We start from the raw sequence: 141,238 nt of genomic DNA on the forward strand, positions 1-141,238 counted from the left end.
GCTCAGATATGACTTTATATTGTTTGATTATCCACAAACAGGGTATTGTCTGTTTAAAATCTAAACACTTTATATAGCCCTATATCACAAATTTGTCTCAAGATACTTTACAATCTGAACAGCATATGACACCCTCTATCCAAAACTCCACAAAAAACAACTTTTACAGGGAACAAAACTATATGAAGAGCAACAGAGTAATGATAATATATAGATGTTGCAGTAGATGTTATATTATCTTCATTTTTTGCTCTAATTTAAAATGTTAGTGTCTTGGATGAGTAGCAAAGCCACAGTGGAATTCCTCTTTCTTGCTAAATGACTGCAACATTTCAGACGGAGACTCAAATAGAGAAAGATTGAACTTGTAAATGAGCAAAACTTTGAAACTTTGAAAACCAAGCCTTCGCCTGACACAGCCTCATCTCAGAAAACTTTAACTAAATCCATGCATTCATGCTTTTCATCCATTTATGTCAACACAGATGAGCTGACTCATAAAGTTTTGATTGAGGTCACAAGATTCATCTAACAGTGAGCAGAGATGCAGAATAAGGACTGATAGGGCTTCATATCCGAGTCCTACAGATCCCAGTGTGTGTGCTGCTTTTGGTCCAACTACCTCAGAGGAATCAACTGTGCTTAATGGAGTTCCTAATTGTCTGCCCTGAATTTGAGAGCCGCTCCAGCTGAAACTACTGGAGATCCTGCATACTGTAAATCATGGCATGAGGCAGGAGAAGGTGTTGCGTTTCCCTCCCAGTAAAAAAGCTTTTTGTCTTGCTCTGGAAACACTGGGGTTTTTTTAATGCCTTTGGAGATGAAGTTATGGTATGAGTGAACAAAAGCAGCAATGCAGTAAAAGGCTGAGACATGACTAGAGGACATGGCAGCCTTCTTAGGCTTATTGCCAAACACTGTTGAGTGGTAGCTGTGTATGATGCATGTGATGGTGGAGACTGTGCATGTGTATCACTGGGACTTCAAGTCATTTTGTTATTTGTGATGGATGTATTGCAAAGTCTTTCAAAAGCAATGTTTGATTTCGCAGGTAAAGGGAGATGCAGCAGTTCTGACAGGTTTACAACATGCATAGTTAATTCCACAGTGCGTGAGTTTAGGGACTTCCGGATCTTTGAGTCTTGAGAGCTAACGAGGATGTTCCCAAAATAATGCCACTTACAGAACATAAGGGAGATGTTTCCAGTGATATCAAATTACAATTAGAGAGAATTACAGGTAGAGAAAGACATAATGTACACATGTGGTTTTAAATGACTAAATTTAGGCAAACCATGACATGAAAAGTTTGGGAGCCTCTACCCTGGAGCGCTTCTGCTATGGCGCTATCCCTGGTGCTGAACCGCGCTACTTGTTTTGGGGCCCTATAAAGCTGCCTCTTCAAGGCCCCTGAAGTTTAATGACTTGATCCCTGCATTGTCCTTTTTTTTTGGCCCGCTTCAGATGCAGTACTGGAACACACTCGTCTGCAAATGTAGCTCGGTCTGGTAAAGTATATGGAGTAGTTCGCCCTTTCCTCTCCTTTCTCCTTTCCTGGAGTAGTGCGGCTCGACGCTGACTGCCAGGAGCTATCCGCGGCGCCGGAGACTGCACACAAAACTCGGGACAGATGAGCGGAGCACAAGGAGAGGCTCTCTCCACTGCAGACTCGGAAGATGTTACTCACACACTCGAGTGGCCAGTGAAGCCACTCACCCCCCTCCCCTCTTTCTATCTCTCCCCTGTCCCCCCCTTTTCTTTTCTTTTCATCACTCAAGAGAGAAAGCATGCAAAGCAAAGGTTGCTATGAGCTATGGTGCTGTTTGTCTCTCACCGTCGGTGATAGTGGTCGACTTCGATCGTTGTCCACAGAAACACTGCAGCATATGCGCTCCTTTCTGAAGGAATGGCCTCAGAATCCTCATTGATTTGGGTTGATGGGAGCCTTCCTCAATCCAAACAATCGGACAGCGCTATCACAACACAGCAGGGTCAGGCAGCATAGCGTAGCCAGCCAGCCTCTCTCTATAGGCTCACAGCAGCCCTCAAAACGCCGGAAGGGCACAGTCTGCAGGACAAATTACGCTAAAACGAGGCATCTTGAGTGATTCTCTCTCTCTCTCTCTCTCTCTCTCTCTCTCTCTCTCTCTCTCTCTCTCTCTCTCTCTCTCTCTCTCTCTCTCTCTCTCTCACTCTCTCTCTCCCTAGCCCTATCTCTCTCTGTCTATCCTCTTCTCGTCCACCGACGGTCATTCGCGTTCACTGCACACTCCTCTTCCGCCACGGCAGGCAACGCAAGGACGTTACAATGTGCTCTTAATTTCCCCCCCCCGTCTCCGCGTCTTTACCAGCAGCGGACGTAATAGCAGGGAAGGAGAGAGGGAGAGGAAGAGAGACTGTGAGAGAGGGAGAGAGAGAGAGCGAGAGCGAGCGAGAGAGAGAGAGAGAGAGAGAGAGAGAGAGAGAGAGAGAGAGAGAGAGAGAGAGAGAGAGAGAGAGAGAGAGAGAGAGAAAGGCAGAGCATGCACGCCGAAGTTAAACTGCAGGGGTAAGTGGCAGGCCGGCCACGAATGAGGTAATGCGGAGCTGACAGTTAAGGCGACAATGGCTGCATGATCCGACACTGGCTGCACAGATGTTAGAACCAGAGAGCCAATAGTTTTTTTTCCCCCCAGAGCATTGGGTACAAGCGGACAACGCAGAGTCTACGCCAGCTGTAGCCCATCGCTTTAAAGACAACGGTGTTATCGCCATACGACCAGAAAGTTTTTGGCTCAGTCACACTGCGTTATGAAAGCCAGGCAGTCCCAACAGTAGCCTCCTCGGGAGCTTTGCACTGACCAAAAATAAAGTCTGATGCCAATGCTCCAGAAAGGAGAAGAAAAGGAGGAAAAACCTAGAAGAAAATCTACCTTGACTTTGTCTTAAAATACACCCACGACACCGGTGAAAGTGTGGGGAATTACATAAGGTGGTCACGTGATTGAGTATGATTCAAGTAAATGAATTTGATGGTTGTCACTTGTTGACAGTGACATAGCCTACTAAAGCCATGGGTTGTAATACAGCTGTACTTGCTATAACTGTATACTGTAGATATTTCTGAGTAAGTATGAGCAAGTAAGTAAGGTGCTTTACCTGCCAATATAACTGAACATGTTGGTTATCATGTGAGAGTCGTAACTTAGCTCAACCTAACAACATTAGCTGTACTTCTGAAACTGTTTTATATAGGCCTACAGTATGGCTCACTTTTAGCACACTTCTAGGATTCTGAAGCACCACAGAAAACACTTGTGGTGTTAAGTGTTGGACTAAATGACTAAATAAATAGCAAATCAGAAATGTCTACGCTATAAATATTCTATGTTTACAGTTAAAAATAACATCTGATTCCTATTAAGTCTATTATAAAGATCTTATTGGCTGCAAATCCATCCATCCATCCATCCATCCATCCAAACTATGAACTACTTTCTACTCTAGGGGGTGCCATAACCTAAAGCAGATTCAAATGCGAAGGAGAGAGACTGAAATGTGAACATGTAGCAGAGCAAGGAAGAGAGTGAAAAAATCAAAGTATCACCACTTAACATTTATGTGTTCAGGTACACTGAACACAACACAGAAATGTTTGCTGTTTGCAAAGAAAATATTGTTCCTGAAGTCAGGTAATGATCCAAGACATTCTGCACAAAATCTACTGCAGCGTTACTTTTAACATTGCTGCATTGAAGGTGTTTGATATTTATTATTCTTTTCAAATATTCCTCTTTTGTTGCACTTGTATAACTTTGCAACACAAGAACGACAAATCATATGGCACTGATGACCTTGGAAGCATGCCCTCACAATGTATAATATATACAATGTACATAAAAGGGCGTTTTAGGTCAGCAAAATGCCTCAACAAGAGCAGCCATGCAAATAAGAAAAAGGAGTAAAAGGGAGATTGCGTAGAGGGAGGGAGCTGGCATCAGACCCAGAGTCACAGATATGATGATAATGCTGTATATTCAGTCCCCACTACAGTACACTGTCCCACTGCAGAGCCAATCAGCACTCTATGCAAATGGAGGCACAGAGAGAAATAGTATGAGGAGGGAAAAAAACAAAACAAAACCGACTATGACATTTAAAGCACAAGCTTGCTAATCTAAATTTTACTTGACATATAACCTGAACATACTGTATTCTCCTGTATATCAACAGTGGACTGACCCTCCAATATCACAACAAATAGCTTATTGGTTTACACCTGTTTGTGCCAGAGAGAACAGACTGTTTCACTTTACAGTATTTCTGTATAATGCATGTTTTAGGAAACTTAGCTGTACTTATTTGCCTAAAAAGAATATTGTTCCACAGCCACATTAAAGAGACAGAAAAGTACAATTACACATGCAAAGAAAAGGTTATGCAACACAAGTAAACACAAAGTCAGGTGAGCTTAAAACTATAACAGGAAGCTTTGCTTATTTCTTGAATCTCCTCTGAGTCAAATTAGACGATTAGCAAAGAAAACCAGCACTGATGTGTGTCACATTATGAATGTGATACCACATTTTAAAACATTGAACTCTCAAGTCCTACATATCCCGTCATTCATTGCCAGACCATATAAAAGACTTAAGTTGTTTAAACTCTTAAATAAAGAATGAAAATGAGCTGTATGGGGACATCATGATCCTTTTTGGTAATGTCACCCTTTTGAAAAGTAAGTATTTTTAAATGATATATGGATGAATTAAAATAAAAAACACTTTCAGGTTTATGGTGAATAAAGGAAAATACATACATCAACATAAGAATAAGTCCTCACATGAATCACTTATATCTAGATTAAACTCTGTAAATACTGATTTTAGACGTAACCCCCTCCTTCTTCCAGTCATTTCTCCTGCTGTAAGACCATGTGACACCCCTCGTCCCATCTCCTTTCACTCGGCATGTGTCGTAACTGTACCTCATCCAAAAAAAGATATGTCCTGTCTGTATTTGAGCAAACTCAGATCCATCTGTGATGACACTGTGGAAAGATCCTAGACGAGCCAGCTCTCATTTCGCCTCCCTACAGTATATACAGTATGACAACAGAAGTCAGGTTAAAATGTTCACCTTGTAAGGTGATCCCAGCATTGAATGCAACTGCAGTCGTTATGCATCATGTATTAATGTACTGTAATTATGCTGGTCAAACATTAAAAGAACAAATAGATAACTGCAAATTGAGATTTAAATGTCCTTTTCTTCCGGATCGTTTCATGTGAAAAAAAGGTGGTGTAATTTTAGTGTAATAGATGTTTGCTATTTAATTTAACAAGCTGCTTTAATTTAGCAACTTGTCTTTTGGTTCTGCAGAGGGAAGGAAGACTGCTGTTTTTCAAGATTATTAAACATTAAACTATTCAACCCATGAAATGCTTTGATGGCTCGATCATTAAAATTTCATGTTGTGCAGCCAGGTGTTGAACAAATATCATTACACAGGAGTAGGTCTATGTATAAAACAACGCACAGCATAACTAAATTTAAACATAAGACTTTCAACAAGGCACAGCCTTAAAAACTGCATTAAAACAAGCAGACAAACTACACACAGAATACACTGTGAGCACTGTGAAAAAATAGTTTTACCTAATCATACATATAAAGATGAAATTCAAGTTAAATATTTTGGTTAACATGTTGTTTGAACTAATACAAGAGTAATATTACTGGGGTGTCAGAGGATGACTCAGTGTTTACAGCAGCGCAGCCCACAGTGGGGCATACTGGATGAGAAAAACACATCATTACAAATATGAAAAAGCCACTTACTTGTTTAAAACCTCATGTATAAAAGTAATGATATCTGGATTTTTTGACTGCGGCATTGATTTACAGTCATATCAAACATTCTTAGTGTAATTCTTAACATAAGAATAATGTAATTTTTACTATTCACCATTACATTCTAGTGTTATTGCATTGATTTTATTTCATCCCACAATACTAGAATTCATAGATAACATTAATGTCTTGGTTGTTTCCTTTTCCCTCTACACAAAGCAGAAATTAATTTGTAGTCTCAAAATATACCTGAAATAGATAATCCGTCACAGTGAATATTAGGTCTTTTTTTGTTTTTGTCAAAGGGAAGTTATTGTTGTGTGGAAAACCTGCAAGGTGTTGGATTATCAATCAATTTTAAGTCTCAACAAATTAAATTAAATGTTGTATTGAGGTCATTGTAAACCAGTAGGGACTGTCTTAAAATTAGACAAAATACATTAAAAACTCTAAATCACTGGAACATACAAAATGGTCAGGACTAATAACTGCTTGACAACATCAAAATGCCTTCTCTTAATTACTACTGTACTGTAACCTTTATTTAACACCAAGCTTAAGCATTCATTTTACACATCGGTAAGATTTATTGGTGTCTGCAGCAGTGTTGGTTTTAATGTACAGCCAAAACAGCATATGCAAAGAAGAACAATGTAAAGGACTCAAATCAGTAGAAGAGAGTAAAATAAACACAACACAGTGTTTTAAAATAGTACCGACTCACCGTCGTTGGTGAAATGTCAGAACGCATTCTCAAATTCTGCAAAGCAAAAGCAAGGTCCGTGTTGCTAAAACCAGCAGCACTGCAAACGTGTTAATAGTTGCATGAAGTAAAGCTGCCAAATACCTTGTGCAAAATGGCAAGTGTGCAGACTTGGGGTAAGGGGTTTAATCGAACGCCACAGCAAGAAGATACTTCTCACAGATAATGCATCAGCATCCAAAATATAGTAGTAGTAATAAGACACAACTAGCCTTTTCATTTCCACTGTAGGAACAGGAGATGTTGCTGTGTTTCTTTTTTCAGTGGCCCTGCTGTCTAGTCCAACAGGATAAAATATGTGTATATTTTTATGTATATTTTCACTACTACCACTAACAGTCTCCCTTGGTTCCTTCTTCATGATCCCAGGTTTAAATAACAGCAACCAGCCCAGCAAATTACACCTACCAATGCAAAGCTTCAGATGAATTCCATAGTGTCAAAACTGCAGCTCTCAGCATTTACTGTGATGGGGATTTGTCATGTATATACTGTATTAGTGAAGGGGAAAAAAGAGTGAGTATAGGACTGAAAGACAGGAAAATAAGTAGAATTCATATGAAATCATGAGACAGTCAAGCTAGCAAGTATGAGGGAAATCAGGTTGAGATTTCCGCTGTGTGCACGCTAGAGAAAAAGGGATTTAACAGGCGATGGCAATGAGAGGGTGCAGAGGATTCTGAAAACAAATCAACAGCAGCACTTAAACGGGTGTGTGTACTTGTTTCTAAAGAGCTTTTCCTCTTTTCTTAAAAAAACAAGAGATGCCAGGGCCAGTATAAGGTACCACATCCACTAGAACACTGACTGAAATGTGCTTTACGGTTTATGTGCAACATGAAGTTTTTTTTGTTGTGGCAGCTAAAGTATCAGTGCTGACCCAAACCACAATGTAATGGCTCTCATAGATAAATGTGTTTGAGGCAACGGGGTAAAATTATCCTGTTGTGGCCTAATATTTACCTCTATACCCATCCTCTATCTGTACATTGTTAACACTATTCCTATGAATTTGTAATATGAAATATAAAGCAATCCCAGATTTACTGTGTGGTAATTTGAATTAACAGAAAATAGCACATCAGATAAACGAATCTTTGACAAGGCCTCAAGATCTGGTACTAAATCAGGTCCTTATCATGTCAGCTGATCATTTAGTATATTCCAAACTAAAATTACAGTGAATAAGATCATCACAACGTGATTTCCAGACTGTGAGCCGTACCCTTCTGTATCAATACAAAAGCCAGAGAAATACAAACACTGAGTCACATAAAGACAGCAGAAACAGTGCAATCTGCTGGTTTAAAGGATTATAAATCATAAGATTCAAATTAATATGATGTGTCAATCTGGGATCGGCCTTTCATTGAGAATATCAGTCGCCTCCTATATGTCCAACATAACTGATGTAACTTTGATGTCACATTTTAATCAGATTCCTCACAAACATGAATTAATTATTACTTTTGTGTAGTTATTACTGTCTTCGAGTTAGTTATTGAAAGTTTCCATACTTTATGTACACATTTGGCATACAAAAGTTCTACTGAATGGAGATAAAAGAAAAGACCTATAATGTCTAATAAGATTACATGAATTAGACCACTAATACCAGTCAAAAATAATTCAAGGAGACAAACCCTGCTGCGGTGGGAAATATTAACAATAATAACAGATAGTTATTATACATAAGATAAAATGCAAAGCCTTTCAGATTTGTGGTGGTGAACACTTACTTCACATTCCTTGTTTGGGATCAATGAATGAGGCCATAAACTCTGCAGATTCCACAGTAGGATTAAGAAAGGTGAAAGTCAAGTGTATAGCTTTGACACTGCCACAGTTGCGCAGTTCACGTTTATAGGTTTTGCTTTACTGTAAACTCAATGTAAAACAGGACAAGTTGGCCATGAAAAAGAAGGTTACCCTACTTAACCAAGGGCAGTCTGCCCCTTATCCAAATATATTTGGAGTAGGAAATGTGCCTGCCCAAACCCCATGCATCTTTAAACCGCCCTGCAGAACATCCACAGTAGAGTGAATAACATAATTTAAGCTAAGGCAGCAGTATAGTCATCTGTTTTTTCATGCATCAGACTGTATGCTATAGCTCTAAATAGGCTGGCTCTAAATCATCCTTTACAGCCCATTACTGGCAGAGTTGAAAAGCTTTGTCAACAGCACGCATGCTGATGTTTCAGGCCACACCGCCGTGGTTGCACAGGGAACAGCAGTTTCATCTCCCCGAAAAAAAGTGGAGAGCCAGCAGTTTTTGTCTAAATCAGCTGACAGCACCGATAGAGTGGAGGAAAGCTCCAGCAGGTAGAGTAAAGCCGTTTACTATGCGCAACATTACGGATGAAAACAGTATTATGAAGGCCTAAAACACAAATTGTATTTTATATGATAAGGGCCATATAAACGTTCACACCGGGGTAAGCAAATAAGTCGAGGCGGTAGACTGAGCTATGAAGCAACAGCAGCATCGCGCTGCAGCACTGAAGCATATGGTGATCTCTGGTTGGTTAACGCATATAAACTGTATCATCCGCATCCTACTACTCAAACTCAACCCAATGCTCTTGCAGGACATCGCTCTGTTATTGCATGCGGTGCGCTGCTGAATATTTATACAGTGCCAAAAAAAAAGAAGAAAAAAAGTTGTGTTTCGCATATATTGTGTGATCTTAGAATCCACACAAATAACAATACTGCGTCCAAAAAATAGCTGCACCGCTTAATAATATGAGCTCATAACTTGCAAGCACGTGGAAGTTTCTTACCGGCGTTTTTATCACCCATGTCCCCTTGCGGTGCAGAAGTTAAAGATACTGCCGACGTAGGCTGGAGGAATGCGCTTTGGACGTTCTTCACTTGGAACAGCCGAGCAGCGACAGCAGGCAGGCAAGTTGTTTGTTTCAAGTAATAAATTGCAAAAGGATCTCCGTTTGGGACCCCTTCGACACGTGTGGGGGCGACAAGGAATGCAGCTTACGCCTCGGTGTTTGCAAGAGTTTCTGAGTAAGGTGGACTGAGGGCTCAGGTAAAGAATGAGGGAGGGTGGGACTTTAGTGTGCGTGTGTGTGTGTGTTTTGCAGTGGTGAGCGGATGCAGGGTGTGCATTGATGCAGGAGTACAGTGTTTTTGTCAGGAGCTGTTCTTTCACTGTTGTGCTGAAACACAATATCAAACCAGGCTACATTTTAACTGTCATTGCAAGACAGCAGAAAAACCTTATGCTTACAGTTTGTACTGATGATTATGTTGACAAACTTGTTCTATTTTTCTGCCAAGATTTTGCTTGACTTTGAATTTGCTCTCTGAACTTCTAGTTTAGAAACTGTAACAATGTCATGGCTCTCTTCTCCTTTTTATGTTTAACAAAGCCTATATACGCATGTCATCAAATAATTAATTAGAAAATCTTTGCACATACACACTGTGCATATTAATTTAATTATGTTTTTTATTATTGTGTTATGCTACATAATTGGACATGCATTGTTTACAAGGCACCATAAATGATTACAAGCCAGATCTAGAATGCTAGATTCATAAATCATAAATCATAAATCATAAATCATAAATCACTCATAAAACCTGAAATGTGAATAAGTACTACTTATTTTTGGTGTAATGGGATTGAGCAAAAAGCTCTTGAGGAAGTGGCTGGTGTTGTGTAATCAAATTGTGTTAGTGTGAATACAAAGGTACAGTGCGTGCATAAGAGTGTGCTGCTCTCACATTTATTCAAGTGCCCCTCTCAATCTGTAATGATTTTTTTGTTTTGTTTTGTTTACCTCAGAAACAAAGAAAAAACTAACCTTTACATAAACACCTTTTTTTTAATTAATTGGTGTACTGAGAGGTTGTTGCTGTCACACTGACTTTGCAGTGGTGGGTTTATCTGAAATCTCACTCTGTGTCCAAATCACACAGCTTGATAAAGTAAACCAGTTGCCCTAAAAATACCACAAACTATACACTGACCATGGAATCTCAAAAACAAAAAAGGACCAAACAGAAATCAAGCCACAGTGTGGTATTATCTAACTGGCCCATTGATCAGTGTCTGAGAAAGCTCCCAGTCAGCACTCTGATGGGACGCTATGATAACAGCTAGAGTTTCCTCTGATGGTATAAAAAGACTGCGCTGTTGGTATAAGATGTTTCTAGCCTTTGGGCTGAAATAGAAGCCTCAAGGCCAAATTATATTTCGTATCATGTGCCTACCCGCTTGTCGATCTCAACACAAATATAAGGCAGTGCGGGTCAGAATTTTTGAGCTGATTTACCCATCTTTCAAGCTGGACATAATTGCAGTAACATGAATTGGTGTCCTACATAAATGACAAGTTGTTCTGATTTTTAGAATAATACATTTCCTGTCACATGACCGAGGCCATGCTGCCCTGTTGCCGACACAGGCGAATCCTTGCTGGCGTCAGTTCACAGCAAATCGATGAGAGGAGCTGAAAGAGGACACCTCTGCTGGGAAAAAATGCACTGCATTGATCAGAAAAGGAACCTAAAGTCCTCTACAGATTTCAGCACCACAGAGAAAGTCATAGAGAAATGAATGAGTGTGTTGTTGCATAGCAGGGATGCTGCACTGAGCTCACAGTTATGGCTCTTAAATCTAAATCCAAATAACAAGCAGCCTTTACCGAAGTTAAGTCCAGTTGACAATCAAATATTAATGATTCTCACCCTCATTTCACCTACTCTCCTCCCTCTTTCTGTTCTTCTCTCAGGCCTTCCCACCACGATCTGTCCTGTCACTGTCACCCCCTCCCTTCCCTCCTCTTCTTCCTCCTATCCCACACCTGTCCTCTCCTGCCCCAGACCTGCACCCATAGCATATCATCTAACCTGGCAGTGTGTCCTTGGGTCTATACAGTGGCAAAGGCACATTGCTCTCTCTTTATTTGTACATTGTGTCTTTGCCCTGAAACCACAATACCCTCCTTTTCTCAAAGACTATATAATTTTCTTGCAGCTGTGAGATTATATTATAATGCCCCTACAGGATGCACTGACTGCTGCGGTTAAGATTAATTACCTATGAACATCTTTTTTTTTTTCAGCTCTCTTACAGGATTTCTTTGTGCAAAAAGCTTAAGTAGCTCAGCAAGTTAAATGCAGATATTACATTGGAGGAGAGCCCTAGTTACTCTGCAGACACTGCAGTGCAGCCTTTTCACTGTAAATTCTAACTTGTTCACCTATTTCTGGAGTCACTGGCAAGCTTGTGAGGAGTTGTGGAACTTGTCCAGATGCCAATAGCAACACCCAGTGCCATTAGTACGGCTCAGCCCTGCAAGGCCTTCACTACTTTCTCTCTTGTTTATATATAAATAAACTAGTGTGTTTATCACCTGTTTTGGTAATAGTTATAGTAATAGTATGATGAGTCGTCAGTTCTATTTTCACTAATATTTTGCACAAATCAACACATTTGTGTGCTGTACAGTTTTTTCTTTCTTTTTGTTCCCCCTTCTATTGTGCATCTTGTTCTATGCCCAAACTTGTTATGCTTATTATACCTGAAGTATAATAAGCATAAGTATATGAGACAATGATGTGTTTTTTTGTCTTCTTTATTGAGATGTGGGTCTGTGTTGTTCTGGATTTGTTTGGTCTAAATCAGCTACAGTAAATGCACAATATCTAATTTTCTGCCACTATGGGTCTCTTAATTAAAGCAAAAACAAAAGATGGAGTTTGATGATGTTATGAAATAGCGTGGAATCATGGGAGTTATTGTTGAACAAACATTTTCTCTCGGTTAGGATTCCTTCAGTGTTCATCATTCAGGAGTAATTTAATGGGAGACTAATTATTAGTTATTGGACACCGAATAACTAATAATCAGTCTCCCATTAAAATACTCCTCTCCGAAACAAACAGACCTGGTGATTAAAACAGGTAAAAACAGTGAATAAAGCAGGTCCAGGTTAAAAATCAGTTTCTCTGACACTGTCTTGGGACAGCCAAGCTGCTGCTAACGTTTGCTCAGCTTGTTTCTCTGACAAGATCCAGATTTTCAAGAGGTTTTTACCCAGAGCCAAATTATGCTCAGAAGTCTCCTCCTCCCTAAAACAAACACTCACAGGTGAGAACGCCAGCATTGTCCAAGTCCTTATCCAGTGAGACAGTTGATCTTTCGACAGTTTCTGAATGGCAGAACGCTGGCTAAGATCCTGCTGAGTGTTTTCGCAAGTAAGGGCAATATGGCTTTTCTTTACTTTTCATCTTACTCTTGAAACTTGGGAACATTATCAGTAACTGGAGCTTATAGCTCTCCTTAGAGCTGTGCAAAATGACGGTGATTCTCTTCTTCTGATGGCCCTACTTTTCTTTGGTTCTAACACTGGGAACATAGCCATTACAATTATGACACCAAGCTTCATAATGTAGCCACTCAGAGAAGTCCAACAGCGTATAAACAGCATTGGGATTACAAAACATTGCAAGCCTAAAGACTGCCCTCTGCTCTGATGGTAGCTTACTCAACAGACAGGCTATATGATTTCCACATTTCAGTTCTACCTCACCTTCTGGACCAAGAGTCTTAAGAGAACCTACGGTACTCGAAGAGCAAACTTCTCAAAGGCTGCAGTGTCCCATCAATGGATTTTCTGAAGAATACATAACACTGGCAATCCTGTTCAGAGCAGTCTGGTGTGGCGGTCCAAACATCTTGTTTAGGGCCCCCATGGTGTCAGATTAAGGAGTAGCAGAATTGAGATAAGAATCAACAACAATAACAATAACTGGGTACAGTCACTGTTAATTGGCCGTTACTTCAACATTATCCCTGATGACTCTTGACGCAGTATTTTGTATTTACTTTCTGCCTCTGTGTGGTTTTGTGTATTCACTTGCTTTTTTTTCTTTATTTCTATTCATTTATTGGTCTGTCTTTTGGTGCCCTGATGTTTGTGTAGGGAAAGTTTGTGTTCTTGTTCTGTACCTGTTTGTAAACTTCAAAAATCTATTTAAACAAATATTGGTAAAATATGATATTAGAATAATTCAGTGCCATTTGGGGGTAATAAATTAGTCAGAGCCATCTTTAACTGATATAAGGAATGCTTGGCAGTAGTCCTCCATACGACAGCTCAGCAATAGCTAAAGGACTACAGAACTAACCTCCAGTGGCTTAAGAGCATTTGCATGGGTGGTCTCTCATGGGGGAGAAGATGGAGTATATTGGACATGGGGGGCAAATGGAGCTAGTGCATTAAAGGGGGAAGCTGGATTAAACCCTCCACTTCCCTATGATGAGTCTGAGATATGTGAAAGAGGTGCCCTAGCTGCTGGTGACAAAATCCTCTGATGAAGGTGACTATCGCTTGGACTTGAAGGTCAGTCATCAACTTCTCCGGCATACTGAATACTGGTTATGTGAATGAGAGAGCCTCTGCTTCTCCAGGTCCTGGTCATGGAGGGGGGTCAGGCTGATCTTTATCAAAGTCTTCCTCTAGCTCCTCTACTGGAGGTGGAAGTGGTAGATGCTGTGGTGGACTTGCCCTTGGCTGTGCTTGAAGTGGTGGCTCAGTTCCAGTTATCTTAAGGTCAGGTGGGCTTGGGGGTATTGGGATGATGAAGTGATTTAACGTGGTGGACTGATCACAGCAGCCTTTTCATCTCTTCTTTAAATTCTCTGAGTTCAATCAGTTCAGCACGCGATGCTTGCCGAGACTGCTGCAACTTAATTTTCTTCCTACAGATGTAGTCTAGCTCTGAAACGTACTGCAGAGGGACCCTAGCAGGCTCTCTGTAGTAAATAAAGGGTGATCGCTATGGAACTTTGTATGCCATTGATGGGTTTGAGCATGGCTGTTGATAGTTTCCTCCTGAGAGCAAATCCCCTCATCTAAGGTGAAATTCTGTGGAGCGTTGCAACCGCTTGGCAGTCAAATGGTGAGGCAAGGGATGTCATCTTGGCAGCTCCCTCCAAATTGGCATGCCACTCTATTTCATATCCAAGTATTTGCTGTGTTACACTGGGGTGTAGTGGAGCATGACTCCTCCAGCTTACATAGCTTGTATCATAGTCCTCTAAACGAACAGATGGGCAGATCTGCTGCTTTAGCCTAACTGTATGTTCTTCTCTTGACCACATGGTGAGTCAGGGGTAAGCGTCCTCAATCAACTTGAAGGACCAAAATGCAGGCTAGGTAAGCTTGAATGTTTGATACTTGCCACTAAGTGTCAGCTCAGACACAGGACTGGAGACTCTACTGAGTTTTTTTTGTTTTGTTGTATTGTTGTTTTTTTTGGGGGGGGGTTGCCTTTTTTTTTATTGAGGTGTGTGCGTGTGCTGTGTGTGGATTTGTTTGGTCTAATGCTGCAATGCTCCACTCTGTTGCCAATGACGTATATTAATTAGTCTGCCAGCAGGTGGCACATTGGCACAAATTACCATAGATCAGTGAATTCTGAACTGATCGTTCCTATAAGCTTTCTAACAGTAACTAACGAAACCTAAAAAGAAAAACTCGATGTAATACTATATGTAATATGTAAAACTGCATTGAAAATTGCACATAGAACAAAATATATTGTTAAGTCTAAAATATGTTTACATTATGTCATTATGGAGAATGGCCCTTTTAAGGGTGGTGTGTTTGTGTTTTTTGTACTACATATGCATTCATGTGTAAACATCTAATTTAACTACTTAATATAGTATTTGATAGTTTAATGTGTTAACTACGGAAGCTTATTGCATTCAGTCAATAAAAAAAAATACAGATCCTGTTTTTCTGAGTAATTTTTTCTAAAATCAGTTTTTCTGAGTAATTTTTTCTGTTTTTCTGAGTAATTTTTTTTAAAATCAGTTTTTCTGAGTAATTATTTCTGTTTTTCTGAGTAATTTTTTTGGATCAGTTTTTCTGAGTAATTTTTTTCCTGTTTTTCTGAGTAATTTTTTTTGGATCAGTTTTTCTGAGTAATTATTTCTGTTTTCTGAGTAATTTTTTTGGATCAGTTTTTCTGAGTAATTTTTTTCCTGTTTTTCTGAGTAATTTTTTTTTTCCTGTTTTTCTGAGTAATTTTTTTCCCCCTGTTTTTCTGAGTAATTTTTTCCCCTTGTTTTTCTGAGTAATTTTTTCCCCTTGTTTTTCTGAGTAATTTTTTTCCCTGTTTTTTTGAGTAATTTTTTCTCTACTTCGAAATCTCGCGATAACACCTCACTTGTAAGTGACTCCTGCAGCTCCTGCTCCTGCTATGACCCGTCTTCAGCTCTCTACTCCACCGGGGTCAATTAAGGTGAGGCAAGTTACACACAGGGTATGATACACATGATTTCAGTTTAGTTAGCCGCTAACAGTTTTGTTTCCATCATGCCGGACAGTTTCTTTTGTCAAAAGTGAATCGCCTTTCTTCCATTTTATTGGCTTGGCACAAATAAAACGAGCCCACATGCCGTCATAATATTAAGCTATATGCTAATCGTAGCCTATGACTCATAGGCTATGAGCAGTGTTGGGTAGTAACGCGTTATTAGCCTAGTAACGCCGTTACTTTTTTCAGTAACTAATAACGTTTCCGTTACCGAACGCTGCGTTACTCCGTTCTTTTCCGTTCGTTCTGGTGAGGTTTTACAACGGCACACAGTTCCCACCACCATAGATATATGTGGTTCCCACAACATTTGAGCGATCAATAAAGTTTCATTGAATTGAAAGACAGAGCACAACAAAGCACTCGGTGCCCTCTATCGTCCTACATGTAATCAAACACGCTCCATGAAGAGGAGACAGGTCAGAGCACGGCATGACGGCGAGCTAAGCTAACATTAGCTAACGCAGCATCCTAGTCCAAAGCTGTGTGTCAGTTCAGGCTGCAGCTGGGACACAGCTCCAGAGTCACAGCGAGCACACAGCACCCACTCCACCCGAACAGCAGCGGTTAGAGTGCGACAGACGGACTCCAACTATGACACCTGAAACTGTAAACACAGCTGATCGCTCTGTGTAAACACAGCTGATCGATCGATAAAAATGACCGCTTAAGTGAATTTTTCCGTCATTGGTTCTTGAATGTAACTCGGTCAAGACGTATCCTCAAGATTTTTTTTTGCAGTTCTGCTAGGTCAAGCAGCTGGAGCCAACATGCAATGATGATGGTGACATTTTACAGATAAAAGCAGATGTTTTTTTTCATCAGCATCAGTACAGAACTGAAAGGGTTAGAGGGGAATTCAATCAACCTTTATTTAATGGCTAACTAAACTGAAATCATGTGTATCATACCCTGTGTGTAACTTGCCTCACCTTAATTGACCCCGGTGGAGTAGAGAGCTGAAGACAGGTCATAGCAGGAGCAGGAGCTGCAGGAGTCACTTGTAAGTGAGGTGTTATCGCGAGATTTCGAAGTAGAGAAAAAATTACTAAAAAAAACAGGGGAAAAAATTACTCAGAAAAACAAGGGGAAAAAATTACTCAGAAAAACAGGGGGAAAAAAATTACTCAGAAAAACAGGAAAAAAAAAATTACTCAGAAAAACAGAAATAATTACTCAGAAAAACTGATCCAAAAAAAATTACTCAGAAAAACAGGAAAAAAATTACTCAGAAAAACTGATCCAAAAAAATTACTCAGAAAAACAGAAATAATTACTCAGAAAAACTGATCCAAAAAAAATTACTCAGAAAAACAGGAAAAAAATTACTCAGAAAAACTGATCCAAAAAAATTACTCAGAAAAACAGAAATAATTACTCAGAAAAACTGATTTTAAAAAAAATTACTCAGAAAAACAGAAAAAATTACTCAGAAAAACTGATTTTAGAAAAGATTACTCAGAAAAACAGGATCTGTATTTTTTTTTATTGAATGAATGCAATAAGCTTCCGTAGTTAACAATACTTTTACAAATAAATATTATGGATAGAATCTTACATGTCAAATAAGTTTAATGGTAACAAATGAAAACATTTTTCCTCTGAAATATTGTGATGCAGAAATATAATTAATTTAAAGCTAGAGTATGTAGTGTTGTAAAGCTAGCAAGATTTGAAAATATCAACTCCTCCTGCCTCCTCTAAGTTCCACCCCGCTACTCCCCCTCCCGTCAGTGAGTCTGTCCAAGCCACGCTGCAGAGAAGTGTGCTGTTTTTTCCGGCAACAGCGACAGGTGAAGACTGCACGCGTGAAGTAGGCAGGGAGAGAGGGGGGCGTGAAGGCACCTGATTGGTTGGCGAAGAGCATGGATTGGTCAGAGTTTTATCAGTCCTGTGGCTGTCACAGAGGTCTGATTTTTTCCGTTCTTTTTTCTAAAGTATAATAGAAGGACCATTTCACCAAGTATAACAAAAAGTGCTTCTGAACAACATAACATACCCTACCTTTAATGAATGATTTTTTTAAAAATGGTTTTAAATGTACTACTTTCCATCATGATGTATTTGTGATCTAACAACATGCAGATGCAGGTGTGTTGGTTTTTAAGACACCACTAGAGGGAAATGAAGTACAGAAAACACAAATATGTTTCTCCATAGCACAGAGGGAGGAGGTGTTTACCATATAGTACCAATATTACCAATATAATAATAGGCCTATACCTTCTGCTGCATTCAAATACACTCAGCTTTTTCCACAATTTGAGTTTGTTAAATTTTTTAACCTGAATATTTACTAGCTAAATGTGTTTCAGTATACAAGGAAGTAAATCACTGTTTCCCACAGCCTAAGGTGACATCCTCAAATGTGTTGTCCTGATCAACAGTCCATAATCCAAAGATATTCTGTTTACTGTCAATGAAGACCAAATAAACCAGGAAATCACACATTTCATATTTAAGAAGCTGAAACCAATTTTAGTAGTTCTAATAGTCTACATTTACACAAGACAGCAATGTGCTGCCCTTTAACTGTATAGGGACCCTTACCCACACATACACTCACCAGCCAATTCATTAGGTAGGCTAACACCTATGCAACCTAATGCAATCCAATATAACAGCCCTGCCATATATTCTGCTTTTATAAAGCTTATACATATTGATTGTCTGTCACTGTGCCACACTCTCCTCTCTCCCTCTTCTCCCTTTCTCCCTCTCCTATTTATTTCCCCCTCCTCTCCTTCTTTCCCTTTCCTTTTCTCTCTCTCTCCCTCTCCCTCAACCCCAACTGGTCAAGGCAGCCCACTGTAGATATATGCTATGAATTGCAAAGCTAACATATTTCAGATAATGGGAATTATTAGTTTATTGTTTGTTTCATTTCATAATGTGGTACAATGTATTATAGTTTGAAAACATTATGTGTGTATCATGTCAGAGGAATGCACAGCAGGAGATGGGTGGAAAAATACAAAGGCAGTGTTACACGGAGGTGTGATTGAAGGGGGTGACTGTATTAGCATAGCCCTAAGTATTCGTCCAGGATCAGCTGACTTTGAACCTTTTGTTAAGACAATGCAGAACGAATCCTTAAAGACATTGCACAGGGAGAGGAGACATCCTGGAAGCCAAGATGAAGGATGGAGCCAGACAGACAAGAGACGACGCCTAGCACATTCAATTTGCATTCTGTTTTTGTATTTAAGAGGGTCAGGGAGAGACAGAGAAGTCAGAAATTTACGAACGCTGACAGAAACACTGTTAAATGTTAGGGAGAGTAAATTGACCCGGAGCTCTGTATATGCTTTATACATTTACTGTTAAATAAATAGCGTGTTGAGACCGAATATTCTTCTCCTATTTTTTCATCAAAACGAACACGTGGACTGAGCTCACACATAGAGAAAGATTTAGCAAGTAGTATAGCTCAGATCGCAACACCACCTAGAGCCTAGTCCTGCCTGGGGAGTTTTTCTTTGACACTGTCGCTAAGTGTTTGCTCTTGGGGCAATGTTAGGTCTCTTTGAATTAAATTAAAGGGTACGGTCTGTACCTGCAAAGTGCCTTGAGATTACTTTTGTTGTGTTTTGGCATTATATAAATTAAGATTGATTGATTGATTGATTGATTGATACATTTTAAGTTTTTGTTGACATTGTCAAGATTTTTCAACTTTATGTCTATTATTGAGGTAGTAGTGGGTGGTGGTGGTGTGTTGGGGTGCATTATATTAATCAGTGTTCCCAATATTTTGTCCACTCTATTAACGTATTAATGAATTCCTCCAAAAGTGGGTGATCAGAGCTGGACAAGATTGACCGTGCTTTTTTTTATAACACGCATGTCAAAGATCTCTGAGAGAGAGAGAGAGCTGCTTCATGCCAATTATCTTACGTTATCTTACCAGTACTCCACCACCACAAGTAGAATTTAGAGCAGAGATGTTGTATTGGATTGAATTAGATTTTACAAGTGTACCTTCCTAAAGAAGACTGTCACACCCCAAGTTCTTCAGTGAATGTTCAGAAGTCGGAGCTGGTAGAGGGGTGCTTGAACGCAGCATTGGCTCCTGTCTAGCAGTGGGCGGGGCTTGAGAGAGGAGGTCATCAGAAACATGGCGTGGAGAGGATGCGGAACACTAATGAAATGGGCCAAAACAGAGTTCACCACATCCAAAAACATAACTTCACGAAGCTCAAGGTGAGTCAACGAGACGCTGTTTAGATCACAGCAACTGTCTAAACAATAATAACACTGACAGGATGTGTTTGTTTGCTTCTCAGCCCAGCGTGAGATTACCTAACTGTCATTGTAAAGAGATCCGTGCGGCTGACAGCGGCTTCTTATTTGACTCATTAAACATAAAACACATATCATACGATTTTCAAAATGAATTGGCTTATCAAGCAGCAAAATAAATGCAATGCTTTCCTGTTGTTGTTGTTGTTGTTGTTGTTGCCATCGGATTTGTAGGCTACATATCGTAAATAGCTACAGTTTAATCAATGGATAGCTAGTATGTTATGAGGCTTAATATCTTGAGCCTTATAGCACGCACAGTAAAACACTAAAAATCATACACAGGTGGTGCTTGAATTAAATTACAAAGAAAAACAAATAGGTTTGGTCATAATATAATACATACATTGGCTCCCGCCTCTCAGTTGTGAGGATTTGGTGTTTTTCTTTGGTTTATGTGGTTTTGAATTGAATATGTTATATTGAAAATGTTTTTGGTTTGGACTCTTGTCAGACAAAACAAGCTGAACATGTCACTTTGGGCTTTAGGACATTGTGACAGCAATTTTCCACTATTTTTGATTAATAGACCAAACAATTAAACAGAAAAATTAAAAAGAAATAGTTGTAATTCAGATAAAATAATTCATTCATTTACACCTTTATTTATGCAGGGTAGGCCATTGAGAGCAAGCTCTCTTTCAACAATACCCTGATGACAATACAAATGCAATCATCTGTAAATATAAACAGATTAATTATTTTAAAAAACAGTAATATGAAGGGATAAGATTGTCTAATTTTACTATCCTCTGCAAGTTGTTCCAGATATGTGGAGCATTGTATTCAGAAGCCATTTACCCATTCCCATCCAACTAAGACATTGATTTTCAAGGACCAAATAGTCTTGGTAGTGCAGTGTGAGATTGAACATAAATAAATAACACGTCAGGTACCAGGATCAGTCGATATTGAAAATATTTTTTGAAATCCTACAAACATCAACAAACACTTTAACTGATAGGTGAATCGATCTCAAGAAATTATGAAGGTTAAGCTTCACAGTATTTACTGCAGGGCTGTATTGGTTCACTTGACATTGTACAGGTGTTCTGTACAGGTGTGTATTTATTCTTCCATCTCTCAATTCAATTCTTATCTGTCTGCATGTTTTTCCACAGACTCAACCCCTACAATCAACAGAGATGCGGCTTCCGTCGTGAAGCCAAAAGGCCGGACACAAAAAAAGGCAATGTCACCCAAGAAACAAAGGCATCACCCTCTGAAGCTGGCACACCAGGGCCTCCTCCTCGTCCCAAAGTCCCTAGGCCAACACTTTTCAAACCCCTGATGTTCACAGTAGGGGTAGGTCCTCTCTTTTTTTTTACTAGAATAATTCTGATTCATGATTCATGTTTCAGCTAAGGTAAGGAATTAAATGAATGCTGTAATAAGGTTTGGGACAGTATGCTGGGGTTGGTTGTTGTCTGACTCCATGTCAGTTTACAGGTTGTTCCTTTGGTGCAGCTGCCATTCTGCAATATGAGACGCTGAAGTCCAGAGTTCAGACTGCAAAAGATGAAGAAGAGTCTGAAAAATTCCTACAGGTGAGGTTTTAATGATATGAACTGCTGTCCTTTACCTGATAATGTTTGAGCGTGTCATTGTCATCATCAGTGTAATTACATATATTACAAGGGCTCTCAGGACATGACACACTGGCACGACTGGTGGAACCAGCTGACAGGCTTCCAACGACAGCTCATCCTCCTCATGTCCATGGCGGACGACTTCTGGAGCAGCCTCACGGAGGGACAGAGGACCGTCACTGGTAGCTTTACTAGTTTCTTTAAATTTATGCTTGTTTATAATATAATTAGATGTTTGTTCATAGTCAACAACTTTCCTTGGTATATTTTCCAGGTATCATTGCAATAAATGCTGTAGTCCTGTGTTGCTGGCGGATCCCTTCAATGCAAAGAAGCATGATTAAGTACTTCACATCCAACCCAGCCTCCAGTGAGTTTTTGGGGGTAAAAAAATGCTTACACAAGGACAATAGGGGAGTTAAATGTCTCAACAAAATGCTCTTGGAACACAAGCAAAATTGCAGCTTGATCCACAGGCCATGGTCACTTTCTATCCACTGTGTTCCAAGCACATGTTTAAGGTTTCTGTCCATTTTTCTCTCTCCAACCAGAAACGCGGTGCCTTCCCATGGTCCTGTCCTCCTTCAGTCACTACTCCATCATCCACATGGTGGCCAACATGTATGTCCTGTGGACATTCTCCTCTGGAATTGTCTCTCTCTTAGGGAGGGAGCAGTTTCTTGCGGTTTATCTATCTGCTGGTGAGGAAAGGATAAGTTTGGGGTTTGATAACATTTAAATCCAAATCCTGTGTTGAATCAGCACATAAAAAACCTACTATTTAAGACCTAAAAGGGCAACTGAAAAAACAGAAACTTGGAATTACGAAAAGGATGCAATACATTTTGGACAAAGAAAATGATACCTCATCCTCACTGTGTGTATTTACAGGTGTGATTTCCACCATGGCTAGCTACATGTGTAAAACAGTCAGTGGGAGGCTTTATCCCACATTAGGAGCGGTAAGATAACTAAAATCTTGTTAAGTCTTAAATCAAATCAACTACCTATAATCCGAATCTTTTAACCTGTCTTTTTTTATATAATTTATAGTCAGGTGCAGTTATGGCGGTCTTAGCCGCAGTCTGCACAAAGGTGCCAGAGGCCAAACTAGGCATAATCTTCCTTCCCATGCTCACCTTCACAGCAGGAAATGTAAGTGACACACAGCATGTCAAAGTTGTACACAATGTTTGTGTATGTGTGCATTCATGCTCTTGGGTGTGCACCATGCATGGTTTTAAAAATAATTTTCTTGTAATGTAGATACAAACCTCTGAAGTGTGATCTCAAAAGTGTAAGAGGGAGTTGATTCTCATTTGTTGTCTGTTTTCGCTGCAGGCAAGAGATGTTAATCTGTGTGCATGAACGAAACGGATACAGTCCAGTGTATGAATGAGTGAAGTATGTGTAAGTATGAATGCATGGTAGAGAGATGGCTGGAGTTGGTGCAGTTTGTTTTGTGTAACATCAGGTTCCTGTCATTGGTCTCCTTTAGGCTCTGAAAGCTCTCGTTGCTATAGATTCTGCAGGGCTTCTATTGGGATGGCGGCTGTTTGACCATGCAGCTCACCTTGGTGGAGCCCTCTTTGGAGTGTAAGTAATTTATAAATGATGGACCCTAGCCAATAATATAAAATCAAGTGTTTTCTAAGAAGAGTGTGCCAAAGTCTTACTATTATCTTCTGGATTTAAAAGACGAGGCTGGCATTTTTATATACTTTTTTTGTTCCGTCAAGTTATGCACATAAGCGTAAATACAAAATGCGACAGAAACAATTAAAGACAACTGTGAAAATGTCCAAAATAAAATGTTTAAATTCAATTGTTTTATTATTAGATGTTTTTACACTTATTGTTGTAGTTAGAGTACCTCTTTTATACTACTTAGAAGGGTCCAAATCTTTGAATGAATTATATGAATGTTATTCGGCTTGAAAGTAGCTAGCAGTAGCTATCCTGTTCTGCTGTCACTACATCTTAACATTTCTGTATATATTGTCCTACAGATGGTACGTGGCATATGGTTACAAACTGATTTGGAGGAAGAGGGAGCCTCTGGTGAAGCTGTGGCATGACATGCGTTCTCCAGGTGCTGGTGGATCCAGACCAGGAGGTGGGCCTGGGATCAGTGGTGGCGGACCCAGACCACAATAAGACTCTTTAAGATCTCTTTTTCACAAGAACTGTTCTCCACAGTTACCTCAGAACACGCAAGGACACTTTTATCCACTGAAATGGAGTTGGATGTTATTGTTTATCAATAAATATAGTTTTTTCATCCATGGTCAGGAATGAGTATAAGCTGATTTTTTTGGTATAAAGAGATCTGAGTGATGACACCTGGTGATACAATCCAGATGTTAATAAGTGCACTGATAACATCTGCTGCTCTTTTGTGTTTCTATTGTTGTAAAGAGGAATTCTTCTTTATTAAAACAAGAACTTATCCAATTATTGTGTAACAAATAGGCACTTCTACCTCTAACTACTAGTGAACAGAATCTACTCCACTTAAAACTTCATCCAGGTAGTGTTTTGCTATGTCCATCTGTATGGAATCATTTACTTCATTGATACTTGGGTGTTTGATGTTTATCTCACCATTATTTATCTGACTACTCATATCAAGGAGTTGTTTATGCTCTCCTGACGTTAGCAAAGTCTCTTTTGTTAGCTAAATCACTCTAGACATTGCAATGTAGAAAACCCTATGTGAATTGCCGCTTCTGAGATGCCAAACCTGCTTCATCTGACCCTGACAACCACAAAAATATTTTAACAATAACTCAACTTAATGCTTGCTTTAGTCATATACTGTGCGCCCTGACTGGAGGAGTGATCTTTTGTCACTGATCTGTTTACTTTTGTACAGGCAAACCTTAATCCAAAGGACAAACTTAATAAATAATGAAACCAGACTATACATGTGAAATGACTAAGGAGGGATTTTTTTCGACAAGCTGTTGAACGTTTTTCAATTCCTGTCCGATTCAGCATCATCAATCTCATCAATTTTAATTCTTGTATAATTATGAATCCATAGATGAATTTGGTTTAGAGAAAAAATTACTTTATTGAAATGCATCACATAATACAGCCCTTCAAGAGTTGCTATATCTACAGACTTAAAAATAAAAAGATTGTCCATGCATGCATAGTACAAATTGATTATGTACATAATACTTGCAATAATTCTATTCTATTATTAGACTTCAATCTTTTGGTCAAAAATTACTCAAAAATACCTTCTTCAAAAATGTATTCAAAATTTCTAGGGAAAAAGACTAAATGAGAAGTGACACTCTACAGACTAAATAATTAACTGAAGTGAAACTCAATAAGACTGCAGCAGTACTTTAAATCATAGTTATGTAAAAAGGCAAATTGTAAAGGCAGATCCAAGACCTGGCACCTGCTGGTTTAATAATAATTGTACTACAATGTACTGAGAGTTGTACAAACTGAAGAAGAATCAGCTTTGGCAACAATAGAGATTATCTCCAAATATGAATTTCTAATCAAACTGGGTCTCGTGTAGAATATTTTAAACAATCCTTGCGATTGTCCCAAGGAAGAAAGTCCATCATAGTCCCGCTGATGCCACAGTGAAACTGCTGTAGTATCAGTGATATACAAAAAAGCAAAACATGAGTTATGAAAATACTAAGCAGATAGGCAAAATATTTAATACTCAACCATTAATGCTGTAATTCATCCTCTGTTATTTCACTACTGTTTTGCATGACTGTAGTCACAACATGAAAATATTCTGTCACTGTGACACTGTCTTTAAAAGTAAAAACTATTTGTTTAAATGGTTGTTTGCATTTATTTTAAGAACATATCCAGTAGGTAGTAATGCTTTCTTGCCACACAACATGCAAATATGAGAATATCAACTGTAAAGCACTACACCAGGTCAGCTCAGCCCAGATGAGTGATGTGTTATACTGTCAATCCAACACAGACTTACCAGACTGCTACTTTAGTCTGTCCTCATTCAATCCAAGACAGTCAGCAATGTGACAGTTCTTCAGCCTCTGCTCTTGTGGTTAGCATAGCTCGGGAAGCCAAATTGGGAGACCATCAGGTTTGAGAAGGTGAGTGGCATGAAGCCATAGATCTGTGTCAGCCTGTTCAGACAGTGGGATCTCTGAAGAAGGTGTTCAGGACGATGCCACATACCCTGGTACCCACTGCTGGCATCCTTTTCCAGGTTGCGAAGGTCTACAGGTTTGACAAAGACCCCAGAGGGTCTGGCAGGGCTACCGCTTGACATGGAGTGTTTCCTCAAATACAGTGCTACAGCAAAGTTCATGGCTATGTCATCACAATTTTGTGTTGCATCCACCAGCGCATGCACCTCTTGAGGTTGGTCTTGGAAGAGCTGGAGGTAGCGGCGGTGGAAGAAGGCAGCACCAATTAACACCATGGAGAATCTGCAGTAAGTAGACCAAGATAAAAGTAGAAAAGACCATCTTTCATGTGTAAAGAACAAACAAAGCAAGACACAAAACATGGTAGTATATTATATGATGCAGTACATGTGAAGCTTTACAAGATTATGAAAAATAACAGGGAAATTTACCTGTCACCTGCTCCTCTTTCTGGATCCTGCAGCTCAAAGCTGCCATAACTATACACTCCCCCTGGTGTAGTGACGTGTTTTCGGGGCACAAACCCAACAATCTGGTCTTGAAATTGCTGTGAAACCAAAAAAACAACAACATATAGTCACATTGTGCATGGTCCAAGTACCACATAATTTTGATGCACCAATCATCAAGTAAAGCCAAAATATAATTTAGATGTATAGGGTGTTAATCTGTCTCAAAGCCATTGTCAATAAAACGTATTACCTTCCAGACAGAGAAAGCAAAACTGATGTCAGGAACGCTGACCAGAGTGTCGTCATCCAGCATCAACACAACTAAGGACAAGAACATTAAAGTAACTCCAGTGAGAAAAATGTCAAAATCCAACATTTTGGCCATAAAGGCCTGTGTAAATATGTCTTAATAGCTATAATTCAAAGCATATAAAATGTGCAGGCTGACAGGTATACTGACCATCAGTATCGATCTCAGGGAAGGGTTGTAATCTGTTGCGCATTTGATTGCTAGTCTGCTCCTTGAACACCACAGGGACCGGATGAGGCCCCAAGGAGTTCCATAACTTCAGGGGCGTCTGCTCCCCAATGTTGTTCCAGACTATGATAATCCGCTGAAGATGAGGCACTGCCTGGTAATGGTTAAGAAGTTTGAGAAGAATGTCTGTGCGGTTGTATGTTTGGATGATGATAGTAAACCTCTGCTCCTCCTCTGTGTTGTCCCCATGGTGACCCTGTGCAGGTATCTCATTTTGAGATGTTGCCCGGCGTAACACCCCCAGGACACCGACACCTCCTTGGTCCTCAGCAGAGGGCAGCAGAGCTGTCAAGGCTGCACCAACCAGGAGCAGCAGCAGAATTGGCCAAAGCAAATAAGCTCGCCTGGGCCCTATCCAGCAATGCCGGACCCTGCATCAAAGGAGGCACAGACACAGATAGGAAGGACATTACATTACACACTCCGGGCCTACTTTTTCCTCACAGTTAAGATCTCCCAGAACACTTAAGCCATTTTAAACACATGTTGTGAGACTGAAAAGCCTGATTTTGCACAAATTTTTGTGAAAAACAGTTTTATTGATCAGTACTCCTATGGATGACTTGAACACTGATTCATTCAGAATAGTTAAGTGACAACAGAAATGTCAAAAAAAAAACTGTCAAATTATATGGAGTCAAAAGTAAGAGCAGGAACATTTAATTAACAAATAAAGTGCCAATAAAGTTTAAAAAAAAAAAAACCCTGGCAGCACCATGAGTTACACCCGTGCACGCATTGCACTGTTCTGCACTTAAATCACATGATATTAGTTACATAAACGTCAAGAGTTATCTTTTGACAGTATTCTTTAATCAAATTAACATAACCAAGTGTCTGACGCCGGAGTTATTTTTACATTGAACAAAGTAGAAGGGATGTTAGAATGCTTCCCAGAAATGAAAACGTACCTCATTTTGTTGATTCTGCAAACAAACCTTTCACCTCACATATTCGCCATGTTGGGTGACGCTACACCAAAGAGCATACAAGGACAGAGCTCTGACAAGCTAACATTAGCCGTAACGTGAAGTGAGCGGAGTCACGGCTCAGAAATGAACTTCTGTATCGTTCGTTTGAAACAAGCAACTGGACAATTATTGAAGAAAAAAAAGCGAACTGTTTGAGTTTGTATATTTATATTTTCTACGTTAGGCGTCGTACATCGGTTTTCATTTATCCGTACCCTCTTAGTAAACCGACGCCATATTTGTTACAGGCGTCGTTTGATTAGATTTTCCGTTAGTGTCTCATCTCTACCAACACCAGAGATGCTATCACTACTGGACCACACGGGGGCAGATAACATTTCCATAATAACTTCCTTCACTACTAAAACTCGAAGTTGATTCGATTAGGTGAGTTTTTGTTGAGGTGCTCAGTGATTTAGCTGCCTTTAAGGAACAGGTAACATTACTATGAAGTTGCAGATAATCAGCGCAAGTCAATAAGTAACACTTCTGATTTGTAATTCAGGTTTCTCAGTACTATCCAACAAGAGGAACAGGCTATGCCCTTATCACCAGCACTAAACTATCCCACAGTCCCACTTTCCAATGGTCTGCAGATCCCAGTACTTGGATTAGGTGAGTTCTCATTGTGCCAAAATACAAAAAACACACATTACATGTTTCACACATTAAACTTTTGTACATGAGAACATTTTAAATTAAGCCATTTGAGGGAGGAGACACCATGGGAAAATTGTATTGTATATTAATAGAAGTAAGTATCACACAACCTGAATCTACAGATATGCTCAAAATAAATGTGACTATTCAGTACATCAACTGAACAGTATGAACCAGAGTTGATTCAAGTTTTACATGATGAAAAAAGTAACGAATGAGTAAAACTGACCAGCTAGATGTCCATCAGATTTCATGTATGTGTGTGTATGCTGTTAAGTATTAAAAGCATATTTCTCACTTTTATTCAGTTGTTAATTGATAAATCTTGTCACTAAAATCTGCTTGACCACACTTTTAGGTTATCCATATAGTGTTCAGTATTGTATCTGCATATGGTCATGCCAAAAGCCCATTTGAATTTAACTGAGTTGACTGTGTTGCTGACTGTCTATATTTTGTGTCATATTTTCTGTGTATGCCAGGCACATCACATGATGGCGGATACTCTCATGATTCCATTATGTATGCACTCACTGAGTGTGGCATGCGCCACATTGACACAGCAAAGCGCTACGGCTGTGAGGAGAAACTGGGCAGAGCTATCAGAGAAAGTGGGTTACCACGAAGTGATCTGTGGCTCACCAATAAACTGTGGCCAGGCGACTATGGATACAAATCTGCAAAAAATGCCTGCCTTGGCTCCTGCTCACAAATGGGGGTGGATTATTTTGGTAAGGGTTATGAATGATCTTTGTGTTTTTATTATCATTACAGTCTTCATTACCCAACAATGTAGGCAGTCTGTCTTCCTGTGTCTTTTAGTATCTCATTAAATCATCATCTGCCCCCATTTTTCAGACCTTTATCTCATGCACTGGCCAGAGTCATCACGACATGGCTGCTCCAACAGGGAGATGAGAGCTGAGACCTGGAGAGCTTTGGAGGAACTTTACAAAGAAGGTAATTTCTCACTTAATCTACAGTATGATACAATATACTTTATTGTCCCTTTAGGGAAATTTGTCTTGGACTCAAAGGCTGTGCACATAAATGCCTTCACAATAACAGTAAAAACAAAACTCCTTAATCTGCTAGTAAAGTAAATGTAGCATATTATAAAATGTGGCGCAAGAGACTAGCCTCAAGGATGAAAACCAGTTACCAGGCCAGGCTTTGAATATCTGGAATAATAAAACTGATGTATCACATGACTGTTTACTTTACTGCCTTACTTTTATCTCATGAACTTATTCTCAGTACTGTATTAAAAGACCAGATCCAGACAGAAGAGAACATTTGGACAGTATCTTTTAGAGACTGCAACAAATATATCAGTCTGACAGTGGGTTATATTTTTTACAACACAACTCTGTGTGTCACTGTAGGGGTGTGCCGTGCTATTGGAGTGAGCAACTTTCTGGTCCATCACCTGGAACAGTTAAAGGAAGACTGTAGTGTGGTGCCACATGTTAACCAGGTATTTTTTTTTCTCTCTAGAAAGCCTTCAATTAGTTTTAAAAAGCTTATTTGTAGAAGCTCTATAGAGACATTCAGGCTATTTTTTTGGAAGAGATAGGGCTTAGTTAGGAAATGTGTAAATGAGAAAGAAACAGTCTTGATAATTTCTTCTCATAATATTCTAATATTGTTAGAGACTGCATGAAAGTTATCAGGGAAGATGGGAAGGGACAGAAGTCTGCATTATTTGGGAGCGCAAGGAAGGGTCTTTTAGATTTTTTCTGGTGTATATTTTACATTCTGCATTCTTTCCCAGTGAAAAATTCAGCCCCTCTCCACACTCCAATAATTTATTACAGTCTTTTAGAGAACAATTTGTTCAATATGAGAAACATATTGCACAGTAGTAAAATGAGAAATGTGCTCACTAAAATGTCGATGAATCTGTAGTGTGTTGTTTATCACACTGCTGAAAAATACATATGTGTCAAGCTGCAGTGCCAACATAACTTGCCTATAATGCATTTTGATCCATCAGGTGGAGTACCATCCATTCCAGCAGCCCAGTCACTTGATTGAGTATTGTCGTCAGGAGGGGATCGTATTCGAAGGGTACAGTCCTCTGGCCAAGGGTCAAGTCCTCAGCAATCACACTGTTCTCCAGATAGCAGAAAAGTACAGACGCACACCTGCTCAGATCTGCATCCGCTGGAGTAGTCAGGTTGTCATATGGCTCCAATAAGGCTCCTCCCAAGTTGACTTATGTTAGACAGATGTTTCTTTGTATACTTTTGTTTTTTAACCATAATGTAATGGTTTCCTTGCTTTTCTTTAGAATGGAGTTGTCACAATACCAAAATCCACCAAAAAGGAGAGGATAAAAGAAAACTGTCAAGTGAGTTAAAAATATATTTCAGGCATTTGCATGATTGCACATTAACTACCTCAAACAATACAAAAATAGCCATTCATTTTGTAATCTCACCTGTTGCCCCTTGTTCCTCCTCTGTCTCTGCCCTCTCTCACACACACACACACACATATATAGGTGTTCGAGTTCCAGCTGGAGGAGGCTGACATGAATACTTTGGGAATGTTGCATGATGGAAGACACGTGTCTTGGGATCCAACCAACGTAGAGTAATATATCAGAAAAGAAAAGGGATGTTTGTCCTGGAATCAGTTGTCTGAAAAACTAATTTTGAAATTGTTGTCAGATTTTAATTTAATAAGCTTTGTATGTCACACTACCTGGAAGAAGATTCTGCTATGGTATAAAACTCATTCATCTCAGCTAGAGCAGCTTGCACGACTTCTTCAGGTGCTGTAACCTCATAGAAATTAACTAAATATCTACTTTTTTTATAAAGCAATACAGATAGGATGTTACAGTCATAGGTAATATAGGAATGTCTTTATGATGATTATAGCAAATATAATTTGGTCTAATAAGTGAACATTTGCCTTGGCAGATATACAGCTGAGGATCTGGATTTGTGTTGACATGGGTCATGAATAATCTTTCTGGATTTCCCTCCCCTACAATAGTTGCCCAACAAAATCACAGTTAAAGCTGCAACAATTTACCAGGGGAGGACTTTGAATGAGACTGAATGCTTTTAAGTGCAGGGCATTTAAAGTATTGGATTTAAAAGGTTTGTGTGCAGTCACATATCCATAATGTCTTGCATGTGTTTCTTTGGGTGGGACTAGATGATCAAGTAGGATGGTTTGGTGATGTTTTAATTGTATTTTTTCAGAAAATCAAGTTTTTGTACCATAAAAAAATTACCCAAATATGACCCATATTCATGAGAACCTTTTACCCGTGGCAGTTATTTCTGTCAGGTATATACAGTATTTACTGTGAACCATGTATCACCTGTCCTTATCATTACCAGTCAGCTACATTCATTTACATCTGATGTGTATGTATTATCTATATATTTTTAAATAAAACACCACAAACACTCAGAGTTAGCAATATCGTTTAATCTTTCCCCCTCAGCTTAGAATCACTGTTGTATATAAGTTACATTTTGTTTTCTCAATTTCACAGGTTCATTTTTTTTTCTCTTCAAACTTCCAGTTTGACCTCCCTCTCGTATCAAACAAAAAAAAAGCAGATTGTATTATACAAAAATGCAAACCAATTTTCACACAGTGAATTCTCTTACAAAGTCATAAAATGGCGTAATAATGGCTACATCCACATTGGAGGAAGATAATTCTAGACATTCCTTAATGGAGTATAATATACATATAAAAACTTTTTTTTTAACTTGCTGAAATCAAACCTGTACCTTAATTTAAGAGATATTTTACAAGGGAGTAATTATATAAAAAAGCCATTTGCGAATTGTTCCCCAGAAAGTCAGGGAGTAAAATGTGAGCCTCAAACAGCAGTAACAGAGTTCAGTGGTCAAGGGTGGGAGTGGAGGGGTTAACTGGTTATGTAAATGAGGGGCAGGCAGCAGTTCCACTCAGAAACAAAAACACACAAGAGATTGAAATAAACATTTTTGCTATTTACTATATAGTAAACCACCCCACATATCGTCGTATGTCAGTTCTCCAAAGCTAAAGGCGTTTTAGGCTTCTTCAGACCTGCAGGGACCCATCAAGTAGAATCAGCATTGTGATAGTTTTGGTTGACTTGCGCTTGAGTGAGAAACAACATACTGAATTAACATCATTAAATGCTGCCAACTCATGACTAAACCAAATTCCCTCTTTTTGTAAGTCATATACTGATTTTGTTAAACACAACAGCAAAATTAAGCTGGTAGGCCAATAGGCTAATTTGTATTGTGTGAATGTTACTCTTATAGCTGTTGACTACACGTCAGGTCAGATGATGCATTAAAGACTGTAAGACTTGCAGGTCAGTAAATTCACTCAATTATTGCAGAAACAAAAAGAAGAGAAAGAGAAAAAAACTACAAATCCAGCTAGGTCAACAACATTTCTTAAAAAAAAGAAGAAACAATAAAAATACACATCTTGCTTCAAATCTTAAGATTTGCATTATTGCATTGTTGCTGTTTTACATGACAGTTTCAAAAGAGGGGAAATCACCTAGAGTCTAATTGTAGGACTCTAAAATCATGCCAATTCAGTGTTAATTAGTATTTTTATGATCACCTCATGCTCCTAAAGCAGACAAGGGGAAAGGAGCACTGCATTGAGGATTTAAGGCCAACCTTTCATCTTCCTGAATATCCTCTTGGGGGCGGGGGTGGGAAAAAACCCCAATACTTTTCTAACACCTCAACACTATCACCCAAGTACAGCACACTTTGAGGGGAAAAAACTTAGTCAGGGTACATTTTCTACAATACAATCTAGCACACACAAAACATCTCCTTAAATTTTCCAAAGTTACAGAATTCTTGTCTTCTTCGGAAGCATAGTCTATAAAGAACATCTTTGTTTGAACACAAAAGATTAAGTGAACACACATCAATGCGCACAGAAGTCCTTCGTCTGGGAAAGGATAAAGTCTGTGTTGGCAACCAGTGGACAGAAAACAAATCAAACAACAAAAAAAAAAACATTTTGCTGATTCTAAGTAGAGATCATTTAATATAAATGCTGAGCGAGTAGAATAAGAGGTGGCACGTTAATAGTGCTTTAGTATATTAATGTATGTATACATACTCATATGTATAAGTGAGTTTGTGTACCTAAACAATAAATGTAGCGAGGAGCAGCCAGAGGCTTGAAGTGTGGTTGGGGGTGAAAAAAAAAACAAACAGGAAAATCCCAAACATCCACTATCATGGCACTGACATCATATGAAGCAATGCCCATCAAACAATCCAGATGAGGATGTTGGACACAAAACATTTGTGTCTATATTTAATTGACTGATCAGTGATCAGGGATTTGTCAAACTCAGTTTTTCAGTACCCCTCGTCTGACCAAAACGAAGGCTTGTGTTAAGCTAAAACCACTAGACCCAGAGCGTCTCCTCTATCCTTCAACCGTTCAAGCACAAGGACTCACTCACTCCCAGCAGAGCTGTAAAACTAGCCAATCGTGGTAATTGTTTACAAAAGGCAAAGAGCTCCGTGTTGAGCGTCAGCAGTAAACAATTAACATGATGAAGAAAGAACAATAATAGTGGCAATAGTGGTGATGATGACAGCGAATTGTGAATAGAAAAGTGTCTGATGGTGAAAAGAAAAATGTACTACTCACCAATATAAAATACTTAATGCGTTATAAATTAACTTATCAAATCTCACCTAAGAACAAGTATTTTGGAAGATAATTTCTTGGTCTACCTCTCAGTCAGTGACACCAATATCCTCAAGCTGTATACTCAAGTTCAAATATCGTGTGCAGCTAAAAATGCTACAACAGATACCTTTCTAAAACTAAATGAAAAGTCAGGGATTTGCTTTTAAGTCAACCATTTCATGACAGCTCCACTGAGCTTTATATAAAGCCTTCCATTGGTAAGCTTCACTTGCCTCCCCTCCCCCCAAAATCGTAACAACGTAAAGCATGAAAAAATTAAAACAAAATTTAACAAAAAGACACAAGGGAAGGCAACTTCATAGAAGTTAGGTGAACAAATGACAAGATAATCCCAATGGGGAGGCTTTTTGTGTGGCCAGATGAGAAACTCTGAGGAGGGAAAGGCTTATTTATTTAGCCTGATATTATAAAGTCAAGTGTACACCCTTTCACCTGGCTCCTGATACTGAGAGGTGTACTCTCTCTCAGCCTGATCATGAGCATTCACCCCCCCCACTCAAAAAAAGACCCAAAAAACAAAACAAAAAAACCCAACAGTTGGGTTTTTTGTTTGTTTTTTTGTTTTTTTTGAGCATGCTGTGAAAAATGTTACAACATGACCAGCAAGGGCTGAACGCAGCCCTTTGGGAAGCTGCGGGCGAAAGGCCTCACAACCAAACCACATCCGGTCACACCACAACCAAGAGAAGCACATAGTAGATTCCCTTATATAGAAAACATGTGGAAAGCTCATTATCAAAAAGACTTTGTTGCAATCTTTAAAACAGAATGCCTCAATTAAATATATAATATACTGCTTTCAAGTATGAAACAGACACATGATGTGTTCATAAAATGCACTAATAAAATCATACTTCTCGTGGTAGGTAAGGAAGTGCGTGTGGTGTGCAAAATGTGACTTCTAAAAACACTGCTCCTATTTGCATCTCTGAATACTGGTGGAATATTTGTTTTACTGCTTTTCCCTCCTCAGACAATCTTGATCTGGGCAGCCACTTTTTTACGATTCTGGGGGTGAGTACCAAGCGATGAACTTCTGCTGTTTCCTACAATACCATAGATAATCAGATTGCAACAAGAAATTAATATTAAATTCCTCAGAGAGTTTGTATTTAACCGTTCATTGACAAGTATCCAGCTACAACCAAACCAAAAATCTTGCATGGGGAAGATTAATCATACACTTGACTATGTTTTCTGTGTTTATTAAGGATGGAGTAGGCTGCATTTTTTTAATGATGTTCCAATACCGCTGTCAACGTCACCACCATTTTCTCTTCCTAATATATCTATTGTGAGCCTTGTTAATGTGGAATCCCAGTAGAAAAAAAAAAACACACACACAAGAAATGTTATCATATGCCCTGGTTTCCAGGCAAGGAAAGTCATTAAAAAAAGCTCATTCACAGAACAAAAAGAAAGAAAATTCATATCACGGCAGATACTGCTCATCTTCTAAATAGAATGGGTGTATTGTCTGTGCATGCTTTTCAGTTGAGCATCTTGAATGTGTGTGCATGTTTGTGTATGTGTGTGTGTGTGTGTGTGTGTGTGTGTGTGTGTGTGTGTGTGTGTGTGTGTGTGTGTGTGTGTGTGTGTGTGTGTGTGTGTGGGTGTACTGCCTAAGAGCAGGAATGGACAACGCCATTCTTCTGCATCTCTGAACCAGTGGCACCTGGATCAGAACACAGGCTCAACGCAGACGTCTTATTGGTCAGTGACAGCATGGACCCGCCCACTGCACTTTCTTGCAGACTGCTGGAGCCGTTTGACACCTCGCTGAATTAAGGAAAGAGGGAACAACAAGTGAGAACAGGGAATACTGGGAAGAGATCATGTGGGTATTTAGGGACAGCACAGGTTTTGATGTTCAAATATATTTAAACTCACCCAAGAGCCAGAGAGATTTCTTCCAGCTGAGTCTTGTGCTCTGGTTGTCCATTCTCTGCAGGTTTCATCTTGTACTGCTGAACTTCATGAGCTACTTGTTTTTCCTGGTTTAGAAAAAGTACAACACATCTTTAGCTGCTGGAAAAACCCACCTCCATAATTTGTTTCATTGATTTAATATGACAAAAGCTTGTATATATTGGATCAGATCACTACCATTATTGTGTGCATTTCTCCCTATGTTAAAAATCTCCTCAATATATTCTTAGATAAATAAGTTTATATGTAAAGTTATGACTGAATATTCATCTTGTTGGGATCCAGTGGGATGTTCTTAAAGGTGTGCTCATATGATTTAGTAGACAGCTTCCATAAATGTGTGGGGGTCATGGGAGACAAATTAAAAAATAAAAAATTGGATACTACATTTCACATAATGCATGCATGTTCTGTTATATCACCCATGCTTTCTGTTAAATATGCCGTCTCTGAGAACAAACTGAGAAGTATATTTTTCTGATTTCACAGAGCTCAATCCACAGCCACAGAAGACATTATACAACTGTTTTACAGGCTTAACATTATAAAAATTACATTGACTTTGTTGTCTGAAATTAGTGGAGTGCTTCCACCCCCCCCCCCCATCCAATACCAATAACCCAATCCAATTAGACACGTTCTTGTTTATCATAACTTCTCACCAGCACCAGTAATAATTATGCATAGTTCCATTTTTACATCTCTTATTGTTGGTCAACAACCCACACCCCTCCTCACCATGGCCATCTCACGGGTCCTTTTTCCAATCTCTCTCTCCACCTGGTGGAGCTCCAGGCTCAGCTGTTCACTAGACACAGCTGTTGCACCTGCTCCCCCTGCTGGCCACTTGGCCTGTTGCTGCTGCTGGGCTGCTGCTGCCTGACCATGGCTGGACTGCACGGACTGACCTGCCAATGCACTGGCCTCCCTCTGCAGCACTAAAGTGTTACTGGCAGCCTGCAATGGAGAAACAGGAAGTGAAGATGAGAGGATGTAGGTTTTTCTGATAATATTCAGAACAAGTGCAGCATAAACTTTTTTAGAATAATATTTAGTTATTTTCCAGACTTTTTTATGTTAATATTTTTAGAAACAGGAAGCATTCAAACCTCCATGCTGTGCATCTGGGTCTGTTGGTTGATCTGCTGGTTGACCTGCTGCAGTTCAATCTTCAGCTGTTCTCTGTCTGTGGCTGCCATAGGCAGGCTGCAAGAGTGACAGTGAAAGGGAAGTTAACATCGCTGCTTAACAGACTTATCATAACTGACTGCTTTGTCATGTCACTATCAAAAAGATAACAGGAAAAATAAAGGACTCACCGCTCACTAAAGTGTCCCTGAGAGGAGGAGGCAGTCTGGTGGGAGGGGTATGAAGCTCCACCCCATCCTCCATGGCTTCCATATGTGTATTCTGCTGTGCACAAAGTGCCAGAATGGTGTCAGAAATGTTTTAATGACAAACAGAAATGATTAAACAATACATTTATGTGGTAGGGTTGGGCAGTGTAGACAAAATTGTTACATCATAATACAACAATATCAATAGGTTAAGATATTTACCAAGAATTTAAAAAAATCACATACACTATATACAAATGTATAATTATGTTCATCCAATTAAATTGAACATTTTTTTAAATTAGATTTTAATTGTATTTTAGACATGAGTAGTAAAGATTGATCTCTTGATATAAGAACTTTAGAAATCTCATAATAATACAATTACTACTGCCCAACCTAATAAGTACAAGTCTATTCTGCCTGAGTTGTGCTGATTATACAAACTTTCATTGATATTATTGAATATTTCAAATAAGCTTTATTGACTTGAATGTTAAAGTTACTTTATTGCCAAATCTGAATAAGATATTATTGAGTCATTGTTGTGCACATTGTTTTTTTACCTGGCATGGCCATGTGTTTAGAGTTTGGGTTCTGGGGAGTGGAGGCCATGGCCTGTACAGGGCCGGAAGTCTGATAGCCTGTCTTTGAGGTGCGGGAGATGGCCCCAAAGCGTGATACAGTGGGCTGGGGGCCAAACGGGATAATAGGGTCATCGTCCTTGACTTCTGTACCCCTACGAGGGGCCTCAAGTGATGGTTCCCTCAGACCCTTAGCCTCAACATTCTGCCAGACACAAGGAGAGAGAGGAATTGTCATGCTATGGAGAAATCTGAGGAACAGATCTGCCACCCCTGATGTGTATAGGGGAAATACTGACATGGTTACAAACAGAGATATCCATCTGAACTCACCATCATTTCCATGGTTCCAGGAACCATAACATCTTTGGGTTTGGCGTCCTTTGTGCCAATGTAGGATCCAATGGTTTCGCAAGACCAGGGTGAGTATTGCCCAGCATAGTCAGGCTCTCTGCATTTCCCAATGGTTTTGGAGCTCTCTTCTCCGTACTGCAGACACAGAACATGTAGAGACAAACTGTCACAAATACTGACATGCATGCAGTATGTTTCAAATCTCTCAATTTACATGAAATTCACATAATACTAACCTCAGGAGGGTAGTCGCTTGGGAAGGTATGAGAAAGAGTGGGGGAGGCAGCAAATGGTGGAGGGGAGATGACTTTCCTTTCTTCCAGCTGGGATAACAGCTCCTGCCGACGTCTGTGAAGGTAGTCCAGGCTGGGCTGGGAACCACTATATGATGGCCCCTAAAACACATACATACATATCATTGAAAGACATATTGATGCTGAACTCTCAGTGTATCTCAGTGTTTTGTAACTTGGATTACCACACAGAGAGATTAAGGAACAGAGCTAATATGAAGAATAATCCAAAGAGACTCACTCTGGGATAAGCCCTCATTGGTGGAGGTTGGGCACCTGCTTGATAGTAGCCATCTGGTGGGTATCTATCCCGGGCACTGGCCTCCGGGTGGTAGAGTGAGTTAGCCTGTCCAGCTGATGGAGGGGGAACATCCAGAGGCGCAGGGCTCATTCTGACCAGGCTTTCCCTCTGAGATGTGTAAGGCTGTGGGGGAGGTGGGGGGCCAGAATAGGTGCCATGGCGACCTCGGTCATAGTGTGGAGGGTGAGGGTAGGAGAAGGGTGGGCCAGAGTGAGGGGCCTGGTAAGGGCGCTCTGGTGGGCCATAGCCAGGGTAGGGGTCATGGTAAGGGGGCCCTGACTCACTGGGGGGTGGGTTACGCATGTAATCCCGAGGAACATACTGTGGTGGCTGTTGGTAGGGGTAACCTGAGAAACAAATGACTAATTGTTAACATCAAAAGGGCTGTATTTAAAAAACATCAAAATCAAGTTTATATATTATTTCTATGCACACTATGCACACACACCAGCACAATGCAGTATGCTGTTTCCTTGACTCTTACCTGGGGGGTATTGTGAAGGTTCATACTGAGGACCAGAAGGTGGTGGGCGAGTATCAGAGTAGAACATCTCAGAGAGCTGTGGCTGGGGGTACACTGGTGAACCTCTAGGTACCACAGGCATCTGCTTCACCCCAGAGAGGTGATCTGCAGGCATTCTGGGGTGGGCCAGTGCATGAGGTGGCAGAGGCATACCAGGTTTGGGCACAGAGTCCATGCTACAAGAATTAAAGTAAGATGCACTTACTGACTTTATTCCACATGGCTGCCCATTTTTTTAGATGCCAGCTTAATACAAATACAGAGAACACTATACTCACGGATCAGGTGGTGATCCTGGGGCACTGGGACTCCCTCCATCCATCTTCATGGGTTTACGCAACAGTTCATATGGGACTGTGTCTGTGCCACGGGCAATGAGCTGGGGCAAAGAGGGTGCACCACTCCCATTGGTGAGAGGTGAAGGCTTCCGGGTCACTGCTACATCAAGGGGAAGGCCTTCATCTGGCATGAGCCCTGAGCCAGGGAGGCGAGCTGCCAGGCGCTTATTCATCTTACGATACCTGACGGAAAATGCAGTACAAAATGTATAAGTCAAGCTGTGGTGCTTTTTGGTGAAGGGAAGGAGAAAAATGTGTTAGTTTCAACAGAAATATTTTTTAAAATAAATCTTAAACAATATTTCAGACTCACTTCTCCAGTTCTTCCTGAGAGTGAGCAAAGGTGCAGCTGGCTCCACGAGGACAGCCACCCTTTTGCTTCATGTCACGACACATGTATGTCTTGTACTTGCTGTGCTGGGGAGGCTAAACAGAAACACAGGGAATTATTGAAATTGAAAACACTGATTTTCTATAAATAAAGTAACTTACAAGTTACTAGTTCTTTTGATGGTCCAATGGACCGACTGACCTGCTGAGGGTCAGCTCCTTTCTTGCTATGGTTCTGGATAAAGTCTACCAGGCCATGCACCACCGTCTTCACTGCTACCAACCCCTTCTCTAGCTGCTCCCATGTGGGAGGGGGAGCATCTGAACAGATAGAGAAGAGGAATGAGAGAAAAAAAAACAGACATTCAGTTTTTTTTTTTAAAACAACACTTTTTGATACATGAAAACTGATTACCTAAGAATTTATTATTTATGTTAGAAGTGATATATGTGTGTGTTCCAGCACAAAGTACAAACAATGTCCTCAGCTGACCACCTGTCTAGTGAGCAAGATCAGGCTTTTCTCTCCATCCTGACCAGGAGTTAACAGGACACGGCAGCCAGTTACAAAACAGTGTCAAGAGGGTTTAAACCAAAGCCTTTCAATACAATCCATTTTGTCATTATGCCAATACCAGCTCTTGACCTCACTAAAATATGCAGTTGGAATTCCAGAATTTAGTCTTTCAAGTTATTTGTGGTGGTAAAACAAAATTTGAGAGTCAGCTGGAACATAACATTTCATCCACAGGCTTACTTCTGATTAGGAAAGACATATTTGCAGTATTTTGGAAGACAAACACAAAAACTCTTAAAAATATTTTTGGGTTGGCCACTAAAATACATTGTATGCCAGAGAAACTTTTGTTTTTAAGGGTCAATAAAACTGGAATGCAACAGGTAAGCCTTGGCCAAGACATATCTTTGCATATTCTGGCAGCTCCCTTGCTTGTCTTATTTCAGCTTTTTAGACAAGATATACTGGAATGATAGGAAGGATGAGGGAGAGAAGGGCTGAAAAAATACCAGGGTCATAATTTGGATTATAACTGGTGACACTGCACATCAAGTTTTCCCAATTTAGCTAATTTCTTACCAGGACTGGGGTCAATGTTGGCCAGAAGTTCCAGGTGGGGCCGCAGCCTGTTGAGGTTGGCCGGGTCTCCAGTCCTCTGTAGCGCAATCGTCAGCTCTTGGACACTCTGAGCAAAGGACGCTGGGGTCTGCAGCTGTGCCAGAAGTAGAGAAACATGGAGTTCATGCTTTGGTAGAGTTACATTGAAAAGCATAAACCATCCTTTATGAAATATGTAAATATATGCCACATGTGGAAAACATATGGAATACATGCAAAAAAAAAACATACGTCTCTCACAAACCTTATCTATGATAGACTGCATGTGTGACTTGTGAGACTGATCTCCATATAACAGAGAAGACCACTGATCGGGTGCGATGCGCAGCCCACCTTCCATGGCAATCTGAACAATCTGAGAGTCATGCTCGCGCCGCAGAGCCTCGTAAGTACGAAACTCTTCTTTCAGTTGCATTAGGGATGAATCTTCATCACGTTTGGTCACCTAGGTAGCCACATAGGATGAAAGGGATTCAGTTAAATATTTGTGTTAGTTTTTTGACTGTTAGGTTTCTTCCATAGAAAACTTCAACTTCAACTTTCTAACAGCTCCCTGAAGGGTAACAGACATTATAAGATGTTCACCAGAACAGCTATCCATTTCTCTATATCAATTTTGTTGTGCTTTGTACAATGACAATGAAGACATTCTATTCTATTCTTTATACTTATCAAAGCACTTGATAAAAAATTATTAAAAAATAGAGACACCTTTTTTTATTCTGTTAAGTCAGAGTCACTCTTATAATGAGACAATAAGCCCTGTTGTGGGCTGCCCCTGATGACAAACACTATTTTTCACTATTTAAAAAAAAAAATTAATGACATGTCTTTTGGTTCTTAGCCAGTGACCTACCTTGAAGCATGAGGCCCTGTACAGGAGCTGCACCACATGACCTATACTCGTCTTAGATGCCTGTGGGAAGCGAGGCTCAAGCCTCTGGACTACAAAGAGAACCAACACCTTCCTGGACAGAGCAGAACCATCCTCTAGTGCAAGAAGGACCAACTTCAGAGCCTCCTCCTGCATGGCTAAGAGAGAAAAGACATCAAATCTATGACTAACTGATTGTTAAAAAGCCCTCAAGCAAGAATGCAGATCATTTATACAGTAGAGAATATATACAGTAGACTGCTTCTCATCAAAAGTGGAAAGGGCTTGTCTTTTTCTGGGTAATGTAAAAGTGAGTACCTGGGCCAAGAAACTGACATCCTCGTGCACGGACAGCAGCCCACAGATTGGAGGAGAGCTGCTGTGGATTCTGATGCTGCAAGATTAGTTCGGTGACAGTTCGCTCACCCAGAGAGCGGGCAGCTCTCATGGCCCTCACGCGGCCCTCTTCCTCTACCAGCTGGCAGTGGACCAGAGTTACCAGTTTCCTCTGCATGGGTCGACTCAGCATGCTCTGGGCCGTGCTGCTCAAACCCACACCTGGTGAGAGATTAGACAAGACAAGCAGTGAGCTAGTCAATATGTAGAAGAGCCTTATAACCTGTATTATTACATACTCATTTATATCAGAGTGGGAAGAGAAATAAAAGTGTAACATTATAAAATTCAACAGCACCACAAAATACAGCCTCCGCAATGACAATTAAGTTAAATACAAACCTTTCTAAAAGAGAGTTTGGACCACAATATAGTATAAATATGACCACATAACTATTTACTATCAAGTAATAGAGTAATAGGGTCTGTTCGAAACTGCATACTTGCCTACTACTCGTACTAACTCTGACGTCATTTGAAGTATGTAGCGTGTTTCAACTGCGTAGTATGCGATTTAGAGTATGCGAGAAGTTCCCGGATGGTATACTAGATTCGCCAGAAATGCAGAGTATGCATCAAGAGCTGACTACTCACATTCAAATTACCCAAGATGCAATGTAACTTCTGAAAAAAAAAATAAAAAAAAATACAAACGTCACAGATCAAGTTAGCTACAGCGAGGGTATGTTCACTTCCTGTTTTCAAAATAAAAGCACCAATTCTATCATTATGGTTTTCTTAATAATAAAAGGCAACTGGTGTTTTATTTTGTGAAAATGACTGGAAGTGCATTACTCGGTATGGCTAACTTGAGTGGCTCCGGTTGCAGGAACAAAAACTTTAAACAGGTGTTATTTGGACAAATTAGCATCACATTGTGGATCTAAAGGGCTATTTTCTCGCCTAAAAATGTTAGAAATGTCGATAAAGTGGTACATTTACAGAGTTAGAGCTAACATGAAATCAGCTTCATCCTGCTGATTTCAGCTCAGGTGGGTTATCGTGTAGTTTACTACAGTAAACGATCTGCTTACTATCTGGTCGTTTAGTGTGTAGTGTGTAGGATGGAAGTATGTAGTATAGAAGTATGTAGTATGCGGTTTCGAACACAGCCATAGAGTCATTAATTCATGCTGTATCATACACACTTGCACTTCTCTGCAGTAGAACTGCTCTGACAAGACCAGTGTAAGACAGTGTCAATGAGGATGCATCAAAAATATTAAATTAAGGCAAATATGTTTACTGGTAACTGGTATTTGTGCATCTCAGCAACACTGGTTACACCCTGCCTAATTATATTTTTCCCAGGCTAGATTTGTGCATATTCATATTTCAAGCAATCTTGAACAGAGCCTGTGATGTCGGCATTGCACACAAAACAGGAACAACATGGTAAAAAAGTGCTGATGTAAATAACATGACACAGGACACCTGTACCTTTTCATCTTTAGATTTAAATGAGGCTACTCTCTTGCAAAGATGATTTGCTATTTTTTTCTGCATAGGGACTAAGATTAAAATGATAAAAATGTAAATTAAGCCTGTAAACTGTGCAGAATTATTTTAAAGGTTGAATTATGTCAGAACATCAGCTATTCAGAGTGGCCTCATTATTTTGTTTTCTTTATGGTACAAATAGTTTCCTTATCTTTAATTAAAGTAGGATTCAAAATGAATTACACAGTGCAAAGAGCACTAATTTATTTGTGGCACACTGCCACAATATCAACATTGCCTGCCACGTATAGATTTTCTATTTTTGGAGCTCTTGTTCGCTCTAACACACGACAACAGACCGAACAGGGTGTTTCTATGTGTTGATGGTAAGTTAGTTATTATTTAATGATTAAATTACATTTCATGACAGTAATTCCTAAATTAAACAAACTGATTTAGGCATCAACCACAGATTCTTCAAAGCCTGGTCAAACATTGTAATATCTTTTTTTTTTTTTTTTAATTCTCACATTTAGGTGTAAAATATGCCATGACTTACTGTGTGATTGATGACAAAGTCAATAATTATCAGGTGGCATATCTGCTAAATGTATTTTATCATGCCTTCAAGTGGCATTATGTTTAAAGAGTACACTTTATGGCCAAATGACACGGTATTCACAACTTCACAAGTGGAGTTGTGAATACTGTGTCACAAGTTTTAAACAGCTCAGAGTTCATGAATTTTAACTTGTGCCAATATTTTAAAATAGGCTATTGCTTATGAAAATAACTGATTTCTTTTGTGTTATTTTTGTTGTTGTTTTTTGTTCCTAACTTGACTTTTGCATAAAGAAAACAAACTCATGAACCATGAACCATTTAAAAAAAGGAACGAAGCCACATCCATTTACAGTCACCTAGCAACAGGATCCTCACATCTTAAACCACAGCCAACAATATTATGGATTGGACTTCCCATATTGAAAACAAACTCTAGAGTTTAATCTGAAGGTAGCAAAAGTGTCAACTGATTATAAAAAAGGAAGAATGGATTATAATGGTTACAAGTGTTATGCCAAAAAAACCCCAAAGAAACAATAATTCAGTAAATAACAATATGTATCACAATATAAATCAAGTTAATATTTTGGAACTTCGAAGTTCCCTTAATCAGAATTAGAATGTGAAAAATGACCAAGAATACTAGGAGCTGAAAACTGAAAATTATATTGATAAATAAATTACACAAAGATAAACTTAAATCTTCTCAATGTAAACTATTTGTTGTGCAACAGCCATCAAACATTACAGGACACTAAACAGTAAACTTTGGTTTCAAAAAGTGCTAAGTCAGAACACACTCTTTGCTTTTCTTTCAACTTTCCGGCCCATTACTTTCATTAAATCAAGCTTCTGTTATGTTATGTTATGCATGTGTGTCTTTTTCCTTTTTTGTCATTATGTGTAGCGCGAGTAAAGGCAGACAGGACAATTTGATACTGGAGCTTTTCTCCGAGCGGCACCTTGCTTATTCCAGGAGACAGTTTTGCCTGTGCTTGTGACTGTAAACATTTGCAGTCTGTGTGCTCTATTGGGTGAAAGTGTTTCAGGTAATGAAATAAGTTTGTGGTATTTCCTGTTTTAGCTACCACACATTTTCAGCAGAGTTTACAACATATGCACCACTTTGTCAGACTTTAAGAAGCCAAAGTACAGCCACACCACTGATCACTGATGTCTTTTCTTGTTTATCCAGAATATATCTGTTGTTTAAGGTTGTTGTGGCTGCTGGTCTGTCACTTTTTTCATCAGCACCTTAAGTTACCTTTGAAGGAGCGCTCATATCTTTCATGACTCTCTTGAATAATCAAAACAGTAGCATGTGGTTTGTTCAGCTTGTCAACCAACCAAACTGTAGGCACAGGTTGTCTAAAATACTGCCAACCTTACAAATAGCGTTATTCATGTGATTTGATAGGCTGTTGTGCATTGTCAAGCAATGTTTCCCATCAACAGTCATATCAAAGTTTTAATTTTATATCACAGTGAGTGTATATATAGTTTATATTGTCGAGTACTAGTGTGTAAGTACCTCGGGTGTTGCTGAGGGGTTTGAGGTAGAGGGCCAACTCCTCCACACACTGCCTGGCCTCCTCATAATGCTGCGAGTCCTCTGGACTGGAAATCAAGGCAACTGGCTGAGCCTTAGGAACCTGCAGCAGATGCAGAGGGGGAAAGAATTAAAACAACCCATAGCAATAGCAGAAAGCTTTCATTGCAATGGTGGCAGGTCTTAAAAGGAAACTTTGGTATTTTTCATCTTTAATTTCCCATCTTTTTGTGTCTAAGTGACTTATGGGGACAACAGTTTTTGGAATTGGTCCGGTATTGAGTGAGATCGCTTTAGTCGGCAGCTGCTCAACGGGCTGAAATGTAATCAATCACTTAGGCACTAAAATATGGAAAAATAAGGTCAAAGTGGAAAAATATCCAAGTTTCCTTTTAACAACACTACATGTAAAGACACACTTAAACAATGCACCAACATACTTTTCTTAAATTACCAATGTAGTATCTTGAACAGATGGTCATTTGCCAAAGTGACAATAACAGAATGTAACAATACATTTCAAAGTTTAATTTCAAATGGTCTAATAAAATGAATTCAACTGACAACAGGTTATTATTTCTCTACTGTGTATGTAAATTACTACTTGCCTAAAAGATACCCAAACCAGAAGCAATGGTAAACCACTAGTTCCCTGTTGGCCATGCAAACATCTGCACACTCTATCAACACCACATATTAGATGATTACAGTTTGAAGGCTTATGCTTCAATCTCTGCTAGTATGACTTGTGGAAATGCAGCTTCACATTTCTATTTGCATGCACTACATTCTAGCATAGGCCACACTATATTGCACTTTTTTAGCAGGCAGTCAGGACACTAGGCAAGATTTTTTGATGGCTGATTTAAAATAACTGGCACCCACAGAACCTTTCATTTCAATGTTCCTATCTTTTAGACCTCTGGATGCTGTAGAGGGTGACATTTGGAACATTTTCAAAATTATGAACTTGGACATAGCCATGGACCAAATAACACTGCATCTCTGGGGAATTTTCTATGATAAACCCGACGACAGCAGGCGCAGTACATATCTATCAGGGCATATTATTCGATTGGACATTGTACCCTACCAATCTGTGGGAGCAGACATGCTGGCTTTAAGCTAAGAGACAAGACTCATAACTATATCAAACACACAACAGGTTAATTGTGGATACAGTGACGTTATCCATTATTGTACAATACACCTGGAAACTTGGCCAACAAAGCCAAAACACCATTAGCTGTGCCTCACCCTGTTGGTCAAACACTGTCTCAGAGAAATACAGCTTTACTGATTGTGCCAGCACTCATTAAACCAACAGAATTAAACTAAGTAATTGCTCAATCACTGAAGTGTGACTCATGGAGGAATCTCCTAGCTACATGCATCTTATAATAGCCCTGTGCCTAACACTCTAGTACAATCCATAAACAGTACTTACAGAAATTATCATACCGTCAAGATAGGACTGGTAGCTTAATGGTATAATGGTAGCTTAGTGTTCCACTACTCAATAACAAAACACATCCATTAACCGTTATCCTTTGCTACTAGATATCAACAACAGAACCTCTGTATTAATGTTGTCAACTGGGATTTATGTTAAAAAACAACAACAAAACAAAACATCCAAACAAACACATGTGTCTCACCTGGCCTCCCACCAGCTGCAACAGGGCTGTGTTAACAGGTAGCTGCTCGATGTCTGTGCTGATGGCTGTCTGGTCAAAGGGACAGGCCTTACGGTGCAACTTGTTCAGGCACATCTTGCAGACAGTATGTCCACAGCCCAAACTGATGGGTCGGCGAACAGTCTCCTCAAATGTCTGTGTGCAGATCGGGCACAGCAGGAACTCTGTCCATTGTGGTGCTTGCACTGGCATGGTTATATGTTGATGGGACGAGTGTGTGTAAATGTATGTTAAGTTTAACACAGAAAAAAATATAATAATAATATATAATATATGGAAGATTCCACTGGAATCAAGATTTTTTTCCTTCCGAACTCAATCGTTCTTAAATGTCCTCACACATTGTGGATTTTGGATCACATCGCGTGATGAATACTGTAAAAGAGAAAGAGTTTCAATTAAGAAAACATTCACCAATTTGGAACAATTTTACACACAATTCAAAATGTATCATATAACACTCAATATATGGTACTCTAACAATATCTAGGCAAATTAAAATAAGCAAAACGTAATTCTGCTTTGCATAAGTACATCTGCTGTTGAAAAATGCTTCAAAGGCAGTGAGATGTCCCAGGATGATTCTTGGGTGGACCATCAATACTTAACTAATCATTAATTCAAATTCAAAACGTGATTATAGAAAGCCTATTTCCATTAACGACGCGTAAGTATGTGATGCTATATCATAAAACATAACAAATTAAGGAATAATGAAATCAAAGGTGACACAGCACATATTTAAGATACAGGGGAAACAAGAGACCAAGAAGGATCAAAACAACTACTGTGTGGCCTACTTAGAGGAGCTGGTTACCGCTATGACTATGGACAAAGGGTCCTGAGGAGGCTAACAGCCAAATCCCTCTGCGCTATCTAACTGGATATGAAGCTAACGGAGTTGATGTAATATTACGCTACAAGCACTAGTTTTATTTTTGGGTCAATTTGTTAACGGTGGCTGTAATAATCTAGAATGGTTTTGTTCGACATATATATTCACATTTTAGCTATCCAATATGAGGCGTTGCGTTAGCTAGCTAATTGTAGCTAGGCTATGGGTGGCTAGTTTGCTATACTGGCTAACAAGCAAACGTAGTTTGGTTAAAAAACACTCACTCAGTGATCGAAACTATTACTGTTTGGTCATAACACGTTCGTTATCCTGCACGTAGCTGTACTTGTGAATTAATTACACTAAAAAGACCATACCTACGTCGTGTATTAGTTAAGGAAATGATAGCTAGCTAGAGACGAAACCACAGTGACACTGAAAAGTGAAGCCATTTGACTTGCTACAGCGAGATTATGTAACACTAGCAGCCGAAACTACCAAGAAACACAAACGGCGTGAATTATATTTATATATTTTTTTTTAAAGAAACACTAATCTACTACACTACTATGCCAATGGGTGTTCAGAATGATAGCGGGGCTGTGTTCTGGTCATATTTTGAGACGCAGTTAAGACAAATACTGAGCACAGAAAGCTAACAGGCTAGCGAACAAACCCCACTCCTCCCTGTAGTAGCAGTTAGCTTGTTAGCCAGCTACCTTTCGTGTTAGCAACACCTAACCATAGCTATGCGTCATTAATGTAACTAAAACAAAATGTGCAACTTATACTGTTAGTTTCAATCATCAGGACATAATAGATAATTATTATCATTACTACTCACTCATTCCAAAAGACTTGGAAGATTTTCATCTTTCTTTAGGAAAATGTTGCGATATTTCCTTGCCATGTCGGACTGTGCAGCTTAGCTGCTGCCGAGGTTTGGGGAGGGTGTCAACTCGACGACAACAACCTCGCTTGCCGGTTACAGCTAGCTGGACAAGTTGTGTGTGTATGTTAAGGGCGCCCTCTACTGACATGGGACCGCACGTGCAGCTACAGAGCAAAATTGAACAGCATCTGGCAGAGTATGAGCACATCTGGAGATTGTGACAACTGGCAGAGCATTGTCCCAATTAATCTGATCGTGCGCACGCGTGTGTGTGTGTGTGTGTGTGTGTGTGTGAGAGAGAGAGAGAGAGAGAGAGAGAGAGAGAGAGAGAGAGAGAGAGAGAGAGAGAGAGAGAGAGAGAGAGAGAGAGGGCTCGGACAGAGGGATCAGGTTTATTGGGAAATAAGAATCAGTGGTAAATTAGGCCTATATTCTCTGAAACACAAAGTTTTTTTTTTTCTCATCATGAACCACCAACCAAAAACAGGAATTAGAGTAAATTTGGGGTATCTCATTTAGGCTTTAAACATCATCCCTTTCAGTCAAAAATCCTTTTCATTGGCTTATTATTTTGTGGTGGGAGTCGTTATGTGTGCTTTGTACTTACGCAACAGACAGCCTCTCTCGGCGGCTGGTTCGCGAGGCAAGGGCGAAATTAAAGCAGGCATTTTTGTATTCCATTTTTGTCTAATCCCACTGATTTCTGAAGGGATTACCGGACCAGTCATCATTGAGAGACCGCTCTGGCTCGCCTGAAACTGCCTAAACCGGGAGCTGTGTAGACAGTGAGTGGAAGGAGGAGCACAACATTAGGGTCTGGAAAATCATTGAGGAATCTCGTGTTTCCTTTTTTATCCGGAAGGGAAAGTTGTTCCGTCTGTGTGCTTCACGGCCGACCTGAGAATGCGCAATGCAAAATATTGACGGCCAACGCAGGTTGCATGGACTGTAACTTAAACTGGTGCGGCTGCGTCAATATTTATGACAACTTTCTCACGATGGTCAGCGCTGGGATTGTATTTTAAAGGGCACCATCTTCACAAAAAATCCAGGTACACCTTTTATTTTGCGTGTTAGTCTATTCATTTAATTACATTTGGCTGAAGTGGATGTGTTGGATGTGTGAAGTTACTTTGTTCATATTTATATTTGTTAATTGGCCTTGGTGCAAGGTATTGTGCATAATGATCTACTGTATATGACACATCATTTTGAGATATTTCAATTTCCTATGGCTGAATAATTAATCATGTTTACTCAATTTTTGATTGAATATGTGACTGATTTAGAGTGTAGGTTTTGTTTCTATTGTGTCTATTGTTGTTGTTGTTGTTTAATGTTGTTGTTTGTTGTTTTAATGTTTGGGAAACAACATGAAATAGTGTTTGTCGGTGTAGAGGCTCAGTTGCAGGCAGCAGTTGCTTATTCTCATTCTAAAGGATTATCCTGTGCACTGCAAAGTAATCAGTGGATAAGGCAACGTGACTGAATCCACATTACATATCTCTTCACCAGGCAGATCAGATGGAAAGTAGCCGGTAACGGAGTTGTACAACAAATAGATCAATGTAAGAGAGATGAATTTGCTTGTGGATAAAAAACAGTTCAACTTTGCTCTTTTTATTAATAGGACCTGTCTGGACTTTACTGTGCATTACTAGCCAATGGAGGAAGAGAAGGTGGTGGATGATATCAAAGCAAAATCCAGTGCCCCTTTACCCACTGGGCTACCCATTAACTGGGGGCTCATTACTGGCCCTGTTCCTGAACCTGTTTTCCCAGCATCCTCTTTGGGCACCTCACTTCCCCCTCCTCAGAGTTCAGCTGTGCACGCACTACAGACCAAGGTGAGATCGATCACACAGAGAAGAACAAGAGGGAGAGACAGAGAGAAGGAAAGAGAGAGGTTGGACACAGAGGTGCTGTCAAGCAGTCCAGCGGGGCGGATTTCACCTGAAGTCCTTCTCAGAGAGAGGCCCATAGGAAAGGGTCCTGTACCTCTGCCTGCAACCTCCTGGCGATCAGGTGCTGTGAAGAACTTGAGCAGTAGCGATGATGAGGAGGAGGTAGAGGTGCAAGTCAGGTTGGAGATTCACAACCCTCCAGCTAAAGCACAAGGGCAGCAGGTGTTTCAGGAAGCGTTGGAAAGTGAAGAAGAGAAATCTGAAATAAATGATGCTCCAGTCAGTTTTCTGACAGGTCAGCCTTGTGTGCTTGGGGAGGGCTCCAGTCTGGAGAGCCTTCTCTTTGATAACTCAAGCAGTAGAAAGGACGGCCCATCCCCTCTTCCTCCATTACCTGTGCTCTCCTCCTTGGCTTCTACAACATCTTCCTCCACATCTACCACAACAACCAGACACTGGGCACCTCCAAAGGGCTTCTGGAGAGTAGCTCGCCCAGAAACATTGGTTCTAAATGGTGTTGGCCCAAACACATCCTCCACTTTACCTTCAAAGGATTATACTCAGACAGAAGCACCAGCAGAGCCTCAGAGGAAGTCAAAGCCTGCTGCAGAGGCAGGGACCAGAAGCACTGTGGAAAGTGCTTTGGATGATAGTGATGCATCCTCAGAATTCAAGCACTCGGATAGCGTGGAGTGCTACCTGGACAGGTATGAGCAGAGGGAGACGGACATGACTGACACAGGCAAAGGGCTGTGCAGTTCAGACAGCTGGGAGAGCACGTCTTCACAAAGCGGGGGACTCTTGGCGGATGAGAAACTGAGGGTGAAGCAGAGGGCTTATGCAAAGTTGAGGGAAAGACAACAAAACTGCAGGGAGGAGAGAGAGCAAAGTGGTGAAGAAAGCCGCAGTCAGCATGGAGATGCAACAAACAGAGTGGATTATACAGGTAAGCATCCTGAAGGATACTGCATCTATTCAATGGCCCCCTTAAAAACAACAATCTGGTTGAAAACTGAGTAGAAGCATATGGAAAAAGTTTTAAGTGTGGTTTTGAGATTTCAACTTATGACTACGACTCACAGATGAGATCCCTCCTCCCATTTTGAGGTGGTTTTATTTTTAGTTTGTTGATGAACGGAATGTATTACATGTCTGACAAACTGTTGTAAAACCTCTGACTCCCAACTTCCACAGGGCTTTTGTACAATGACTGACTCTGCTCAACAAACAAGCAAAAACAGATGGCATATACTGACATAACTCAGACAACAGGCCATCATAAAATATGAATGAAGGCTTTTCTATTTAAAGAAGTGGCTCAGTCATGGCTCTTTGGTTATCATTTGCAGCTTCCTTGTGCAGTGTTGGATTACTTTTGCAACCACTGTATATTTCTTTAGCAGTTTAACAGCTCAGGGGATCTACTTTAGCTTAGCAGCGGAGACAGAATATTCAGATGAAAGTTACATTTGCATATTATCCCGACAACATTCTAAACACAACATTTTATTCAAATTCTGTGACTTGAACAATCCTTTGTCTGTCTGATGCTGTATAGAAATGCAGTATTCAACCTGGCTGACTCCCAGTGTTGAGCAGATGTCAGATGTGCAGATGTGCATGAGGATGTTGCTATTATTAGCAGTCCGTGCAGCGGTGGGGGTAGTGTCCATGCTTTTGTATCTCTGTCTGTATGCTAATGGCTGTCTTTGTATGCATGTCAGGTGACAGTTTATGTATTTTCCCATGCTAGGTATGTGTAATACTGTGTATGTTTTCTGTGTGTGTTTGAGTGTGCCAATAAACGATAGAGGGTAAATGCAAAATGTGCGGATAAATCCGTGATGATCAGGTGATTTTTTTCCCTCCTCGTCCCTCTGGGATGTCTGCCCCTCACTGATTGCATAACTTCTGTGTTTTGCGTGACATCAAGGGTCAGTCAGGGATGACCTTTGAGACTGTCACTGAATCTAATGGTATGAAGGTTTATGAAAATCCTTACAAGTACCCAATTACCAACATGTCCCTGCAGGTCACTTTATGGCTGATAGCTCCCTTGGCTGCCATGTTTGCATACAACAAACACTAAGACACTAAATAAGAAATGAACACTGTATAGGAATTAAATACTTTACACCTGCAGATTAAACTTTGTAGCACTAATCATAGTGTCAATATGGCTAAACCACAAAATGTAATGTCAGTGCCACAATCACACCATCTAACATTTCCAGATCTGCTGATATTTTTATTTTTCTCCTCTGTTTCATGTCAGGTGTCCCTGGGGTTTTGGACAACTCCGACTCAACCATTCTTGCCCAGGAACTTGAACCCTATTTGAGGTGAGCAATGCAACACTTCTTTATGCACTCTTGGCAGAGGTGGTGACATACAACTCCTAATAACATAACATAAAATTTAAGTCATAAAACCACAGTGTAATTGAGACATCAGACAAAACATTTTTGAAGCAGTAATGCTTGAAATAAACACAAAAGGAACCAAACATTTGAATATTTTTTGTAACTGAACAAAAAAAACACTAATTCATATAAACAAAAAAAACAACATTGGCTTTTGACTTCAACTTCAACAATGATGCCAATTGTCAACTTTATTGTCAGGCTCAGAGTCCATTAGAAAAAAAAACATACAACACAAACCTGGTACAGTACATATATTAAAATATAAAGAAAACTTCCACAAGGGTGACTGCTATCATACAACACTTAAACTAGGATTTGCCAGCAGCACGATAATGGTATCTTGAGAATAATTCAGTCGACAAACATATTTTTATATCAGATTTCCCAATACAGCCTGGAAAGTTGACATCTGCATTACTAAGCAGGTTGCTTGCATGACAACACATAGTTTCTTTTAAGTAATACCTACGTACAGTCATTATAGGCAACCTGAAGCCTATACATTCTTGCCCTTTTTAAACTTGGTCCACAAGGGGGAAGTATAGTGTGGAGTGCAATAGGCTCTAAAGTTCTTAAGTTAATATAGTCTGAACATGTAGAATTTTCATGCCAACATGTTAGCTTAAGCATATAATATATAGCACTGCCAAAATGTTATTGTTATTATCATTATTATTATTCAAAGACTATTATTATCATTATTATAAACTGCAGATTGGAGCACAGGTGTATGAGATATTAAAACAGACTGCTAATTACACCATGCTTGTAAGTGTAGGGATAAAACATTGACATGACAAACTGTAATCTATTGAATCACTACAAGTTTTCCTCTTGACACACAGCGGAAAATGAATCACACTCACTCCATTACAAGGATAATCCACATGGCTAGTGTATCATGCTATCTTTATCGCAGGGCCAGGGGATAAAGACAAGTACAGACGATGAAGCACAATGCAGAGCAGCTTAGCTGGTGGGCATAAGGAGAGATGGATGGATGACGTGTCTCTCTGCTGCTCACCGCCAGTGCCACGCCCCATTCTATCTATCTGATATTACATAAGACAGCTTAGGAAAACACAGCTTGATTCATTCTACGTTAAGTCAAACTGTGGAGAATATGCTTTTGCTGGATATGTCATAACGTTAACCATTTACATACTTCATTAACTCAACACTCAAACTGCATATTTGCAGAAGTCTCGTCTTACATTCACTTCTATGTTAGTTTCATAACTAAGATGATGTCTTTTGGTCCTAATTTGCATCTCTCTGTCTCTGTTGACATTCAGGTCTCTTCTTGTAATCAATGATGACCTTCCTCTGAGCCCAAGACATGAGCAAGCCAAGCGTCTCCTGGAGAGGGCACGGCTCAAGGCTCGCTCCAGTCATGTTAAAGGCGATCGCCCCAGCAGACGCTCCCATTCTGATCAGAGAATCACAATGTAAGTTGATCACACCTACTTACAGTACTGTGCAAGGAAGCTTTCAAAAACAATACCACAAAAACTTTTTATTTACCAGTTAACTTCGTACAAAGTTCAGTAAACAGAAAAAACACAAATGAAATCAATATTTGGTGTGAGCACGCTTTAGCACAAGTTCTCCTTGGTAGACTTGAGTAGTCTTTCAAGGTACTTGGCAGATAAGTGTTCCAAGTATCCTGGAGAACTTGCCACAGTGCGTCTGTGGATATAGGTATCTCAGTTGCTTCTGTCTCTTGATGTAATCCCAGACTGAATTAGTGGTGCTGAGATCAGGGTTCTGTGGGGGCCACACCATCTGTTGCAGGAAACCTTGTCCTTCTTGTTGCTGAATATATTTTTTTATGATTCTAACTGTGTGTGGGGGGGTTATTGTCATGAAACTAAATTTGGGACTGAGTTTATTGCCCCTAGTGTCTTCATTATCTTTCTCTCTGGTTTATATCCCTCTCTTGCATTTGGTTTTGGCAAAGCTAATGTTGCATAACTGAAAATAAGTTACAGCTTTGTAACCTGACTATGACTTGTACTAACAAACACAGAGCTGACAGTGTCATTAAAATGTTTGGTGTTATTCTGTTTATGTAATCGCATATACGTCACACAGTTTTGTTACTGAAATCCCGTTATATCAGCATGAAGCATTCACTTAGAATGTAGAATTGGGAGCATTTACAATCTTGACTGCACAACAAACCTGTTAGACTATCTGTAGAGACTGTATACTGTATACTCTATTTGTGATTATAATTTACCTTGTCTTTGGCTTATTCTATCATTATTCCTTACAAAGAATATTGCAAGCTCCCAAAAATGTATAAGGCAAAGTTTTGATCTTGAAAGTCTTTGTGTCTTGTCTTTTGAGATTCAATTTTCATGTTCACTTTTGCTTTAGTTTTTGCTTATCCTCATAGGATGCTACCATATAAACTGACTTCAACATAAGAGTAATTCTCAAGACAAATAATATAGTCTACTGAATGTCTGTAATATTCATTCACTCTCTTTCCTACAGTAAAAAGCAACAAGTTGAGTCTCCCAGTCCAGCATCAGTACCGAAAGTTGTTCAAACCAAAGAAGATCTTGCAGCTCAAACTGTATCTGGTCCCCTCCTTGTCCCCAACCAAAGAGACACTTCCCCCAGTGATCAAGGTAGTCGATCCAGACGGTATGGTTGTTCGCCCACACGGGTACGCTTCGAGGATGAATCAGAGAAAGAAGCAGAGTCTCGATACTTAGACAGGGTGAGACAGCGTGGCAGACCTGGAATGAAGTCCAAGAGTAAGGAAAGTAACACAGATTCAAGCAGTAGTGGTTCAGAGAGGAGTAAAAGTAAAAGTGTCTCCACACCTCCTACACAGAAGCAAGAAGATGTGGCTGTCAGTGGTGAGACCACAACAGTGATTAAAGAGATAATAGTGCTGGTGAAGAAATGTGAGTCATGTGGCTCTGTAGTCAGGGAACCTCAACTAGCCTCATCAGTGTCAGATCCACAGAACATTGAGCCACAGCAGGCAGGCAATGCAGAGGACACACGGGGAAAATCAGTTCCTCGCTGGGTGCCTCCAAACAAACCAGAAGTGAGTACTCGTCCTAAAGCTCCTCTGACTGTCACTTTTGCTGGAGCTTATGTGCTGGGAGAAAATAAAGAGAGTAGTACAGGATGGACATCTTCAGGATTTGGGAAACTTAGGAGAAGGAGCAGGAAAGGAGAAAGCAGGCTGGAATCCGGCAATGGTCCTTACGGTCCGTCATGGGCTCAGCGGCGTAACTCCAATCCAAGGAACAGAGTCAATTTAAGCAGAGCCGTTTCCTTTGCCCCTGGCAGCCCCATCACTCTGGAGCCACATTTGCTGGAGGCATCTGGTGGAATAAGGGAATCGCCTCCCCCTTCTCTTCCTATAAAGTCAGCTCTGAAATCAAGCTCAAGGAATCGCTCTACTGCCGGTCAGTCCACAGTGCAGTTCCAGATTACCTCAAACCAGGGAGGTGAAGGCTCATCTCAGCATTCAGCCCTCTTGGACTCACCAGAGACAAGAAGGGAATCCCCAGTGTCTTTAACCCAAGGGACACTTGCAGTGAGCAGCTCAGTGCCCTGTATCAGGCCCTCCACTCTGAGGTACTCACCAGCTCGACTTCCCACAGATCTTCCAGCTGCTGAACTCTGGGATGCCACTCCAGATGGAGCAGGTGAGTGGTCAGTTGGGATGACAGAGCTATACATTGACTTCAGTGGAAGATAATATAGAGTTGAGGACCTTTATTTTCTGCTGTTTGTATGCTATGGAGTGACACTCTACTGTTTTATGAAAGGATTTATTAATCTGGAAATATAGCAGTTAGACACGTGGAATGTAGTGGAATAAAAATTACAATATTACCCTCTGAAATGCAGAGGACTGGAAGTATGAAGCATCATTTTGTGTTACTTTATGACATTTAATTAGTTCCTTGTGGAAAAGTGGAGATTTGCTAGAGAATTGTACTTTCATAAAAGATTAGGATATTGTGGCTGAAATATTTTAATGGTATTCACATGGTCACATTTAAAATCTTGCAGATTGTATAGAATGATTCTTAGGCACCCAGACAGAAAACTGTTTACTTTCAGCAGGTCTGAGTGGAGATGTTGGTCCTGGTTCGGAGTGTCGTCCCGCTCTGCGCAGCCTAGCCATGTCTCGGGCTGAGGATCTTAGAGCCGAGCTGTTGAGAGCAGAGCATCTGAAAGCTGAGGCCATATGGGAGGAAAACTCTGATGGGTCCAGGTAAGCCAAGATAACAATGCTCTTGTCATAGCTTAGACAATAAATCTCTTGCCCCCACCAGCGTTGTTCCCAAAACTACTTGAGTGTGCCAGTGCTAGCAGTTAGGAGATTAAAACCCTGACCTACAATCCACAGGATGCTATTGCTCAAAAAGATTTTGTGAATATCAAGACAATCCTGCCCTCTTCTGGAAATTGAAAGAATTAGCAGAATGATAAAACTATAAGCAAAATTATTTTCTCTTTGCATCAGTTCAGCAACAATTGTATTGATCAGTAGTTTAGTTTAGTTGGTGTTGCAATCAGGCCTACATTACTGTTTGAGTTGATATTACTGTATTGTAAAATACCTTTAACCTCTCCTTTACAGAAAGGTTGATGGACGGCCAAAGCTCTTCCTGCGTCGCTTCTTTTCCTCTATTGGTCTGAACAGTGTTGGTAGACTAGTGAAAGGAAGCCGCTCCAGTAGTATGGAACAGCTCAGTATCCCCACTGCACCCCGAGCCAGCTCTGCTTCCCCAAGCCCCACGCGCAGACCACAGCCCACCATACAGAGGACACCTTCTTTGCAGACCCTACACACGGTGAGCAATATAGATGTTTCCTGCCATGTTCAAGGCTGCTGGTGTGATTTTATTTTCACCTCAAACAGGTGGGGTGCATGTCTGTAAACTCCCTGTTGCCTCTTTGAAGTACCTTTCACTACTTATTTGTCACAGTGGACCAACCAAGGCTTTGAAGTATTACCAACCTTCCTACCTGACATTGGGAGCATAAATAATGTTTTCCAGGTTGTCTGTGTTTCCCTCCACTTTCTGTGGCACCCACCCTAAACAGATATAAACAACTCTCTGCCGAAAGCTGATATGGTGAATTTTGGCCATATCAAATACAGTTTGTTACAATGCCATGATTTGCCACTAGGTGCTGCCACTGGCCCAACTGCGCAAAGCCTCCTCTGTTCAGAGTTTGGAGAGGAGAACAGAACGTACAACAATACTGGGAGAAGTGCAGATACCGTACGGCCTGGCACTTAGGTAGGTTTCAAAGAAAATACAGAGATACAGAGATCCAAGTAAATATCTTCACTGAAATAACTACATGTTTGCTATTACAGCCCTGATAGCCCTCAGCTGGAGCTTCACAGGGCCCTGAGTGAAGACATACTTGCCTCCAGAATGGTGCGTCCAGTGGGCCGGGTCACTCAGGCTTTTCCTGATGGGACCCTCCTCCTGGAGCTCATTAGACCCCCAAATGGTCCTTTCGGTTTCGTCATCTCAAGGGGCAAAGGTCGACCTGACACAGGTAGCTTTTTGTAATCCACATTCTCTTCGTAACTTCTGTAATGTAGGGCTTGGTTGTGCAGTTTTTTATTAAATATGGTGGTTATTTATTGCCTCAGCAAAATTCAGGGTGTTTTTCAATGATATGCTGTTCATCTCGAAAATAGAAATAGAAAGACAATACAATGTAATATTTCAGATATAAATGTACCTTTGGGTCATTACGATAAGAATCGGTAAACAAACATGAACATCATCGAATATGTCAAATAACAGGAACAATTAAAACATTTCTCAAGTTCATATTATTTGTAAAATGTGTAAAGATACTTCTCACGGAAGCTATTTGTGTATATTATACTGGTAACAGTTTTTTTTTTTTCAAAGTATGTTGTATGATTCACTAAACTCAAATACATCCTATCTCCTCCTTTTCTGCTCCCACCTGTTTTCCACCACTTCCCAAATTCTACTTCCTCACTCTTTTTTTTCCACTATCCACCCATTTTTTCACTCTCCTTTCATCTGTCCTTTTTTTTTGCTCCCTTCTCCAGGTGTATATGTCGAGAAAGTGGGTGATGGTAGTGGCGAAGGCCCATACGCAGGTCTTCTGGGTATTGGTGATGAAATTCTGCAGGTAAATGGAGAGGCAGTGGCAGGACTCAGTCTGGAGCATGTGACACGGCTCATGACACGGGAAAGCATCGCTTCTCTTCGGATAATGCGGGCCCGACGCAACCAGCGGTGACTGGGAAGACAGGCATGGCACACAGCCATTTCTCCTGCAGCCCTCGGATTATAATGGGCCACTGCAAACTCTGCTGATGCACTATAAAGTATAATAGATAGTCAGTGTATATTTCATTGCAGTATCATGTAGCAAAATGGCTACATGTAACAACAGGGTTAGAGGTCCATTTTACATTAATGCAAACCTGAACAATATGATACTGCAAGGGACTTTGGATTCAAATGGCAAATGGATGAAATAACCAAATAAAAAATGTAAAACCAAACAAATGCACTAGAGTGGAATAGTTAGAAACTGGACCAAAGAATTTTGTGGTTTTAATTCAAAAGTGACACCAGTGATACTGATTAAAACCCAGCATGACTTGTTTTTGAGCATGAATTTGTGTTTCATTGTCATATTTGGATTATTATGAGTAATATCATCCAAAATGTAGCATATTGTTTAATCCCCATCTTAAAATTTCTGCAAATAAAAGCTGACACATTTAATTAGTAAAGGACCACTTTAGCCTGCATTTTGACTTAAGTATTTGTAACATCCAAAAATATGTAAAAGACGTTTTAAAAGAGTCCTTTTTTCATGTGATTCTAATTGCGATTTTTATTTATCTATTTATGTATGTATGTATGTATTTATTTATTTATTTATTGCTTTTTGATAGTTACATCACAGAGTGAGACATCATATTGTTCAGTGAGTGGGTGTGCAACTGTGTTGTGTCACCTTTTTAGTTTTGTATGTCCTCAACAATTTGTTTGATTATTTCATTTGATCAGGGTGTGCCACAAACTTTACCTTTGCTCACAAGACCCTCAGACTAGGAGCTATTAGCACAAGCACAACAATAATTCACGTCTAAAAGCAGAAATAGGCATTTCCACTGGATCAATCTGAACAAAAAAAGAAATAATGTTTTCTTCTTTCCAGTCATGTGCTGTATTGTCTATTCCTCTATGAGATTGAAATAAAGATTATTTATTTTGTCAAACGTTTTATTCTTGATCGTGACATTAACAAATTATGCACATTTAAGACACATAAATGGTATAAAAAAAAAAATAAAAAAAATAAAAAAAAAAACTTCAAAAGGTATATAATATCACATTATTTTACTTCCAGTCAAATGCATTTACATATAAATAATGGAGTGTTGTCCCTTTGAGGAATTATTGTGTTAAAACTATAGCTCATGAAACTAATGGGTCTAATTTGGACCACCCCATTAACCCACCATCACAAAGACACACACACACACGCACACACAGATCTTGGCACAATCTAATTTCATTAGAAGGTGTTTACACAAAAGTTTAAAGGGATTATGTCAGACTGCGCTGTTAAGCAGGATGTAGGATGATGGTCGTGACTCGTGACTGTACTTCAACAGGTCTGTTTAAAGGTCGTGACTGATTGTGGTACCCTTCGGTTTTTTTGTGTTGTTGTTATGTTTTCTTTTTTAAACACGTTTCAAAGTTTTGATCTATCCACTGTGTCTTTATTTTCAATAATCCAACTTGTGCTCTCCACTTCACGGGTTTGTTTGACTAAATTTAGGCCTATTTGCTTATTTAAATGTATAGCCTATTATTTGACTAAAAAAAGCAAAAGAGAGCTGTGTGAAAAATCCGTTATTAGGATGTACCTGCTACCATTTAGGCTGTTCTGAATGTGCTGATAGCGTGTCACCGTTGATGCTGCTGCTCATTTATCTGATGCGACCAGAAACCGATGCGCTTTTATCTCCTCCAGCCATGACTCCCCACGGACCCCTGGAACCGCCGTCCGTGGCCCCCAACACAAACAGTGACACGCAATGGCCCATTTATTTATTTTTCTATCGATGCATTTATTTATATCAATAAATAATTGTCCCCCATTCAATTAAGACATCCTTATCATAATTAGAGCGGCATCATTTTAGCAAATCTATTGCTATCAGTAGCACATCCAGGCTCAAGGCGCAGTAATGGATATGGATTAATGGATATGTTGTTACTCTTTTTAGGAAAAAAAAAGAAGAAAAGCTAGTCGACCCTCCGCTATAACCAGTTATCTTATTTCAGGATAAATGGGCTTAGCAAAAACCCTTTTATTGAAAATATAAATAGGTCAAAAGCTTAACCTGAGCTTTTGTTTCTTTTATCAAAAAAATTAAAACACCTCAACTATAGCTCAGGCTACTGTAGCTTATACTACCTCACGTTGTTACAGGCGCTGTGCCTGTTTGCTTTTTTTAATGCTTTGCCCTCCACAAGCCAATATAGCCCACGACAGCCAAATAATAATGAATCATTTCATAAATAATGGGTTTAGGGGCTTATCGGGAATGAAGAGGCCGCTGCCGTGCGCTTATCTCGCTCGGCCACATTGCGGCCTGTGTTCCGCTCCCCACACTGAGGGAGCGCACTGGATGCAGCAAGGAATAACTCAGCTACACACACACACACACACACACACACACACACACACACACACACACACACACACACACACACACACACACACACACACACACACACACTGCTCCACAACTGGCAGAGAAAAAAAAGAAAAAAAAACCTCAGACATGGATGACCCACTCACAAAATGGCTCCACTTACACAGTAACATCAACAACACGGGAGGATCGGTAAGTGCAGAAATGACATCTCTTTATTTAAGCCACCATATTCGATGTTCGGAATGGCTGTAATTGAACTGCTAGATTGTCTACATATTTTATTGGCGTTAAGTGCGAAATATTTGACCAATATTTTCTGCTATTGTCCGCTCCGATGGCTGTACGGGATGTAATAACGGATGCGAGGCCTGTTGGAGAATTCCCAGAAAAATAAGTGCGCTTTTTTTTATTGACGGTCTGATGTTCGTTTGTAATATTATTCAGAGCATAATTACCTGATTAATAACCTAGCAAACACCAAAAAAACCTCTGGTGTGGTGTATTCAATATGATAACCCTTTGATGTTCGGCTTCAACAACAGCAGCATTATGGCCTATACACCACGGTAAAATGGCCTCAAAAATACTCAAGCTGCTCTGACATTTGTGATTATGAAAATGATCAGATCCGCGTATTTTTTAAGCTTTCGAGAGGTTGTTTCTGGATTTGCTGAGGGCAGAAAGGAGGGGTTATTATTTCGACGAAGAATACACCACGTCTTCGTGGTTTTGGCAGCTGTAATCTTTCCATAGCTTCATTACAGATGATCATTTTACCTGTGAATAAACAGCAGCCAACATTAGCTTTTAAAATCTACAAATGTAAATGTAAACTGCTCAAATATGTTAACATGCATGAAGGCATTAACTTTAAAACGTGCTGAAGGCCCAGCGTTAGATAAAAGGTTCAAAGGCAAGAGAAGAAAAAAAGCATGCACCACAAGTTAAAACTCTTTACATGATAACGTTTGAAAAATAACACTAGCACAACACTCATACAAATTTGGGGTGAATTCACAAGTGTACAAAAGCCTTTACATTATGCCCAAGCAGTTCAACTTAAAGTAAAGCTTTCAAACCATCAACATTTGCAAAAACATGTAAAGTCCTGGATAATGAAAGCACAGTTCAATTGTCAATAATAATAAAGGCTGAAGCTTTATCCTCCTTTGTGGAAAAAAGCTGCATTTAGTCTTTTTATCTTTGTAAAATATCTTTGAAAACATGCAGCCTATTAATTAAGAAAACGAAAAATCTAGTCAGCAATTAATAGACAATTAATTATCTTTTTGATACCATTTGGAAATGTAATGCCAGCCATTGATAATAGAATGATAACAATAATCTGTATATTTTTAATAACAGAAATAATGGATTGTTAATTTTCTATGCTTGCATGGACAACACATTCGTGGTTTTATCTGTTATAATAATATTTTAAGCTATAAATTAATCGAAGGAAATCTTATTTAGGACATAGTGGACTCAAGCGAGTGGTGACGGTAGCCTGTAAAAATGATGGAAAAACGGCAGCCGGAGCTTTGTCCTGGAAGTCCCGATGCAGAGTCCGGTCCTGGAAAGCGGGAGGACTCCTCCATCATCTCCAGACAGAACGGATGCAAGGAGGACGAGGAGCCGAGGAGAAAGGTGGGAGGGGAGGAGGAGGAGAAGAGGGGAGGGAGCTTCAAGGGGGCTGTGGAGACGGATGACGTTCCTCTGCAGAACTCCAGCAACGGGACGAGCATCAGCGTCATCATCAACGGCGTTGCCAAGGAAACTGCCTCTCACAACGCCCTTGACCTGAAAAGGGAAGTGCCGGTGATCGAGCTCTCCAGGAGGGACGCTATAAAAGCGATAGAGCAGAGGACTGAAAGCCATTTGGTGCCGATCACAGAACTTCGCAGACCTCCACCGCTGCCTCTGCCTCCGCCGCAACGAGACGACGCTCGAATGGTCCAGCTGAGCCCAAACGCGTTTCCTGTCCCGGCCCGGGCGATGCTCTACAACCTGGCGCAGCCTCTCGCCGCCATCAACAGGTAAAGGTGGAGAGAGCAAGACAAAAATATAGTTTTATGGATGCATGTCTCATTTTATTAATGTTATCATTGTGAATATCCACCACAGAAAGTTTCATGGCTTTTAGATGTTGCCTTATTATGGCCTGCAGGAATATGGTACTGTACAGGGTTAAAGGATGCTTATAGTGCAGTGATGATAAGTTTGCATGTTACCATTATTTAGCATGTGTGTGTGTTCTCCTGGTGTGCGAGGAGTGGGGGTGTAAAGGGTGAAACACACTGGAGGAAATGATGTACAGTATGCTGATCTGATGTCTTCTCATGTACCTGTACACCTTTTGTTTGCTTTTTGTTGTTGTAGTCTCGGAGGGGAGTCGGAGCAGTACAGCATGTACCCAAGCAACAGGGTAAAGCGCCGCCCTGCGCCTTATGAGGTTGAACTCGACGAGGGTAGGCGCATTTTAGATCTTTATAAGTATGGTAAGGCAGACTTCTGCTGTGTCCTCCCTCTGCCAATTAGTCACCTATACGTTCCCTCCTCATCTCCATTGTCATTCATCCACTGACATGGATCTGTACCTAATCTGAGTGCTGCAGAAGATGCCTCGCAAAAGGAAAATTCATCATATTAAGTGTTTAACCCATAATTCATAGCACAAATGAATGCTGCTAATCTGAATGTCAGATACATGTACCTGGGTGCCTTTAAAGTAAGCGCTTTTCAGGCGGATTTGGGGTTTATTCCATTTGAAACATCCTTTCCACCGCTGCCCACTCACTGCCATATACAGGGGTGGAGGATGGGGGTGCTGCTGCCTCCATGCCAAGGTTTTACTGCAGAGTGGGCTGAAGGATTAAGATAGACTGGGTGTGTTCCAAGGGCAACAAAAGCCTGGAAGACACCATTGTTGGGGGGTGGGAGGATGTGACTACCTGCAGTGGGGCATTTTATATTTTATACCTAAATAAATAAAAAGTAAATATATTATTAAACTGGAAGTGCACAGTCTCCCTAACACCCTTTCCTGGGGGTTGGCATGCCAAACCAGCCTTTAATCCGGTTTTGTTCTGTTATATACAGTAGTACAGTATAAATATCTCCGCAAGTCTTTATAGCTTCCACTCCATTATCTAAAAATACATGATTGTATGGAGGACAATGTTGTAGTTTCGTTAGACAAAAACGGTTGAGTTTGTTTCTTTTTACTTCAAGCAAATTCCTCTTTAAAGCTCTGAATTTTTTCTCCTGCTTCTTCCTCTTCCAAATTTCTTCCAAACGTCTTTCTTGATTAAGTATCTTCTTCCATTCTTCATTTATACGCTTATATTGCTTTTACCAACTGCGCCCTCTCTGTGTCTGTCTTTTCTCCTCCCTGCTTTTCTGCTAGCTGGCCAGCCAAAGATTGTACGTCGTATCTTCACGAACAGCCGTGAACGTTGGCGGCAGCAGAATGTAAATGGAGCGTTTGCAGAGCTCCGTAAACTCATCCCCACTCACCCTCCGGACAAGAAGTTGAGCAAGAACGAAATCCTGCGGCTCGCTATGAAGTACATCAGCTTCCTCTCGAATCTCCTGGAGGACCAGGATGGAGGGAGGAATGTTGGCAGCACAACTGATGGGGAAACTGGGCTGCTGGTTGGGGCCCATGAGGGGGGCCCTCAGGGTGGACCACATCAAGACACAGTGGTGGGCTTAGCCAGGGACGATCTTCTGGAGACAATGTCACCAGGCTCCAGCTGTGGAAGCCTGCCTGATGGCGATGCTGAGGGCAGTCCTGAGAGCTTTATGGAGGACCAGGACTCACCTCCAGCTCCAAGGACTCTACCGGCTTCACGTGGGCCTCCGCTCCATTTAGCTGCTAGGGATCTGAGGCGCAATGGACGCCCATTAGATGGCTCCAGTCGCCGATGATGATCTGCCAATAGACCATGGACACAACACCTGATGAGACTGAAAGAGAACAATGAGAGGGACTAAGAAAGGGATGGGATATGCTCAGGACCTCGTTAGCATTGAGACATTGGTATAGGAAGCAGAATCAAGACTTGTGTAGTGAAATAGTGTTGTCTGACATGGATCATAAGTACCTGTCTCCACATCACATCTGAGACAGCACTGATGAATAGCTTGGTTTGATTGGTGATCGACTGAATTTGATCCAACAAAAGATTTGTAAATTCTGCATGTCTCATGTCTTTGACTGACCTGCGGATCATAACTGTCCGTGTTTTGAAAGTCCAAAGACTGGATATTCTAAAATAAATAGATAAATAAATAAATGAATAAAAAGGAAAAACCTAAAAAAAAACTAAAAAAACTAGCAATCAAAGCAGAACAAAACAAAAGCAGATAAAATAAACAATCAAATAATATTGAAGTTGACCAATGCTTCAGTGATGATACTTTTGGTTACAAGGAGTAGCTAGAATAGCCAGGAAACCTGGAGATTTATGCCCCAACAAATTTGATGTGTTAGAGTAATGACACAAAAGTAAGTTTGCCTCAGTTGGAGGCCATAAATAAACAGACTGGACGCTAATTGTACCCACACAGTTATGTATTGTAAATAGCATTATATTTTCACTGCACAATGTAATAACAGTGACTCAAGTTCAAGTAATGTGGTTTAAGATGTACCGTAGTGTGTTTGTTGACGGGTTCACTAGCAAAATGGTCTTTTAGGAGACAGGAAACAGGAAGAAATGAGAGAAGAAATGAGAGAAACTCAAAATGTAAAAGCAAACAACTGAGCGTAGTACATCAAATGTGGTACCTTTTACTTCTGTTACACTTTGGTGATGAGAAAATGACACCAAATACGGCAACAGACAGTTAAACAATTTCACTGCCTGAAGATGAATTTAATTATTTGAATTTGCTGTGGAGGTACAAGACATGCAGTGATTCTTAAAGTGTACAAAATGTGGGTCATATGAAAACCATGGAAATGACTCACGCAGTCCTTTTGATATGAATGTCTGTTTCAGTGTTTTTTTTAACTGTAATGCAGTTGTAGTTTAGTAAGGTACACAAATTCCCTTTTCCCTTCATTACTAAATTTCACACAAACACACACACACACACACACACACACACACACACACACACACACACACACACACACACACACACACACACACACACACACACACAAATATAAACACATTAATTGAGGCGCACGCACATGCACCACAGTGTTAATATCATAACAACACCAGCAGTTTTCTGAAGAGTTAAGTATTGCTCACTGTTGTTGGTTATTCTGCTTTTTTAGCAGGACTTAGTAGCCTATATTGGTACCTTTGGTAACTATGGTATTTTATGAATTGCAGTTAAGGGACATTGTATGTTTGGTAATGACATATTTGTTGTATGATAGCTGTATCTATAAATATATCCAATGTTAAATTGACAAATTTTATACAAAACCCCTGAATAAAACACGCAGAGGAAAAGCCTTGTATTTGATCTCACTCAAGCATGTTGTGGGTCTTGTTCAATTCAGTTCATCTCCTTTATCATACACATTTTTGTGTCACATTGCATCACATATGACTCATTTTATACATTTTACACTCTTATTCATGATTGCGTAATCTCATTGAGTAATCCCTAGAGGCATACCATGCAACTGTTTTCCATCTTATCTATACAGAGTGTATAGTTAAAACCACAACCTCCATATGAAACCTCCTCAATGGATGCTGGAATCCTCACTTCCTCCCAACAAGTGACAACTTCCTGTAGAGGTTAACGTGGCTCTGTGACCTGAAGGATATCCTGCCATTGTGAAAGTGGTTTTGACAGCCTCCGCTGCATTCGTTTGCCTGCTGTTGTGTCTGCACACTTTGTGAAACAGCCATTCCGATCGAGACTCCCACCACCCGCAAGTTATTTACTTTTGCAATCGAAAAGTAGTGTTCATAAACCCAGGATGTACTGCAATAAGAAATTAGCACCATAGCGGTAACTCTGCCGCTTAAATGTTTTGAAGTCTTCTTTCCTATATTTCATAACTTTACACAGCAGACTTTGCCACTAGTACCACTACTACAATAACAGCAGCAACACTTATGCATTTCTAAAAAATATAATTGCTTCCAGAGAGCATCAGAGACAACCAGGTGTTTGGAGACCTCTCCTGTGCTCTGCTCTGGCTGTGCTGGGACTCTACTGAGGGGCTCTCTGGGTTAATGCCTGCCAAACATTTACCTGCTTCAGTGCTGCTTCCCGACTCTCCAAAAAGACCCAGACTCAAAAAAAGAGAGGGATACAGGGAGTGTATATGAGGGATTGAAAGGGAGGGAACGAGAAGAGGCTTGTGCATGTTTGTGTCTGTGTGTTTGTGTGAGTTAGCTCGTGTGCATAGTATGTGTGTGCTCTGCATGGTTCTGTGTGTGCGTGTGTGTGTGTGTGTGTGTGTGTGAGAGAGAGAGAGAGAGAGAGAGAGAGAGAGAGAGAGAGAGAGAGAGAGAGAGAGAGAGAGAGAGAGAGAGAGAGAGAGAAAGAGAGAGAGAGAGAGAGAGAAAGAGAGAGAGAGAGAGAGAGAGAGAGAGAGAGAGAGAGAGAGAGAGAGAGAGAGAGAGAGAGCTGGCATGTGTGTGTTTATCAGCTCAGTGCAGATGGGTGGCAGAGTGGCTCTTGCAGCCAAATGATTCAGTATGCTAATGAGTTGTTATCTGTGGTGCTGCAGGAACAATATACTGTCTTTCTCTCAGTGGGAATCCAGCCTGCTGGGAACAGATCACTGCACACACCGCCAAGGTAGTTATTTATATTTTCACACAGAGTAGTAGAAAATACATAAATGCACACACACATACACACACGCATCCACAGATAGGCCTATAAACAAACAAGCAGAATAACATTTGAACAAACACACACACACACACACACACACACACACACACACACACACACACACACACACACACACACACACACACACACACAAAAATCCACCACCAACAGCAATAGCATAAATATTATGGAAATTTGAGGTAAATGTAGGTCCTTCACCAATAGTTGGAGATGTCATTTTCGTTTTTTTCTCTCTAACAGGTTTCAGTTTCATGTTTTTGTTTCTTTGTAAAACAATATATTTGCCCTTAGTTAAAATTAACTTTCAATTAATCTAGAAATACATTTTTCCCAAGTAATAAAGACTCTTCAGCCAAGGGAAACTTTAGTTACAGGACCCAAACTCAACTAAAAAATAAAATCCTTCCAGTCATGATCTGATCAATACTACCATCAATATTTATGAATCAATCAATCACTTTGTGAACATTGTTTTGTTAACTGTAAGAAATGCCTAAATTCTAATCTCCAAAGCAAAGATCGACACCGACAGTAAGTCAGCAATTTAATTATTTGTGATAAATAAATTTGTGATAATTTATTCACAGTACATGACTCTTTCATAAGTGTCATCACTTCCTTATTTGACCTGGCAAAGTCACAGAAAAATGCCACCTTTACTCACTTGCTACCTGATTCCAAAATGTTATCTTTAATTCCAAGCAAAACTAACTACAATTACAATCATTATTCAGTACTCTGCTTTTTACTTTTGCATTTACTGGTATACAAGGTATGAGCTCATGTGTCGGATTGTGAAGCGGAAAAAACCCCCACCTGCTTTTTGATTATTCTTAATGAAAGGACACATGCAGCTTGCCTTTCATGGTGTTAATTGGGACATGGTTAGAAATATTGCGGCAATTTAGTGTTTATAATGTCACATTATTTAATGTAATAATGTAATAATTGATTGACTTCTTATGAATTTTGGATATGCATAAACTCTGTTTTATGTGTGTCCATCAGGAAACAGGAAATAAACATGTTCTTTGTGAGCAGATTTCACATGGAAAAGCGGCAAGTTTTGTACAACTTTGTATAAAAAATGTATGAAAGATGCACACATGCAAACAACTCTATAATATGATCATCATTAACAGATACTGATGTTCTCAACATGTGGGGATTTGCTGCAGTGGAATTTAATATTCTAACTGTAAGATATTTCGGACATAATATCAAACTGAAGGTATTATGATATAAAAGTCCAAGCTTAAAGGTAAGGTGAAGGTATCCCCTGCCACAGAGGGGAATATATTCTAAAAATGGTAACATGTGGGCTGAATGGTGATTCTTTCTTTCTTTCTGCTCCTTTTATCAGACAAATATCTTTTATGAGCCAAATATGCACCTAACCTACAATACAATTATAAACCCAGGATATTACATTTTTCTGTGTGTGGGGAAAAAAGTACGGAGAGAAGAAAAGGAGACATTTCAATGCAGAAAAACTCTTAAATGCTCTAAGCTACTCAAACCTGCTAAACCAAACTTGTGATGCATTTCTTCTAAAAGCAAAACAACAAAACTAGACAATATTTACATCAGCAGTATCAAAATCTTTCTTACAAGATTTTATTGTATTTTATTTAGATATAATATGGATTGTAAGTGATTAAACATTTCTATAAAATTACTGAAGATTTCAGGCAAAGTTAGACAAAGATTGACCATTCTGTCTTTTAAGGATTAAATGTTTCTAATAAATGTTCTTGTAAATATTAAATTCTGATCCTAAATTGATATTTTTCAATCATAAGTCAACATGAAAACCTCTGAATATGAGCAATGAAATATACTAAATGCATCTTAATGGTGCATTTAAAACTGAAAGCCTTTAAGATTTAATACAATCTCTTTCGCTCACTGTAACCAATACATCACAACATAAAGGCTCTCAGTGCCACTCAGTGAAGTAAAATATCAAATGCAATTTGTCTTCTAGAAAGATTGCTGTTATGTAGTGGCAAATGGGTTATTATCGATTTTAATCTGGTGAGAGGTCTTGACTGTTTAGAGCTTAATGAGATATAGCATTTATAAAAGTCAATGCCATTTTTTATTGTACAATGTGGGTACACCAGATGATAATTTATGGTGCATTGGTTTCTCTATACTGCAGAGGGTAATCCACCCTGCTCTGTGCTAGGGCAGCTAATCTGTTGTTATGGGTCTGTTATGTCAATGAAGCATTATTATTTCCTCATATCAGCTGCTGGATGTAGCTTTTTAAACGCATACCAGTCTGCAGTGTCCCTGTGGATTTGATTTACCTTCACCACTGTTTTCTTTTTTTTTAAACTGATAATTAGGATAAAAAAACACGAATGTCACTGTTTTTGTATCTCTTATCTACAAAAATGCCATACAGAGCTACTAATAAAGTGTGGTAAAATCCAAAATTAAGAAATAACCAAAATGATCTTAATCATCCTGCTGTGTAAATGGTATCTGAATTAACCGCTTGCAGTAGACAAGCACATCTTGTTGGGTTTTTATGGTTTCTTTCAGAAAATCTAGTTTGTTCCAAATATTGTTGCTTGAAACATTACCTCGTCATTCTTTGTCTGCAGCCCTTTTATTACTTTCTCAGTACTAAAATCTGCATGGAACAGTGCCTCTTTACAAACCTGAACACCATACGCCCTCTAGTGGAATCCAAATGCAATTATTCACTTACATTGTTTCTAAATTTGTACTGGCCTCAGTGACAACCAGCCAATCTTTCCTCATTGAAAAGACTAATGGCTTATAAATTAGCTTCTGGTCCTTTTCCCCAATAAATAAAACTCGAAGGTCATTCATTTCAAGCATAGTCATTTTTAATGCTGTGTTACAAAGAACTGAAGTGTTGCATACAGCAGTTTTACCAAGCCTCATCCATTGCCAAGTACAGCAGGCTAAGCAAAGCATTTGGCGTGATTAGTGCGAAAGCAGCAAGCAGATAACAAAGCAGCAGTACTTTGCTGAATCACATTCATTGACAGAGAAGTGCAACAGGCTGAGGGTTGTGCAGAGTCTACGAGAAGTTAAAATCAGAGCTCATTTAAGGTCAAAGGCTGCAGCCACAGGTTTACATGTTTTCCATAGTTGTAGATTTACTCTTTGAGTCTGGGTAGAGCAGGAAGCCAGAGAAAGTGCTGTCATCCTCACTGCTGGAGTAAACACCGTTCCAGTCTCTCAGAGTTTCCAGCCAAACTTGATCGCCGTCGTTCAGCTGCATCAGTGCGAGGTTGGAAGCTTGATCGATGTCCTGGCCGTACAGCGAGTCCCGTGTCCGCAGCTTCCTCATCCCATTCACCACCAGGGCAGCACGCACAGGCCGGTTGCGCACAGTGATGTGGTAAGTGAATAAGTAGACCCCAGGGTGGGTGACGTTGAACTTGTTGAGAGCTGGGTCCCAGTGCCCCTCCCCGTTGTAAAACACCTTATCAAACTTCACAGGAATGCCCGGTGCAGGGAAGGACCTGCTGGGAAACAAGCCCACACTGAAGGCAGAGCGAATCTGTTCTACACTCTCACCTGGAGGGCCTTTAGGGCCCCGAGGGCCTCGTCCTCCTTTAACTCCCCTTTCCCCTCTCAGCCCTGCTATGCCCCTTGGACCAAGAGGTCCAGGGGGCCCTCTGGCCCCAGTATCCCCCTTCCCTCCCAGAGGCCCTGGCTCCCCTCTCTGTCCCTTTGCACCATCAGTTCCATTCACTCCTGCTGGGCCCATCTCACCTCTCGGTCCAGGTGGCCCACGCACACCCACATCACCTTTATCACCTGTTAAACACTCGCCTGTAAGTCCCTGTTCACCTTTCTGACCCTTTGTCCCACCAACTCCTGGGGGACCCATAGGCCCCTCTCGCCCAGTGCTGCCCTTAGTACCATTCGGGCCAGGCTCTCCTCTTTCTCCCGGGTCCCCTTTCAAACCGCTGAAGCCACGTTCACCTTTTTCTCCTCTGGGGCCTGGGTCACCTACAGTTTGTGGAAAGGACAGATTATATTCACATAGTAGGATATGTTTTAAAAATGCTTTTTGATTTTCAAACAGTGATGTATAAATTAATAGGGAGCATTTACGCATATTTTAGGCTAATCTGATCCAGTATGATTAAAACAGGCGATCTAATACAATTTCTGCTGAGGTTCTCGAAGAAAATTACATACCTTTTTCTCCTGTTTTTCCAGGAATCCCAGGTGCACCAGGTGGACCCACAGGCCCTTCACCACCTTTATCACCTGTGGTAGTTTTGATAAATAAAGCGTAGAAAATGACATCCACAAAGAACTTACAGAAAGAAGAATTTGGCAAAAAAGGAGAGAGGGATAGAGAGAGCGATACAGAGAGACAATCAAAAGCTCTCCTGCTGTTAAACCCTGCTGTACCTATGTCGCCATTGAGTCCATTGGCTCCAGGTAGTCCTGCTGGGCCTGGAGGTCCTTTGAGCCCCATGTCTCCCTTCTCTCCTGGAAACCCTGCAAAACAGAGAACAGAAGGAAGAAGCACAATTTTGGCCTCTTGAAGGTTATTCTCCTAAAACAATTACACAGTCTTACCTGGAGGGCCCCTCTCTCCTTGCAGTCCAATAGGGCCTCTCTCCCCCATGGGCCCTATGGGACCTTTCTGTGGTGGACAGCACTCACAAAAGTTGAAGAAGCATTCATTATAGTCAAGGGTATAGTTTCCATGGTTGTTCCCAGGGGGCGCTATGGCATCGGTGTGGAATTCAGTGGAGTAAATATCATTGGAGTATGTGGTGCTGTCTGTAGGGGACAGAGAGTAAGCGTCCATCATAACCTCAGTTGTCTCTTCTGTGGGCAGGCTGCTGGAAGGTGATGGGGTTGTGGTTGTGGTCCGCCCACCTCCACCGCTGCTACCAGCTCGAGGGGGCTTCTTGGTGCTCTGAGGTTTGGGCCAGCGTGTGGTTCGGGCACTGGACGTCAACGCGGCCATCAGGACCATGAGGACAGTGGTCAAGAGGAGCAGGCGAGTTAATGACATGATCTGCGAGAGAGGAGACTGATAAGGGAGCAGCACATTAGGAAAGGTCTATGTTACTGTTGACTTTAAAAGAATCAACAACTACAGTAAATTATTATGGTTTTATCAAAAGTGCAAAAGAGTGTGATGATGGTGTACAATAAAGAAACAATCTTACCTGTTGTTGTAGATGATACTGACTCTTACTCAATCCCCTCCATCGAGTGCATGATGCAGCCTACGTCCTTCCTTATATTGCCCCTGGTAGCCCAATATCTGCATCACCAATTCAGTGAGAGAACAAGGGACAGAAAACACCTGGGGTTATTAGGAGGTAGGTGGGCTGGCAAAAACAGATTATGTGACTCCTGAGGGATGTGAAATAAAGCTGGTTGTATATAGGGCCAGACTTTATTCTTTGTGATATGGGATATGATTCCTGGACCCAAGAGTGCACACATTGCTAATGTGTTGTTCACACACAAGCTTGCTTTGTACACAAAAAAGAAAAAAAGGTAACATACACAGACACACATCACTGTATAGACACAAACCGTAACACATTGAAGGTAATGAATAACATCTCATATGAGAGTTACCGAGTGCAACACCTTGTAGCGTTCACACCATTTGGCAGTACCTCAAAGCAGAAAGTGGATCACCATAAACCCAGTGAGGGGAGGATCAGTGTCCCAAAAAGGGCAGCACACGAACACTGATCAAACCATTCACCTTCTTGATCTAACAAACCCAAAGAGCCCAGCAAACCCAGCAACCCTCATGGAAACCTGGCACCACTGAACCAAGCTTCACATATAAGGGTGAAGTTTCAAACCACTGATGTTAACTCTGAATGATTCCTGGTTTGCTACCAAGATCTCACACAAAATCTGACAAGGAGCCATGTGAACGGTAGTAAAATCAAACACAAAATAGTACCAAAAGGAGTTCAGGGTTATTAATGAGAGAAAACCAGTTCAAACAAACTGCAATAAGAGCAGCAACAAATAGCTACAAATTAATTAAATTAATCCTTTACTGAACTAAGCAATATGTGGCCACATGGGCTGTATTTATTATTTTAAACACATCAGAAACTTTCACAATGCACTTTATTTATATTTATATTTCATATGTTAATTGATATCCTGATAATATATCCTTACAAACTGAAGGAATGCACTGCAAATTATTACATGTTTGGGAAGTGTGAAACAAAAGAGAAAAAAAAATGAAATTTGGATTTAATCACCATGGAACGCTCCTCAAGTGATGAGGATCAACCTGAGATTTGCCATTAGCCTTGTGTAAATGAATTTCATCGTTTTGATGTTGTATATGTGTAATTTGTTCTCAGGTCTTTCTTGTAAGAGAGATCGTGATTTCAAAAAGAATTCCTGATTAAAAAAAGCTTAATTAAACAGCTCAGCTTGATGCAAATGATGAGACTGCTGGAACTATCAAAAGTGTATTACTTCAGAGTACCATAGGGGGGAAGTGTTTGCTCAGTGCAATGACTGCTGTAACCTAAATCTAAACAAAAGCTCTGTCTAACAACACTGGGCAACAATATAATATAATGTCAGTTATTATTGTGTCATACATTTTTATTTAACATTTTGTTGCATATGTATTATAGCTATTGTAACAGGTATTCCTTGTGTTGTGTGACTAAATCTGTGTATGCAGTCACATGTGGGGACTCAACACTCTTTTGGGGACAAACAGCAAGCCTGCATAACATAAATCATTAAGTTTTAGATATAGGTTAAGGTAAAGTTAGGTTATGGTTAGGGTAAGTCTCCAGGAAATGAATGTAAGTCAATGTTATGTCATTTGTGTATACAGGTATGGAGTCTATTCTACTCATATTTTGTATTTTATCTTAGGCCTATAATACATTTCTCGTGAAAAGTAATTGGGGCCATATCATATTCCAATAGGATATTGTGAGAATTAACCCTCATCCAAACCCAACATTTAACATACAAGGACTACTGACTGGGGTCCCTGGGGACCCCAAGACTAAACTATTAAGCAACAACCATCAAGGCAAAATTTAGGTCAAAACGTATTTCTTCTCAAAACATTTTTAGTTATGTAACTTGTGTCATCTGAAAAAAGAACTGATTATTATTATTATTATTATAAAATCGTAGTTAATTTGCATTGTACAAAATGAAAATCTAGGGGCGTCGACAGAGCATGAGGAAATCTTTGTCTGCTGCATCTGTCTGTCTCCTTCAAAATGACTGACAGAGTGACCCTACACCCTGCCATGATAGTGTGTGATACTTAAAATTAGGACCAATGGCAAACATGAACTCTGTAAATAGTTCCATCTAATAAAACTGCATAGGCAGAATTGGGTGCTTTTGACTGGGGTCCCAAAGGACTCCAATACATTGGTGTTTTTAAGAAGAAATAATTAAAACAGAAAACAATTAAGTCATTAGGAACAGATTTATTGACAAAATCATGAAAAACTGGAGTGATAGAATAAAGCACCTGTGAGATATGACAAGAAGTATAGGCTACCTCTGGCGTCTGCGGATACTCCAGTCAGTAGGATTAGGGTTAAACGTCGAAGTGATTATGTATCTAGATTTAATATGAGTCATAGGCTATTATACTGGATGACATCATCATTTGATACCGCAGCCACCGCCTGTGCTTCCAATGTTTGGCCTGTCCGTCTTATGAGTTTGCAGCTGCGCACTCATGTCAGCACCGACCACATTTAAAGAATGAACCGATGTCAAGTTGTCGACTGTCACGACAATCTAGATCCGCTTACAACTTTCAACATAAAGCCAGTATTTTCAAAACAGCGTGTGCACCGTGTGCAGCTACGTCCAAAATCGTGCTTTATTTAGACAAGCATCGTTGACTTCCGATATTATTCTGGTTCGCACTTGCTGGTTTGACACATATCAAGTATGGAGGTGTGTGTATGTGAAAAATGCAATGTTGATGCAGGGACTGAATAGACACACACACACACACATACACACACACCGAGAGAAGAAACGGGGTCAACGGCGGAAAAGGAGGACACCTCTAAGTCGACAATCGCCCCACGGTGACTCTCATGACTCTCCGGGGTGGGTCCAACCCCCAAAATCCGTCATCCTATTATGAACTGCGAGAGATCGGCTCAGGTCCAGAGTCCTCTTGCAGCTGCTTAGAGGAGCGAGGGTAGGACCAAGACATCGGAGTTAGAGTCAAATGAGGGTGGCCCGTCCGCTTTGTCCTGCGTTTCTCGGGCCCGGTGTCTGGCAGGCAGTGGTGCACAGTGCGTAAATGCGTTCCGAGTAGAGACAGGCCTCCAAGGAGCACTTCAATGTTGATATTCAGTCTTTGTCAGACATCGTGGTAGTGCATCGCGTTTTTTCATAGCTCCGCTGAGCGGATGGAGTGAATTGTGCAAAAGGGGACTGAGACAGACCGCAGTTTGGTTGCGTGTGATGATAGGAGACACAATGACGCTCTTGTCTCTTCTGGGTCGGATCATGCGTTATTTTCTCCTCAGGCCGGAGACATTGTTTCTGCTGTGCATCAGTCTGGCGCTGTGGAGTTATTTCTTCCACACAGACGAGGTGAAAACCATCGTCAAGTCTAGTCGGGATGCCGTGAAGATGGTGAAGGGGAAAGTGGCGGAGATGATGCAGAACGACCGGCTGGGAGGCCTCAGTGTTCTGGACGCAGAGTTCTCCAAGACCTGGGAGTTCAAGAATAACAACGTAGCAGTGTACTCCATACAGGGGAGACGAGATCACATGGAGGACCGCTTCGAGGTGCTCACCGACATCACCAACAAGACCCACCCGTCCATATTCGGGATATTTGACGGTCACGGTGGAGAGGTAGGCTGGGAGGGAAAAGGCTGCAAAGGCCCCTTACACCACAATGCATTTCATCCAGACTTACAGACCTGCTGCTGCACACCAGACCCCAGCATCACTTCAATAGAGACAAACAGACAGAGTTTACTCCTTTCAAAAAGACACATTTTATTGCTATCATAACATTTAGGAAGATGCTGTTGGCTTTCATGACAACATTATAAACTGTAGCATCTAACCATACGAAAGAAATAGCAACATTACACTCGTATTGCAAGAAGTTAGAAATGACAGAAGTCAGGACAATGGTAATACACTATTTGTTCAGCACAGAGCACAGTGAAGTTGCCAGGTTTCTATAGGAACACAATTATTTGAAGTGGGGGACAGACAGTGTTACTTCATTCTCCATTCTCAAACAGTGCATGCAGCCCCCCTCCCCACTCCAGCATTGTATTCCTTTGTGTGGACACCTCCTCCAGCCCACTGCCAATCAGGGATTCACCACAAAGAACTTTGTGTGTGTGTGTGTGTGTGTGTGTGTGTGTGTGTGTGTGTGTGTGTGTGTGTGTGTGTGTGTGTGTGTGTGTGTGTGTAGGTTTTGTCTCTTTCCTTCACTCCCTTGTCAAGGGTCAGTTGTTTCTCATGGCTGCCTTCAGACCACGTGTCCTGGTGGCCATCTGTCACTCTTCAACCACTGTATGACATATTTCACAGAATGATACTGGTTAGGTTTGTCATTCAGAGCCTGCTCTTCCTGTTTTAGATCTTGTTTTATTATTATATTACTGTTTTTAACACAATGCGATGCGATACTACACAAACACAGAGTGAAAGGAAACATATGGAGACTCAAACAAAAGCCATGCAGACACCAAAGTGTCATTGTTTTCCTTTGTCTCTCTCTCTGCATGTTAGTGTTATCAATAGATTATACTTCTTCAAGTTTGACTCATAATTGTGGAGTGAGAGGTGTTATTGATCTGCCGATGTGTGTAGTACAAAGGATAGCCAGACTGTGCTCTGGCTTTAAACTTTTACAGCCACTTCATCTTTTATTGGACTACACCTAATACTTTTTTTCATCACTGATTTATTCACACATCATTTTCTTGATCAGCAACAAAAAAATGACCAACGGTGCTCAAGGTGACATCTTTAAGTTGCTTTTTTTTGTTCAACCAACAATCCAAAATCCAAATATATTCAGTTAACTATCATAGACTGTGGAGAAACCATAAACTATTCACATTTTAGAGGCTGGGAGCAGTGGATTTTAAGCATTTTCATAGATTACAAAAGATATCATCTTAAGTAAAGAGGCTTAGTTTAACCACAAAGACAAGGTGTTTTTGAATATGAATCCAGTTCTAGTCCCAGATTGAATCATTATTTTAACACACATTCAACAAGCCAAGAATTTTGATTGTTTTCCTTTTTGAGTCCCTCTTTTCTGTTAAAAAACACATTGCAGACTGCATATAAAGTTTTACATGTAAATAAAAGGTCACTGGCATGATCAAGCAGACCTAATAACAACAACAACAACAACGTCTACAACAACACTGCTGGTTACATACACAAACTGACTGAAGCATCTAAGGAGTAAATTTGTCAAATAGAAGATACAATTAGTGTTGGTGTCCAGTGATGCTTATCACTGTTGTCATCTCTGCCTCTCAAACTAAATATTCTCCTGCAGGTGTTACCATCAAGTCTAAACAGTATATATGTCTCCTTTTATCTGATGTGATGTACATCCACAACTTGTCCCAGTCTCATAATTGAAAAACAAGACTGCTTATTCGGTTCCTAAAAAATTCAGTTGCAAGAATTTCCATTGGGTGGTGTTCAATGATGGAGAGAGAGAGACAACAAACAGAGAGCAGAGAGTGTTTACCCATCTGGACTGCTCTATTCCTGTTGCATAAACAAATATTTATCCTTCCTGTCTGTCCTGACATCTCCTATTTTTTCCACTTTCACTCTCTTGCTATCTCTGGTTTCCTTCCTTCCTCTCTTTAAATGTGTATCTTGGGGTTAGGGTTTTTGTTAGTTGTCTCTTTTTTCTTTTATATTTTTGTTGTCATCGTTTTATCTTTCATTGGTCATAGTCAAGTAGGATTTTTGAGCTTAAAGAGAAAGGGTCACTGACATTGACTCCAGCTTTAATGGGGTCATTCACGTCAATACACAGACATCCTGAGATTTGGAAACACTCCAGTGTACCAAGCACTACCGCTAAGTGGAAATAGTAAATCAAAGGGAGATTAGTCTAATGTTAAGGGTCATTTGTGAAAGATGTTTTTACCTTCTGCAACTCAGTGCTAATGATGTTTGGAAAATCACTGCATGTGTGGATATGCAGGGATATTTATTTGCTAGTGCATTTTACATGTAGTTTGGCACAACTGTAATCAACCCCACCACCACCCCCCTCCTCCCACACACACATTACCAATATTAAATGAAGCGATGCCGCCAAACTAAATATGGGCAGATAGAACGGGTTGTCTGGCAGTGCTGTGTGTTCCGGCCCTGAAAATATGCAGGAAAGTTCTCAAAAACGTCTTTGTTTTTTAAAATAGTTTTCACCATGGCAGTGAGTTATGGCCCAGAATCATAAAAGTCAGCACATTCTGCTGCTGCTCTTTTAATGTGATTCACTGAGACCATTTGCTGTTGAAACAGGAAGTTTGACTAGTTTACAACTCTGCTTTCATGGGCTTTCACACTATGCTGCATGAAATTGTATTTACAGCCTCATGCTGACTCAAGCAGCAAATGGCATTTCATAAAGCACCACATAGATCCAGACTGGAGATCAATCACATTTTAATAAAGTAAGTTGGTCCAGTATATCACAATAAGTAATTCAATCCTCAGACTGAAAAGTATTTGAGTCATTTATGGAATCTGTACTGGCCTTGGCATTGGCAGTTGTTTACAGCAAATGGAAATGTACACTCCTGAGCAAGGCTCACTGAGCCTCTCTCTCCAATTAAACAAATGAATGTGTAAACTCTCCCAGGAAAAGCAAAAGGGAGAAGGGAAGTGGGGGCAGCCGAAAGAGATGGTTTCCTCCACTAATTATGAGGAATATTTAATTTCCAGGTCAGGTTGCTTCTCTGTATTTCACTCCTAATTCCACCAATTTCATGATAAACACTTAGGGTGAAATTATCATGGTTGTCAGTTCAAATCTCATCTGTGTCAGTCAATAAACTTTAATACAGCATTGATGGAAATACACGCAGCTTTGAATTTGTATTTATGCATCCATAAAATAGGGACATGAGTTTTAAATAAGAACTGTTGCAACACAGCTTCAAAGTCATCAGTTGTGTAAATTTGCTCAGGTTTACTGCTGTATGTTGCTCAGAATAAATTAAACTAAGCTGCATGATGATATCCATGAAAGGTTTCATTCAGGATCGATACGCTGAAGCATGTATAAAAGTATATTCATTTCCATAAGTGCTGTGAAATTTAAATATGCTCTCTGTATCAACCGGGCCATTAGGATGGTATAAAATGTTCCCATTTTAGAATTGATTCAGCAGCATTAGCATAATGGAAATCTTGGCACAGCAAATGAGGGAAGAAGAAGTAGATAAGTAAGATGAGGGGGAGGACAAGTGAGCCGGAGGATGAGGAGGTTGTTCAATAATTCATCACAGAGCACCTGCTGTATGTTACTGTAAAATGAAATGAAAGAAGCAGTACACTAAATTAGCGTCATATTGGACCCCATTACCAACCACAGTGACGAAAAAACTTGCAATAGTAACAAAATCAAAAGATGATTTTTTTCTGTGCTGCTCGGCTGTTAAACTGAGGATAATTTCATTAAAAATATGATGAAATATGACGCACAGTACAACCAGTTATATGAATAAGAAGATCAAGCTTTTGTCAGCTTGTTTTGTACAAGATAGAAATGACGATAATAATCTAAGACTCATAGTCTTGATTGACTGACTAATCATAGAGGATAGCACTTTACCAGCACTTAATTATTCAGTAGCTAACTTGTTTATTGTTAACCTTTGAGTGGCTTTGACTGGATTTAGATTATGTCCAATTAAAAACAAAACAAAACTTTGGTCCGTGTCTTAGTACTTTTCACCTTCCCCACACTGTCTGTGGCACTCTCACTATCTATTCCCGAATTCTTAAAAATAAGCCAAAAATATAAGGTGTTGATATTTCAAAGCTTGGGTAATTCGCTAAAACATCTGGGCACTGTAGAATTTAGCAAGAGTCCCTCTAAAAGGAGAACATTTTGCATTTTGGGGGAACATTTGGTGCACTAGTAAATATTTATTGCAGCATGATTTTGTATGTGGGATTGACCCAAACTACATTGCCCATGTTCATCATAATATAGGGACATGTCAGTTGAAATAAAAACATCACTCCCTGTACAACATCATAATGTCTCATTTCATGTGTACTATTTGGTTATTTATAGAACTGGCAGTCTATTCTAAACAGTCTCAAGTGAAGTAAAAGGCTTTATGGCCTGTAGGAGTGTAAACACTGGTGAAAATTAAAATATCCGCTGAAAGAGTCTAAACTTTAAACTTGAGCATGTGTGGCTCAATATTTGTGAACTTATAAACAGTTCTGAAGTAACTGACAGCAGTCCCCTGTCTAATCCTCGCTGTGTCTTTTCCCTCCTTACTTCTTCCCCATCACACCACTTCTTCCTCCCTCTCCCAGGCTGCAGCTGACTACGTGAAAGGCCACCTGCCAGAGTCCCTGAAACAGCAGCTGCAGGCCTTTGAGAGAGAGAAGAGAGAGAGCTCTCTCTCTTATGCCAGCATCCTTGAGCAGCGCATCCTGACTGTGGATCGTGACATGCTGGACAAGCTCTCTGCCAACCATGATGAAGCAGGTCAGGAGAGGGTGGAGGAAGGTGGGAGGGGGACATCCATACAGTGATGTAAAAAAGAAAGTATTTTTTCACATGTGTGAATTATTTTGTGATCGCTTGCTATGCTTTGGTGGAAGCAAAGATATAAAATGATGCCTTTAAGTGCTCATTCATTCAGCGTTCAGGCTCCGTGCCTTTTAAAGGACACAGCACCCCGCCTATCAAAGGAAATCTCACAATGTCCTGTATAATATCCTCTCAGCACAATGCCTCCCAGCTGACATTTACCTCTTTGATGGGATCCCTCTGTACACCTCACTTGTACTGACTGAGGAGAGTGGGACTGCTAATTGACATTTATGTTGTTGATAGAAATACATTTTAGAGCTACAGTCAAGAGTGATCAGTTGGTGGCACTTAATAACAAATATGTCCACTAACAGTTCTTTCTTTTACTGTTCAGCTACTCCTTTTTATTTTTGAATATTTGTTTGGTAAATAGTTGAGATTCTTACAACTGGGCACATGAAAGACACATTTGTGATTCATTTTTAGTTGTATTCATTGTGCCTGACATATTATTGACCCACAGCTCAAACCGATTATCAAGGAGAAATCTGCTCAGCAGTTTGCACAATTGATTTAATGTCCTTTTCTCTCAAACATCTGTAGTAGAAGATATTTAAAAGTTCAACCATTCCTGTGTGCCATCATAATTTAGAAGTTTCAGCCATAGGGATTAGATTAACCCTCATAAGTCATTATTATAATGGACAATGTCAATAAAACACAATAGCAGCAGACATTATACTGGAGAAGAGCTGTCAGATTTCTCTATATTTTTATCCCTGGAGATGTAGGATATGTAGTGAAATTTGAACTTGGTTTGAAAATGTTGTACGACTGAAATATTCTATTACAGAGGTGCAATATGACCTTCCCCAAACACTGACTTTCTTTGTCATTTGATCTTAAAAGCTACCCTCAGCTGAACTTTGTTTTGTGTAATCCATAAAATGTGTCGCACATAGTATTTGCAAATACCTTTCATTGTTCAATTGGACTAAGTTTTCAAAAATGTTTATTCGCATACAAACAAATGAGTAGCTACACTGTGATATGAATCACCACTATTAAACTGCTTTGATGTAATAAGCCTTAAGCATCTGCAACTACCAGCTGGTCAAAATGTTTGGATTTCAGTTCAAGTTAGACTTTTCTGGGACATTCACGTACATTGCAAATCTGCCAGTTTCCTCATCATTTTTAATCTCTCTTTTAATCTCCTGTACAGGAACAACCTGTCTTGTAGCCCTGCTGTCAGACAGAGAGCTCACAGTGGCCAACGTTGGAGACTCGCGTGGTGTGTTGTGTGACAAAGATGGGAACGCTGTTGCACTATCACATGACCACAAACCATATCAGCTCAAAGAGCGCAAGAGGATCAAGAGAGCAGGTAGATATGAGAGCAACAATTGTATAATACAAAGCAGAATAAATGTACTGTCCAGTGGATGAAATTTTGAGTCCTTGGCTGCCATCTGTTGGTCTATTCTGCAATTGCATTGTGTTAAACAAAGAGCTGAGTCACAAATAGATATTCTAGAGGAGTGATTAAAGAATTGTCACACTGTACATGTACATTTGTGCGTCAAATCACAGACTGAGTCAGCCATCAAGTATTTTTCTTATTACCTGATCATCATACTGTGCTTACGCTCTAAAGCTCTGATGACTGAATATCTTTTCCATTTTCATCTTACTATTTCCAGGAGGCTTCATCAGTTTTAATGGATCCTGGAGAGTCCAGGGAATTCTGGCGATGTCCCGATCTCTTGGGGACTACCCATTAAAGAACCTCAACGTAGTCATCCCAGATCCTGATATCATGACCTTTGACCTGGACAAACTGCAGCCAGAGTTCATGATCCTGGCTTCTGATGGCCTGTGGGACGCCTTCAGTAACGAAGAGGCTGTCCGGTTTGTTCGCGAGCGTCTGGATGAGCCTCACTTCGGTGCCAAGAGCATTGTCCTCCAGTCTTTCTACCGCGGTTGCCCAGATAACATCACAGTCATGGTGGTGAAGTTCAAAAGTGGGGCCGGGGGGAGTAGCAAAGCAGGGGAGTAAGTCAAGTTTAGAGGACCGATTGTCATCAGTGTTTTCTGTGATCTTCCCTGGTTCTGGATTGAGCAGCAAGCATGATATCACAGGAGAACTGAGACAAGATGAAGACTGGACACTGAGAACTGTATTTTGGACAAGTGCACACACACATACACACACAAAATTACAGACAGACCAACATACGCAAATTTTGTATGCAAACATACAAAATGAGGTTTTGTTTAGTTTGTAGATGTTTGAGTGTGACAAGGGCATTTAAACACAATACAGATCCCATAACCATCTGCTAACAGAATGAAGAATACATTCAAATATGGAAGTACACGCGTACTAAACAGACACCAAACAGGATCTCTCTTAACCAGCACACATTAGACTGTGATTGATTAACTACTGTTTACTGTACATGCACACGAATGGTACAGCTTCACTGGAGGCTTCTTCAGAGGAGGCTACAACTAGTGCCTAATCGAGGATTACTGTGCAGCTACAGGAAACTAAAGAAAAAGAATCTGCGAAACATCACCCTGCTTGCTGCATTTTGATCATGCTCTCAAATACTGTACGTCTGTTACATTGTTGAAAGAAAATAGTCAAACTCAGAAAAAAAATTCCAGGGGATTCATACCTTTATTTAAGTTTAATGCTACAACAAAAATCCAGTGTTTGTGTATCACTCACTCACATTTTGTAGACTTAAAGCTTAAAACAGATTCTAAAAGTGAACTATTTCAGAGAAAAAGTGTTAAACAAATTTATTGAAACTTCTTAAACTCCTCCTACAGAGTAATGATGCTTATTGGCCAGCAATCATGAAAGACGGAATATGAATTAATGGAATAAGACATTTATATTTACAAGCTTTTTTTAAATTAATTTTGGGTTGATTGAAGTTTAATTATAAATCCACTCTTTAAAAAGAATAGACATTTTTTAATTGGCAAATTTTATAATGCATCATTTTAATTCACATTTAATACAGTACATCAATTTAAAATATATATTTTCATTACAATTAGGTGCATCATTTTTACGGTGGCACACTACAGGCTCCATACATAACTTACATTACTTCACTCTTCATTTGTATGCTCAGTATATTCCTAACTTATTTTTGCCAAAATATGACTAAAGAAGTTTCTGCAGCCTTTAAAATGTACGACTTCCATTGGTTTGTTCACATTTCGTCAAAAGGATAACTGTCTTTCTTAAGCATGACTTATCACAGCCAATTAGTTAGGGATTCAAAACAATGAATGACCAGTAGGTGTGTTCTCAGGCTCAGGTTGGAGATGTTTCTTTAGATAAATAGTCCTTGTTATGATTCCAAGCTGACCACAGCCACTGTTTCCTGTAAAGGATGAAACTCATTTTCACAGCCACCTTTACAGGTGGCGAGTGATACTCAAAAGATAGATTTTAGGTGGAGTATTTTTCCAAACATACCACACAAACACAGACAAATACACAGTTCTGAAATGAATGCACTTTTCAGATGTTTCTTTTTTTGGGGAGGGGTGGGGGGGGGGGGGGGGGGGGTGCTAAATTCTTACATATCAGCCTATGTAAACACTGTATATCCTCAATAATGCAAGAGTTTTAATGTATATAAAACCTGACTTAGTTCCAGGCATTCACTTCTTGGTAATGCAATTTCATGGAGCAAATGTGAGGTCTTCTGTTGAAGTGGTTTTACACCATCTGTATCAGGGCATGTGCTTTGGCTTATCCGAGTTCATGAACAAAGTACATACTGACACTAGTGGCTGCCTTTGAACTGGGAAGCACACTAAACAGGACTGCTGACATGAGAAACAGACTAAGAGATGACACATCATGTACTGTACTGTAAAGCTGCAACTGTAATGCTAGTAATATGATATGCTCCTGAAGCAATACAACTGGTGTCATTAACCGCAACAATTTGTCAAGGAAAGTTACAGTAAACCATACTTGATTTACTGCTGTTTTAAGTTCACTTAGTTTTTACCACTGTGTTTCATGACTTTTGCATCAGATCAGAGGAGTAACAAGCCTTTTTTTTTAATTTAACAGTTTACCTAATGCCTTATTTATTGAGTTTTGGGAGGCGTCTGGCAGATTGCCAAATCTGTATACTTTATATTACTTTTATGTCCTTCTGTAAATGAGCAGAAGTTTACAATAAAATAGATATCCATTGCTTTAATTTGAGAGGCCTGTCCATGATTCACTATGTTTGAGCTGATGCCCAGTGTTAAAAAAAAAAACACAACAAAACTGTAAAAATCTTCTGTATGTAAACTATCAGTATTAAACTATTTCATCTGAAATGTACCATCTCCTTCACTCTTTACTTTCTCGCTGCTCAAGGATGCTCACAGCTTCAGTTTGACCATTGACATTTTTTCAAGGGTCCTTTGCAAGTTATATTCTTAGCATTAAGCAGTAAGTACGTTTTTGTTTAAAAAAAAAAAAATCAAGTTTTAATTTAACTTAACATTTTAATTTTGCCATTTAGCACATGCAAACAACAACAACAACAAACAAGGTTTGAACCATCTTGAAGACCTTTCATCACTCATCCATGTTGGCATTTGTGCTTTCATTTATTTATTAATTCTCATTATAGTCTTCTTTTATCCACATAACATGAGTTCAGTTTCACATATTCAGACCTGCTCCTGTAGGACACTACCACTGCAGGCAAGGTGAAAAGAGATGGCTCATTTCCCTCCAATGTCCTGCGTTTTATCGCCTGTCCAGGAATTTGAATTAGTTAGACGTTCTTGTCGTACCCCACCAGATCAGCTGTTTGTTGTAAGTCATCAACAATCACAAGAAATAGGCGGTGAGGTTGGGGAAGTACCCTACATATGACGTCTTCTGAGTGCTTCTCGGATGCCGCAGTCTGCTTGACCGCCAGTAACTGTCGTCTACAGACTGCAGACAGCTCGGAGGCGCACGCTGATGCTAAGTTTAGTGACGGTCTGTGCCAGGTGGAGAGACTCAGAATAGCTCGAGCCAAATTCCAGGAGCAACATTCAAGTGTCTAATAACCAAAAAACCAAGTGCGTCACACTACAAGCATTGCGGGAAGTATTTACTTCAGTGTATATCTATTCGAGTCTTTATAAGTGAGACAAAGGCGCGCAGGCACTCGTGCAAGCAAGTTGTCATTTAGCCAACTTAGAAATAAGCATAAACATTATCAGTTTTCAGTGTTTTATTCCAGCTTTATTTGAAGTCTTTTAAGGAGTTGGTTTGAAGGCAAACAACATGGGACAGCAAAGCTCCAAATCCTCCATAAAAGCGCGAGTGATTTTCCAGCGCGTTGTCGAAGCTGACCCGTTTCAGAAAATGGACGCGTGTTCTCCTCCTGGCTCTGCTGTCCGCATTCAGAAGAAGGTGACCAGTCAGTTGTCATGTCTTCACTATTGCAACTGGGCACCGGACAAGTCAAACCATCCCTGGCCCCAAAGCTGCGCTGACAGCGGGGGACTGGTGTACGTGATGGATAATCCAACCGGCGGCGTATGGGTGAAGCCGAGAGAGAGATGGACAAGATCCTGATATATATATTTTTTTTAAATCTAAAAGGTGAAATGCAAACGAATTCTTCGATGGAAAACAGTCAAGCACATCATGACTGGATGCACTCTGTGTGTCCTTAAGCTTTGGCGTCTTCCCGGCAACAGGGTGTCGCTTTGGGTACCTGTGCTGATCTGCGCCTCCATGCGCATCCACACTGTGGAATTAAAATGGATTCAAGTCGTCTTGTTCACATGGAGTTGGCTGAACGGATCACTGTGATTTATTGATTTACTCTGTACGAGACATTCACATGTTCAGTACCGGACTGGATGGAGGGGAATAAAACCCCAGGGAGAGCTGGACGGGGCCTTACAGGGGCATCGTCAGAAATGTGTCATGCGTCAGATAACGCGTTCTCTTTGGGAAACATCGCTTTGTTTACAACATGACTGCAGGCTATTTACTTATTTATTTGACATTCATTTTGTATTTTCAGAGTACTGTGAAGTAGATGAAATGAAAGTGGGGGGCTTGAGATGACAGTAAACTTGAAATAAAAGCACAATTGCACGTTTAAATTACAATGGATCATGTTATATTGGAGAGTTTGGATGTGATGGACTGGCGGTATAGTCGAGCTTTGATTTTTGCCCAGGATGTCTCTCAATAACTGAAGCATGACCGAACAGCCTGATTTCAGGGTTGTTTATGGCGGCATTTTTTTTTGGAGAAGCTCTGGAACTTAGAGGTTTGAAGAAAGTGATTGAAGGTTTTAAAACTCACCTGATATTTCACATTTGTCAAGGGGATGTTTGGGCTGTTTATCTCTATCTTATGAATTTCGGACTTTAAAGTCAATATCTTCTTTATTGTTGTAAAGAAGATCAGCACTGGTTAAATGTGAAACTGCATTTCTTTATTTGTCTGGTGAAGTCTGGATATTGTTCATTATTGTGTATTATGTTTTCCCATTGATTGTCACTCACAGACTTTAAAAAAAGTTAAGTGTAGTGATCATGAAGTTAATGTGATTAAAACCCCCAAACTGGCTCAGAATGATCTTATAATTTCTTTATCTCAAAGCGTGCACCATGACCATATACTCTTAGAAATAAACAAAATCAAAAAGTGACTTAGTGGTTCTTCTAATAGTAGTATTTTCATCATCTGGTTTACAGCTAAGTGTTTTTGTTTGTTTGTTTTTGCAAAAAACTAAGCAGTCTGCATAAATTAAGATGTGTTACATGTAAAAATGTACCTTACCTGTCTTTTAGACTTATAGCATAAGATTTTGCAGAAGTCATAGGAAATACCATTTTACCATTTAATAAACCCGTGCATGATAAGATAAATACATTACATACACTGCTCAAAAAAATTAAGGGAACGCTTGATCATCACAGTATAACACCAATTCAGTTAAACTTCAGTTATCAATCTGTCCATTTAGGAAGCACAAGTGATTGTGAATCAATTTCAACTGATTTGGTGCAAATAAAAGTGACAAGTGCAATGGAGAGACAAAAGCAAGACAACCCCCCAAAAGGAAATGGTTTTACATGTGGTGCCACAGACAACTGCTCTCTCCTTATCCTTCCTGACTGATTTGTTTGTGTTCTATATAGTGTCCTTGTCACTACTGGTAGCATGAAGCGGTACCTGCAGCCCAATCAGGTTGCACAGGTAGTCCAGCTCAACATTGGCCGTTGTTATATCATTTTGTTCTCAACAAATTATACAAAGTACAAGTAAAGATTTTTTAACTTGAATATTTTGTTCATCAATGTCTGATGTGTTATGTAAGTGTTCCCTTAGTTTTTCAGCAGTGTAAAAGGTGGATGTAAAGTCAGCCTGTTTCCTTTTTTTTTTTAAACTCATAGGTTGTAACCAGTAACGTAAGAAATGGTTAATCATTTAGTAAAAGCTTTTTAGGGCAGTTGTAAGATATTTATAAAAACATAGTGGGTTACCAAGTGTCAAAATCCCTTTGACTGAATAATAACTTTGAAAACACTTCACCAAGTGTTTTGTCAGACAAAGCAAGAGTAGGACACACAGAAGGCACTAAATAGATTACCAACATTTATAACTTTTTAAATAATAGAGAATAAATACATAAAACATGAAGGGATTTCCCCAGCCTTGCAACCCAAAGTGACCTTATTGAGGGCTTAATAACTTAAGCATTAGTAAACGCAGTAACATTAATAGAGCCATTACAGTTACAATTTGTAAATTCTTTATAAAGGCTGCCTTGTTTTTGTCTTGATGTGGCTACAGCTGACTGACACATTTAAACAAACCAGGAATAACCACGGGTACAAACTTTGTCCTCTGATATGGCGCCTTATCTGTGAGCAGTGAATTGCAGTCAGCACGCAGGTAATGGCTAATCGGTTAAACTCTGGGCAACGCTCTAAGCAAACATTGCGTCAGGAGAGTCATTTACAGTGGAAGATGTGACTATCCCACTTGAATTGACTGTTTTTATCTCTCCACGTCGCCATGGGCCAGCGAGGATCTAAACAACCGGAGGTCCGAGTTCTCCTTCTGGGTCTGGACAACGCTGGAAAATCGACACTCCTGTACAAATTGAAATACAACGCGTGTGTCAGCACAGTCCCTACCATTGGTTTCAATGTGGAAATGCTCGAGGCGAGAAAGAACAGGAAGAGCATCGCCTTAACCGTATGGGATGTCGGTGGACAGGGTCAGATGCGGCAGCACTGGAACAGTTTCCACCAGGACACAGCGGCCGTCCTGTTTGTTGTGGACAGTTCGGACCGGCAGCGTCTGGAGGAGGCGCGACGGGAGTTGGAAAACACGCTGAGGAGCGATCACTTGAAGGGCCGTCCGCTCATTGTCCTCGCCAACAAACAGGATGTCAGAGATGCACTGACCGGCACTGAAATCAAGGACCAGTTTAACCTGAGAAAGACTTGTGCAGATCGGGATTGGTTCGTTCAGCCTTGTTCCGCATCGACGGGCGTTGGAGTTGAAGAAGTCTTCAGACGAGTCGTCCAAATGGCCAAACTCCCATCGGACTCTGGGGCGATGACAGAGACTATCAAGGAGACAGTGCACTACCTCAAAGCCAGCAGAAGACATTAAGATTTATTTATATGGATTCTGTTATTTGCAAACAGTCAGTAATGTTTCAAATTATTTTTTTAAAGGTTATAAATCTAAACTGCATTATAGCCTAATAATAAAATCATACAAAGAGACTATTTAATTAAGTCCATAAATTCCTTTTAAGTGAAATGATTCCTTTGCTCATACATCTTCAGTGAAACTGCATAATCCAGCAAGCAATACAGAGCAAGTGAAAGTACCAGGAAAAATAAGATAGTGATAATTACCGTACATTAGAAGTAACTTTAGAGCTATTTTCATTGCTGTATATCGTCTTTCAGCTATTAAAAACATAAGTGCATCATTTCATACAGCTAACTCTCTATTTACATTTCATTGATGCAGCATCAATACCAGCGACATAAGTAACACGTATACATAGTATATGTGGTTCAATGACGTATAAGGATTTTCAACAACTCAATTTTAAATAATAAAAACAAGCATATCTAATGCAGTAGTTCAAACATTCAGAATGTTGTGTACCTGACAATTCATATTACAATTTGAAAGTGATTTTAGTGGGGGTTTTTCAAGATTAATTGGCACTGGCCTGAAAAAAAAGTCATTTGGTGCTACCATGATTCATCTTGAAATATCTTATATAAATAAAAGACCATCATTTACAAAGATTTAAAAAAAAAAATGCAAATACTTTGTTTCCAAACACTTTATATTACTGAAAACTTGTAAAAAAAAAAAAAAAAAAGAAGATGTGAAGCATGCTAACTAAATTAATTTATTTCAAGATGAATCGTGGTCGCACCACATGACTCTTTTTAAAGGCCAGTGCCAATTAATCTTGAAAAACCCACTAAAATCACTTAATTTCAAATGTATAATATGGAGCTTCAGGTACACAACATTCTGAATGTTTGAACTACTGCATTAGATATGCTTGTTTTTATTATTCTACAATTGAGTTGTTCTAAATCCTTATACGTCATTGACCCATGTATATGTTTTGCTAATATGAAGATTGATTCTCGGTTGCGAAAAATCCATTTGGCTGGTGTTTATCCTTTCAGTTTTTAATGCATGTGGGATATAACCCATCGATAAAGCTCCTGTCTTTTAAAGTTTCTGAGAAGCCAATGAGTGTACAGTTACATGTTGATAAATCACTATGTTTCACAGCATAGTTTCAAATATATCCAATCCGTTAAATGTTAGGTTGACATTAACAACTGTTGCATTATTAATTAGAGAGCTAAAAAGACAAAGCAAATGGCATGCTGGACGATAATACAACAGTCAAATGGATAAATAGATAGATCAATAAAGTATTAGTAAATAAACGTATTTGACATTAGTAAAGTGACGCCAAACTTGGACACTTGATGTCCATTGGAACAAATAGAACAATAAGCAATAAGTTCTTGGGCGTTTACTTTTTTCTTGAATGTCCATTCTAACAATGTAAATGACGATATTAAATATGAGTTCAGTGGTGCTACAGTTACCACTCCACCCAACTGACACCCTTGTCAAGTAGCTTGCACCATAGAGGATTCGGGCTTTCCTCTGCACCCATCCCGCACCGTCTCTTCATATGTCGGCAGACATTTGCATTCATCGTAGGTGGGCAGTTGAGCAGCTGCGGCTGGATCCATCGGACTGTCCCCTGTGCAGCTCTCCATAAGCGGCTCTTGCGATATTGTGGCAGCTGGGTGTCCGTTGGGTGGGGGGGTAACCTGCCTGGATCTTGAGCACAAGGCTCTCTGGACAAAGTATCCCACAGCGAAGAGAAGGAGCATGATAAGAACTCCAGAAAGTTTCCGGGTGACCATGGAGATGTTGTAGTAAGTCATGTCCTCGAACTTCCTGCAACAGGGACCAGTGGTGTTTTTTCCCTCTGGGCAGCAGACCTCGTCATCCCGACAGACGGCCTGTCCACATTTTCGGATGGTATAAACCACTGAGCGGACCGAACAGCAAACAGAGAAGACTGTCAGCATTTGGCATTTGTACAAAAACATTGTAGTTTTCCACGGGACGAAATGATCCAGTGAACCTCGATGGTAAAGCTTGGGAAACAGGACGCAGGCGAGGAATCACTCATTGATAACACACAGGGATACGCTGGTTGAAACGCCGACGTAGAGCCATCATGTCCAGAGTAAATATTAGTGGGAAAACACGAGAAAAATTAACAATCATCCAAAGCCCTGCTAGGGATACTACTCAGACAGCTGATTGTGCATGTATAGCCTCGCAACATGAATAGACCTTTACTATGCCCCGACCCTCTGTACTTCACTGTGCCACTGATTTCTTATGCACCGAGCAGGTATATTGAAGCTGTCTAGAGAATCGCAAGCACAGTCCTACATTGCCTACAAAGGCTCATTCATCTGATGTGAAAGTAAACAGGCGCCCAGGAAATCGACCAGTCGTGTCGGAAGCACGAAGAAATGATCAATAACTAATCGTGAAGTAGGGAGGGGACATCAAAACAAGCGGCCTGAAGCAACTAGTGTTGCGGTTTCAGGACCATGGACAGCACTCAAACACGCCCACAGAGGAAAACAATGACGGGCGCTGCCCATGCTGACACGACTAACTTAATGTTCTAGCTGGCAAAAGTACAAAAGATTTCCATTTGCAGTATTAATAGTGTTTCGTATACATCCAGGGAGTCACGTCAGGTCGTCCTTTAAAAGGCTGATTAGTAGATGTTGTGCTTTAAGTGCAAAGCCTTACTAAACACACTGAACGTCTTGGGTAAACTGCCACAATACATCTAAGTACACTAAAATGTTTTTTGTTTTAAATCTAGAAAGCACTTTACAAACACACACATACACATTAATGGTGTGGTGGAATCTGCCATGCATGGTGTCAACCTGTTCATCAGGAACAATGGAGCACTTTGTAATGTTTATAAGGCTAACCAACTAATTCACATATCTAGGGCATTTTGCCCAAGGACACATATACATACAAACTGGTGGAGCTGGGGATCATCAAACCACCAACCTTCTCATTAATGGGCGAGCCACAGTTCAGGATACAGAAAAATCAAACACTCAGTAGAGTGAGCACAAATGTTAAAAATTGGTATGATTTTGACACAAGTTGATACAAAGAAAAAAATTCTAGATGGCTGTGACTAATCATTTCACTGGATGTGGGAGGCAAAGCCAACATTTTATATTACATCATGTACCCCTCATAATGATTAATCAATAATGTGACTAGTGATGAGTAGGTTGTGGGTGGTAATGGAGGGAAGTGCTCCCTAATAGACATGTATTATGCTAGATGAATCTTGCAGTCAAAAGGGATATATTGTGTGTTTGTGTTAAAATGTACACAAACACACAATGCATCCTTTCAACATCCACTCCTGCTGCTTGAGCCTAATGAGTTTGAGTGCTTATAAACCAATGCTAATTTAATTGTTTGCTAAAGCCACATTGAGTTCTTGCAGCGAACATTTACAGGAAGTTGGATTTTGTAAAGATCAGATATCAAATAATATAGAAAATGGCAGTTGTGTTTTTTTAGTTTCAGCCACAACATCAATTACCAACAAGAAAAAAGGCAGAGATAAACTTGTAAAATATTTAATGGAGAAAAAAAAAAAAAACAGGTTTCATTTCTGCAGAAAGAACTGTAACAAAAGTTATATTTGAAGTAAAAGGATAACAGTAAATACTAACAAGGACATGCATATGTCAAGTGAAATGATATTTACAATGACGAGATTAATCTCTGTATTCAGAGGAAAGGCACTTTTGTCCAAAGTGGGTTTCTAATATGCCGTTATGTTTCTTCTGCTTTGAAAGTGGCAGGAATGAAGTTACTGTTTTTTTTTATTATTCTCAACAGTCTCTAGAGTTCAATCCTCAGTTTCAGGTGGTCTTTTTCTTGGGTGACAGTGCTGTTGTGGAATCTGTTGGCAATGTAACAATAAGAGGTCCCAGCTGGACAGTTCTCTCTGTAAAAACAACCAACAACATCAGGCTTTATTTAAAAATATTGAAAGGATCTCTTTCAGCTGCATTAGAAAAAGGTCTAATGGGTGACGCAGTAATATAAAAACAGACCAACATTTAAATTTTTCCAATTTCTCAACTGATTATTAATCTTTTATTGATTAAAACAATTATTGGTGTAAAAAAAATAAAATAAAAAAAAGACTTGAACTTAACCATTCATTTTATATAAAAAAAAAGGTCCTGAGTAAATATGCGTCTGTAAAGGTGGAATAATACACACCCAGACACTAGGGTCCAAAAGTCTGGGACCAAATGTTTGGACCTACTGTGAATATTTTAAAAAACAACCTGTAAAAAGTTCCTATCTCTTGTACTCACCCACTTTGTAGTCTGCTTCTCTTTTCATCAATCCAGCAGGGGACTGTTGAGGCTTGTAGTGTTGGCTCTGGTGCATTCCAGGCCGGAAACGGACAAAAGTTGCTGAGGGATGTTTGGCGTTGCTCTGGACAAAACTCTCCTGTGACGTCATGTCGAGCCAGGCTTTGGTGCTGACAGTTGTTTTAGGAGGCTCTGTGGATGGAGGCTCCTCAACCCGATGGGAATTGTCGCAACTTCTACATACATGGTCATTACCATCAACTGACAGCCATCTGGATAAGGACAGTTTTTAAAGATATGAGAACTGACCTTGGATTCTTCTTACAGTAAAGTTTAATACCGATTGTAAAAGTGTGCATTATGAAAATACCTGTTGCCAATAAAAGAACACGCCCTGTTTTGAGAGCTGACAGCTGATGCGACTGGAACAGCCTTCAAATAGCAGGTGATATAGACCTGTGGGAGATTTTAATGTGCAATACAGTCACACTCTTTTTTCAGGTCATTTAAAAACGATATAACTGGCTCACTGTGCATATTTTAAAATGTGGTGGTTGTGGGAGGAGGGTTACATTGTCAAGCAGTTTGTACATTAAAACTTTAACAGTGAAACAAAGAAAACCAACCTGATTGCTGGGCTCCTGGTCAAACCTGAATGCATCCAGCTGGAATCTAAGCGTGTGCTCTGCAGCTCTTGGTAGGAAATGAGAGCTGGAGTTTGTCAGGTAAGCATCAGCAAGACATCTGTAAAAGCAACAAAACAAGACAAGCACTGAGAATGCAGCTATCTGAATATCAAACAAATGGCATTCAAAACAAGAGTTAGGCTTGGGCAGTAAACTTTTCTCATACCTTCCTGAAGTTTAACCACGGTACATCACTTAACCACCCGAAACCGACTTGACCCACAAACATTTTAAAGTATTACCTGTTCATGAGGTACCACAGCTGAATAAATGCCAGGAACAAAGTTACTGAAGGCCACAAGATGAATATCAGCTCAAACAAAGATAATTCTTGCTAGTTGAAGTCACCACAAACACAACAAGACACGAACAACTCATATTTCTGCTAAAGTTTTCCGCGAAGTTAACATTTTCAAATCAATCCTTCTGCAGTGTTCACTTCCTGAGGAGACAGTGAGACGAAATGTAGACAGCGCCACGTTGTCATTGAAACCCATATTGTGGTCGGAAGAGACATTACATGCTACCTTCAAGTGCTCCTCGTAAACTTCACGTTTACTCGCAGTCTGTATTTTTGACGGTATTCAAAATCATACCTTCTGGATTTCTAGTTTACCGCCCAAGCCTAATAATTTACACTGATTATAGGGATGTGGGATGGTGTGTATGTATGCGATTTGGTTTCATAATATCTATTATCGATTGGAGGAACTCAACTCACCCGTAATGCTCAATAAAGCCATATCGTAATGTTGCCTTTGCATCGGGTGTTGCTGTGGCAACACAATGGTTAACGTAGACTCGTAGGGGCATATGGTTACCCATGATGACAGACACTTGGAAATGAATTGGGTCACCCAGGAAGTATGCGTGAGATCCTCTCTCAAACTGCCAATCCTCTGCAAAGATTAGATAAAAGTTAGACATCAAAACATACAATATTTTTTGAAAATTCTAGTGTACAAAATACGACATAACATAACTCTATCAATGTCATCTTCTAATACCCGTCATGAGTTGCAGACTGAAGTCTGTCTGATCTTCAGCTGTGGCCGTGGAGATGAAAGGAACCCAGTTGGGGTGCAGAGAAATGCCATCAACACCGTATCTCCTACACACACACACACACACACACAGTAAGATTACTGAATAGTCGCAGCTCTAACAGCAATTTTTTGAATGTTCAAGAAGGCCTAATACATTTCAAAGATCAAAATCTAACTTCACAATACACTTAAATTACAGTGTGTACTCTCGAAGTTGCACATAACTTACTTGTCATAATGACATTCAAGTGGAATAGTTGCTCCATCCAATCTCAGCAAACCATCAGATGAAGGTTCAGGTGAGTAGACCAGCACAGTAGAATAGATAATCTTCTCTATTGTCGACTAGAAGACAAGAGTGAGTCGTTCAGCTTGTACCATGTAACACAGTAATAGAATCCCAAATTCAGAAAACCTCAAGAGAAAGATCCCAATGTTGAATATACTTTTCTACTAAAACATTTTGATTCGGTCCCATTACAAAACATATTGCTTACAGAGAGTTTGGTTCCACAGTCCGTCAGGTGGGCCTGTAGGGTGAATTCCGCCTCTCCTGATGGGACTGCACCGCATGAATGGCCCTCTCTCACTAAGTCTGAGCCCAGGCGCAGCTGTTTGCCGTCAACCAGAAGGCCGTTTTCAAACAAATCAGCTTGCACCACCACCTCCATTGAATCTGGGTGGCACTGGACCACGACGGGTCGAGGTTGAGCACTGAGCTGCGGGCTTTGTTGTTTCTTTTCAGCAGCAGACAGCTCAGGCTGAATAGTCCTGGTCGGGATGTGAGAGTTTTCTGCGCTGATGGAGCCTCGGCTGTAACCTAACCGGCTTTCTGTGAGTTTGCAAACTGAGAGAAGGACAATGATCAACCAGGCACAGGCTCGCTGCAGGTTGCGGTCCATGCTTGCTGGACTGCTTTGGGAGAGGTGGCGGGTCCCTCAACTACTGAAAATATCAACACAGATGTGAGTAATCTCTGTGATTTGATCTCCTGAGACACACCTGTTTCACTGCAAGCATGAGTGTTAATCATGAGGCTATGTAACCAAAATATACAAGCAACCTTAAAAAAAGAATACACATGTTAATGTACATGTTTAGTCTAGGTCTATGTGATGCATTCATAACAATAAAACGTGTATTTTTATTGTATGTTGGTCCTTTGGCTAAACTATATGCTAAAAACGAATTTGTCCACTAGGTGGCATTACAACTGCAGATATAAAAGGTATTATAAAAGGTAAACCATCCTCCCAGAAACATGATACAGAAAAGTGAAATTTGATAGAGAATATGTGTATATATTTGATTTTAACAGTCTGAAATTACAAAAAACATGTTAAAGTAGCAATTTGAATATGTTGGATAGCTGATTAGCTCTGTTTTAAGAAAATTTAACCTGCATCACATACTTTCCTTTGATGTTTTTCTATGATATTACAGTATTTTTTGCAATCTGTGGGCAGCAGTGTCACTGTTGGTATTCTGTAGCAGGAAGTTTTGGCTCTTTTGAACTTAACCCTTTTGGTGCACTTTATGAATGAAGACTAGCAGCAAGCTTAATTGTTTCTACAGCTGAGCAGGCCTACAGTCCAAAGCCCTTACTATTATTTTTGTCACATATATTTTGTCCTTTTCGAAAAGGTTTCACACACTTTTCTGTGGCGAATACGTCATAGGTCTCTCTCAACCCGAGCAGCCACAAATATCTGTTGTCAGTTCCTCTGAACATGGATTGTATGCAAATTGAAACAAAGGGATAGATGTCATTTTCAGTGAGGTTTTAACCAACATGACATACATACTTTCAAAACATCATTCGAACAGTTTGGCACTGAGCTGAAGGAGTTCACCCAGTCAGCTCATCAGGAAAGCCTCAACGTCTTCAGATGACTGAAAACTTTATCTGGACATTCCACTGTTAATTCTCAGCTATTTGTCAACTCATACTAGATGTTCAACACAATGATATTTGACAATTTGCTCAATTTCTATAGACATTAACCTTGACAATTAAATATTGTCCAAATCCTAACCCTGACCCTACTTCAAATAAAAGTTTAATCCAGACACTGATAACTGTTGAGTGACTTTCACATCCTTGCTAATATCAAAAAACATACATCTAACATTATTATGGTCACATGATAGTAAATTGATTATTTACTTTTGACTTTCCAAATCAAGTGTGATTTAATTGACAAGGCAGAGCTGGTGGTGCTTGGTTACAGGAATATACTTTACAGTCAGGGCTGTTGTCCAGACAGTTTGCAAAATGTCACCATGGCAAGAAAATCACATATTTAGTGATTCAAGACCATCAAAAACTCTAAGTGAAGCAAATTTAACAGTTTTGTGTTAAATATACTATACACATTATTGTTTAATGTTTGCAATAAATTCAATTAACCAAGTATAGCTGACAGGAAAATTACTCGTTTCACATTCTGGAGTTAAAACATAAAAAGTAAAAAACATTGAAAAATGAGGAATGACAAACTAGCACAATTTATGCAGTGAAAATATTTATTTGATGATTCTCAGAACCAAGTGAATAATATAATTTGAAAAATACAAATAAATAGCTGAAAATAAATAATCCATAATAAATAGCCTTTAAATACACTTTATAACAAACATAATTTAACACATAACATGTATAAAGTGTTTTTCTGTCACAATTATGACAGAACCGTAACTGTAGTTTATGGATTTTATAGGTTAAGTGTTTCTGTACGTAGCTTTCTAAACTACTGATCTTTAGTGTGTTCTCCAGAGTTCATGTATCCAATGACTCTGTTGATTGTGATGGTGCGGACCTGGAAGCCCTTCAGGACTTTGCAGAGGCTGAGTCTTTCATCGTAGGTCCTCTGCTGGTCTGTAAAAGCCTTTAAAAAAACAACAAAACAAGTCAGGCATTTTGAAGGATGTAACAGTCAGACTATAACTGTTCTTCCATGAAAGACATATTTAGATTAAATGTTTTGATTTCTTGACCATAACAATAATTATTTTTGTTAAATCTTTTTTTTTACCATCTTCAATTTCAAAATCTAAAAAAAACCCAAACACAGTTGTATTGTGAATCATGGCTGTGTGACATGCATTGAAATATCTCTTACCTTCTTTGAAGCCAAGTCTGCAGGAAAAGACCACGTGAAGCAGTTCTGTTGAGAGCAAAAGATAATCTGTTAATTCATTTCTTAATTCAATAGTACATGAGATGCGGCTAATAATGTAAATTCTGGGCTATAGACTTCAGTTATAAAATTATCCTTAAAACATCCCTCTTCACCTCTTCACATTTCTCTTTAAAATGTTATACATATACACATGCAATATCTAAAACAGTAATCTCTAGTGCCTCTTGTGAGACAGCTAGTTTAAATTTTCAATCTACATTAGTAAATAGTAACAATACCACTGAAGCTGTTTTTGTAATGTGTAAAAAAATCAGTTACCTCCATCAGCTCTCTGAGGCTGAGCAGAACAGACGGTCCGAGTATGATGTCAGGATCTGGCGTAGCAGCAAGAAATCTGTAGTAGTACTGCAGATCCTCCCAAATGCTTGTTAGACATGAGTCCTAGATTGAAAAAACAGCAAAGATCACATAAATATATATACATATAAACTATCAGGCAGCACAATACCGCTGCTGAATATGTGTCAAAGGTTATTTTGTTCCTACTTATATTTAATGTGTACACTTTCATAATCTCTTAAAAGAGGGATGAAAAAAGAAAAAGAAAAATTAAAAAGTGGTAGCTTTTTGACAGAGACAGATCTCAACTTACCTGATCAAATTCAGATTTAGCAGTTCCAGAGCATGTCGGTTCCTGTGTGACAAACACAGTTACATTTTAGAGTCACAGTTTCAAAAGATGTATAAACATTTGAATGTAACTTGACATAAAAAGGGGTTAGGGTAAGAATATAGGACTGTTATATTGTTTTAACAATTTGATTAATTGTTTTTCATTTTTCACTAACCCTTTCTTACAACCAAAGTACATCTATATGAAAAAGGCTTCCCTATGTACCTTTGGTGCGCACACAGATGGCGTGTTAGTGTCTCGCAGATCCACACTCTGCTTTGTACAATCGATTCCAGTGAACAGGTTGTTCTGTGTGGAGGAAAAACACATTAAAAACCATAACTGTAAATTAAAGACGATAAATAATTGAAGTGTAGACTTTAGTGTAATTTTGCGGGCATACCTGTGTGAGTGTGTCAGTGATGTTTTCTAGAAGTGTTCGTGCATAGAAAACACAGGAGTCCTTCATCGGTCCTTTCACTGGCAGAGACTGGCTGACCTGCCACACAGGACAGCTGACCACTAGAAGCAGCAGTGCAGGGGTAAAGTCTGGCAGGAAAAAGATAAAATACAGTCAGTCCACATGTTAATCTCAAGTCTCAACTAGTTTCTTTCAAAGAGACAACATTGTTCAGTCAGTGGATATCATACTCACAGAGCTTGATGAGTTGCATCTTGGATAAGTCTGATTCTGATTCTTTGTTGTAACTGACTGGGCTCAGGCATCCTTAAGTATGTTATACCAAGGATACAGGGGTTTTTCCATCACTGTACAGAGGAGTGTTACAGCTAAGCACAGTACAGGTTGTGTATTTCCCTCTTTCACATTACAGCATACTGCTGAATGTTTTGGTGAAACTGGAATTAACATAGACTGATGATGAAAACGTGTTTACATTGATCTTAAGGTTAACACAGAGGTTCACACTGTTTATTGTTGACATTTCCAAATACTTGAGAGTGAAAGCATGATGTAATATGCTATTTTAAACTGTAATTTTGCAGTCATGTCCTGTATATCATCAATATCAAACAAACACATTTCTTTTGATATATTGTGTAATACTACTACTACTACTTCTACTACTTATGATGATGATGATAACAATAATACTTATAATAATAATAATAATAATAATAATAATAATAATAATAATAACAAACTTTATTTGTATAGTACCTTTCATACGAGAAATGCAACTCAAAGTCAAAATTACATGAACCAAATGCTTTACATGAAAATCACATAAAAGAACATAAAAAATCAAAAAAATAGAATGTAACATAAAATGGAAAATAGAACCCACTTAAAAACATTAATAAACATAAGATACAAATAGAGAAAAAATACAATACATAGTGGTGGTCATTTAAAATCAATTTCTATAACAGACACAAACATGCTCCAAAAACGGTTCTAAATTTACTTCACAAAGAGAGAGAGAGAGAGATATTAGCCCAACAGCAGCGCCAATCTGGTCCTGAGAAAGTAAAAAAAAACTAGCACTCACCGATAACTTGTAGATTAAATCCATCCTGCGATCCTTCATGATGAAAAAGGCACCCGAAGCAGGTCCACAATCATATCTTTATCTACCGATCTTGCTGTTAAATCAACCGCCATCACCTTTCCAGAATAACAGACAGTGCGTCATCACGCACCTGCCCATGGGCCAATCAGCCAAGCTCATTAGAATGACGACGCCCAGACCAGCACTAGAAACTCTGATTGCCTTAGGGCGTTCGGTCAATAACACATCAAAATTTGATTGGATGATGATACGGTCCCTCAACGTTACACATCCAATAGCAGCGTCCAGCTCGATCAGAGCAATGCAACTACTGCTGGCCCCAGCAGAGGAAAGGAGCTGTAATGCGTTTATAGGACATAGGAGATTTGAGCTCCACAAAATATAACCATTCGTTTTCTGGATAAAGTTGCATACTGAACAAGTAATTGACTCCAGATACATTTCAGAATGACCTTTTAATTATGGAAAAACTGAAAAAATAAATTTTTGACAGGGCTAGCAGTGCTAGTCTTGCTGCCCATGACTGCACACCACTGATTATAGCAAGAAAAAGGTGTTAATGTTCATTAGGGCACCTGACTATTTTGGTTGTTCTTGTGAACCTATCCTTAAATAACTCAAAGTATGTTTTTAATTAGAGCAATTAGTATTTTTGTTACATTTTACAACAACAGCAACAACAACAATGATAATAATGATAATAATACTGACAAAAATCAGTCATTATTATATATCATTAATCAGAGTCAGTTAATTTAGATCAACTGATGACTGTAACTCTGACTGTGCTATTTTTGTCCACCTGTGGTCAGTTGTTCCCCTCGTGATTGCGGTACTGCTTCTTAAAAACTCACACATGTGTTAATAACGAGAAACCTAACTGTGACCAACACTGAGACTGTACTTGTGAATGAGATTCAATTTACCATGTGGTGCTGGATGAATTTTTCTGTTGGTTTTTTTAATCATTTGGTTATGAAGTAAATATAATTAACCAATGCTGCCAAATGCAAAATAAATATATCATAAAAACCAGCCAAATAAAGACATAGATCACACACTTGAAACATTTATTATTATAATTTTTTTAACAATCAATATACAGTACATTTATTTACGAAGCAAACAGTAAAAAGAGAAAGTAAACTTTATGTTAAATGACATTCTTAAAGAGCTGAGGGTGAAAACACTGTTAAAAATAGCCAGACAACAAGGCATAGTCTTCATCCTTTTAATAAAATCTCTTTTAAAGGACTAGTATGTAGTATTTAGTGGCATGTAGTGGTGAGGCACATTGCAACCAACTGAATACCCCTCCCCCCCATTTAAAACATATAGGAAAACCTATAGTGGCCGCAAAACTCACAGAAACAGTGGAAGGCCCTCTCTGGAGCCAGCGTTTGATTTGTCCAATTTATGCTACTGTAGAAACACAGCAATGCAGCATGGTGGGTTCCATGGAAGAGGAGCCACTCCTGCTCATTCTAAGGTAACAACAACACAACAATTCTTATTTTCAAATGATTATGAATATTATATTCCATTTCTGCCAAGTACATTACATGCCACTAAATTCTGCATACTGGACCTTTAAAATACAATATGCCCATAAATCTTTTTAACAGATAAAATATATATATATGTATAGGTTGTGATTTGTAATATTTTTATTTTACATTTTTTATTGTTCACCCTTTTTTAGAGTTAGTAAACTGAGCATAACAAAAATCACATTGCATATTATTATTTAGAGGCTGCTCAACATGCCTCTACTTTTGCTTTTTCCCTGTGTACTAACTTAAAATAATTTTATAACCTATATCTTCTCATTTTAACTATTGTACAGATGCATTTGACAAATACACATTTGTCTTCATAAAGTTAAAAATGATGTTCATTATAGCTCTGAATGCATCTTTAAATAGCAGCGACAGAGTTACATCCAAATTTGTGTCTAAGTGATCCTGACTTCAGAGAAGCTGCTGCAGCATTTAAACACCACTGTGAAGCTAAGATGTAAATCTGAATGGATACAGGTAGTGTTTATCATTTTCTACTGCAACAGCTTAGATAGTTTTAGAAGAAATTCCATTGTTTAAAGCAAAGACACAGTGCCCTTAGTGAAAGAATGAATAAAGACATGGCTGGACAGGAGAGTCTGATCACTCACCCACTCACCCATTTGCAAAAGTCATCACCCTTTTTGAAACAAGTGAGAAATGAGGCGTGCAGGCGCTCCCTCCGGTCCAGCATGAACATACACAAGTGTACCGTGCAATATCATGAGCAGGTAAATCAGAGTTAGGGATGAAATTAAGTCAAGAGGATTCCTCTAATTCTATGAAATATGGCATTATTAATCACACTGAGTGGAAGTGAAAAGCCTGCACGAACTCTACTGTGTCCATATTGAAAAACGTGATCACTCAGCCTCTTTTAGATGTTCTCTTTACGGGTTCTCAGACAACATCCAGCAGTGCTATACATTACGAGTGTGTGTGTTAATACTATATGGCATATTCAGCTCTCCAGAGACGGTCAGTACAGATGGAGTTTCATTAGTAACCTTAGTGACAATCCATGAAGCGGTGTGTTGGATGGCGTGCAGATGGGCGTGTGAAGACAGGGAGTTTATTTAGACATGGCTTTCTGTGCCTGGTGCCGCTGATGGCTGTGGGCATGCCTGTCGCAACAAAAAGACAAGAGGTGCATTAGTCTGAGCACAGAACATACAGTGCATGTCCAATTATATGAAAATGCTATGCTATGTTTGCTATGTATTCTATATATACGTGTGTGTGTGTGTGTGTGTGTGTGTGTGTGTGTGTGTGTGTGTGTGTGTGTGTGTGTGTGTGTGTGTGTGTGTGTGTGTGTGTGTGTGTGTGTGTGTGTGTGTGTGTGTGTGTGTGTGTGTGTGTGTGTGTGTGTGTGTGTGTGTGTGTGTGATGTAATCAGGCCATTCACCTGGTGAGGTCCTCTATGTCCACCAGCATGGCATCTTGCTCCACATGTAGTTCATCCCTCATCAGAAGCAACTGCACCAGCTCCTCATTAAGACCTGTATGAGATTAGATGTACAATGCATTGCTGAGAGTGTCACTATGGGGTAAAGAAAAGGGATTTTAAGAGCATGATTTTTCTAAAAATGGTTAAAAATGCTCATACTGTGAACTTTGTGTTGCCATTTGATACTTCTTTGTCAGTATTGATGCTCGGTGATACTAGAATAAAGTCTTTTTTTGATGTTTTGATCTGGAAAACAAACCTGTCACTGAAAACTTAATTTCCCATGTTGGGGGCTTGTTTTTGTATCTCAGTCTGGACACTGATGAAGCATGTATGTGCAAAGTTGTCTGTTAGTACTTGTGCATGCCTCTTCTACTCACTCTGAATCTGTGAGTGTAAGTCATTTGTGATGACCTGCAGCTGGCCAAGACTCATGTCCCTCATGTCCCCTCGCCTCAGATTCCTCTTCATCAAGCCCTCGCTGATGTGGGGCAGATGGGGAAGCTGCATGCATACACACACACACACACACACACACACACACACACACACACACACACACACACACACACACACACACACACACACACACACACACACACACACACACACACACACACACACACACAAACACACAAACAGATATGTCAATCTGTCATATCAAAAAGGCTCAGATTTATTTAATTTTCTGCTCTTTTGCAGGCTAGTATCAGGGGATTGTAATTTTTATTGTATTATACAGTAACAGCAACTTACAGTCAGTAATTCTATTTTCACTTTGTATTTTCCTGTGTTGTATGGATATTTCATTGTCCTGGATCATTTCCTAAAATGCCTTTTTAATGAAAGAAGGTCTTTAGAGATATCTCTTTCTCTGACTAACCAAGTATGCAACAGGTGAACGTCTATGCAGTTGGATTTGCCTCTCCACCTCCACCTGCATGCGGGCCATGGGTCTTGCCAGAGCCAGCGCCACCCGGGCCTCCTCCTGGAGTCTCCGTTGCACCCGCCAGAACCCACCGCAGTCATCTAAAGCGTCTGAGTCCTCCTCTGCTGTGTCTCGATCTGATAACGATGAGCTCTGCTTGCTCTGAAGAGGAAGTGGTACAACAGTTATTTCATGATGTAACAGCTAATGTGGTTCTCACATCTGGTCATTACAAAGTGTGATGATTCCACCCCCATAAATAACCTACAGGTCTATGATATGGGTGTATCTGACCACAAGGTGCTCTCAATGAATTTGACATTCCTGTCACCTAAACCCAAACTTGAAATGCTTTTTTGGATCTGGGAAAGCACCCAGCCATCATAACTATGGACTTCCAGCACATCACCTGGCCAGCTTCTGCATCAGTGGATGAACTAGCGGCACTCTACCATATATCTCTGAGCAGTGTCTATGATCTTCATGCCCCTGTCAATACACGGGAGGGTAATTTTTCACGCTCTGCGCCCTAGTTTATTCATGACTAAAAAATAATAAAAGCAGCTGAATGTGTCCTGGAACAATACGTCAGATGCTGTGAACATGCTATCCATAAACTGGTCTTCTGTGAACATCAAAGGACTTACTCAAAGACACACTAATTAATACCAGTTTCCTCCAACAGCTTCATTGACTTTTTCAGAGCTGTCACCAACATCTGCTATGTGATGTCCAGCTCTTCCAGTTCTTGCCAGCTACAGACCCTCTCTCCAACCTGTCTTTCTTGTCCAAGGTGTTGGAGTAGGTGGTTACTTTTGAGCTTCAGGACCACCTTAAACAAAACAACCTATTTGAAATATTTCAGTCAGTTTTGGTTCAGCACACAGCACTGAAACAGTTCTACTCAGGGCTGTGGATTGTACTGTTAGCAGCTGACGCAGGGCTCCCTTCCCTCCTAACTCTCCTTGACCTGAGCGCTGAATTGACACAGTGGATGATACTATCCTCTTAAAGTGCTTTCACATCACCATTGGAGGGTGACTCAAGTGGCCTCAGAGCTACCTTTCCGGTAGGACAGTATGTTTCACTGGGAAGATGCAGGTGTAGACCTATAGTGTTCTGCAAGGATCGGTTCTCGACCTTATCCTGTTTATCCTCTACGTGCTCCCCCTTGGACGTGTCATTAGCAGATATGGGACATTTTTTATTGCTATGCTGATGATATCCAGCTGTACATCAAAACCGCACCAAGCCCTATTGCAGCCATGTTACACCTCAGAATCTGTCTAAAGTAAATAAATAAAGGCCTGGGTGACAGCCAGGATATCCCTCCTTCCTCCTGAGTCATTAATCTGTGTGTCAGGTTTGACCTAAACACAAAAGAGTTTTTGTTCGCCAAGTGCTTGCTCATGAGGGAGTATTGGGTCTCTGTAAAATAAAGACGACCGTTTGGACCTGCTCTATGTAAAAACTCCCCTGATATAGTCTTTGTTGTGATTTGTTGCTATATAAATAAAACTGAATAAAATTGAACTGATTTGAACCCTCAGCTGACATGATGACCATAGAAGACATCTATGCAAGGGAAATGTAGGGAAACTTGTCTATACCTTTATCTCCTCAAGAGTGAACTATGTAATGTGCTCTTTATAGGGATCTCTGGCAGGAGCATCCAGAAGCTCCAGTGCACCCAGAAAAAGCGCTTCCAGGACCCTGATCAGAGTATGTAAATACCAACATTTAACACCAATTCTGTTTTTAATGCGCTGGTTCTCTGTCACCTTCAGGATTGACTACATAGTCCTGATCATACCACAAACCGCGATCCACAACCTCAGATTTGCCAACAGCTTGCTCCTCCAGGCTCCCACTTCTAAGCTCCACACCATAGGGCTTCGAGCCTTCTGCTCTGCTGTACTATGATTGTGGAACAGCCTTCCTAACCATCTGGGGTCAGCACAGACCCCAGATTTTTAACTAGTCTTGACTAAGGTCTAAAACCTTTTTCTATTCAGGAAGACCTTGTAATCTTAACTCTTATTACTATTTACTTTATGTTGTGTGGTCTATGTTGTATGAGTTTCACTATCAATTGAAAGTGCAATACAAATTAAATGTATTATTGTTGATATCATTGGTGGGACCAGACAGAAACACATGTTAAACACATACATAACAATGCATATTGACTTTTTAAACGATGCATACCACTGGTGACAGCGGTGTGTCCAGACTGGTCTCTGTCCTGCTGTCCTCAGCATCGCTGTCTTTGTCACTGCTGCTGTCATTAACAAAACACACCTGCAAGTTCACTCCACTCTGCAATCTGAGAGGAAAAACATAAAGAGTGAACCTAAGAGAGGAAATTTCAATCTTCAGTTACAGACACTTAATAAGTCATCTAGTCAAAATTAAAACCTAAAGGGTGAAAATGGAACATACTGATTGTTGTCTCATTTTGTTTACACACACACACACACACACACACACACACACACACACACACACACACACACACACACACACACACACACACACACACACACACACACACACACACACACACACACACACACACACACAAGAAGAAGAGCATGTAGGATGTTGAAACTTGATAAAGATTTAGGGTTATTGATGCCCAACAAGGAGATCCTAAAATACATTTTAAACAATCACTAATATGACTTTAATTGTGCATTTACAATTACGAAGCATCAAATAGAAACAAAAAGTAAATCCTTAAAGCTACAGTTTGTTTGTGACGTTGATGTAATTTCCACTAACAAACAAAACTCTTTTAAGTTTTGTGGCGATCTAGACTATGTGCTACATTGTGTGTTAGATTCCATGGGGAATCAGCTGGATAGTTTTATATGACTCCAATGATTAAATTGAGTGCTTGTTTTTGTATTTATCATTTTAAAATAAGTTCACAATTGTTAAAAAGTCTTTAAACGAGACTAGGTCAAAACCCAGTTTTTGTCTAGACTGTATATGAAATGTCTGAAGATATCTGCTAAGATTTGTTTGTTTAAAGGTAATATAAGATGTTAACTGTTTCAGGAATTTAATTATATGAATGCATTGTTCATTACTGGAGAAATTATGATTGCTAAATATAAATAACAAGTCATGCTCTTTTAGTAAAATGTCTTAACAAAAATATATTTTTAGATCCAACTGAAAATCAGCCCAAGACATTGTCACATGTACACACAACACAAACGAGACAAAATCTTATTGTTCCAACTTCTCAAATGTGATTTGATGCTTTTCTTTGTCCTACATGTTAGTAAACTGAGTATCTTTGAGTTTCAGATGTCACCTTGAGCTATGTTTCATCAAAACAGGATTTTCACTATTCTCCGACCTTTTTAAAGCCAAATAATTAATCAATATCAAAAACGATTGTTATTTGCTGCCCTTCTATGGCCGAAATGGAGCAACATCCTGTGGACAGCCCCTTAGGAGAGTGGAGGCTGTCATATCAACACGTTATGAGACATGGTTTTAGAATGAAATGTTAAACAAATATATGTGGGTGTAATATCTGGGTGTCCACATGCTTTTGGCCACACTGTTTCTCGACTTCAGTAACGTCACAAGCTGTGACCTATCAAGTGAAGTGTAGGAACAAAAGAAATAGAAAGCTTCAATGAAACAACTAAACCCACAAACATGCATAGGGCTCTATACAGCAGTTACACAGAAGCCATTGAAACCTCAACCTCAGCATTTACAAGTGCTCGAAACACACCATTCACTCAATTCCAGATCGTGACACACTCACTTAAAATAACCTAACAACCCAAAGTTAGCTCTGGGAACAATAACTTATCCACAATCTCACAAACTGGACAAGGTGGTGGTGGAATTTCCACCCCAAACTAATCCCCAGAGGGTCCACCTTTGCCTCCAGGTCACATGACTGCAATTCCTCCAGTCACTGCTGCAGACTTCTATTGCGTATCACTTCTTCTTTCAACTGTGCTTCCTCAAAATGTTAGCAAGCAGCATGGTTGGGCAGCCCCATTGTTTGACGCCCACTCCAGTGGAACAAGGCAGAGTTATTGCAGATCCCAAGCTCTTATGAGCAGAGTTTTAGGTGTTGTGGCTTTGGCTTAACCATATTGTCTGATGTAATGCAAGTTGTTGTGTGTGTGTGTGTGTGTGTGTGTGTGTGTGTGTGTGTGTGTGTGTGTGTGTGTGTGTGTGTGTGTGTGTGTGTGTGTGTGTGTGTGTGTGTGCGTGCGCGTGCATGCGTGTGTGTGTATGTGTGTGTGTTTTAGATTCTGTCTTTATTAGGTTATTGTATCATTTTTGGATTGAAGATTTAAGATACAAACTGTTATTATAAAACATTTTATTTGTTAAACTTCTTTTGTATTCATCTTTTGTATAGGTTTATGGAAATAGTGCAAACAAAAAATAACACAACTTTAGACTAATGCACTAAACTTTTAATAACATTTAATAAAAGAAATACAAATATTCAGAGATATGAAATAATGTGTTAGTAGTCTGTTTACTTTGTTTTTTTACTATCAATGCTTGAGTAGCAAATGGTGATATTTAATTGTGAAGTTAAACCCTTCAAATATTAATAATAACCCAGCATGATAATTTTTTTTCAAACTCAACGAACACACCAGGCAGTGGCATCTCTAAGTTTCTATATAAGAAACTTGTCATGCAACAGAGATTAACCACTGTGCCACACAGTGTCTGTGCAGACTCTTTCCATATTCATGCTTCCTTTTTTCTGCTTCTGGTTGTATATTACTTATTTTTTGGATTGACTGTAAACACGACTGTGACTTATTGGGAAAGCTTTCACTTTCCTTTTGCTAGGTTTAATGACTCACTCTCTTCCTGAGTATGTTATCTAACACACACATGATAATTTGACTTATTCATTCTGCCCTTGTGTTGAACTATGTTGCACTTTTAAATACGAGACTCAATAGACTTCCAGAAAGTACCCACTGTCGTTTACTGTCAAAAGTTATTGATGCCCACAAGCCAACAAGCCAAGCTAATCAGTTCTATCTTTCTGATTTGTGGTGATTGTACAATTAGTTCATGAAGTGAGCTGCTGAATAGCTCCCTCTCCTGGCTATAACATAATAAACTACTAGTCCTTCTAATAATGACTTGCATTTGCCATGTAGACCTCAAGCTATTAAATACATGCATTGATAAGTGTGTTAGACTGTTCAATATGGTCAGCAATATTAGAAGGAACTTTCTTTGCAATTATACCTACAATGATGTTTTTCTGTCAATCAATATTTAAGGTTATCTAGGGCGTATCTCACTGTTACCCAACCATCTATCTAAAAATAGAATCTAAAAAAAAAGATCTAAAGCTGTCAGCTGTCAGGAGCTCATCTATAAAAATATTGCTCGCATTCTTCAAAGGACGGCATTGATCAAAACCTAACACATCCATACACACACTCGATTGAAACCCACCGGGAGGCCGGACCGTTCTTGCTGCAGCTGGTGTAGATGACTGGCTCGTCGTCATAGAAACTGCCAAGGGCAAGTTTCTGCCTGATGGACTCTCTCTCATTCCTCTGGGCCTGCCAGAAACCAAGAAAAATGCATGAATATAAAGAAAATTGATAAAAGTGCTGCTGCTGTATAGTGCCACCTCTGCTTGATTGACCAAGTGGGTCATACTTGCAGGAGGAAATATTAAACTGAGTGGGTAGATTGCTGTTTAAATTGAAGCTATATATATTTGTATGGTACCAAAATGAGAAAGAAAGAAAGGAGGAGGTCCAATATGGATTATGTAAGTAGATGGAAAGAATGAAGCATGTAATCCAATTTCCTGCTATTCACCCATTAGGATAAGCTAGTTGGGGGTTCACAGATGACACTATATCATTTTAACTTAACTTCAATGTCAGAGCTAATTATTAATAAAAATCAGATACTCGGCCTGCTCTTCATCTTGACCAAAAGTTTCAATAACAGGAACAGGCATCACAGGTTCTGTAATTTTCCCAATCTGTCTATAAATAATCAGTTACCCCAAAAACATAATTTTTCAATAATCAATTTAAAATGATTCAATGGTTAAAATAGAATATCCAGTCCCTTGCTATTACAAGGGTATTACAATAAAGAAAAAAGCTCATCTGACAGATTTAGTTGCTCCAAAGTAGATTGACATAGGTCAGGTGAAGCAATATATGGCTCAGGTGAACTCAAAGTCTCTAGTGGGTATTGGCATTTTTTCAGCCTGGTGGTGGACTGGTGACCTGTCAAGGATGTACATTGCCTTTTTTAATTGGCGAATGATCTAGCACTTTATGTCCTCAACAGTGCCTTGTTAGCACCCTATTTCAACAAATACAGCACAGTTTACTCTGGTCCCACACATAATCGTATTATTGTGTAATATTTATTAATTATTGTTTTAATGCACTGAGGTATTTTTGCCAACAGGACTTTAAATGCTATAACTCAATAATAACAGTCTTTCTTTGCTTACTTGTCCACTAACAGTCCATCATCAAGCCAGCAGCTATATCTAAAATGGTTAAAATGCAATGTCATTCTGCTCTGGTGTTTGACAACTTCCTTCCTGTCTTGGCTTACTTTTTTTTTTTTTTTTTTTTTTTTACATTTCCTTCTGTTTATTTTTATTAGAGCAAGCATGTTGTTTCACTTACTTAAATTACTGATTTAAATGTGTCCTATTTCCTTCTTTTCCTCTGCATTTACTTCATTTTACCTCCTTTACTCCTTAACCTAGATTATTTATCATGTTCACTTTATATTAGCTTCTGCTCTTTAACTGCCCTCATTAATGCCCTTTGACCCGATGGGTTTAGGTCTCTTAATTTCTATCTCAATGCAGAGAACTTCTGAACAAAATGCTTCAGCACAACATGATTTTCTACCCTGGCACCATGGAGAAAGTATTTTCATATAATGGCATTGTGCCCTCATGTCCTAAATCTGTCTACATAAACACTCTCCACTCATGAACAACCATTGAATAAAAACTTGAATCTCTTTTTTATGTGTCAGCGTTCTCTCTCTAAATACAAATTTAGAACCCGCCTGACACACACGCACACACACACACCCTCTCCTTTTGTGACGCATCATTAGATGAAGCTGTGATGTAAGAGCATAAATCACAGTTCATTTCCTTCACTCTCCCAACCAACACACAGCCTACTGCAAGCTCATCCACTTCAGACAGCTGGATGTCCTCATAGCAGACTCTGTTCACACACACACACACACACACACACACACACACACACACACACACACACACACACACACACACACACACACACACACACACACACACACATTTTATAATAAGTATATATTGTAGCAAAAGCACTTTGTGGCCTCAACAAATAATAATTACTTAATTTGTATCTATAAGAAACTCAAGACAACACACTCTATTATCATCAATTTAGACATGGAATTACTTCAAATTTTACTACAGATATGTATAAAGACAGAGATAAACAGGTGAAGACCATATATGAACACACCCACAACCCCCTACAATCACATATCCACTCGTCCAGTATGGCTGATTCATCTACAGCAACACACCCATGGTGAATACCTATCATGTACACCTGAAAATATTCTCCGACATGCTACACCTCACAATTACACATACAACACATACAAACACGGATCCACACACCTGGTAAACGCGTTTTTCCTGATGCACCATCCTTCAGCGCATGGTATTGAACAGCCAGCCCTGCCCTTCTCTACACTGCAGTGAAGCTAGACCCAGGAGACCCTCTCATATACTGCAGCTCCGTGCAGGAGAGTGAGGGTGGGAGGGAAGGAGGGAGGGAAGAGAGAGCAGTGAAGGGAGGGAGGGAGAAAGGCAACAGAGAGAGGAGGGGGAATGTGGGAGCAGGAGAGGAAAGAGTGGGAAGAGACGGAAGTGGAGGAGGAGGAGGAGAGAAAAACACAGGAGGGAGGGGAGGGACGGATATTGTGTGGAGCAGAGCTGCTCAGAGCTGCCACTGCTCTCCAGATATGTTATCTTTTCTTCCTCACATGCTTTCTCTCTCCTGGCTTGTACCCTACATCTTTCTTTTAATGAAAGAAAAGTAACAAATGGTGACTGCTAGAAAGCTGTGTCCTGATATGAATAGACAGACCATACAGATATACAAGAAATAAGTGCAGATTAATGGCTGCACAGCAAGGGTGAACAACATGGCAGACTAAAAGGCCAAGCTAAACATAGTCTGATAAATGAGCAACACTGGAAAACAAAACCATTAAGGAGGCTGCAGCTGATCAATAACAGCTCTTCTAATAAATGTCAGCATTTTTGAGTAACACTGACATGGCATCTGCATCTGCTCGTTGGCCCAAAGCAGAGCACAGAAATTTTAATCGCACATTATTTGTTCGTGTTGTCTCCTAAAGGAATCTATCCATTGCTCCACAGATTCAAGTGTGATGAGCCGTTAAGAAAGACAAGAAAGAGCAGGATGCACGTGCCCCCATGTGCATACAGAAACGCAAATACATGTACACACATACCTACATCCCACAGTGCTGTGTCACAGTAACATTTTGAGTCATCTTTCATCCTTCATCATCATCAGAGGCCAAATATCCACAGCTTCTCTGTCCTCAGGCATTTCCCTTAGGAGCAGTGTCTACACCATTTTCATCATATACTGTATGGATATACTGTATAAACCAGATAGATTGGGATTATAAATGCTGTTATGTGAATACTGTTATCAGCTTTTGCCAACTTATTTAATTTTTAATCATGATGTTTGACTTTCAATGGTTTGTGTTTTTCTATTTATTTAGAAACCTGGACTTGTACTGAATCACTTTTTGCTCTTCTCCTAGTTTGTTTTCTTAAGCAATGTAGAAGAATTTGTGAGATCAAATTGACTCAGAAGGAGTTGTTCAGTGCATGTACGGCTGAGACAGACAGAGAGATGAAGACAATCACTCACAGAAATGCTGGACAGTCCTGTTCGCCCTCCATTATAACAGTCTTCTGTCTGTGGTGCAAAGATGTCCTGGAGCTCCTCAGCCCAACTTCGGCTGTTTACCATTCGCCCCTTTCCACATCTCTGATGCTGTATGTCATCACCATTGTCATCATTTCCACAGTGCATCCACCAATGGCCTGCTGTGGCCTCTCTCATGAATACTTCACCTTCTTCTTCCTCATCCATGTGCATATCGTAGTCCTCCTCCATAGACACAAACAGTTTGGAGTGGGTGGAACAAATGTCAGGGTTAGAGGAGGGAGTATAGCTGGGAATATGGCTAGAAATGGACTGAAGATAATCAGAGGTAAAACACAGATCTCTGACCAAAATCAACCTCTTGTATGCTGGAAGTATCCGTCTTTTGATTTACATGGACTCTTTATCTTCCCTGTGATCATACAGATAAGAGAAATTAACAAAATTGCAACAGGTCTTAAACATAGATTTCTATCAATATTTAAAACATTTATCCCATATTTTTATTCTGTGATTGTTCAGTTGTATTCTTTTTTCATTTATTCTATATGAACAGAAGTTAAACGGAAAAAACATTCTGCCAAACTTCAACTGTATAGATGGCACAGTATAACATCCTAAATTCTAATCACCTGTTAAATAAATAGGTTAAGTCATACTGTACATAGCACCCACCTTCATTGTAGACAATTAGTAGCAATTAAATAGGACAGCACTGACTGAAAGTACATCTGCTTCTCCCATGCTCGATACAATAAGATGATCACAAGAATGGATTTTAGGATTTCTTGCTCTTTAGAATAGTTCTTGGAGCGCAGTGCCTGGCAACATCCAAACGGTTGACATACAAGAACAGTAACAAATGATGAGAAAACAAACGCACATCCCTGTTTTCAGAGAGGCCAGTATTAAACGTCTGTCACGTGTGGCTTAGTTTAAGTGATGTGTGTAGATCTGTGTTTGTGTGTAACGTCACAGCAATGCCCAGAGGAGAGAGCACCATGTGGAAATATATAGGAACAGACAGAATGGGGTGGGTGTGTGCATGCTGTTAGAGGGAAGAGGTTTCATAAAAAATAATTAGAGTAAAAGGGAAACATTTATATACCCCCTCACCCATTAAATGATTTCCTCCCTATAACATCCCATCTCCAAGCTGTCTGCAAGAACTAGTCTTCCTCTGACTGGTTTACTGGAGCAGTAAGAAGTTAAGTCAATTACCCAACTTTGGTCAATCTAGATGAATTCATGTAGAGTAAAACTGAGCATAAAATGAGGCAACAAGCTGAATCAGTCCTGTGTGAAGGGCACTGACATACTCCAGATGTTCTGCACTCTTTAGAGCATCAATATATTTACATTTATGGTCAGAAGAGCAACTGAAAGCTGGCAGCATTTACTTGGGCATCATGTCAGGACAATTTTCACTGTGCAATGGCAACAGCCTATTGTTTGGCAGGCAGCAAATTATGTTTGAGTTCTATGAGATGACTGCCATTTGTAGCACAACTTACTCTAGGTCCTAGGCACACTTTGGGTTTGAGGTTTCCTGGATTATAAATATTTTCTAAACGCAGCCTTGTCATGAACAGTAGTTTTGTGAAGCTTTTAGTGTACTGTTTGATTTGTCAGGTCTTGGTGAAAATGTCTCCCCAAGGCAAGCTTGGTCTCTAACATGCTAGTTAAATGTTTCCTGCAACTAAAATGTATGCTGGACATTAGTCACTTTTCAGTGATTCTTAGAAATTAGCCATTTGACCTTCAACTTTTGTCATCTTTGTGATGTCCCAAGTTCTAATTTGTAAAATTTCTACCATTAAGTGGATATACCTGGGGCATAGGCAAATAAAGCATTTGCATTAAGAATGACACTCATATGAGACCATGTTTAACGTAAAACACATTTATTGAACACACTCAACTACACCAATCCCTGAAAGGCAAAGACAGTTATGATTGAGAAACTTTAAATTCATAAAGAGCCATTAATTCACACATTTACAAGTGGTCCTTACCATTTATGGTTCATTTTTTAGGTTGTAGGTTTTTCCAGTCAAATTGAGGATGGTCTTCACCTGTTGAGTGTAGAAACCTGGGCAAAAGGTGGCCAGTAGTGTATGCCTAGATGTGGGTGTGCTTGAGCCTGGAGTCCAGATTTGTAGCCAGTTTCAGGCATGTACTGGTCAGGGATTTTTCTAGCCCTGTTTGAAGTGTATGCAGCAAAGGGGAGGTCACTGTAAGGAAAATATGTAATAGTAGGGCCTGTAAAGCTGCTGCTAGGTTTTGTTGTACTGGAGCATGCTTTAGTCGTTGACACGGTAGTAGAAGAAGTTGAGGGAGTAGACACAGTTGTTGGTTTTGTTGTAGGACTTGGTTTAGCAGTGGTAGTGGTTGGAGCTGGAAGCTGAATAGTTTGCACTGGTTGTTGTGGCTCTTGGGGTTGTGAGGGCTTTCCATATAAATCCTGGATAACTTGGTTGTATGGGAATCCTGGAAATTGTGGTCCTGTATTGAAGGGATAATAAAGTTGGTAATGGGGCTTTTGTGGTTCTTGAGGAATCTTTGCTCCAGTAGTGGGTTTGGGTGTTGTAGTGGTCATCACTGGGAGATGGGGTCCTGTATTGAAGGGATAATACAATTGGTAATGGGGCTTTTGTGGTTCTTGAGGAATCTGTGCTCCAGTAGTGGGTTTAGGTGTTGTAGTGGTCATCACTGGGAGATTTGGAAGAGGGTAATGGTGATGATAAGGATAATAAGGATAGTGATAATGTGCAGGCAGCTTCATTGGAGGGGGTTTCTCTGCATTTTTGGTAGTCACGTCAGGCTTGGCAGTAGTTGTTGGAGAAGCAGTGTCTGTGGTTGGTGCCGGTGTCATCATATCCATGTTGTAGAGGTAATACCAAGGGGGAGGGTACAGACTGCTAGGATCATAGATGTAAGAAGGCTGCTGAGCAGCATTAGCAATAGTTGTAGTAGGCGTAGTTGTAGTAGGCGTAGTTGTAGTAGGCGTAGTTGTAGTAGGCGTTTCAGGATTTGGTGACATGGGGCAGGTAAATGTAACTGGAGTCTCCCGCCAACTCATTGGCAGCACATAATTTCCATTCTGAAATAAGATTAGACAAACACAAGGCACGACACAAGCACCGCATTCAAAACTAATTTCTGGGACACCAATGCTTTTCTCAAAATGTTTCATCATCATGTTTGGAATAAATGAAAGATACTGGTTGAAGTTAAAAGCAATGATATACCTCTTGTATCACATAGCAGCCATCATAGGGAACAACTAATGCAAGTCCCAGTGCATTCTGCCGTATTGAGTAGCCGCAGGGTTCAGGCACCTGGATCAGAGGCAGAGGACGTGCATTGCCTGAGGGGGAGAAGATAGTTATTCTATAACAACCTGTTCTGTGCTTAGTTTTAAAATACTGTACATTTGTATTTTTGAACAAATATTCTACCCATGTCCAGCTGTAAGGCAGCAGCTCCAGGTCCCATGGCTTTAAATTTCATCTTGCTTTGGCCACAGTGCAGTGCAGGGTTCAGGTGCTTCCATGCTGCTTCATGTGCCATGTCATTCGCTAGCTGTGATGCCTGCTCAGACAGTCCTGAAAGAGGAGATGTTCAGATACAGTGTTAGTAATGGAGAATCATGCTGCAATATCATTAGGAGTAGTATGCTGTGCTAGCATGGAGTATGTCAGTAGCAGAACATTAACAGCCAAATCTTACCTGTGCCATCTGACTGAGCCAAATCAACATGCAACACTTCTTCATTTTCTGTGGCAGCAACAAAGGGGGATACTGGCTGGGAGTTAAGCTCTTTTCCATTAAAGAGAATGCTTCCTGTCCTTTCATCCATCACTATGGCCTCACCAACCACCCTGTTCTGTTTAGCTTTTTTGACTAGCCCTTGCCAGCGGAAGCAATCTAAACTAGGAACAAGAGAGCACAAGAGTAATATGACTGCCACAGTTTGACGTGACGTGCATCTCCTTCCATCTTCCCCTGCCATACTGACACAACAAACCCAGAGCAGGTGGAGAGCACTCTATTGTGAAGCAGGATAACCAAATCACTGCTTTTAATACTGGGCACTTTGGCACCAGGTAATCAATCAATTAGATGCATCTGTGTTAATTAGGCTCACAACAGGTGGGCCTTTGATGTCTGATTCCCCTGTTGTCCTCAGGTGCATGAAGTTAGCTCTGAACATGTATATGGTGTGAAATAGGACACATATCTGTTTCGTCATTTTTGCTGTCAGGTTATGTGAAAAATTCCCTTTGCCAGTGCATTTTATTACACTATGTAACAAAACCTTTTCATTCACATAAAGTCAGAAAAACAACAACATATGAATCAAAATGAATATGTATTTATACTAACGTTATACAAAAGTGACCACAAAAGATTAAGAAATAGTAGTTTTTTGAGGTTTATGATTGTTTCAGCCCCCAAATATAGCCTTCCATCAACTTGTCCAGTTATTCATCTTCTTTTTTCTGAGTTAATGAAAATTAAAATGTGCAAATTTGCCCATTTACACACTGCAGTGATGGTGCTTTGTGCTTTTCTTTATCTTTTCACTGTAATTTTAAGTTGTATTTTGTCAGGATCAATATTCCTGTAGGCATCTTCCAAGTATTATTACTCAGTTAAATTTTGATTCACATTTTTTGATATTTGGAAGTCATTTTGAATCATTTATGTTGTTGTGCCGTGTCCCAACCGGAATATCTATCAAATCCTTTTGATTCTGAAGAAATAGGTTAAAAAAAATCAACTAAATAAGATTTTATAGATAAGATAGAAATACTTATATCAAGTTTTTAATAATATTTTTCTTGAACTTTCTTTCTGTGAGTGACAATACATCTTTGGACGTTATGCACCGAAGAGTATATTCTGCCTACTGGGCCTATATTTAGATTCTGCTTTATTTTATATGTTTTATTTAAAATTATGATATATTTGTGTGTGTGTGTGTGTGTGTGTGTGTGTGTGTGTGTGTGTGTGTGTGTGTGTGTGTGTGTGTGTGTGTGTGTGTGTGTGTGTGTGTGTGTATTTGTACTAACCAAAATTATTAAGCTGTGAACATGTATTCAGAGCAAATAGTACGAATGCACATCAAATAATAGAAAGGATGTTTTACATTTTTTAAATTCTGTCTCAAAACTCATTTTATTCATGTAACAATGGCGAGGACACAAAAGTGGATAACTTTTGCAAAGACAAACAGTCACAACCAGGTTCATACGTTCTTCCACCATCACTGACAGCCTATTAACACACCCATTTTCAAAAGCTGTCAATGGTTTTCCAATGGGAACAGAGCAGTTGGCCATGCCATTTTTAAATGATGGTAAACAGTTGAGACATTAAATGTGTTTCAATTGTCCTCTCTGTTCTCTGATTAAATACAATGTTAGTAGGCTGTCAGTGTTGAAAGAAGAAAGTATTATCCTTATTTTAACAGTTTTTTGGCTTGCTACTCTTTTTCTCTTCTTTTTAACTTAAAACAAATCTGCAAGTCATTCCTTACATCAATATTTATTGACTTTCCTTTTGAACATTTCATGTTTTACTACTGATGTAATCTTTTCTTTATTCAGGATGAATAAGGTTTGATTCCCAGTAGTTTCAAGAATGGTTTCTGGTATCAAACCATACCCCCATCTAGTAAATCCAGTTTGAACAGTACTAGTCAAAAGTTCGGACACATCATCCCTCTATATGAACCATTATGCAGTCAGTAATATTTAGCCATGCTGACTACTTCAAGATCCTGAGACACAAAAAAAGAGTGAATAAAAATATACAGTAAATAGTAGGGGTTTGCATCTCTCCAATACAAGATGATCTGTTATGTATCTAGATACACGGGGTACAATCCGATTCAGGAACAATACATTTTAAAATGGAACGACTCCAAATGTCGATACACTGAAGGCTGCAGATTTCACTGTCCATAATATATATATATATGATTTTTTTTTTTTACTTATCTAAATGGTACAAAAAGATTTTGAACCAATGACTTATTTAAGACTGCTGCAGAAAACTTACTCTATCTACTGCTAGGATCAAGCTATAAAGTATCGTTAAATACATTGGACGCCCATCCGCTCTATATCTGTCTACAAATTTTAGAAACCCCCCAAAAAAGATTGAAAAATTGTTAAACCTGTTTTTTTTTTGTTTTTTTTTACATAAATGGGAGTGGAGTTTGCTTCACCCCGAGATGAAGTAAAGCCAATGTACTCAAAACATTGAACAAACATATCATAGCGGCTTAACTCAAATAACTTCCTGGAAAACAAATCTGTAAATGACAAAAAGCTAAACAACCATGCAATCTCTTTGCCACCTTTTGGAGAAATAGTGTAAGCCTAAACATGTTTTCTCTGAGCTGAAATTTGTAAAAGTAAGCACAGTGCTTTAAAAAAAGAACCCTAAAAATTCAATTTCCTGCACTCCAGAGTTCATTCTTGACTTATGATAATGCATTATGAATTAAGGGCTCAAGAAATGTAGAGTAAAATTGAGCACAGAATGAGGCAACAAGCTGAATCAGTCCTGTGTGAAGGGCACTGACATACTCCAGATGTTCTGCACTCTTTAGAGCATCAATATATTTACATTTATGGTCAGAAGAGCAACTGAAAGCTGGCAGCATTTACTTGGGCATCATGTCAGGACAATTTTCACTGTGCAATGGCAACAGCCTATTGTTTGGCAGGCAGCAAATTATGTTTGAGTTCTATGAGATGACTGCCATTTGTAGCACAACTTACTCTAGGTCCTAGGCACACTTTGGGTTTGAGGTTTCCTGGATTATAAATATTTTCTAAACGCAGCCTTGTCATGAACAGTAGTTTTGTGAAGCTTTTAGTGTACAGTTTGATTTGTCAGGTCTTGGTGAAAATGTCTCCCCAAGGCAAGCTTGGTCTCTAACATGCTAGTTAAATGTTTCCTGCAACTAAAATGTATGCTGGACATTAGTCACTTTTCAGTGATTCTTAGAAATTAGCCATTTGACCTTCAACTTTTGTCATCTTTGTGATGTCCCAAGTTCTAATTTGTAAAATTTCTACCATTAAGTGGATATACCTGGGGCATAGGCAAATAAAGCATTTGCATTAAGAATGACACTCATATGAGACCATGTTTAACGTAAAACACATTTATTGAACACTCAACCACACCAATCCCTGAAAGGCAAAGACAGTTATGATTGAGAAACTTTAAATTCATAAAGAGCCATTAATTCACACATTTACAAGTGGTCCTTACCATTTATGGTTCATTTTTTAGGTTGTAGGTTTTTCCAGTCAAATTGAGGATGGTCTTCACCTGTTGAGTGTAGAAACCTGGGCAAAAGGTGGCCAGTAGTGTATGCCTAGATGTGGGTGTGCTTGAGCCTGGAGTCCAGATTTGTAGCCAGTTTCAGGCATGTACTGGTCAGGGATTTTTCTAGCCCTGTTTGAAGTGTATGCAGCAAAGGGGAGGTCACTGTAAGGAAAATATGTAATAGTAGGGCCTGTAAAGCTGCTGCTAGGTTTTGTTGTACTGGAGCATGCTTTAGTCGTTGACACGGTAGTAGAAGAAGTTGAGGGAGTAGACACAGTTGTTGGTTTTGTTGTAGGACTTGGTTTAGCAGTGGTAGTGGTTGGAGCTGGAAGCTGAATAGTTTGCACTGGTTGTTGTGGCTCTTGGGGTTGTGAGGGCTTTCCATATAAATCCTGGATAACTTGGTTGTATGGGAATCCTGGAAATTGTGGTCCTGTATTGAAGGGATAATAAAGTTGGTAATGGGGCTTTTGTGGTTCTTGAGGAATCTTTGCTCCAGTAGTGGGTTTGGGTGTTGTAGTGGTCATCACTGGGAGATGGGGTCCTGTATTGAAGGGATAATACAATTGGTAATGGGGCTTTTGTGGTTCTTGAGGAATCTGTGCTCCAGTAGTGGGTTTAGGTGTTGTAGTGGTCATCACTGGGAGATTTGGAAGAGGGTAATGGTGATGATAAGGATAATAAGGATAGTGATAATGTGCAGGCAGCTTCATTGGAGGGGGTTTCTCTGCATTTTTGGTAGTCACGTCAGGCTTGGCAGTAGTTGTTGGAGAAGCAGTGTCTGTGGTTGGTGCCGGTGTCATCATATCCATGTTGTAGAGGTAATACCAAGGGGGAGGGTACAGACTGCTAGGATCATAGATGTAAGAAGGCTGCTGAGCAGCATTAGCAATAGTTGTAGTAGGCGTAGTTGTAGTAGGCGTAGTTGTAGTAGGCGTAGTTGTAGTAGGCGTTTCAGGATTTGGTGACATGGGGCAGGTAAATGTAACTGGAGTCTCCCGCCAACTCATTGGCAGCACATAATTTCCATTCTGAAATAAGATTAGACAAACACAAGGCACGACACAAGCACCGCATTCAAAACTAATTTCTGGGACACCAATGCTTTTCTCAAAATGTTTCATCATCATGTTTGGAATAAATGAAAGATACTGGTTGAAGTTAAAAGCAATGATATACCTCTTGTATCACATAGCAGCCATCATAGGGAACAACTAATGCAAGTCCCAGTGCATTCTGCCGTATTGAGTAGCCGCAGGGTTCAGGCACCTGGATCAGAGGCAGAGGACGTGCATTGCCTGAGGGGGAGAAGATAGTTATTCTATAACAACCTGTTCTGTGCTTAGTTTTAAAATACTGTACATTTGTATTTTTGAACAAATATTCTACCCATGTCCAGCTGTAAGGCAGCAGCTCCAGGTCCCATGGCTTTAAATTTCATCTTGCTTTGGCCACAGTGCAGTGCAGGGTTCAGGTGCTTCCATGCTGCTTCATGTGCCATGTCATTCGCTAGCTGTGATGCCTGCTCAGACAGTCCTGAAAGAGGAGATGTTCAGATACAGTGTTAGTAATGGAGAATCATGCTGCAATATCATTAGGAGTAGTATGCTGTGCTAGCATGGAGTATGTCAGTAGCAGAACATTAACAGCCAAATCTTACCTGTGCCATCTGACTGAGCCAAATCAACATGCAACACTTCTTCATTTTCTGTGGCAGCAACAAAGGGGGATACTGGCTGGGAGTTAAGCTCTTTTCCATTAAAGAGAATGCTTCCTGTCCTTTCATCCATCACTATGGCCTCACCAACCACCCTGTTCTGTTTAGCTTTTTTGACTAGCCCTTGCCAGCGGAAGCAATCTAAACTACGAACAAGAGAGCACAAGAGTAATATGACTGCCACAGTTTGACGTGACGTGCATCTCCTTCCATCTTCCCCTGCCATACTGACACAACAAACCCAGAGCAGGTGGAGAGCACTCTATTGTGAAGCAGGATAACCAAATCACTGCTTTTAATACTGGGCACTTTGGCACCAGGTAATCAATCAATTAGATGCATCTGTGTTAATTAGGCTCACAACAGGTGGGCCTTTGATGTCTGATTCCCCTGTTGTCCTCAGGTGCATGAAGTTAGCTCTGAACATGTATATGGTGTGAAATAGGACACATATCTGTTTCGTCATTTTTGCTGTCAGGTTATGTGAAAAATTCCCTTTGCCAGTGCATTTTATTACACTATGTAACAAAACCTTTTCATTCACATAAAGTCAGAAAAACAACAACATATGAATCAAAATGAATATGTATTTATACTAACGTTATACAAAAGTGACCACAAAAGATTAAGAAATAGTAGTTTTTTGAGGTTTATGATTGTTTCAGCCCCCAAATATAGCCTTCCATCAACTTGTCCAGTTATTCATCTTCTTTTTTCTGAGTTAATGAAAATTAAAATGTGCAAATTTGCCCATTTACACACTGCAGTGATGGTGCTTTGTGCTTTTCTTTATCTTTTCACTGTAATTTTAAGTTGTATTTTGTCAGGATCAATATTCCTGTAGGCATCTTCCAAGTATTATTACTCAGTTAAATTTTGATTCACATTTTTTGATATTTGGAAGTCATTTTGAATCATTTATGTTGTTGTGCCGTGTCCCAACCGGAATATCTATCAAATCCTTTTGATTCTGAAGAAATAGGTTAAAAAAAATCAACTAAATAAGATTTTATAGATAAGATAGAAATACTTATATCAAGTTTTTAATAATATTTTTCTTGAACTTTCTTTCTGTGAGTGACAATACATCTTTGGACGTTATGCACCGAAGAGTATATTCTGCCTACTGGGCCTATATTTAGATTCTGCTTTATTTTATATGTTTTATTTAAAATTATGATATATGTGTGTGTGTGTGTATTTGTACTAACCAAAATTATGAAGCTGTGAACATGTATTCAGAGCAAATAGTACGAATGCACATTAAATAATAGAAAGGATTTTTTACATTTTTTAAATTCTGTCTCAAAACTCATTTTATTCATGTAACAATGGCGAGGACACAAAAGTGGATAACTTTTGCAAAGACAAACAGTCACAACCAGGTTCATACGTTCTTCCACCATCACTGACAGCCTATTAACACACCCATTTTCAAAAGCTGTCAATGGTTTTCCAATGGGAACAGAGCAGTTGGCCATGCCATTTTTAAATGATGGTAAACAGTTGAGACATTAAATGTGTTTCAATTGTCCTCTCTGTTCTCTGATTAAATACAATGTTAGTAGGCTGTCAGTGTTGAAAGAAGAAAGTATTATCCTTATTTTAACAGTTTTTTGGCTTGCTACTCTTTTTCTCTTCTTTTTAACTTAAAACAAATCTGCAAGTCATTCCTTACATCAATATTTATTGACTTTCCTTTTGAACATTTCATGTTTTACTACTGATGTAATCTTTTCTTTATTCAGGATGAATAAGGTTTGATTCCCAGTAGTTTCAAGAATGGTTTCTGGTATCAAACCATACCCCCATCTAGTAAATCCAGTTTGAACAGTACTAGTCAAAAGTTCGGACACATCATCCCTCTATATGAACCATTATGCAGTCAGTAATATTTAGCCATGCTGACTACTTCAAGATCCTGAGACACAAAAAAAGAGTGAATAAAAATATACAGTAAATAGTAGGGGTGTGCATCTCTCCAATACAAGATGATCTGTTATGTATCTAGATACACGGGGTACAATCCAATTCAGGAACAATACATTTTAAAATGGAACGACTCCAAATGTCGATACACTGAAGGCTGCAGATTTCACTGTCCATAATATATATATATATATATGAATTTTTTTTTTTACTTCTCTAAATGGTACAAAAAGATTTTGAACCAATGACTTATTTAAGACTGCTGCAGAAAACTTACTCTATCTACTGCTAGGATCAAGCTATAAAGTATCGTTAAATACATTGGACGCCCATCCGCTCTATATCTCTCTACAAATTTTAGAAACCCCCCAAAAAAGATTGAAAAATTGTTAAACCTGTTTTTTTTTTTTTTTTTACATAAATGGGAGTGGAGTTTGCTTGACCCCCAGATGAAGTAAAGCCAATGTACTCAAAACATTGAACAAACATATCATAGCGGCTTAACTCAAATAACTTCCTGGAAAACAAATCTGTAAATGACAAAAAGCTAAACAACCATGCAATCTCTTTGCCACCTTTTGGAGAAATAGTGTAAGCCTAAACATGTTTTCTCTGAGCTGAAATTTGTAAAAGTAAGCACAGTGCTTTAAAAAAAAGAACCCTAAAAATTCAATTTCCTGCACTCCAGAGTTCATTCTTGACTTATGATAATGCATTATGAATTAAGGGCTCAGGAAATGTAGAGTAAAATTGAGCACAGAATGAGGCAACAAGCTGAATCAGTCCTGTGTGAAGGGCACTGACATACTCCAGATGTTCTGCACTCTTTAGAGCATCAATATATTTACATTTATGGTCAGAAGAGCAACTGAAAGCTGGCAGCATTTACTTGGGCATCATGTCAGGACAATTTTCACTGTGCAATGGCAACAGCCTATTGTTTGGCAGGCAGCAAATTATGTTTGAGTTCTATGAGATGACTGCCATTTGTAGCACAACTTACTCTAGGTCCTAGGCACACTTTGGGTTTGAGGTTTCCTGGATTATAAATATTTTCTAAACGCAGCCTTGTCATGAACAGTAGTTTTGTGAAGCTTTTAGTGTACAGTTTGATTTGTCAGGTCTTGGTGAAAATGTCTCCCCAAGGCAAGCTTGGTCTCTAACATGCTAGTTAAATGTTTCCTGCAACTAAAATGTATGCTGGACATTAGTCACTTTTCAGTGATTCTTAGAAATTAGCCATTTGACCTTCAACTTTTGTCATCTTTGTGATGTCCCAAGTTCTAATTTGTAAAATTTCTACCATTAAGTGGATATACCTGGGGCATAGGCAAATAAAGCATTTGCATTAAGAATGACACTCAAATGAGACCATGTTTAACGTAAAACACATTTATTGAACACACTCAACCACACCAATCCCTGAAAGGCAAAGACAGTTATGATTGAGAAACTTTAAATTCATAAAGAGCCATTAATTCACACATTTACAAGTGGTCCTTACCATTTATGGTTAATTTTTTAGGTTGTAGGTTTTTCCAGTCAAATTGAGGATGGTCTTCACCTGTTGAGTGTAGAAACCTGGGCAAAAGGTGGCCAGTAGTGCATGCCTAGATGTGGGTGTGCTTGAGCCTGGAGTCCAGATTTGTAGCCAGTTTCAGGCATGTACTGGTCAGGGATTTTTCTAGCCCTGTTTGAAGTGTATGCAGCAAAGGGGAGGTCACTGTAAGGAAAATATGTAATAGTAGGGCCTGTAAAGCTGCTGCTAGGTTTTGTTGTACTGGAGCATGCTTTAGTCGTTGACACGGTAGTAGAAGAAGTTGAGGGAGTAGACACAGTTGTTGGTTTTGTTGTAGGACTTGGTTTAGCAGTGGTAGTGGTTGGAGCTGGAAGCTGAATAGTTTGCACTGGTTGTTGTGGCTCTTGGGGTTGTGGGGGCTTTCCATATAAATCCTGGATAACTTGGTTGTATGGGAATCCTGGAAATTGTGGTCCTGTATTGAAGGGATAATAAAGTTGGTAATGGGGCTTTTGTGGTTCTTGAGGAATCTTTGCTCCAGTAGTGGGTTTGGGTGTTGTAGTGGTCATCACTGGGAGATGGGGTCCTGTATTGAAGGGATAATACAATTGGTAATGGGGCTTTTGTGGTTCTTGAGGAATCTTTGCTCCAGTAGTGGGTTTGGGTGTTGTAGTGGTCATCACTGGGAGATGGGGTCCTGTATTGAAGGGATAATACAATTGGTAATGGGGTTTTTGTGGTTCTTGAGGAATCTTTGCTCCAGTAGTGGGTTTGGGTGTTGTAGTGGTCATCACTGGGAGATTTGGAAGAGGGTAATGGTGATGATAAGGATAATAAGGATAGTGATAATGTGCAGGCAGCTTCATTGGAGGGGGTTTCTCTACATTTTTGGTAGTCACGTCAGGCTTGGCAGTAGTTGTTGGAGAAGCAGTGTCTGTGGTTGGTGCCGGTGTCATCATATCCATGTTGTAGAGGTAATACCAAGGGGGAGGGTACAGACTGCTAGGATCATAGATGTAAGAAGGCTGCTGAGCAGCATTAGCAATAGTTGTAGTAGGCGTAGTTGTAGTAGGCGTAGTTGTAGTAGGCGTTTCAGGATTTGGTGACATGGGGCAGGTAAATGTAACTGGAGTCTCCCGCCAACTCATTGGCAGCACATAATTTCCATTCTGAAATAAGATTAGACAAACACAAGGCACGACACAAGCACCGCATTCAAAACTAATTTCTGGGACACCAATGCTTTTCTCAAAATGTTTCATCATCATGTTTGGAATAAATGAAAGATACTGGTTGAAGTTAAAAGCAATGATATACCTCTTGTATCACATAGCAGCCATCATAGGGAACAACTAATGCAAGTCCCAGTGCATTCTGCCGTATTGAGTAGCCGCAGGGTTCAGGCACCTGGATCAGAGGCAGAGGACGTGCATTGCCTGAGGGGGAGAAGATAGTTATTCTATAACAACCTGTTCTGTGCTTAGTTTTAAAATACTGTACATTTGTATTTTTGAACAAATATTCTACCCATGTCCAGCTGTAAGGCAGCAGCTCCAGGTCCCATGGCTTTAAATTTCATCTTGCTTTGGCCACAGTGCAGTGCAGGGTTCAGGTGCTTCCATGCTGCTTCATGTGCCATGTCATTCGCTAGCTGTGATGCCTGCTCAGACAGTCCTGAAAGAGGAGATGTTCAGATACAGTGTTAGTAATGGAGAATCATGCTGCAATATCATTAGGAGTAGTATGCTGTGCTAGCATGGAGTATGTCAGTAGCAGAACATTAACAGCCAAATCTTACCTGTGCCATCTGACTGAGCCAAATCAACATGCAACACTTCTTCATTTTCTGTGGCAGCAACAAAGGGGGATACTGGCTGGGAGTTAAGCTCTTTTCCATTAAAGAGAATGCTTCCTGTCCTTTCATCCATCACTATGGCCTCACCAACCACCCTGTTCTGTTTAGCTTTTTTGACTAGCCCTTGCCAGCGGAAGCAATCTAAACTAGGAACAAGAGAGCACAAGAGTAATATGACTGCCACAGTTTGACGTGACGTGCATCTCCTTCCATCTTCCCCTGCCATACTGACACAACAAACCCAGAGCAGGTGGAGAGCACTCTATTGTGAAGCAGGATAACCAAATCACTGCTTTTAATACTGGGCACTTTGGCACCAGGTAATCAATCAATTAGATGCATCTGTGTTAATTAGGCTCACAACAGGTGGGCCTTTGATGTCTGATTCCCCTGTTGTCCTCAGGTGCATGAAGTTAGCTCTGAACATGTATATGGTGTGAAATAGGACACATATCTGTTTCATCATTTTTGCTGTCAGGTTATGTGAAAAATTCCCTTTGCCAGTGCATTTTATTACACTATGTAACAAAACCTTTTCATTCACATAAAGTCAGAAAAACAACAACATATGAATCAAAATGAATATGTATTTATACTAACGTTATACAAAAGTGACCACAAAAGATTAAGAAATAGTAGTTTTTTGAGGTTTATGATTGTTTCAGCCCCCAAATATAGCCTTCCATCAACTTGTCCAGTTATTCATCTTCTTTTTTCTGAGTTAATGAAAATTAAAATGTGCAAATTTGCCCATTTACACACTGCAGTGATGGTGCTTTGTGCTTTTCTTTATCTTTTCACTGTAATTTTAAGTTGTATTTTGTCAGGATCAATATTCCTGTAGGCATCTTCCAAGTATTATTACTCAGTTAAATTTTGATTCACATTTTTTGATGTTTGATTTGATTCAGGAACAATACATTTTAAAATGGAACGATTCGGTTCGATGGGATATGAAACAATCTGACTGTTCTTTGTTTAAAGTAGACATTCATTTTACATTATAAATTAACATAAGTCAATCCTATAAATGTGGCATTCCTTACCTTCAAATATATATTTTATAAAAGACCAGGGAACAATTATTTGTGTTATTTTTGTTACTTTTGACATGTATGAGTTAAGAACCATGTCATTGCGTTTATTACTGTAACACATTGAATACTTTGCAAAGCCCCCCTGACAATGAAAATGTAATATTCAATCTTCATTATTGGCCCAAATTAGAGCCAAATAAACTAGTAAAGGAGGTGAAAGAAATAAAACATTGAGTTATGTGTAGGCTCACATCAGAGAATAAACTGCTGAGGTAGAAAATTACACAATTTAAAAAGACACCACTTTTGTCCGACATCAATCAATTTGTAATGTCATAAGTGCTGAGCCAACACAAGAGAGTTCAGGCAAAATCTGTATCCAGCCTGACATTTCAAGTCAAACTTCAAAACCTGTAAATATAATTTTAATTTTTGAAACGGACAGATGAGTATTTATTTTAATGCAGCTTTACTCCTCTCTCACTATGGACTGACGTGCTGTGAATTGGAGCAGGATGACACCCAGAGGTGTTTGCTATAGATAGGTTTGTCTCACTTTATTATACGAAGATGCTGGAACTTTGTTCTCAATTATAATGTAAAAACCAGCAGATCGTTCAGGCTTCAGATCTGTGCTCATACTGTGTCTTAGTGCCGCAGCAGTGCACTTTTAAACACTGCTTCAACGTCAGTTTGGTCTGGTCCTAACCCCTAGTAAATAGTGTATTGAGGTGCACTGCTACCAGTCAGCTGTTGACTTTTCTACTTGACAGTTTAAAAGTGACAAATTACACCTAAATGTTAATTCAGTTTTCACAAATAACTTACCATCAACTTTACTTTTGACAGATAGTCAAGTCCTTTCAGTCAAGCTTTTGCACACAAGGACTACATCATAATCGTTGTGCCTGCTTTCAAATGTTAGATTCAACCATTGTGTCATTTTACTTGAGGCTCTCAAAATGCCATGAGTTTAATTTTGGCTATCCAAAAGGTCAGTGTGTAAAATGAAATTTGTCCATTTCTCAGTGGATCATTGTTTGCATTTCTCCACAAATTTTTGTCCAGTGTTACATTCCAATATTAAACTTTTTTTTTTGCATCCGAATAGCCTTCAAGTTTTGAGACTTTTCAGTATTGACCATCAACCTCATCTACACACAGACACACCCCTAAGAGCACCAGCGTTTCTTCACCAACATCCAATAAATTTCAGCAAGTAATCAATGATCGGACACTGCCACACGAGTTGTTCAAACCATTTATTACAACTGTTCAGCATTGCATTAGGCTAAACTGAATGACGAGGATCAAGCACACGTGGATAATGCCAATATGGATATTGATGAAAATTTGGGGGATCATATGATTTCACCAGTTTCGGTTGAGGGTCAGTTCTCTGAGTTGTCGTGGTTGTAGTTGGTGTCGCGTCTTTCGGGAAGGAGACAGGGGACCAGTTAAAGGGATTATATGGAAAAACGTATGGCATTTGTGGTGGAAACTGTGGTGACTGTGGATTAGCTTTAGTAGTGAGTTTGGTGGTACTCGCAGGTGTGGTGGTACTCGCTGGTGTGGTGGTCATTGGCAGAGGCCATTGAGGAGACCGGTGATACGGATTGAGGAAAACTGGGTGGTAGCGAAAGTAAGGGTTGATATGGGCAGGAACTGTGGCTACTGGCTCTGCAGCAGGACTTGATTTAGTGGTAGTTGGTGAAGTTGTCATGACAGGAGGAGGTTTAAGGAGGTAGGGATGAAAATGGAAGAAATTAGGAAGTTGTGGAAATTTGGACATTTCAGGTTTCTTGGTAGTAGTAGCCATTGTAGATTCTACCACTGATGGGTACTGATAAGGTTGTAAGAAAAAGGGTGGGGGAATCGGGTGATTTGATAAATATGGGTTCTTGCCGCTGTATGGCACCTGAGGGTATGATGGTGGGTTCCCGGATGTCTCGGGGGCAGGGCTTTGTGTGGCAGCAGTTGTGGGAGCAGGAGCTGCAGGTTTGGGGCACCAAAGTGAGACTGGAATTCCCTGCCAACGCATTGGTAGCACATAATATCCAGCCTTTGGAGAAAGACCACAGAAAGTGTCAAACCAGTTAAAAGGTTATACTATTGAATGCATAAGTGACATTCTGATGTAGCAACTTCTTGCATATTTGCTTTCAGGAAATAAGGATATATCTATATATACACACACCTCTTGGACCATATTGCAGCCATCATATGGAACCAACATTACAAGTGCAAGGGAGTTCCTCTGCATACTGTAGCCACAGGTTGAAGGGACCTGGGACAGAGCCATTGAAGTTGCATTTCCTGTGGGAAAAAAATGCACACAAATATTACTAGTGCGTCATTATACAGATAATCAAGAACATGTTTTTCCATGATTATTTTGTCATAAGAAATGCACAAGTACAAGCAAAATTAATGAGTGAATGCCTTTTAGCCACTGCAGTTTCAGGGTCCCGGTAGGCCTATTGTGAATATAGGCTCACTATCACAGCTTACTGTAACAGTTAACAGCAATCCTTTAGTAACACTTATATTTTTCTTAAAATGAGGAGTAAAACTAGAAAAGGCCACTATTACAACTTGTAGACTGTTACTTAAACCTTGCTCCACTGCAAACCCTGACGCTTGTGGTCCAACAGCTCTGAACTTCATCTGGTCCCCACCACACTGCAGAGAAGGTGCCATGCGCTTCCATGATGCTTCTCTGTTACTGGCATCTTGTGTTTGGCCTTTAAACCAGCCTGATGAGCAAAAACAAAGTTAGAGGGTAACAACCAGTACTAAACACAACTCAGCATGGCAAACTGAGGAGTTATGGCGATGTAGTTTTGAAATTTACTGGATTACACATGCAACTCAGGATATGCTAGTCAGGCAAACTCAAGAAGACAAAAACAAAACAAACAAAAAAAACAGGTCATGCAGTTAAACTGTTTCGTTTCCTACCTGCAAAGTCCGCTTGATAAGCAGTGTCATCCTCCACAGAAGCGTTTGAAGATGATTTGTTCTCGTCTATGACTTGAGACGAGAGGCTTGATCCTTTCTCAAATACTTTCCCGAACACTATTTTCCCCTCTTGGACACTTATCGTTCTGGCTGCATCCGCTTCTTTTCGCCTGTCCGTTTTCCTCAGTCGGTAACAGTCTATCATCTGCGCCAAATAACATGTTAGAATAACAGCTACGACCAAGTAAATCGTGAAGTTTTTCCTTTTTCCTTTACGTATCATTCTGTTCTGCCTGTGACTCCTGGAAATGTTACAAGCTGCTTTGGCACAGCTACTTAAGTTGTAACGTGTCCTGCCGGCAGCTACAGCAGGTGCTGAATCAACCAATCACAAGCTGAGATAGGTAGGCCAATTGATTTTTCCCTAATCATTATGCATTGGTTCCACCTTTGTGGCCTACAATATCAAGGTTTCCACAAGGTCATGAGACAGCAGAGGAGAAAAAGCAAGCTTATGGACTCCAAATGTCGATACACTGAAGGCTGCAGATTTCACTGTCCATAATATATATATATATGATTTTTTTTTTTTTACTTATCTAAATGGTACAAATGGTACAAAAAATGTTTGACCCAATGACTTATTTAAGACTGCTGCAGAAAATATTTACTGCTAGGATCAAGCTATAAAGTATCGTTAAATACATTGGACGCCCATCCGCTCTATATCTATCTGTCTACAAATTTTAGAAACCCCCCAAAAAAGATTGAAAAGTTTTGTTAAACCTGTTTTTTTTTGTTGTTTTTTTTTGTTTTTTACATAAATAGGAGTGGAGTTTGCTTGACCCCCAGACGAAGTAAAGCCAATGTACTCAAAACATTGAACAGCGGCTTAACTCAAATTCAAATAACAAATATCTGTAAATGACAAAAAGCTAAACACAACCGTGCAATCTCTTTGCCACCTTTTGGAGAAATATTGTTAGCCTAAACATGTTTTCTCTGAGCTGAAATTTGTAAAAGTAAGCACAGTGCTTTAAAAAAGAACCCTAAAAATTCAATTTCCTGCACTCCAGAGTTCATTCTTGACTTATGATGATGATAATGCATTATGAATTAAGGGCTCAAGAAAAGCTACTAAATGTACCATGAGCTGAGGTTGTTTTGTCAACTGCTTAATTTGAAGCTCAACAAGTGCTGAGATGTAAATGGAAATTTGAACACTTACATTTCCATGACAACTGGACAAACTCCATCTGCTGATGACACTCCAGAACAGCGACTAAATTGACTTTAAGGTGAGATTGTTTTGTCTATTTCTTGGTTTTATAAACTGTCTTTCATGTCTCCAAATCCACCTTAAAAGATTCCTGATTTTTGGCATCCCGGTTTTCAAACATTTTTAATAACAAATACAAATAAATAATACTGAATAGCCAAGTTCACATACTGAGAGAATCTACTTTGGAGATATTAAAGAAATAAATTTAGATTAAATCCAACTAAATCTGATTTGTTTGTTTGTTTGTTTCAGGATCTCCCTTTCTGCAGACCAAGTTAAGGGAGTGTACAGTCAGCACTGTATCGATAATTGCATGTATAATGGGTTTTTAAATTTTATTTTCATTATTATTATTATAACCAGTCAGCCAGCAGCTGGCAGTAGGTAGGCTAGTGCACTTACACATTCCTGAAGACAATTATTTCATCTCCAAGGTTACTGACAACAAGCCTTGACAAATATTTGACTAGCACTGAGGTGAGTGTATATGTAACCTGGCATCAACTGATTCTTTTGCTACTTTTTGTGTGCTGTTTTACTGTATATTTAAAACTGGAAGCTTAGCTGGGGACAAGCAGTATTGCTTCATCTTATTTTAAATAAAGCATTACTTTTGCATTTTATTGTCAAATTGGCCTTTCTATGTCTCCTGTTCTATCTTTTAATGGTATATTTTAGAGAGACGTATGGTTGAGAGGCTGGCTTTAAAGTCTTTAATATGTTTTTGTCTCTTTTTCATTGAATGGCTTCCTAATCTATCCACTGTAGTCAATTCTTTAACAGCAGATAAACTTTGCACAAGAAGTGAATGCTGTTATTCTGTCCTGGAAGACAACTTCACACCTGCAGTCAGCAGGATAAAGAAAAAGATGAGCTTTCCATGTGAGTCTGCTGCATGCATAAAGAAAAATAAATCATGAGGGGAAAAAGCAGAATATTTAAGGGACTGTCTTATTCTGGCTTACTTCTTTTAGTGGGACTTAATTTAAGGACACAACAGTCGCTTTTGTTTTACCATTAGGTGCCTCTGCTACTTCATTAGATCTCAGTGAGCCGCTCTGTGTCCTGGATGACCATGTAAGACAGATCAAGTATTAGAAATGAATCAATTTTCCTTCTCACTCCCAATGTTTTAATCAAGAATCATGGAGTTTATTAATGAATTATTTTCTTTATTTGATTTGTGTTTTTATCTGAGACTGGTAAGAGGACACATGAGGGCTGTCCACCGTCTGTCAGTGACCCACCCCCCCATTGTATCGGAGCAGCAGGAGTCCTGAGGTACAATCGTGAGTCTGACAACCACAGACTAAATTTAGCAACCATTCCTCCAGCGGTACGGAGATTGAATTTCTACTTATTGTTATCTACAGAAATATTGATTTTCAGTATTTTACTAATTAGCTGGCTTTAAAACTGTCTTGCCCAGTCCCAGCCTCCATCAAAGTATTCAGTAAAATGCGAGTATTGCGGGGGAAAGGCCAGACCTTCACTGGATCTAGCATGGACAGAGGGGATTCAGGTGGGACATATGTTGAATGTAAACAAACACCCCCAGTGTAGCTCATGTGGTGCGGCACTCTTTGCATTTTTTTTTCTCTGTGTGTGTCCTTTTCGCCAACTCAGGCACTCCCACTCTTCTGCTGTGCCTGGCGTGAGCAGCTGTATAAAATGCTGGTGAAGCAGAGATGTTTGGTTGAGGGGAGATGTGAACTGGGGACTAGCATTATGAGAACAGGGGAAGAAAAGCCAAACACCGAGTTAGAGGAGCTGCTCTTCCAAGGCAGGGAGATGGAGGATCACAACACGTTTATTGTGGACTTACCAAGTGGACTTGGGTACAAATGAGTATATTTTAAACGTTTTCACCTTTCTATCAAATACATAGAAAAACAAAGCACTGATGCCAAGAGCAATGTGACCTATATCTTTTCTCAGAGAACAATCAGAACTGAGGATTGAGGAAGATTCCTCAGTTCAGCTTCCTACAGCAGACACCTGTGAGTACCTACTGAGTGAGGAACATACACATACACACAATTTTAAATCTGTTCATCCGGTAAATAACAGAAATTCATTTTGAAACAAAGAAAGTGGACCTTAAATAGCTTTGTAAGACTAATACAGTTATCTTTTTGCTATTGTTTAGTTGCCCTGACGTCAAATGTCCTCAGCTTTCGGCTCTCTTGTGCTCCAGGAGACAGATGCTTGACAGTGTATCCTGAAAACACGACTGAAAACACTTTGAAAATAAAAGAGGAAGAGGCGCAGGTGTTGGCCCATTTTTGTGACCACAAGGCATTTCAATTTGGCTTATGTCATCATCAGGTATCCATGAGACTAAACTGTTTGTCTAATTACAGTCAACACTAACACTGACATAATTATTCAACACTGACACCAAAAAATATTCAGTTTCTTTCAATAGAAGCCATAATCTGTAATATACAACAGGGTTCAACAATTAATTTCAACCAAGGATTTTTAAGGATTTTTCATTGGAGGGCCATAAAGCGGTGCAGTGGAAAGACTGTATTTCTAGTGTATTTATTCTTCTTCTTATGGTTGTATCTGCAAGCAGATGTCATTTTACTACTCATAAATGATGGCAGAACAATTTCAGCTTATTTTAATAGTCATTTGATTGAAAATGAGTCATACACAAATGTATGTTTTGTACTGCACTTTGAGACTAGAGACGTACTCTGTTATGCACACACAGTGGCCTGCTTCATTCACTGTTGACTGAATGTACCATTGTTATCGTTGTTGTTGCCTTAGGATAAAATAGTGTCAACACTATTTCTGTTCAACTGCCACCTATTTATGTGTGAAAAATAAATCTGTCATGGCCAAATAGACTAAAGTTATGGAATTCAAACATTATTATTCAATTCCTGGTAGGTTTATTAGTTGTAATTTCAGCATCATGCATTGTTCATATAGCATGGTGCAACCATGGTATTAATGCCTCTCCTCTGGTGGGGAAACAATAGAAGTAACATAATGATTTGGATTTACACAAGCATTGTAAATATTTTGTTACCTACAGTAGATTTGAGATGAATTATGTGGAGGTTTTGATGCAAATTATTAGTCAAAATTCCAGCTTTTGTCAGGAGGCACTGTTTGCCTACAACTGATAAACAATGTTAATATTGCCCCCATGTGGCCAAACTGTGTCTGATCAATTCACAAAGCATATAATTTAGATATTTTAAGTATTATTTCTGATATTTATGAGCATTGCATGCAACATGACATATAAATATGTATTTAATATTTGTTCACAGGATGATGGAGGATTTCTACAGAAGTATTATTCCAATGGCATGAAATTTCTCACCCTGTTCCCTGACAGCTCTGCTCAGGTCTTGTATCCACTCAGATGAAATATAATAATGTTTTATATTTTTATCATAGATTTTCATTTAGTTTTGGCATGAAGATCAAAAGTCTATACAGAATTGTGCGATGCAATTTGTAGTCTTTAGTGGGTGGTGTTCCCATCCTTATCGTCATGGCAACAGTTATCCCTCAGGCCTCTTGGCTCTTGTTATCGTGGTCACCAAAGAGAGTGGAAGGGTCTGCATCGTGTATGATGACAGCCATGCACCCAACCGACCAATCAGAGCCATGTTCCAGTCTGATGGCAGGGCGACATGTTACTACAGCAATGGAAACATATGGTACAGAGCAACGTATATTATCATTTCAATATTTGATATGTATGATTATTATATTGGCGATAAATATAGTAATACAGTAGCATAATTAATTTTATTTAATTATTTCGTCTTTAAGGGAATATAAATTGGGCTATTTAATATTTCATGACTAAAGTGACTGAGTTGTAAGTAAATTTCATAATATCCATTGCCATCCATGTGCTGATAGACAATAGCAATGACCTATAGTGTGTGTTATGCATGTGTGTGTGTGTGTGTGTTCATGTTGCAGGCTGACCTTAGACAGATCAGGCGGTCAGTGTTTGGATGAGACAGGTGTAAGAGTACGTCGGTGGAGCTGGAGCAATCTGAACCTTTCTCCCACTCCTCTGCTTCCTGTCTTCCTGTCCCTCAATAAAACTGTTGGGGTCCGAGTCCTTGGCAAGGAACAAGTATTTGTCTCGTTCCTGGCAAGAGGTCAACAGGCAAAGTTCAGTGTGGGCACCTGCTGTTCTCAGGTAATGATGATCTATTTCTATTTTACACTAATTTCTGCAGACCTACACAGTCTATATAAACCCTTGTGCACTAAACCTTTTTGAACTTGTGTGTCCATGAAAAGCTTCAAAGATTTATGGTACAATACAATAAGTCACATTATTTCATAGTAGAAACTGTGCCTCTGGGTTTAATAAATGCTACTCCACACAATGTGCTTGAATGCCTTTTGAAAAGTTAACTTTTTTTCCAGTGTAAATGTACAAGTGATAGGCCTACTGTGGGAAAATCAATATTGAAAGAAGAGGTCTTAGTGCTGGCAGCCAGGATTAAAATCCACATGGCCATTCAGGATCTTCACCAGCGCCTGACAGCGCACTCACATCCCCAGCTGCTGAAGACCACACTGGCCCCCAGCCTCCATGTTTTTGCCCAAAAACTTCTGAAAATCAGTGCTAATGTGATGATGACTGAGAGTGACAAGGCTTTTATCCATAAGTGCCTTCAGGATTATGTCTGATGTATCTGTAATAAAGAACGCTGTGACATATTGACAGCAGCTCTGCAGTCATAATGAGGGCACAGAGGAATAAAGTTATACCACAGTCGAGTTAAAAAATCTTTTAAGTTTTGATTTTTAGACTTAGGTTTTAGTTCAGTAACTAAAGGCAAATGATATCAGTATATTAGTACTTGTGTTTTAACATTCTTATCTCTTAGCGCCCATACAAAACCAAAGTTGCAGCTCTTTCTAAGCAATTTATCAGCTGTTCGTGGGATTTTAGGAGGTACAATGAATTTCATGCTGTTCTTCACCTATGGATGGTGCTGCATTTGAGATCATGTCCTGTGGTTCCAATGAAAATACAAAACCTCTCCATTTCATGCAAAGATGCAAAATTTGAAGTGTTTATTCTTGTCAGCAAAATAAGCCAATTGGATGTAGC

At 39.6% G+C, this 141,238-nt stretch overlaps 12 protein-coding genes across 18 annotated transcripts; 6 read left to right on the plus strand and 6 right to left on the minus strand.

The window, feature by feature from the left end:
* Positions 1 to 20,059: 20,059 nt before the first annotated feature.
* On the plus strand, positions 20,060 to 24,769 carry parla (presenilin associated, rhomboid-like a). 2 transcript variants are annotated; one of them, XM_062428370.1, is made up of 10 exons: positions 20,060 to 20,155; positions 21,376 to 21,559; positions 21,697 to 21,801; positions 21,893 to 22,025; positions 22,118 to 22,213; positions 22,395 to 22,544; positions 22,735 to 22,805; positions 22,897 to 22,998; positions 23,342 to 23,439; positions 23,853 to 24,769. In XM_062428370.1, exons 1-10 carry the CDS (start codon positions 20,070 to 20,072, stop codon positions 23,998 to 24,000), a joined length of 1,173 nt encoding a protein of 390 aa, XP_062284354.1. In that variant the 5' UTR covers positions 20,060 to 20,069; the 3' UTR covers positions 24,001 to 24,769. The 2 variants fall into 2 exon arrangements, with proteins under 2 accessions (XP_062284354.1, XP_062284355.1); XM_062428371.1 differs by lacking the exon at positions 23,853 to 24,769 and adding an exon at positions 23,185 to 23,253 and having other exon boundaries at positions 23,342 to 23,374.
* Positions 24,770 to 24,818: 49 nt separating this feature from the next.
* On the minus strand, positions 24,819 to 28,044 carry extl2 (exostosin-like glycosyltransferase 2). 2 transcript variants are annotated; one of them, XM_062428375.1, is made up of 6 exons: positions 27,905 to 28,044; positions 26,916 to 27,364; positions 26,706 to 26,776; positions 26,435 to 26,550; positions 25,820 to 26,285; positions 24,819 to 25,457 (listed from the first exon to the last, which is right to left on the minus strand). In XM_062428375.1, the coding sequence occupies exons 1-5, from the start codon at positions 27,907 to 27,909 to the stop codon at positions 25,880 to 25,882; spliced, it is 1,047 nt and encodes a 348-aa protein (XP_062284359.1). In that variant the 5' UTR covers positions 27,910 to 28,044; the 3' UTR covers positions 24,819 to 25,457; positions 25,820 to 25,879. The 2 variants fall into 2 exon arrangements, with proteins under 2 accessions (XP_062284359.1, XP_062284358.1); XM_062428374.1 differs by having other exon boundaries at positions 24,828 to 25,460.
* A 216-nt stretch (positions 28,045 to 28,260) lies between these two features.
* zgc:110366 (uncharacterized protein LOC550476 homolog) lies at positions 28,261 to 32,056 on the plus strand. The gene is made up of 8 exons (XM_062428376.1): positions 28,261 to 28,351; positions 28,470 to 28,579; positions 29,107 to 29,355; positions 29,483 to 29,584; positions 30,010 to 30,101; positions 30,621 to 30,803; positions 30,918 to 30,977; positions 31,131 to 32,056. The coding sequence occupies exons 2-8, from the start codon at positions 28,504 to 28,506 to the stop codon at positions 31,224 to 31,226; spliced, it is 858 nt and encodes a 285-aa protein (XP_062284360.1). The 5' UTR covers positions 28,261 to 28,351; positions 28,470 to 28,503; the 3' UTR covers positions 31,227 to 32,056.
* Positions 32,057 to 35,865: 3,809 nt separating this feature from the next.
* rc3h1b (ring finger and CCCH-type domains 1b) lies at positions 35,866 to 49,767 on the minus strand. 2 transcript variants are annotated; one of them, XM_062428349.1, is made up of 20 exons: positions 49,672 to 49,767; positions 47,954 to 48,367; positions 46,278 to 46,398; positions 42,665 to 42,904; positions 42,329 to 42,504; positions 41,717 to 41,917; positions 41,434 to 41,566; positions 40,540 to 40,658; positions 40,321 to 40,433; positions 39,948 to 40,190; positions 39,631 to 39,845; positions 39,087 to 39,493; positions 38,789 to 38,947; positions 38,532 to 38,687; positions 38,181 to 38,403; positions 37,597 to 37,687; positions 37,387 to 37,483; positions 37,016 to 37,234; positions 36,239 to 36,342; positions 35,866 to 36,127 (listed from the first exon to the last, which is right to left on the minus strand). In XM_062428349.1, the coding sequence occupies exons 2-20, from the start codon at positions 48,182 to 48,184 to the stop codon at positions 35,971 to 35,973; spliced, it is 3,405 nt and encodes a 1,134-aa protein (XP_062284333.1). In that variant the 5' UTR covers positions 48,185 to 48,367; positions 49,672 to 49,767; the 3' UTR covers positions 35,866 to 35,970. The 2 variants fall into 2 exon arrangements, with proteins under 2 accessions (XP_062284333.1, XP_062284331.1); XM_062428347.1 differs by having other exon boundaries at positions 37,597 to 37,690.
* Positions 49,768 to 62,815: 13,048 nt separating this feature from the next.
* Positions 62,816 to 68,301, plus strand: tal1 (T-cell acute lymphocytic leukemia 1). 2 transcript variants are annotated; one of them, XM_062428372.1, is made up of 4 exons: positions 62,816 to 62,966; positions 64,251 to 64,813; positions 65,157 to 65,275; positions 66,184 to 68,301. In XM_062428372.1, the coding sequence occupies exons 2-4, from the start codon at positions 64,293 to 64,295 to the stop codon at positions 66,705 to 66,707; spliced, it is 1,164 nt and encodes a 387-aa protein (XP_062284356.1). In that variant the 5' UTR covers positions 62,816 to 62,966; positions 64,251 to 64,292; the 3' UTR covers positions 66,708 to 68,301. The 2 variants fall into 2 exon arrangements, with proteins under 2 accessions (XP_062284356.1, XP_062284357.1); XM_062428373.1 differs by having other exon boundaries at positions 65,157 to 65,245.
* A 4,434-nt stretch (positions 68,302 to 72,735) lies between these two features.
* Positions 72,736 to 74,658, minus strand: otol1a (otolin 1a). The gene is made up of 4 exons (XM_062428352.1): positions 74,205 to 74,658; positions 74,034 to 74,123; positions 73,815 to 73,886; positions 72,736 to 73,622 (listed from the first exon to the last, which is right to left on the minus strand). Exons 1-4 carry the CDS (start codon positions 74,647 to 74,649, stop codon positions 72,736 to 72,738), a joined length of 1,494 nt encoding a protein of 497 aa, XP_062284336.1. The 5' UTR covers positions 74,650 to 74,658.
* A 2,891-nt stretch (positions 74,659 to 77,549) lies between these two features.
* On the plus strand, positions 77,550 to 87,765 carry ppm1la (protein phosphatase, Mg2+/Mn2+ dependent, 1La). The gene is made up of 4 exons (XM_062429536.1): positions 77,550 to 78,494; positions 83,199 to 83,373; positions 84,647 to 84,808; positions 85,125 to 87,765. The coding sequence occupies exons 1-4, from the start codon at positions 78,096 to 78,098 to the stop codon at positions 85,478 to 85,480; spliced, it is 1,092 nt and encodes a 363-aa protein (XP_062285520.1). The 5' UTR covers positions 77,550 to 78,095; the 3' UTR covers positions 85,481 to 87,765.
* Positions 87,766 to 91,226: 3,461 nt separating this feature from the next.
* On the plus strand, positions 91,227 to 92,431 carry arl14 (ADP-ribosylation factor-like 14). Its single transcript, XM_062428911.1, has one exon. It carries the CDS (start codon positions 91,496 to 91,498, stop codon positions 92,099 to 92,101), a length of 606 nt encoding a protein of 201 aa, XP_062284895.1. The 5' UTR covers positions 91,227 to 91,495; the 3' UTR covers positions 92,102 to 92,431.
* A 2,489-nt stretch (positions 92,432 to 94,920) lies between these two features.
* LOC133990667 (zona pellucida sperm-binding protein 3-like) lies at positions 94,921 to 99,081 on the minus strand. The gene is made up of 8 exons (XM_062429055.1): positions 98,677 to 99,081; positions 98,409 to 98,524; positions 98,141 to 98,244; positions 97,855 to 98,032; positions 97,074 to 97,191; positions 96,818 to 96,903; positions 96,448 to 96,719; positions 94,921 to 96,068 (listed from the first exon to the last, which is right to left on the minus strand). Exons 1-8 carry the CDS (start codon positions 99,079 to 99,081, stop codon positions 95,983 to 95,985), a joined length of 1,365 nt encoding a protein of 454 aa, XP_062285039.1. The 3' UTR covers positions 94,921 to 95,982.
* A 1,848-nt stretch (positions 99,082 to 100,929) lies between these two features.
* Positions 100,930 to 102,669, minus strand: zmp:0000001127 (interleukin-12 subunit alpha). Its single transcript, XM_062429248.1, has 7 exons — positions 102,651 to 102,669; positions 102,399 to 102,544; positions 102,221 to 102,304; positions 101,975 to 102,016; positions 101,641 to 101,763; positions 101,302 to 101,346; positions 100,930 to 101,067 (listed from the first exon to the last, which is right to left on the minus strand). Exons 1-7 carry the CDS (start codon positions 102,667 to 102,669, stop codon positions 100,930 to 100,932), a joined length of 597 nt encoding a protein of 198 aa, XP_062285232.1.
* A 3,456-nt stretch (positions 102,670 to 106,125) lies between these two features.
* Positions 106,126 to 115,187, minus strand: LOC133990870 (schwannomin-interacting protein 1-like). Of its 3 annotated transcripts, none has more exons than XM_062429283.1 (7): positions 115,158 to 115,187; positions 112,937 to 113,046; positions 109,670 to 109,787; positions 107,417 to 107,623; positions 106,914 to 107,037; positions 106,492 to 106,585; positions 106,126 to 106,210 (listed from the first exon to the last, which is right to left on the minus strand). In XM_062429283.1, the coding sequence occupies exons 1-7, from the start codon at positions 115,185 to 115,187 to the stop codon at positions 106,159 to 106,161; spliced, it is 735 nt and encodes a 244-aa protein (XP_062285267.1). In that variant the 3' UTR covers positions 106,126 to 106,158. The 3 variants fall into 3 exon arrangements, with proteins under 3 accessions (XP_062285267.1, XP_062285266.1, XP_062285269.1); XM_062429282.1 differs by having other exon boundaries at positions 112,922 to 113,046; XM_062429285.1 differs by lacking the exon at positions 107,417 to 107,623.
* A 21,807-nt stretch (positions 115,188 to 136,994) lies between these two features.
* Positions 136,995 to 140,811, plus strand: LOC133990842 (glutamate-rich protein 6B). Its single transcript, XM_062429249.1, has 9 exons — positions 136,995 to 137,007; positions 137,147 to 137,202; positions 137,752 to 137,963; positions 138,064 to 138,125; positions 138,275 to 138,396; positions 139,419 to 139,501; positions 139,656 to 139,814; positions 140,086 to 140,311; positions 140,545 to 140,811. The coding sequence occupies exons 1-9, from the start codon at positions 136,995 to 136,997 to the stop codon at positions 140,809 to 140,811; spliced, it is 1,200 nt and encodes a 399-aa protein (XP_062285233.1).
* The last annotated feature ends 427 nt before the right edge of the window (positions 140,812 to 141,238 follow it).

The sequence above is a fragment of the Scomber scombrus genome, chromosome 11, assembly GCF_963691925.1.
Source record: "Scomber scombrus chromosome 11, fScoSco1.1, whole genome shotgun sequence".
NCBI lineage: Eukaryota > Metazoa > Chordata > Actinopteri > Scombriformes > Scombridae > Scomber > Scomber scombrus.

Excerpts from the sequence above, each read along its gene's own strand:
- parla (XM_062428370.1), top strand. The coding sequence starts at position 20,070 with ATGGCGTGGAGAGGATGCGGAACACTAATGAAATGGGCCAAAACAGAG. Across the intron at positions 20,156-21,375 it reads ATAACTTCACGAAGCTCAAG|ACTCAACCCCTACAATCAAC; the intron begins GTGAGTCAACGA and ends GTTTTTCCACAG. Across the intron at positions 22,545-22,734 it reads TGCGGTTTATCTATCTGCTG|GTGTGATTTCCACCATGGCT; the intron begins GTGAGGAAAGGA and ends GTGTATTTACAG.
- extl2 (XM_062428375.1), bottom strand. Across the intron at positions 26,777-26,915 it reads CCCTGAGATCGATACTGATG|TTGTGTTGATGCTGGATGAC; the intron begins GTCAGTATACCT and ends TCTTGTCCTTAG. Across the intron at positions 26,551-26,705 it reads TTGCTTTCTCTGTCTGGAAG|CAATTTCAAGACCAGATTGT; the intron begins GTAATACGTTTT and ends TTGGTTTCACAG.
- zgc:110366 (XM_062428376.1), top strand. The coding sequence starts at position 28,504 with ATGCCCTTATCACCAGCACTAAACTATCCCACAGTCCCACTTTCCAAT. Across the intron at positions 29,585-30,009 it reads GGAGGAACTTTACAAAGAAG|GGGTGTGCCGTGCTATTGGA; the intron begins GTAATTTCTCAC and ends GTGTCACTGTAG. Across the intron at positions 30,804-30,917 it reads GCATCCGCTGGAGTAGTCAG|AATGGAGTTGTCACAATACC; the intron begins GTTGTCATATGG and ends GCTTTTCTTTAG.
- rc3h1b (XM_062428347.1), bottom strand. The coding sequence starts at position 48,184 with ATGCCAGTGCAAGCACCACAATGGACAGAGTTCCTGCTGTGCCCGATC. Across the intron at positions 39,846-39,947 it reads CCAGGATCACCACCTGATCC|CATGGACTCTGTGCCCAAAC; the intron begins GTGAGTATAGTG and ends TAATTCTTGTAG. Across the intron at positions 38,404-38,531 it reads CTGGAACCATGGAAATGATG|AATGTTGAGGCTAAGGGTCT; the intron begins GTGAGTTCAGAT and ends TGTGTCTGGCAG.
- tal1 (XM_062428372.1), top strand. The coding sequence starts at position 64,293 with ATGATGGAAAAACGGCAGCCGGAGCTTTGTCCTGGAAGTCCCGATGCA. Across the intron at positions 64,814-65,156 it reads CCTCTCGCCGCCATCAACAG|TCTCGGAGGGGAGTCGGAGC; the intron begins GTAAAGGTGGAG and ends TTGTTGTTGTAG. Across the intron at positions 65,276-66,183 it reads TTTAGATCTTTATAAGTATG|CTGGCCAGCCAAAGATTGTA; the intron begins GTAAGGCAGACT and ends CTTTTCTGCTAG.
- otol1a (XM_062428352.1), bottom strand. The coding sequence starts at position 74,649 with ATGTCATTAACTCGCCTGCTCCTCTTGACCACTGTCCTCATGGTCCTG. Across the intron at positions 73,887-74,033 it reads TGGACTCAATGGCGACATAG|GTGATAAAGGTGGTGAAGGG; the intron begins GTACAGCAGGGT and ends AAACTACCACAG. Across the intron at positions 73,623-73,814 it reads TGGAAAAACAGGAGAAAAAG|GTGACCCAGGCCCCAGAGGA; the intron begins GTATGTAATTTT and ends CACAAACTGTAG.
- ppm1la (XM_062429536.1), top strand. The coding sequence starts at position 78,096 with ATGATAGGAGACACAATGACGCTCTTGTCTCTTCTGGGTCGGATCATG. Across the intron at positions 78,495-83,198 it reads TTGACGGTCACGGTGGAGAG|GCTGCAGCTGACTACGTGAA; the intron begins GTAGGCTGGGAG and ends TCCCTCTCCCAG. Across the intron at positions 83,374-84,646 it reads TGCCAACCATGATGAAGCAG|GAACAACCTGTCTTGTAGCC; the intron begins GTCAGGAGAGGG and ends TCTCCTGTACAG.
- arl14 (XM_062428911.1), top strand. The coding sequence starts at position 91,496 with ATGGGCCAGCGAGGATCTAAACAACCGGAGGTCCGAGTTCTCCTTCTG.
- LOC133990667 (XM_062429055.1), bottom strand. The coding sequence starts at position 99,081 with ATGGACCGCAACCTGCAGCGAGCCTGTGCCTGGTTGATCATTGTCCTT. Across the intron at positions 98,033-98,140 it reads CAGTCTGCAACTCATGACGG|AGGATTGGCAGTTTGAGAGA; the intron begins GTATTAGAAGAT and ends TAATCTTTGCAG. Across the intron at positions 97,192-97,854 it reads GGCTTTATTGAGCATTACGG|ATGTCTTGCTGATGCTTACC; the intron begins GTGAGTTGAGTT and ends TTGCTTTTACAG.
- zmp:0000001127 (XM_062429248.1), bottom strand. Across the intron at positions 102,305-102,398 it reads TCACTGACACACTCACACAG|AACAACCTGTTCACTGGAAT; the intron begins GTATGCCCGCAA and ends TCCTCCACACAG. Across the intron at positions 101,764-101,974 it reads CTAAATCTGAATTTGATCAG|GACTCATGTCTAACAAGCAT; the intron begins GTAAGTTGAGAT and ends TTTTCAATCTAG.
- LOC133990870 (XM_062429282.1), bottom strand. The coding sequence starts at position 115,187 with ATGGTGCATCAGGAAAAACGCGTTTACCAG. Across the intron at positions 113,047-115,157 it reads AGGAAAAACGCGTTTACCAG|GCCCAGAGGAATGAGAGAGA; the intron begins GTGTGTGGATCC and ends GGTTTCTGGCAG. Across the intron at positions 106,211-106,491 it reads GACATAGAGGACCTCACCAG|GCATGCCCACAGCCATCAGC; the intron begins GTGAATGGCCTG and ends TTGTTGCGACAG.
- LOC133990842 (XM_062429249.1), top strand. Across the intron at positions 139,815-140,085 it reads TACAGCAATGGAAACATATG|GCTGACCTTAGACAGATCAG; the intron begins GTACAGAGCAAC and ends TTCATGTTGCAG. Across the intron at positions 140,312-140,544 it reads TGGGCACCTGCTGTTCTCAG|TGTAAATGTACAAGTGATAG; the intron begins GTAATGATGATC and ends CTTTTTTTCCAG.